At 48.3% G+C, this 105,823-nt stretch overlaps 3 protein-coding genes across 4 annotated transcripts; 1 reads left to right on the top strand and 2 right to left on the bottom strand.

Moving 5' to 3' along the window:
• Window positions 1–3,017: 3,017 nt before the first annotated feature.
• GTF3C4 (general transcription factor IIIC subunit 4) lies at window positions 3,018–25,828 on the bottom strand. Its single transcript, XM_033122296.1, has 5 exons — window positions 25,278–25,828; window positions 13,532–15,358; window positions 10,551–10,681; window positions 7,805–7,893; window positions 3,018–5,853 (listed from the first exon to the last, which is right to left on the bottom strand). The coding sequence occupies exons 1-5, from the start codon at window positions 25,620–25,622 to the stop codon at window positions 5,789–5,791; spliced, it is 2,457 nt and encodes an 818-aa protein (XP_032978187.1). The 5' UTR covers window positions 25,623–25,828; the 3' UTR covers window positions 3,018–5,788.
• A 416-nt stretch (window positions 25,829–26,244) lies between these two features.
• On the top strand, window positions 26,245–94,889 carry DDX31 (DEAD-box helicase 31). Of its 2 annotated transcripts, XM_033122299.1 has the most exons (21): window positions 26,356–26,488; window positions 29,934–30,377; window positions 30,725–30,984; window positions 31,091–31,166; window positions 32,163–32,206; window positions 33,358–33,428; window positions 34,364–34,428; window positions 40,080–40,124; window positions 41,413–41,454; window positions 42,236–42,300; window positions 43,726–43,845; window positions 43,966–44,072; window positions 45,171–45,406; window positions 45,850–46,026; window positions 49,858–49,917; window positions 58,520–58,570; window positions 60,081–60,220; window positions 65,030–65,111; window positions 71,212–71,323; window positions 76,978–77,146; window positions 92,993–94,889. In XM_033122299.1, exons 2-21 carry the CDS (start codon window positions 30,300–30,302, stop codon window positions 93,165–93,167), a joined length of 2,175 nt encoding a protein of 724 aa, XP_032978190.1. In that variant the 5' UTR covers window positions 26,356–26,488; window positions 29,934–30,299; the 3' UTR covers window positions 93,168–94,889. The 2 variants fall into 2 exon arrangements, with proteins under 2 accessions (XP_032978188.1, XP_032978190.1); XM_033122297.1 differs by lacking the exon at window positions 29,934–30,377 and having other exon boundaries at window positions 26,245–26,488; window positions 92,993–94,887.
• A 2,601-nt stretch (window positions 94,890–97,490) lies between these two features.
• BARHL1 (BarH like homeobox 1) lies at window positions 97,491–105,408 on the bottom strand. Its single transcript, XM_033122265.1, has 3 exons — window positions 104,367–105,408; window positions 100,304–100,526; window positions 97,491–98,548 (listed from the first exon to the last, which is right to left on the bottom strand). Exons 1-3 carry the CDS (start codon window positions 104,830–104,832, stop codon window positions 98,254–98,256), a joined length of 984 nt encoding a protein of 327 aa, XP_032978156.1. The 5' UTR covers window positions 104,833–105,408; the 3' UTR covers window positions 97,491–98,253.
• Window positions 105,409–105,823: the final 415 nt, after the last annotated feature.

The following is a 105,823-nucleotide window of genomic DNA, read 5'->3' as shown; positions in this document are numbered from 1 at the left end:
AAGAAACAGACGATCTGTTAACCTTTTTTTTTTTACTAATAACTAAAATAAAATTGCCCCACAGGGCTGTACACTGACAAACACCCTCAAAATTCCCATGTCATGTTCTCTGTAATTCTCCCCACTTCAAACGTTCCCAGAAGCCTCGGCCCTAATATTAGATAAAAGCTCAGGATACTGGTATGTTATCATCAGGAAAAGAAGGCTCGATAGTCTAAGGATATGGCATAGTCAGGTCCAACCCAAGCTCAGTTCCAACTCAAGAAAGAAATCGACCCTCCCCTGGTCATTAGTTCTTTGCAGTTAGAACGCAATGGAAAAAGTGAACCATGCTTCATCTTCAAGGTGGCAGGAAGCTACTCACTCATCCTACACGTTACAAGCACCTACTCTGTGCAAGGCACTTGACATTAGGTGCCACGGGAACTACCGAGAAGAAACACAGTCCCTGCCCTTGAGGAGCTTACAATCTAATACTGAACACTATGTACATATATACAGTGGAGAAAGGCAGCTGGCTTTTCTGGATGGGGATACTCCAAGCAAAATGTGTTCTTATTCTTGGTTATTTCATTTAAACACTAAAAGTCTACAACATGCCACCTAAACCAATGGCAAAAATTTAAAAACCACCTCCTTTTTATAACCTTAAGTTTTTAGATGCCTGTTCGTTTCATTTCAAAAAAAAGTCATATGTAAACATACATAAATTCAAAGCCAAGCACAAAGATTAGCACAGGCATTGGGTAAACAAAATATGTATCACTATACACAACACAGACTTGTTTTTCTATACAGTCCGATTTCTGTATAAACAAGTTTGATGTTCATTTTCCTTTCATACATTAAAGTACACATTGGAATCAAAGTCTCGAAAAAGACATAATTCATTTTTGCATTTAATTCTGCATTAGTACCAAAACAAAACAAAATACCCTACACCCTGCCAGTCTGTTCGCCAAATGTAAAACTCATAAAGTATGACATGCCTCAAAGCCATCACAGCTTCTTACGTTGTCCAATATGACCACTTTATAGGATCTTTTTAAGACAGTAACAGGATTTCATGATGGAGAGGTAGGCAAATTTTACCTTAGAAATCAACGTAAAATTTCGAGTTCTGAAATTTAATTCTACCCGACCGATTTACAATATTGTCAGTCTGAGAGTTTCAGCCTTCCGTTTTTCAACTCCTCCCAAGCCTGCAATGAATGAAAACACCACATATACTATTGCTCTAAATAAACTCACTGACTAGGACCTTGGTTCGTATACTAAGCCCCTAGAGTACAGTTATAACTCAAAGAAAAGGCAAGATAAGAAAAACCTAATTTGGTAAAGAGGTTGGGGGAGAAATATTCATATACCAAAAGGATTAACGTCTTTACAGGACGTCTTTATAAACAGTCGTTCCCTGTTAAATTTGTGGATTCCCACACCAAGTTTTCAGATACAGCCCCGTCTTAAAACAAACTCCATCTATGCTCGCGAGAGGCTGCTGCCATCCTCCAGACTCTGCCCAGCTGGCGGGCCTGGCCCTGGTTTACATCTGTGCCCTGGACACGAGTGACCGTCACCTCTGCAAAGCTGCTGTTTCATCGGGACTGAGATGCTACAGGACTTCAGGTCACTAGAAGCAACTCTATATTCTGCCAGTTTGACTTCATTCCATATGAGACAGTTAAATGTCACATGCTCTATAATCTGTCTGAATAGCAGACGCCATGTTAGCAGACATGAAGATCTTAACTCCAGAAGCCTCTTCCAGCTTCAAGAAAGAACAGTTCAAGTTCAACAGCTGGGACTTGAGACACAGTCTAAATTGCTTGAAGCTGCAGCTGCTACTCCCACCAGTAACTAAAGGGAAAGCAGTTCACGTCGATTAGACATGTCAGAGGCATGTTTAAAGTCTGACGACCTTCAGGACAAAGGGTTGACTCCTGAGACACCGCAGGCTCCCTGCGGCGACACGCCACCAGCCCCTGAAGGGTGGTCTCAGAGCACAGAGATGTATTCTGAATGAATTACGAAGCCATGCAGCCTGCAAGCAGTCCCTGTGGGCTAATAGGAAAGATGTTCATTACGTGTCTTGCTGTTTGTGCTGCCCAATCTCTAGAAAGAAAAAAGGGCAGAATACACCTTTCCCTTAAAAATTTCGGTCTGCTGACTTTGAATATAACATAACCCATTCAGCATAGTCATAACCAGAATTTTTCCTTGTCAAGAATAATATTCGTTGGGTGGGGGGGGGTGGGGCAAGGAACTCCAATCTAGCATACTCTCCCCCAAAGTCCAGCCAAAAGTTACTGAACACTCTGACAGAGAAATTACAAAGAGCGGCGAAGGAAACCAGATACAGTTCACCAGGTTAACACGGAACTAAAAGAAAGAAAAACTACTTCTAGGAAGGGAGACCCAGTATGTGATGTAGCTTTTAGGAATTTTATCACTAATCAATTTTTCTTTCAGGCATGAAACCTGTTAGTTGTGAATGGGTCCTAAAGATGGGAGAACTAAAGGACTGGAAACCAAGAGGACCTGTCTGGCAAGGAAAAGCGAGAGAGAGATAGGGAGGCAGGTAGAGAGGTAGGTAGGAAGGCAGGGAGGGAGCCAACGGGATGCAAGGACCCTGGGGAAGTCAACCAGTGACGGGAATTCCGGAATTCCTGATTTCGTTCCAAGAACTGCAGGGATTCACCAAACTCCACAGCAGGGGGGCTGCTGCTGCGGGAGCAGGTACTCCATAAAACCAGTACCGATTCCTCTTAACAAGCCCCGGTAGGCATCGATTTCTTCCGCACCTTATCTGCTACCATGATGATTACAACAAAATATATTTTAATTTTTAATTATTTCCTTTAACATTCTTTTAATCTGTGAAATTCTAATACCGTGTGTCCCCGAAAATAAGACCTAGCAGGGTAATCAGCTCTAATGTGTCTTTTGGAGCAAAGAGTAATATAAGACCCGGTCTTATCTAATATATGACCGGGTCTTATATTGATTTTTGTTCCAAAAGACGCATTAGAGTTAATTGTCCGGCTAGATCTTATTTTCGGGGAAACACGGTAGGTCTAACCTACACAGTAACATTCAACAGTAACATTCACAAAAACTTCTTAGAGGGAGAAGCAGAAAAATGTCACACTCAACTACGAGCTGTGCCAGTGGTTCTAATAACTTGTGACATTGAAAAATAATTGGTAGTTTTGGCAGATATAATAGTAGGTAGAGATTGCTTGAAATCTGGATGGTGGACACAGGAGGATTTCAGAATAAATATCAAGTATAATAAGCTATCAATTTCTGATCTGGAATAATAGGAACAAATTAACCCCAGGCAGAGAAAATGTGACACAGGTGTGGATATCAGACTCCCAAAATGCAACCGTGTTGTAGCTTAAAAGGTCTCATTGTATAGACTCTGCCCCGGGCTTCAATGCAGTGCAGATACATCACCTCCATCGGCCCTTCCTGAAACAGTTATTACAGTGACAGCTGAAATACACTTGAAATCCACTAGATCAGGCAAATGTCAGGAAGGCAGCGAGGATATCATGAGGATCTCACGTTTAAACTCGGACAGGCAATTAGTCTGAAGATGCCTGGTCTTACCCACTTTTGCAAGGTTTCACTGGTCACCACTGCCGTCAGGAATGCTGAGCCCTAGTGAAAGCGTGCACCGCACTCACTGTCTGTGGTGCTGCCGTTAACACAGAACCTTCCATTCTCATGGGTCAGTGGGTGAACCTCCATGGGTGGGGCGGGGCAGGAAAAGGGGGAAGGCCTCCCAAATGGGTGTGCAGGACTTTGGGCTGGTGGGCTTTCAGTGTTTAGAACGCCACCGGGGGCCAGCCCCCTGCAGAGAGAAGCCATGTTCTAGCGAAACAGTTGCCATGCTGGGGTGGCCGGTTAGCTCCGTTGGTGGGAGCGTGGTGCTGATGGCACCAAGGTTGAACGCACAACTGCTTTAAATAAAAACAGTGTAAGTTTTAGAATGGCAGCAGCACAATATTCCCCAAAGAGAACAAATCAACTGCTGACTGCTGATTAGGAACAAAAAACTAAGCGAAACTAAGTTTTCCATGATTAAAACTGCAATAATTCCCTGACACAATCCCAAACTTACTGTCATATTTATTGTAAAGTGAAACAGTGACCAGTACAAACAACTGCAACTACACAACCTTCTGACTTGCGTTATTCATGATTTCAGTGCCCACCGGTTCTCCTTCTTGAAAATCAGTTTAACAGACCGGATCCTAAAGTCTGGATGAACGCTACTGAAATTACCGCCAAAGTGAGAGAGAGGAGCAGAGGACACCAGCAAACACGTAAAGATTAGAGACAAACAAAATTATGAATAGGAAAAAAAGACATTTCAATGCAGACTGTTTGGAAGTGCCTGCTGGGGCTCTGTCCCCACTCACCACACAAACAGAAGAAACACGAACACAAGTGTGTAGTATGTTTCTGTTACAGTGTTACCCAAATAGCAAGTATTTCCAAAGTGAGGACGAAATGTCACTAAGGATACAAAATAAAAGCAGGAAACTGTTAAAATGAAGGCAAAATAGATAGCATGTAGCTGAGTTAGAATTTCACATTTTGTACTTCCCATCCAACTTCCCAGAAATACGCACCATTTAAAATGTGTACATTGCAGCACCAATCCCTAGGGTACTTATTTAAAAATCCCCAAACACTGTAACTCCAGAATGTCTATTTTTTACTTTAGGGTTTAATAGCAATGAACATCTAACATCTCCTAACAGCCCCCAGAAAATACCTGTATGATAAATATCAAGAGCCTTTGCAGAGAGGAGTCCCAAGCTCTGCCCACTAAGCTGCACACCCTTGGAGCACCAGAGCGCAAGTGTCTGCCCCTCTGAGTGGCCGTCTCTTTCTGGAAGCTTCTAGGTAGACTCTGCACTCCTATACCGGATATAAATGAAATGTCTGGAAATGTCAGCATTAAAAATACTGAAAGTTTTAATACTAAAAGGAGAAAATATTCTTTTTCTTCTATGTACAATAACTCATTGAGGGTATCACAGTTAAATCTGAAGCGGGGACAAGACACAGGCGATCGGAGTACTTGACATCCTTATAAATATTTAGGAGTTGGGGCAGGAAATCGGGTGACGTGGGAAAAGGATTAAAACTGTCACAATTATTAACTTACAAGAGTCACCTGACCTTTTGACACATTAAAACCAGTTTTAGTCTTGGCTTCAGCTTCTTAAAAATATAGTTTTAGGAAAATGTTTTCAATATGCAGGAAAAACAAGAATTGGGGGATACAGATCTGCAGCGCTTACTGAGAACAAAACGGTCCCACGCGTTCAGACACTTAATATCTGCTGCTGGTACACTGACTGCCACGGACCAGGTAATTGAAGCTCTTTGGAGCCAAAAGGCAATTCCAGACCAAGGTTAGGACTGAAGCCTAACTCAGCCCAGCCAGGCCCTTGTCTCAACTCTCTAGAAGAGGTCTTTCTGTTCCTAGAAACGACAGGGCTTCAGTGAAGACACTTGAAAACTGAGCATTCGTCAATGGGTGAGGAGTGGGCCACCATCCACCTCTGAACGACTTCAATCTCTGCGTTCCGTCCCTTAGTCCTGGGTCACAGTGCACTTCTGAAATGAGTTCCCAGGGCTCTGCTTACAATCATGAAGAGGCTCTGCATGAGTGAGGGCCCTGCTTCCAGCACATCCCACCTCTTCGGGCTGGAGCGGTTTTCTGCAGCGGAGCACACGCCCTTTCGCATCTTCCCACCACTGACGCTCAGAACACAGGAGAATCGCAGAAAGGGCAGGGGCTCTGCAGTAATCTCTTAATCCAGTCGGGATCTGCAAAAGGAACACAAGTGTGTCAAGCGTTAGCTTCAGAAAAGGCAGCCAATGGGATGAGCTGAGGATGGACTGCAGTGGCAAGAGACGGGCACTGGGGTCCTGCTCGGCATCCTGGACAAAGCACCTCACGCCAACGTTACAAGCGGCCGGACTAACTAAACCTGGGGCTCCCAGAGCTAAGTGTGCCATGGGATCTCCATCCGTCAGTAATGAAACAGGAAGATAAGGAACTGAGTGAGTGTTTCATAAAGCTCAATTTACTCAAATTAAAGGACTGTGTTTTTCTGAGTGTAACCTTCATACACTATTAATGCTAAAATAGTCTCATAAAATCACAGTACTGGGGTTGGCCTGGTGGCTCAGGTGGTTGGAGCGCCATGCTCCTAACGCCGAGGTCACTGGTTCGATTCCCACATGGGCCAGTGAGCTGCACCCTCTATAGCTAAGATTGTGAACAATGGCTCTCCCTGGAGCTGGGCTGCCGTGAGCAGCCGGAGCTTGGTGTGAGCTGCTGTAGGCTGTCGTGTGCTGCCGCGGGCTACCGTGTGCCGCCATGAGTGGCCAGTGGCCAGCGTGAGTAGCTGGCAGCCAGCGTGAGTGGCTGGCAGCTGGTGAGAGCTGCCATGAGCTGCTGTGAGCGGCCGACCGAGGACCGGCAACCGACTGCCTCAGCCGGGGGGAGCGTAAGGCTTGTAATACTAGCATGGGCCAGGGCACTGTGTCCTACACAACCAGACTGAGAAACAACGGCTTGAACTGGAGTAGGGGTGGGGGGAGGCGGAAAAAAGGGGAAAAAAAAAATCGAAGTACTAGTAAGTTTTTTAAAATGCATTACATGGAAAAAGAAAAATGTGGCAACATTGGGGCAGTACCTTCTCCCCCTTTAAAACCCTCCCTGTCTGTGAAATGCTCTTCTCACTACTCTCCAGACTCCACAGAGTCTTGTTCTTCCCAAGAGCTATATATGGCTCAACCCAAAGTCACCTGGCAGGCGTGGGCATGCGTTTTTAATTTGTTTCAATCTTCTCCTCATTTTATGCCTAAAAAGTATACTAATTTTCAGTTGCAGTGGCTGTTTATAAATCCCCTCAAATTTGTTTCAAAGTAATCCAGTAAGAGGAAGGGCGTGGGTGGGTGACGAGGGATGAAACATAAAAGGCTGTGAGCTGGCGATGTCTGCAGTTGAATGATGGGTACCTGAGGGCTTATTATACTCTTTTCTCTCCTTTTGTTTAAGATTGCATTTTCTGTAATAGAAAGTTAGGACAGAACACAAGCTGCCAACACACCAACTTCTCAGAATTAGAGCGCGTCAGCCAATTAAGATCAAAAATCAAGAAAAAGGGTGTAGTTGTATGTAGAATGGTCTTTCTGTTTTACTTCCTTGAGACCAGATTCCCCCAAACATGTATGTAATTGTACACGCGTGGGTCTAGGTAGCTCGTTTGGTTAGAGTGTGACGTTCATGACCCTCAGGCCCTAAATCTGACATTCATGTCTCTTCACGTCACTAAGCCCTTGCCCACATCGATGACCTGGTTTCCAACTAGTTCTCGCAGAAAAGTGGGCTTTGTTCCCAGGACATCAGAATACAGACCAAGCAGAAAAAGTCCCCCACCATGGCTCCTGGAAGAATGCCTCCCGTGACCGGCTTAGCACTATGTTTGTATACTTAGAATTTGCAGCGTTTTCATTCAAATATAATCATACGCCAAGTGCAGCAAGCGCTGCCATTTTTTTGAATGACTAATTTGTTTGCAGTGACAGAACAGCCAACGTACTCATACTAAAATGCACTATATACTGGAACATGACAGCTTCCAGTTACCATTTTTAATTCGTGTGGCTTCGTGACGGTACTGGGAAGAGCAGGACAAGCCTGCTCCGGAGGGCACTGGCCCGGGGCCGGCACACGCCATCTCACCCGCCAAGCCGGGGCAGCACTCACCTTCCGGGGCGGGGTGGCGGGCAATGCTGTCATGCAGCAGACACCTCCTGTATATCAGACTCTGGCAGGACTGGTAGGTTAAGAAGCACCTGAAAGAAGCCAGATGGTATCATCAGCTCCACCCACACCTGGAAAGCAGCAGTGTGGACGGTAACTCACCACAGACGGTTATTCCCAAACCACACAGTGAGGAAGTAAAGGGCAAAAACTGTCCCCAAATTCATGGCCACAATGTATTCCTGTCACAGCCAAGCTGCCCAGACCGACACCACCCACAGAGTAAGGGAAGCCAAGAGACGTGGTTTCTAATCCAGTCGCTGCAGCTTCTTCCCTGCTGTGTTTGCTGCACTCAGAAAGAATCTAGTCTGTCCACACCTGACTGTACTTTGAATGTTTGGTATATTAAAAAAAACTGACGTACTCTAGTGAAAATGACTCATGAGTGATTTATAAAATCAGGTGTAAGAACCTGACAGCACAGTGAGGAAAACCTGAAGATACTGATACAGAAGACACAATCAATGTGCAAAAAAGAAGGGACAAGAACGAGCATCCACAGGTTCCATTCCATCCCTGACCCTTCACTGAGCAGCTGCCGGCCGGTCGGGGACGGCGGAAATGCGATGGGACGGGAGGGCCCCAGGCTCCGCGGGGAAGGCTGGCCCGAGGTAACAGCTCGAAGGCTGAGCAGCCAAGGAGCAGAGAAACCCAGGAGGAGGGGGTGTGGGAGGAAGAGATTCCAAGCAGGTTCGCTCTGAGTGAAGACTTGGGCATTCGGAAGGAAGATGACCCCCGAGGGAGAGCAAGCCCCCCCTCACTGGGAGCAGGACACGGGGTGTTCTGGCACTAACTTCAATCAGTAAAACTGAAACTCATTTTGGTGAAAGAACCCATGTGAGACAATAATGCGTGGTGGTTACACACGTGAACTCTGGAGCCAGAATGCCAGGTCTGCCTCTGTCACCAGCCACCTGTGTGGCTTGGAGCAAATTAGTGAACCTCCCCAGGTGCCCGTTTCTATCTGTAAAAACGGAATAATGGCAGTGCCACCGTCATGGCTGTGGAGAGGCTGCAGGAATTCGGGACCTGGCACCCTCAGAACAGCCTGCCACACGGACGGCTCTGCACACATGCCGCCCGCTATTACCACTGCCAGCTCGTTTCCTGCTCTCCCTTAGAAAAAGCCCGAACAGTTAAATTAGAAAAGGAATAGGAACACAGTAAAACGTGGAACGAATCGAGATCTCCATCCCCAGGGGAGTTTCATGGCACATCCACACAGGGCACAAGTCCACAGCCGCTAAGGCGGGGAGCTACGGACTGACGTGGACAAGTGTCCACAGCGTGTTTCGGTAAGAGAAGCGGCCAGTTGTTCAGGGAGTGTGTGCAGCACAGCCCTGTGTCTGTTAAAAATGAACTGAAATCTGAAGTGGGTGCCTATCCGGTCCATGCACTGTTTTAGAAACAGCTATGAACAAAACAACAAGACTCCCTGTGCCCATGGAGCTTTCTATTCCAGAGGAGAGAAGGGAAAAACGTGAAAACTGTAACATGTTAAATGGTGTAAATTGCTAGGGAGGAAAAGAGCAGGGGAAAGAGATGCAGAATACTGGGAGAGGAGTGTCAGCAGGTAGTGTGGCCACAAGGCCTGACGGACTAAGGGACACCTGAGCGAGCCCCGAGGCCACCTGCTGAAAGAGCATTCCCGGCAGAGAGAACGGCCCCTGCAGATGCCCACAAGTGGCAGGGGTGCCTCTGTCCCCGAGCACAGTGGGACCAGTGCATCTGGGGAGACGTGAGAGGACAGAGAAACGCAGGAGATGCGCACGGACAGAGACGGGATGAGGGCCGGGCTGTGCATCTTCATCACAGAAAGGACTTGAGCTTTTCCTCATCAGGAATGGGGAGCCATGGAAAAGGGCTGAGCAGTGGGGGGACATGGCCTGACGAAGCCGTACCAGGATCACCACCATGGCTGTACTGAGAGCAGACTGCAGGGAACCAGGACGGAAGCAGGAAGCCCAGGTAACTATAATAATCCGGGCAAGAGATGATGGTGTCTCGGACCAGCATGGGAGGGAGAAAGGCTGGACTCAAATCTGAAATGCCTACAAAACTTGCAAACAGATACGCTGAGCAGATGGTTAGATATGTATTCTAAGTATGAAGCGAGGGGGAGAAATTCAGGCTAAAGCTGTACGTTTACGTCACCAGTGTACAGACCATATATAACCGCTAAGGGGGTGCCGACAGAAGAAAAACAGGTCCAAAGATGGACGTCCAGGAGAAGCAGACAACGAAGAACGAGGCAGAAAGAAAAGCAGTAGGACTGTGCCCAGGAAGTCGGGGGGATGAAAGTGTTTTGGGGAGGAGGGAGGAAGCTGAGGGGAGAGGAGTGGGGAGAATCAGGGGAGAAGAGGGAGATTTTTATTATGAAGTTAAACAAAAAGAGTACATAAGCACTTTTACATTTCACTAACTGTGACAGGTATTACTTTTGTAATAATTTTTAAAAATTTAAGGCTACTTAAACTCCCATGTATCAAGCAGTAAAAAACTGTCATTTAAAGGCGTCTTGCTTTAGACAGGCTGAAGAAAAAAGGCCGTACCAGCTTGAATAATGGCAGCTTTTGTCCAATCTAACGGCACGGCAACACCCATTTTGGATAAACACTTGATGTGTAGTGCTTGCTGCCAGACACAACCGAAAACTGAGCAAAAGCGGGTGTGACTTCCGAGGGCTTACCGGAGCCAAATGTGGCCATTGGAACACACCGCCTGTTTGCGATCCGTGAACGGCAAGATCTCTTTACACAAACTACAGTGCTCGGGGAAGGTCTGTTTGTTCATCTTCTTCGAGATGTGTCCAATGAGCACCTGGTAAGACAAAGCAGCGGCCATGTATGTTAGGGCAGCGTGACGGGCTCCGTGCGGAAAAGCCTGCAGACTCAGGAGAAGGAAAGGCCGCAGCGCTGCACTTCCATCACACCGTCTGCCAAGTGAAAAGGCCTCCAACGTGTGCCAACTGCCTGAGCAAAACACTCATTCAGGGACCCTGTGACAGAGGGTGACCTATAACCGCTAAAGACAAAACCGCTCTGAAAACCAAGATCTTGTTACTTGCCTTGTTTTAGTTGCTTCTGAAACAAGGACTTCAGAGTTCTGTTAGAAGACAAAGCATTTAGATATTACTTAAAATATTTTGACTTTAAGAAGGAAAAGCCTCATCTCTATGGGCAAAATATTACGTCAAATACTAACTATGCAGAATTGTACAAATGTCTATTCTTCAAGAAAGGCGTACAAAGGAAAAAGCTAATCAGGATTAAAAACTAGTAATCTTCCCTCTGATGGCCCAGAGACCCATGACCGGCCTAGGCTAGTGACCTGAGCCGGAGACCCACGGACCCAAGCAGAGGCTCGGCAGGCCCACGTGGGGGTGGGGAGCAGGTGGGAAGAGGTCCACAGGGCGGGCTGGCAAAGGCCTTGCCCCACTTTCAGCTTCACTTTGTTCTGCTTCGTCTATTAGGATTCTACGACTTTAAAAATGAAAGGCTAGAACACACTTATCGACTTCATCATGTTGCTGAAGAGCCTTCACTGGCTACATCCCTGGATGGCGCACGACCGCTTGCCTTACCAGCAGGTAATGGCCTCTGAAGCCGTCCATCCATTTCCACGACGGCTCCTGCGGAAGCCCTCTAAGCCTGCCTCTCACTGAGGTCACTGCCCTGAAGTTCGGACGGCTGTCCTCACAGCCCACGGGGGTAGCCTACCTGTTCTGTATCCAACTACAGATTGAAAGCCCAGTACCTGTTGGCCTTAAGACCTCTATTTATGGTCCCGTACAGCAGGGTCGACCACCCTGCCTTTTCTAGACAGGCCGAGCACCCCGATGGGGACAGACTCTGCTCAGAAGGCCCCCTGCCCTGGCCACACTCGCAGACGTCACACGGGAAGGACCGCTTCTCTTGCTCCCAGGAGCCGGTGGCATGCAAGCCCAACTGCGTTACTTTAACTCATGCCTCCTCAACGGTGGTGACATTCCTTCCAAGGGGGCAAACCGTGGTTCTTGGGGGACAAAAAATGCTTACCCTTTTAATGTATAAAGAAAGCACAGATATACATATCACACATAAACAGATACACAATACATCTATGGGCAAGAACAATCAGAAAAAACGTCTTAAAATGCTGCGTGGGCTGGGGAGAGATGGTGAGAACCGCGGGTCTGACTTTACGTGCCAGTTCTCCACGGGGCGAGTCTCAGGAAGAATCTGTCATTACTAGTAAACCAACGCACTAGGTTCAAAGAGGTTCATTTTATGCATAGAGTGGGATTATTAAGACATGAAATGCATCGTTTTCAATCAAAATTCAGTTGCTATAGATGGGCAGAGGTCCAAGCTTCTCCGTTTAAACGGCCTGTTAGAACCACGTAACTCGGTCCAACGTAGCGCCACCTCATGCAGCATCCGGGCAATTACTCTAAACCATTAGGGACCAAACTCCATTACATAGTTTCTAAAATGGTTCTGTTACATTTCGCCGGCTTGTAACATCCCTGCTAGGTCCTATGAGACACTGATAACCAGAACACACCTCTACACAAGCAGACCACAATGAAACAATGTTTAAAGGTTGACTAGCAAAAATGAAAAGTCAGTTTCGTGAAGGATACATCTTAACTAGTCTTGAGATCACTGCAAACATCGCATGGGCAGTAATTTCAGGGGTGCACATACATTCTCTCTGTCAGGCTCTCCAACAAGAAAGTGCCACAAGTGGCTATGAATGCTCTAAATGAGGGATAACAATATTTGAACTTCCATCAATATTGTCAGTAAGGCTTTAGGCCGTGGAAGAAGCATCGGTCTTCGAGGTGTAAAGGAACATAGGCTTTTGTGGTTCTGAATATTTTAGTATACAGTATGTTCCTTGTAACACAAGTTCCTCAAGCAGCTGTTACCTCAAAGACAGGCTCCCTGATCAATAAGTCTGGGTAACATGACCTCCCCAAAGTTAAGAAGGATCCTCTTATGTAGGAGTCCTCAGCACCCTTAGAAGGATCACGTGCACGGGGAACCTTTAAGACGAGTGTGGAGTATGCAGTGTTTCCCGGGGCTTGGAAGCCTAATGTTCTGTCAGGGAACTTGAATTGTGGCATACATTTTAGATAACACAGTATAATATGTCTAATCCGAAAATATAGATCATACCCAATTTTTGTAAAAGCAACACGAGTAATTCCTGTTTATTTATACGCCCTTCTTGACTAAATCAGAAGACCTTCTCAAGTCCTTCCAAATGGAAACACCCTCCCCCAACCTTCCCCTTCCCACCCTCCCCCCACCCCCAAAGAAAACCTTTTGCAAACAGCAAGGGACTGGAGTGCGGGGGCCACACGTCCGCGCCTGTGACTGCCCGGTCACATCCTACGCTCCTCGAGGCAGCCTCTTGAGCTCGTCATCAGCCTGGAAATTTCATCTTACAAACCTTGCATATCATTCACGGCCACAGTGAAAGGACGAACTGAAATATCTGGTGGGAGAGGAACGTGTCCTCTGCACGGGCCCGTGTTTCCTATTTATTCTCCAGCACTTTGTGCCAACCAACTACCGAAACAAATGTCAAAGCAAAAGCTGAGCTTTAGAAATTCAGTTTAGATCGTTTCTTTCTCACCCAGAAAGCAGGCTTTCCGGTCTCAGTGTTTTTGTGAACACCTACCCGTGCCGTTCGGTCATCGTACTCTTCATCGGACATTAGGAAGTTACAGAGGCCCCTGGTGGGGATGCTGGTGTTTTCTGTGATCCAGGTGTGCAGGTACACTTCTCCTAAGACTCGCTTCATGTGCTCCCTGGTCAGGTGCATTTCCACAGCTTCGATTTTCCCTTGGATCTCAAGGAGCTTCTCTTCCATTGGCTCCCGGCCTCCCGCGTCTCCAGACTGGGTCAGGGTGTCATCTGTGGGGTCCTCTGGGTCCCCTTCTCTGCTCCTCTCCTGAAGGCCTGGCTTATTCACCTGTCTGGAGGATGTGCCTTCGTCTTGCTGTTCATCCTCGGCAATGCCCGTCCCAGGCGAGTCACTGAGTAAGATTTTTGAGTCCTCATGGGTGGGTTTCCACAAGGCTTCTGAAGGGGTTTTCTGCATTGACTGATATAAAATCCTCAGGAGGAAAAGTTTGAAGCGCCAAAAATAGGTGGCCCCACTGCTTCCAATCTTTTTTTCCAAAGCTTCTTGTAAAAATTGAGGGATATGTTTATCTTTTAAAATCTTCCAGCGAACGAGGTCTATTAAATCTACCTGCTTAAAGAGATTTTGAACAGAAGATTCCAGGAGCTGAGCAGCTGCCTCCTCAAAGGTTTTGAGAGTGACAAACTGGACCTGGTAGTTCTTGTTAACGGGATGGAGGCCGTTGACCATGCCCTCGGTGGTGATGACGGCCAGGTACGCGCCGCAGGGGCTCACCGCGATCCCGTGCGTCCTCACGGAGCCAAACACGTCTGCAAGTTTAATCAGCTGGTGTTCGAACTTGAGCGCGACGTCTGTGAAGATGGGAATCAGCTGCCTCACCCTCCCGTCGCTGGAGCAGGTATACACGGTCCCATTCTGCTTGTCGGCGGTCATGGAGACAATCGGCAGCGAGTGCAGGCCCGTGACGTGGGAGTTGTGCACGTTCAGACCCGCTTTGGAGATCAGAAGCAGACACCAGAACACATAGGGCCCTCGGGCGGCCACCACTAAGCTGCAGCTGCACTTCTGGTACGGGTGGTAAAGCGGGACGCACTTGATGCTGTGCACAGGCAACTGGTCCATTTCCTTCCACAAGACCACAGGCTGCCTTAATGTGAAATAGCCTTTCACCGCTTTGAGGTTGACGGGGAGGATCTTCACAGGCCCAAAAGCACTCCCCACAATGAGGCCGCTCATTTTCCGATTATTGTGCTCATATTCCCACCAGAACAAGACACTGGGCGAGTTGATTCCCGACTCAATTGTGTTGCATGAGGAGATGGACTCCTTGCCGACAAACGGCAGCTGAAACTGCCACACGGCAATGTCACCGTTTTCAAAGAGCACTGCCAGGAGCACGCTGCCCACGTCGCGGCACTCGTTGTTGTGCTTGACCTGCTGGGTGGTACAGATGCCCGACCACTCCATTCGGACTGCGGTCTGCATGCTGTGTCTCCTCTGGAACTCAGCAAAATCCCCCAGGTCCCCCTCCGGGGCCTCGTTTTTAGAGAGCCTGTAACTGGTCTCATAAAGACGTTCTCCGTAAATCTCAGTCAGGTCGACCAGCTGGACCCACTGCAGTCTGTTGAGGTTGGCCTGGATGGTCAGGCGATTGTCCATGGTGAGCGCGGCCAGGAGGCACCTGCCGTTGGCATCGCAGCCCATAGGGGACCAGCTAGTGTATTTGAATCCTCTCATTGGGGGCAACGCCTTGCCCTCAGGGTTAAACACCCTATCCAACATGAAAGTCTGACTGATGGTGGGGTCCTTAGAGGTGGCAAATTTCTCCTTACACTCAGCGACTTCTGCTTTTGAGCCAACCTGAAAAGAAGCGGTATAAAAACTATCAGACAAATATTTCTCTCTAGAAATGGATTTATATTACTTCGAGTACATTCACTGGTTCACATTAACATAAACAGTAATTTTGCATTGGTTCTGTTAATTTCAGTATGACATGTATTTAAAAGATGAAGTACATGTCCAAAACTAAATGAGCATTTACTCAGAAATGGCGATTTTTTTTAAAGGATCAGAATAAATGTTCTCATTATTCATAACGTGGTTCCCACCTTCTTCTTAGAATTGACATAAGCGTAAGGATGATAGAGGTGTACTTAATTCTTAAGAGTCAACAGAGCATTTAGCCAAATTAGTCACAAAACAATGAAGGTGTTAAAATTCACAAAACTATACATCTTTGATACAATTAGGTATTTGGACTTTTATAATAGCTTGGCAATGTACATACAAACTTTAAGTTTTCGATCTGAAATTTCATTTACAAATTATGCTGAAAGCCAATTCCAACGCTTTGCCCACTGTTTCTATACTGTCCACTCCAATCAGAGTACCTGCCGTTCCCCGAACACTCCCGCCCCTGCCTTCCCTGTCTCTCTTGCCTAGAAAGCTCTTTCCTTCTATCCAGTCCCACCCGTCCTACCAGGCCTCCTGAGACCCGTAAAGCTTTCATTCATCGCTCCCTCCTCCAAGTCTGTTACATACATCAGCAGTGCTATTTACTTAGTGCCTACCCGTACGATGGCAAGCTCTTTAAAAAGATTTTAAAGGAACATTAAAGATGGAGGAAGAACTAAATGACCAAAAGAAAGTGGGCCAGAGCCGTAAGAAAATAGCCAGGCAGCCCAAAGCCGAGAAAAAAACAGAGGTCAACTAAAATATGGTTTCTGTCATGTCTGAAGCAAGAAGAAAGGACTTGACCCACTGTGGTAGAGAAACGGATACCAGAGAAAGAAAGCAGAAACTTTCCATTCTTTTGTAGCGTCAATCCCCTTTTAAATAGAAGCTGATCTACAAACTGGGAAGGGTAGAAAAACATGATTAAAAAGGAATTCAAGCCTAAGACATATACAGATATAATAAAAGTCATTTTAAATGAGTTTGAGTCCCAAGCCCAGAGGAATTACACTCCAGGACACGGAAAGAACTTGGAGGAAGGTGTTGAACGCAGAACCACTAACTACATTCCTTGGTAAAGCTCGGGCAACTGGGGATGGGTTAGAAAGCCAGAGGGCAACAAACAGTTCGAAAAATATTCCCCAAATGCTGACTAGATTAACAAAAACTACAGACCATTAAGCCTGATAGGAAATAAAATTCTTTAATGTATTAACCAATGAACGGTTTGTGTAGACAGCTGTGACCATTAGAAACTAGCACAGGACAACTGGAAAATTTTGAATTTATTCTTTTTTCTGAAACCGCTCCACAGCAGAGTAAATAAGCATATGGAACGAAAGGCAGACCTACAGCTGTCCAACAGATGGATCAGATGACTAACTCTTCCTAAAGTGTGTCACACAGAACGCTGCGCCCCTGCATCACCCCTGAACGAGAGTTCGACGGCTGTACATCACTCCCCCGAGAGTCACAGGAGCATATTAAATGCCTCTGTCAGGGAGCTATCCTAGAGTCGTACGAACCAGATTATCCATGCTTTAAAAAAAAATACAACCTTTTTTTGGGGGGTGTCATCTAAAAGAATATTCTGGAAATGGTGTCTTAGGCATATATCTTGATTTTAGAAAGGCATTTAAGGTAGTTTCTCGGATACACTTACAGACATGCTGGAGACACACAGACTGGAATTCTACTTACAGGTGTGGGTGGCTAGTCTGTTGATAAAATAATGCTAATCAAAGCCCAGAGCTTTGCATGGCTAGATATAATTTAAAATATGACATAATGAAGCCCAGCAAAATGACTGAAAATCTGTGCTCTGAGGCCAGACTGCTTAGGTTCACACCCTGGCTCTATCACACACTAGGTCTGTGACCCTGAACAAAACCTCTGCCCCTAATTTTCTCACTTGCAAAGAAAAAACAATAGTACGTGTGTCATAGAATCAGGAAGGTTATATAAGTCAATATATGTCAAGCATACATTAATAGGGCTCAATAAATATTAGCTAAGATGATTACTAATACTCTGAAGATTAAGTAAATGTTAATGAGACCTAATAAAAGTATATAAAATGCAGGGTAAATATAAAATTGTTCACCAAATCCTATAATATTGTAAATCAGAATAGGCAAATTCACTACAAATAAAAACGACTATAGAATTAAAAGTAAACTTACAGACTTTGTAACCCAAAGCAGCAGCACAGGATGAAATAAATGTATCTCTAGCAACTCTTGGTCCCACTGATTGTAGGAAGAATCCCTGATAGGATGAAAAGCAGCATGGATCTGGACCAGTCGGAAAATTCCTCATGTTTTTGGGCAGTAATTTGTAATATGTTTAGCTTGAATGAGCCTACTACACCTCCCTCCAATTCTCCGTATCACAAAACTAGTTAACAAATTAAAATAAGTACTCAGATGCCCAAACAACAGACCGCTTAGGAGCCCAGCTCCCAGAGGCCAGCCCCTAGCCAAACGTTTAATTATATACTATCCTGTTTGCAGTAGGCCACTATTACTACTAATTGCTGCATCCTTTATAAGCACCTAACAAACAAAAACTCATTTGAAGCTATTAGACAGTAAGCTTCCCGAGGGCAGGAATGTGATTCCAAAGACGGGTAATAGTGACTAACTCGATGTCCTTGATGGCACTGATATTAATGTTCCTAACGACTGACACAATAAAAACAGTTTTACGTACATTATAATTTGGAACTGCGTACAACTAGGTGATTCACTAAATCAGCAGTCCAATGGGGAGGAAAATTGCAATTTATTCTTTTAATAATGGTTTTATTTTTCAACAGTTGATATACCATATTAGTTTCAGGTGTACAACATAGTGATTAGACATTTATGTAATTTACGAGGTGATCACCCTGATAAATCTAGTACCCATTTGACACTATACATACATAGCTTTTAAAATACTATTGACTATATTCCTTATGCTATAACTTTACATCCCCATGACTCTTTTGTAATTACCAATATGTACTTCTTAATCCCTTCCCCATTTAAACCTACCCCCCCAACACCCTTCCTAGCCGGCAACCATCAAAATGTTCTCTGTATCTATGAGTTTGTTTCTGCTTTGTTTACCTTGTTCTTTAGATTCCACATATAAGTGAAATCTTAAGGTATTTGTCTTTCTGTCTGACTCACTCCACTCAGCACAATACCTTCTAGGTCCATCCAGGTTGTTGCAGATGGCAAGATTTCTTTTTTTTTGTATGGCTGAGTAATACTCTACTGTATGTATGGACCACTTCTTCTTTATCCATTTATCCAGTGATGGACCCCTGGGGTGCCTCCACACCTTGGTTATTGTAAATAATGCTTCAGTGAACATACGGATGCACATGTACCTTCAAAGTAGTGTTTTGGGTTTCTTCAGATAAATACCCTGAAGTGGGATTACTGGGTCTTTCACTGTCTCTTCTTAATACAAAACAGTCTTTGTTTTAAAGTCTATTTTGTTTGGTATAAGTGTTGCTACTCCAGCTTTTGTTTGTTTGTTTTCATTTTTATGAATCTTTTTCCATCCCTTTACTATCAGTCTGTGTGTGTCTTTCGATCTGAAGTGAGTCCCTTGTAGGCAGCATATGCAGTGGTCTTGTTTTCTTATCCATTCCAGCCACCCTATCTTTTGAGTGGAGCTTTAATCCATTTACATTTAAAGTAATGTTGACCTGTGTGGCCCAGGATGGAGTCTCTGGAATCTACTACACTCTGGGGCATCAGGGGGCACGGGGCTCCCACCATTGGCATCTATATGAGGTCTGACAATTAAGTTCTCAAACTCATCGTAGAAAAAGTGCTACACACCTCATTGATGAATATCACTACAGTCACCTTCGAAGTACTCCCCTTGGGCAGCTATGCACCGATCCCAGTGCCGAGTCCACCCTTCAGAGCAATTTTGGAACTCTTTTTCTGGAATGGCCATCAGAGCTGTCTTCGTATTACCCTCGATGTCCTGCATGTCATCAAAATGTCTTCCTTTCAATATTTCCTTTATCTTCGGGTAAAGAAAGAAGTCACTGGGACCAGATCAGGTGAGTAGGGAGGGTGTTCCAATACAGGTTATTTGTTTACTGGCTAAAAACTCCCTCACACACAGTGCCATGTGAGCTGGTGCATTGTCGTGATGCAAGAGCTCCTTCGGGACCATTTTTGCACACACCTTTCTCATGCCAAGATTTTCAGTTAAGATTTTCCTAATTGTTTCTCTATTGATGTTCACTTGGTCTGCTATGCTTCTCACAGTCAGCCGACAATTTTGATGAACAGTTCGATGAATTTTTGCAATGTTTTTGTCAGTTCTGCTCGTTACTGGCCACCCTGAGCTCTCTTCATCAGTGACGGGTTCTCTCCCCTCAGAAAAATGTTTAATCCATTTGTACACTGCCGTTTTCCTCATGGCATTATCCCCATAAACTTGGACTAACATGTCCCTGATTTCACTTCCACTCTTGCCAAGTTTAACAAGAAATTTAATGTTTGTTTGTTGCTCTAATTCAAGCCCAGACATTCTCGCGACGGCAAACAAAACATGCAATAATGAATGCCACTCAGCAAGACACCACCACTCGTTGACACGAACACAGCTGAGACAGATATACCAAGGTTATGAAACCTTCCCGAGCTGTTTGTACTGTGCTGCCAATGTAAGCGCATGGTGGCAAGTCTGCAAACTTAATTGTCAGATCTCATAGCTATTGTATTTTATTATTCATATTTTTTCTTTCTTCTTTTTCTTGATGAAGGCCCTCTAACATTCCTTTTAATACTGGTTTGGTGTTGTTGAACTCCTTTAGCTTTTTCTTGTCTGGGAAGCTCTTTGTCCTTAGATTCTAAATGAGTTTTGCTGGGTAATCTTGGTTGTATGTCCGTGTTTTTCCTCACTTTAAATATTTTGTGCTAATCTCTTCCAGCCTGCAAAGATTCTGTTGAGAAATCCGCTGATAGTCTTCTGGAAGCTTCCTTTTAGGTAACTAACTGCTTTTCTCTTGCTGCTTTTAAGATTTTCTCTTTGTCTTTAACCGTTGGCATTTTAATTTGATGTATCTTGGTGTGGGCCTCCTTGGGTTCATCTTGTTTGGGACTCTCTGCATTTCCTGGGCCTGTATGTCTATTTCCTTCACCAGGTTAGGGACGTTTTCTGTTATTATTCCTTCAAATAGGTTTTCAGTTCCTTGCTGTCTCTATTCTCCTTCTGGTATCCCAATGGTGCAAATGTTGGTACACTTGATGGTGTCCCAGAGTCCCATTAAACTCTCCTTAGTTTTTTGGATTCTTTTTTCTTTTTGCTGTTCTGAGTGTTTTCTGCTACCTCAACTTCTAAATCACTGATTCTATCCTCTGCTTCATCTCATCTACTGTTGATTCCCTCTAATGTATTCTTCATTTCAGTTATTGTCTTCTTCATTTCTAACTGGCTCTTTTTTATATATTTTTTCATCTCGTTTTATGTTTCCTATCTCTTTGTTAAAGTTCTCACTGAGTTCATCTACTCTTCCCTAAGTTCATTGAGCATCCTTATAACCAGTGTTTGGAACTCTGTGTCTGGTAGCTTCCTTATCTCCATTTTGTTCAGTTCTTTTTCTGGAGCTTTGCTCTGTTCTTTCATTTGGGACATGCTTCTTTATCTCCCCATTTTGACTGCTGCCCTGTGTTTGTTTCTATGTATTAGGTAGGGCTGATATATCTCTCGGTCTTAGTAGACTGGCCTTATATACTAGGTGTCCTGTGGGGCCCAATGGCACAGTCTCCCTGGTCACCTGAGCCAGGTGTCCCTTGTGTGGGTTGTATGTGCCCTTCTGTTGTAGTTGAGCTTTGGTTGCTGTTTGCACGTCAGTAAGAGGGACTGACCCTTGGGCTGACTGGTTGTTAGGACTGGCTGTGACTACAGTGGAGGAGCTGTTGTGCAGGGGCTGACCCTATGAAGCAGGATTCGCTTTAGCAGGGCTCTGGTGCCTGCCCAGTCTGTCCTTTGGGTGTGTTGCCTGAGGAGGCAGCTAGGTGATGCTGTGCCTTGGTCTGAAGCCAACCACCAGGCATGCTGGTCTCAGGGCCTCCTGTGAGGGGCCCTGCCACAGGCCAAGTTCAGCTGCAGCCTGTGCCCTGCCTGGGGCCACCTGGCATGAGCCACAAACCAATCTGCAGATGGCAGCCCCCTTGCTGGGCTTGGAGGTGCCTGGAAGAGACTAAGTTGTGAACCAAGCCCAGCTGCTTTCAGCAAGAGGTCCGGGGCTTGCCGAGGCCAGATGCTGCTTGTTTGATTTGGTGAACCTTTGACAGATTTCAGGAAAGTCTGTAGCATGGGCCAAGATGGGCCATTTGCATGGAAAAGCCACTGGAAGAGACTTGGGTGGGCCTGCAAGTTGGTTGGGGCGGGGTCTCAGGGAATCACCAAGGCAGGGCGAAGTGTTAGCCAGATGGATGGACTCTCAGATATGGCAGAAGCCTGTGTCTGCAAGCTGGGAATAGGGAGAGCTCAACAAAGAAATAATGGATTCTGCCAGCACTTCTGTCTCGGAGAAAGCCGCCCCTCCAGCCCTCACCCTAGGGCCAGACAATTCAGTTCCTCCCCGTGTGTCCCTGGTGCCTTTCGAGCTGCTACCCCAGAGCTGGAGCTCAGAATGCGTGAGTCCGTTAGAGAGTAAGTCAGTGTGTAGGCCCTTTAAGAGGAGCACCTCGCACTGTAGCCACCTTCCATCTCACTCAGCCATAATCTCTGCTGGTTTTCACAGCGAGAAGTTGTAAGGACTTCTCTTCCTGGCACTGGAACCCCGGATTGGGGAGCCTGGTGGGGCTGGGATCCCACACTCCTCCAGGGAGACCTCTGCAACCAAGATATCTCTCCTGATTTTTAACCGCCCCACACAGGTGTAGGACCAGCTCGTTCAACATCTCCGCCTCTCCTACCAGTCTCGAGGTGGCTTTTTCTGTATGTCTTAGTTGTAGGACTTCTGTTCAACTAGACTTCAGGGGATTCTGAATGATAGCTGTTTTGTAGTTTAGTTGTAATTTTGATGTGGCCATTGAAAGGCGGCAAGCACAGCATTTACCTACTCTGCCACCTTGACTGGAAATCCTCGCAACTTACTCTTAAATTACTATTTTATTGCTTTTCAGATTTATATCATTTATCTTTATATCACATAACTTCAGTGCCCAGGATAGCTACTTGAGAACAGTGGATATGTGAACTATTATATAACTGCATATTTTCCTGAAAGAAAACTCACAATCTAAATAACAGAGTCATAGAGCAAAAACTTCAAAGAGGTTTAGCAGCTAGATTTCTAGCAGTGTTACACACTAAAACTGTGGTCCAGGTTGCAGAAATGTCCCTCCTTTTTGTTAGAGCAAAGGCAAGCTGGACAGCACTGAGTAGATTACAATCTCCAAGGACTGTCAATGGATAGAGTCATCAAAGTACTGATACAGACTTTTTTACATTCCTACCACTATGCCAGGGGTCTCTCAGAATTGCAGGGACAACTCAGCATTCATTCACCAGACAGTCCCAGTCTACTTGCTAATTGATAGTTTGTATGATGCACATACCAAACAAAGAACAGACTAGAAGGGGAAGATGCCATTATTTCAGGCAAACTATCTACTATTAGAGAGATAAAGATATCCTAATACTTCTTAGACAGTTGTAGAACCAATGATGGAGTCACATTTTTATGAGAATACTATGGATATCTTCATATTCATAGCCATAGCATTAATCCAGGCTCCTATTCCTTTATACTTGTATGACTGTATGTTTTTACCTTGAGCACTTACAGTGTTCCAGGAACTGTGCTAAGTAATTAATGTGTGTTTATGTGTGTACACATATAAATATCTACATATGTATTTAATCTTCCAGAAAGTCTAAACCAGGTAGGTTTTATTATCCCATTTTATAGATAGGCCTATCTTGCTATCTTGTGCTAAAGCCCAGTCTCCTAACCTCTATTTTACACTGACCCCAATAGTCATTTTCTTCCCTGTAGTCCAACAAGATTCATATTCCTGAACCATACCAGGTCAATCCATGCTTATGAAACTTTAACATCACCTCAGGGCTTTCTAGATTGAAGCCAGCTTCCTCAGACTGATTTCACCTTACTTTCTTTGACTTCACCTTACTTTCTCTGACTTTAGAACAGCCACTCGATTCATCATTACTTTTACACCCAAAATAGTAAATTATGTTCATGACTCAAATATGTATGTACATGACATAGACACCTCATTCTTGCCACCTGGATGACACTTTCCTTCCTTCCTCTTACAACCCAACACGACCTGTTTCAGGACTGCTGCAGATTTGCCACCAAATGAACTTCCCTGATGAAGTGCCTCCCTCACAAGCCCTTCCTTTCTTTCAATTCTCTCTGCAATAGTATTAAATATCTACTGTACTGACACACATACTTAACATTTCTCTAATTCATGTACATATGACCATCCTTAGAAATAGTAAGTTCCTTTTCAGCAGAGGATGCATCTTTTAAAACCCCCTTCTTCTGCTTCCCTCCTTCAGTGTTTCTCAATTTCATAGCATCAACTGTATCTGTCCCCAGTTTATTTATGTTTGAACCAATTTGTTCGCATCTTCTCCAAGATCTTAGAGGGCTTAGTCATACAAGTTTACCAATGATCTAATTCAACACCAAGTTGTATGTTTAAAATTTGATTCACATTTAAAATAGCTGTGCAGAGTAATCGTTTTTGTTTTGTAAACTTTACTTTCATGTAAATATGGTCTCTGAAAATAGGTATGTAACTTTATAGGGCTTGTCACTACCCGATAAAACAGTGTTATTTATTCATGTACCTAAAAAGAATGTAAGCTCCATGAGGGCAGGGACTTTGTTTTGTGCACTGCTAAGTATCAGACCCAAGTCAAAGCCTAGCTGATACATAGTGGTATTTAAATATTTACTGAATGAGTGAATATACACTTTGATAGATCATATATATGCATACAGACCTTTCAATGAAATACCGAAAGTTTTTATACTGCACTTCTAAACCACTAAAACAAACGTTACGGCTTACTACTTTTAAAAAATTAACTTGAAAATGATATTAAAACAGCAAAACTTTAGGAGCCCTAAATTTCTGAAGGCAAACTTAGTTTATCTGAGCTGAAAGCACTACATCTACACAGAGACCTTGGACTTGAAGTTTAACAACTGCGTTTATTTCCCGAAGTTTTACTTTTTCTTCTACATCCTGAAGATTTTTAGCTATTAAGGTGGAGTACAAACTGCAGGATCCAGTATTTGCCCATCTAAAGTGAGAACCATTCATAATAAAGTCGCTGGAATGTTACGACAATGGAAAGGACTAAGTGTTCTTCTCCAAAGCAAAACGAGCAGGAGGAAGGCACATCGCAGTAAACAAAGCCAGCCCAGGGCCTCGGGGAGTCCGTCCCAGACAATAGCAGCAGAGGCAAAGGCAGGTCTGGGGTAGGGTCAACAGGGGGTGGAGTCTCAGAACGCCCACTATGCAAAGTAATCAGTGCCAGCAGCCGGCCAGATGCTGGGGCGAAGGAGACCTGGCTCGAGGGGACCTACCAGAATATGTGTGTGTCGGGAGGGGGTGCGTGACCCGGGACATTGGGGACAATAGCTGCAAGGTTTTGTGTTTGTTTTCTCAGCTACGGCGACCCTAGCTGCTTAACCCCGCAGTGCTGGGGGCGAAGAGGGGAATCCCCGGACTAGGCGCGGGCCGGGATTCTCCAGGGACCCGCGGAGGAGGGCCGGGAGGAGAGCCCCGGGCTGGGGCCCGGGATGGCTTACTTTGAGAAGGCAGCTGTTGAGAGGGGCGGGCACTGAGGTGCGGTGGATAACTAGGTCCTGGCCCGGGTTGTGCACGTCGCAGATGAGTTCCAGCACAGCGATGCTGCGGGCCGTGGACACGGATACGCGGTGGTCTTCGGACCAGGCCAGAGGCTCCAGGCCGCTCACTGCATACTGCAGCTTCACGGCCGGCTCCCGCCGAGTCACCAGGAGGCGGAACGCGGCGCTGGGCCCGGGGGTCGCGTCCGCCGCCGGCCCCTTCCCGCCCGCCTCGCCCTCCTCCTCCTCGGGCGGCGCAGGCCCGTCGGCCGCGGGCCCCACCCGGGCCTTGTCGGCCGTGTTCATCTCCAGTCAGATGCAGAGGCCGGATCCCCAGGCGCGCCAATCCCGCGTCGCCGTCCCGTTACCGCCTCCCGCGCCGCCGCCACCGGCCCCCAGCGCCCTCCGCGGCCGTTTTCTCCCCCGCAGGCCCGGAGCGCCGCGGAGCCTGGAAGGACCCCGCCGTTGCTAGGCGACCCAGCCCTACCAGGTGGCCAAGGCGCTGCCTGTCTAGAAAGCGCGCCGCCCCTGCGGGCAGGACCGAAGCGCCGGGGCTCGGCCAAGGGTGGCTGGGGGCAAGGAGCCTCGAGGACCTCCCTCTCCGGGTGAACAAGCTCTAGGCCCCTGTAAGTGGCCTCCCCGGGCCACTAAAGTGCTGAGGAAACAGTAACCCGGCGGCAACTGAAGGAAACCTTGGTTAGGTGGCCAACGGCCTCTCGTTCCTCAGGGGAATCCCAAGAAGTTCACAAGCATGAACTCTGGGGTTGAGTGTCACTTGGCATCCCCTGCCACACGCCAAGCCACGAGGGACGCCAAGCGGGGCGGCCACCCCACCCCGGCCGGCGTCCCTCGCCCACCCCGTGGACCCGGCGCAGCGGCTCCGGTCACCAGTGGGGCGGGCCGTGTGTTCGCGCGCCCTGCGGGACCCGAAAAGGCAGCGGGCGCAGGACCCCGCCGGGCAGCTACGCGGGGTCCTCGCGCGCGTCCTACGTGGGCCCGAGCGGAGGCACGGTACCGGGTCGCGAGGTCCGGACGTGCCCGGCTGGCCCGCGTGTGGCAGCGCCTGCTCGCCGGCCATGGCGGTCGCCGGGGGAGCGCTTCTCCACCTTTCCCAGCCCCCAGCCGCCGCCTGCGGGACGTTCCCCAGACCCCGCACGACTCCGGCGAGGCAGGTGAGTTCTGACCCGGCCTCTGATCCGTCTGCACCGGGGCCCCGCCCGCGCCGCGCCTTTCCTCCGAGTCGGGTTTGGAATTATTTACGGAGTTAAGGTGGGCGAGTCAGACATTAGGCAGCTTGGGGGGGGGGGGGGGGCCCGCCGGGATGTTCTCGGAGGGAGCGGAGCGCGTGGCAGAGGGGCGAGGGCTCGCTGGGGCGGCTACTTGGAGACCTCGAACGGGAGGGACGGGAGACTGTTCCCGTAGAAGTCAGGAGCCCCGGCCCTGGCATTTCCCAGCCACATCTCTTCTCTCGGCCGCCGTTTCCTTGACTTTAAGGGTTGCTCCTTTCAGGAATGAGGACTGGAGGCTACGAATTTATTTTAAGAGCTTTCAAAAATGGCATACATTTCATCCACGTGCTGTGGAGGGGGAGAAGAAAATACAGCTCACCAACGTGATTCCCTCACTGGGGAGGGGAAAGACGCCTTAAACTTAACCCGAGCCAGAGCTGAAAACTGGTTTCTAGGGTGATTGACGTATGTCCTAGAGAAGAGGAGGGCTACAGGGCAGAAAATCTGTTGTAAAATCACGTTACCTAAAAGACCAGGAAGGATGCAATCTCTTGGCAAGAAAGTTCTGTGTGTGTGTGTGTTTCTTGAAAAGGCAACAGATAATTCCATTGAAAAGTTAACTGACAAAGTTCAGTTCAGCCAGTGTGTTGAAGCTGAAATTCCTTGAGTTCACATAAGCTAATACCCAGTGTCGGGATTCTCTTTGGTGATTTTTTTTTTTTTTTTTCAGTGACAAGCTTTGGGATTTAGAGGAGTTTTTTAGCGAGCCAATGGCGGAGCCCCATCTCTGCGGGAGGGGGGAGGGGAAGTACAGAAGAGCCCCTGGGATTTGGAGTAAGACAGGCCTGGGATTAGATGCCAGCCTGGCAACACACTATCTCTGTGGCTTAGAGGAAGTTAGGTGGTTCCCCTCTCCGATTCTCACTTTTCCTAGCCATAAAATAAGAAAAATAACTCCGGCTTCGTGACAGGCTATTATGAGGATTAAATGAGATAATATACATAAAGACTATAGAGGCACTTAATAAATGCCAATGATAAAAAATAAATAGATTCACGTTGGCTCCATTTTGTGTCATGGAACTGCTCCGTCGGGAGGTCAGTGGGGCGCTTGTGCCATGTACTTGCCTAGTAACTAACACACAGGAAACACTTAGTAAAACCGTTGAGTGAGTTGGATGAATAAGCATAGGGCATGTGGTGTTAGGATTACTTGAACTACTGTGTCAAAGGGGTATTCATTAAGGAGGTGGTGACCAGTGCCTGCGGGGGCCTTGTCTGCATGTACATTTTCGTTATGCTGTTTCTAACATGGTGCAGAATATTTTCTTTACGAAAATGTTTTCTGATTATTAAATTAATACAAATTTATTGTAGGAAATTTGGGAAGTAGATTTAAAAAAACAAAAAACAACACTCGTCACTCTGGTTAACATTTTGATGTATATCTTCCTAGGAAACAAAACAAAATAGGGATCAAACTATTCATGATGTTTTCTAACCAAACAGGATACAATTAATAAATGGTATGATAACATTGTCGTCAGGAACCCCGGGCTGTGGAACCAGCTGAGCAAATCCCGGGTCCCTCAGTGATCCTGAGACAGATTACCTCACAGCTCTGAATATCAGAGACGTAGGATCTAGACCCTTAGGGCTAGATGGGCCCCAAAGGTCATCAGTCATAATCCCCTCATTTTACAGGGGCAGGAGCGGAGACCCTGAGAGCAGTGACTTACTTAATGTGCAGCTAATTTTGAGGAGACCCAGATATGTCCTTATTCCTGTCTGCTCAAATGCCACTCGTGAAGCCTTCCTGTCTGTCTCCCTGTCTTCCTTCCCCTTGCTGTGGGCCGTGGTCATCTCTTATTATTTTGTGCTCTCATAACCCTTTGTCCATACCCCTTGTGTAGTACAGAGAGGTTTGGGTTTGTGGTTTTACACTTTTTTCTCTTGCGCTAGTCTGTCACTCCCTAAAGGGCTTGACTAGTCTTCTAGCTTTGTATCTTCAGGACCAAGCTACTTGACAGCTGCTAAGTGGTCAGTTTTTTCAATCAGTGTGTTGTGGATGCTGGGATGGGGAGGCGTGGGGAGGCTAACAAGTAGAAAAATAGTGTCCAGATTGTGGAAAGGGATAATTCCGTTGTGTGTCGTTTGTTCATCTCACTGGTATTTATTGAGCACTTACGTTGTGCTAGACGTGAGCCGATGCAAGGGATGACAGGGTGGAGAGAGGAGGTCAGGAAAGGCTCTTCTGAGGACCCGGAGGCCTAGACCTGGAGGGTGAGTATGAGTTTGCCAGCCAGAGGGAGAGTTGGAGACATGGGTGTGGGAATAGCACGTGCAAAGGCCCTGAGGAGGGAAAGAGCATGGTACTTTGTAGGAATTAAGGAAGACAGGATGGCTGAGGGTACAGCTGGACTGGTGAGATGGGCGGAGGCCAGATTCGAGAAGGCTCTGTAGATCCCATTACAGGTTTTCAATAAGAGCAACGTAAATCCTGTCTACTATGGTGCTTCACTCTGAATACTTACTTGCTTTTAGAGAGAAGTTGGCATGGAAGTAAAGGGTGACCAGGATGGTAGGGAGGGTCTAAAGTTGGTGTCCTATTTGGAGTATTTAGTCCAAAGAGGAAGGAAAAAAGGAGTCATAGGATGTATGAAGAAAAGTTATGTGCAGAGGAAGTGAGTTTGTCCTATGATGCTGCAGAAAGCAGACCTCAGGCTCGCAAGTAGATGCTCAAGGTGGCACATCTTGCCTGAATGTCAGAAACAGCTTCAAACTCCCTAGGATTTGGTCTGCCTTGAGGGACGGATAATGGTGAGCGGAGGTGTGCAGGCAGAAACGGCAAGGCCATCTGTCAGGCAGCCTGTGGTAGGAAGTCTGTGCATGGTGGGAGTGGCCTTTTGGCCTTTTTATGCTCTGAGAGCCTGATTCTATGAATCAGGTAAAATCTGCACATTTCATTCCGCCTGGCAAATGATTCAACAGACCTGAAATTTGACTTCACCTCTTTCTTTAATCTGAAAGTTCATGAACTTGGGACTTTGTAAAATGAAATCTGTAAAGTGAAGCAAGTTAGTACTTATTACTTACATTATTTGAAGTTGTGTTTATTGAATTAATTAGCTATAGGAGTCCTGTGGTTGGCAGGAACAAAGAGCTATTATTGTTGTTAGGTTGGTCTGAAACTGGCAATCAAGGCTAAAACAAGCTGATGTGTAAATGAAAGTCATCTTTTCAAGCTAAGAGGAAAATAACATATTCCCAGAGAATCCAAAACTCCAGAATAACAAGCACTGGCTACTCACAGCATGTTTTGATATTCATGTGCAAATTGGAAGAGAAGGCCAAAGAAAATAGACAAATTGGATGTTTCTTCTCCTAGGGGGAGTTTGGACATCGTACACTTAACTACATTCATGTTATGGAAATAAGAAGCAACAGGCAAGAAAATATATAGTGTTGTAGCCTGTAAATCGGCGATCAGACGGGGAATTGAAAGGCGAGGAGAATTGGAAATAATTGTGATAGAAGTGATGGATGGAGCAGAATTCTCATTTGGAATGGAAACAGCGAGTAGGAATTGTCTCCAAGCCACCCGAATCTGGGGGAGCAGCTTGAGGGGAGAGAATGACAGCGATCCAAGCACTCTAGGGTGGAACAGTAATGAAGGTTTCCGCTGCCTGGGCATGAGCTGGGACACGGCATCCATGTGTCGTCCGTCACCCACAGGCTTTGTTGGTAGAGAGAAATGATCCCCACCCACCATTCTTCTGGTGTAAATGGATTCCTAGGGCTATGGACCGACTTAGCAGGCACACTTCACAAGGTGGGTTCTCTCTTCTCGCAAAACACTCCATTGTTAAATGCAGCCCAAAAAATGTGTCTCCCTTCTCGATCCTCACCCTCATCTTGGTTGAGTTGACAGTTAAGATGGATGGTGAAGTCTGGTAGATGAGGGAGCTGGAATTTTGTGGATTTTTTTTTTCCTTTTGGAGAAAAAAAAGGCTGAGTCAAAGAATGTGATTGCAGACCCTAAACTGTTGCTTGACATATGGGGCATAATGATCTCTGCAGGGCGCGATGCAATTCTCTGGGCAGTCAGGCTTCACTCTGAGGTCTGTCTTCATGGACTAATGCATCTCTGCTTGCTCTTTCCTTTGGGGAACGACGCAGCAAGCACAGGCCACCAAAAGAAAATGCCAGGCGTCCAGTGAGGTTCCCCCAGCAAAACGGAGGAATAACACATCCTCTCACCCAGCCAAGAAAACCGCTGCTAAAGAAATACAGAGGACGTTTAAGAGGAAGAAGGCACAGAAGGTGTTTGCTCCGAAGAAGTCTTCGGCTAGCGCGACTGGTAGAAACCCAGAGCAGAAACCGAGCATTAAGACTTCATCGTTGTTTAAGAACAATCCTGACATTCCCGAGCTCCACAGGTATGCCCAGGGGCAGATGCCCCTCCGGAATGAAAGGAGCTAAGTGTACTCTGCCTTTTTCTTTGTTGATTGGAACTGATGCCTGGGTTTTGTTCATCATTTGCAGACCTGTAGTACAGCAAGTGCAAGAAAAAGTGTTTTCTTCAGATGCCTTCCAGGACCTGGCCCTCCACCCACATTTAGTAAGTATCTCTCAGTGGTTTGTGCGGTCGCCGTTGTTGATGTGTTTGTTCATTCAGCATGTCTGTGAAATGAGAGTTCTAGGAAGGAAAACCAGAGAATGGGTATTTCTGCTCCAAGTTACCCGAAGGAGCTCAGGTTGCTAAGCTACTCCTCTAGGACAGTTCAGGTGAGCTTACATTGTTGTTCACCGTGTCCTGACCCCCACAGCCACCCCCCTTTCTAAAGGAACTCCGGACTTCCCTCACCTGGTTTGGGTTGGGACTGGCATCCACTTAATGGGGCTTGAAGACAACCTCCTCATTCCTGGGTGAGGTATGACATTGAGACTCTTCTGGGTGGCAGGTGTCTCAGCGACCAAAGGACAGGGAGCTGAGCTGGCACCGTGCCGTGAAGGGCTGTCTGTAGTTACAAGACTTGAAGGAAGAAGAGGCTATTTTCACATGCATTTTCTACAAACAAATGAGCACTTTATTATTTGTTTATTTACTATTTATTTATTTTTAACCAGGAGTGAGTTTTCCAGGTTTACTTATGGGTAAGGAGAGAAAAATACGAGCACCTTTAGGGAGCCTGGGTTTCCTTTGCTCGAATGGTCGTGGCTTACCTCCTCCTTCAGGGTGGGTTGCCTAAGCTTGTTTTCTCACCTACAGGTCCAAGCAGGGTTTCTCAGGCTTAGGATGGAAAACTGTGTGTTATGGGGGCTGTCCTCTGATTGTAGGGTGTTTAACAGCACCCTGCGCCCCTGCTCACTTGATGCCAGTAGCATCCCCTCCCACAGTTGTAACAATCAGAAATGTCTCCCGACATTGCCACGTGGCTGGCGGGGGCAGAACCCCCCGCAGCTGAGAACCACTGGGTTAGAGGAACTTACCGTGATCATGGTCATCAATTTTATCCCAGTATTTTCTCCTTTTTTGCATCCTTATTTGCGTTAAATATATTTATACCAAAAGTTGACAGTTAAAGAAAAATATTTATTTTGTCTTCTCTTTCAGATTTCCACAATAAATACAGTCTTAAACATGTCTAGTATGACCAGGTAAGAGTTCCGGGTCAGTCTTGATTGTTTTAGGACTTACTGGGGTATAATCGTATAAAACCTGAATTGTCTGGGGAGGACAAAGCCGGTTTGCGTCTTGGTGTTAGAGAACAAGGCCAGGTTAGTGACCATCGAGGACTCGACATATCCCTCAGCCACCTGGTTTCCCCACCTGGTAACTGGGGAGACTGGGTCCCCGTCCAGTTCTGCTCTCAGCTCTCAACCGTAAGAGATCGCTGGTCCAGAAGAATGGTCTATGTAAGCTCCCACTGTTCCGTGCTTCCCTGAAAATACTGTGTCCAAAATGTGGACTTGATCGTGTTATTTCTTAGTGGTAAGAATTAGAGTCAACCTAAAAGACAAGGGTAAATATTTGGTTGGATATAATGGGATACTGAAAAAAACTTAAATGATTGTTGAGAATGATGATTCCTGGGAAGTAGAAATAGAGTAGTAAAAGGTGTGGAGCAGAGGTGGACTTCTTCTTTTTGAGTATGTCTGCTTCTGTGCATTTTAATAATCCGTTTTACTTATAAGTAAAATTAAGAATATTGAAGAATGAAAAAAGAAGACCCCCCCACCATTTTTTTTTGTTCAGTTTTGTCAACCAAATTTAAATGATTTCTGTATCCATTTTGTCGTTAGTTGTTACATGCACACGTGCACATACATCTGAGTGTGTCCATAATAGTTCTCTCTTGGTTTTCGGGAGTGTGAACAGCAGCAGTTCCTTGCTATCTGGAGGGCTCACAGCTTCTTCGTACTCGTCTGCATGGGAAGCTTCCCATAATGTTTTACTACGTTTCATATTCCCTGGTACAGAAGGCGAGAGAGTGTGTGATGTACTTTCACAGTAGCTCCAGGCTGTCATCGTGCCTGTCCCATTTTTGGGTTTAATTAGTATGATAGAATGGCCAATCTCTGGCTAGCTTCACCATTTTCAGCTGCGTTCCAGAAATTTAACTGAGGTTTTATTCTTCTAATCATCAAGTTTCTCAGCACCTTCACTTGCATATTTGGGTGGCATCTAAGGTGGCAGCTGATAGACAAATCAAAGCATGGGGCCATTGCATTTTGTGTATCTTGCGCCTCTGCCTGTGAACGTGAGTGGGTAATGTGTTATAGATAACCACGTGTTCTTTCCGCCCAAGTGTTCAGAAGCAAAGCATTCCTGTGTTGCTAGAAGGCAGAGATGCTCTCGTGAGATCCCAGACGGGCTCAGGTCAGTCGTCATTTCATTTCTGCCCTTCTTCCCATGGTACCCAGGCCATGGTCACGTCGTAAGTCCTGTGTCTGTTTGTGGCAGTGGCTGCCTTGGGGGAGGGGAGGCCACTCGTGCTTTTGATCAGAGCCCTGAATTAGTTCACGCAGTGAAGGGAGGGGGTCGCCTGTCGGAGGCGTGATCAGGAATGATCAGGGAGCAGTCAAGTTCACTGTCGTTCCTCAGAGCCTGCCTCATGGCTTTGCCCAGTCTCAGCCTCCAGAGCCAGAGCTGCCTGCCCTCACTCCAGTGGGGGGGGTGAAGACTTTCTCCTGGTGTTAAAATAGTGCTGACATGGGCACACACTGATTGGATGCCAGTCGTTAGCTCAGACATGGAACACTTCTTGTGTTCACATGAGCCTGGGTTTTCTCTGGTGACCCTCTTGTACCCTTCGTGGCTGGTCAGCTGTTCTCCACCCCTCTTAGCTACCACTCAGGTAGGGGGAACCCCTGTGATCCTCCTTGGTCTTTAGAGGCTGGGGCTGAGGCTCAGACAGGCCCCTAATCACATCACCGCAGAGGGTATTTACGTGACCTGCAAGCTCAGTTCAGAGGTCAGGATGACTTCGGAGGAGGAGTTGTCACCTTCTGGAGACAGTCATCAGGTTGAGCTCTTGTGTAATCTGGGAAATGTATCATGGTCTCCCTTGTTAAATGGATAAAGGAGCTGAAGCCGCAGGTTTTTTAGAAGAAATACTAAATTTACAAAGCAAAACTAGGAGTGTGGCAGGCAGGTGACTTCCATTCCCACCTCTCCTGATGTGTCACATGCACTTTTCCTTTCCCCAGATTTAGTACTGCCCCAAGGTAACAGAACTTGGGTCCTTTACTGTCATTGCTTTTCTCACATCGACAGGGTCTCTGATTTTAATTGCTTTTGTGTTTGTTTAAAAGGTAAAACTCTTGCCTATTGCATCCCTGTGGTCCAGTCCCTTCAAGCAATGAAAACAAAAATACAAGTGAGTGTAAAATATGTTTTTCTGTTATTGTTCATAGTGCATAAGAAACCATCAATCTGAATTACAGCAGTAATACTGGGACCGAGAGACTCTGTTTTCACTTAGTGTTGTTTCTTTATGTCTTTTTAATCCCTTTAAAAATGTTGCCTCTAAAGACTGCCCAGTACAGTAGAATAAATATATTTCGTAATCATCGTCGTCAGCCTCATAGGGAACCTCATGTCTGACGTTGTGCCGAATGCTTGTCTGTGATGTTGAGTCTTTAACTGCCTCGGCCCCACTGAGCTATAGGTATTACTGTTACTAAAGTTCACAAAAAAAAAAAAAAAAGGAGACTTGGGGACATTAAATAACTAAGGCCATGTGGCGTGGACTTCCACCTCCGTTCTCTGTGGCTCCAGAGATCAAGCTCTTCTGACTAAGAAGGGTGAACATTATATTTAAAACAGTGGTTTGCGATGAATAGTAGATATGAAAATAAGCACCCAAATAGTGAGTCTGACCATTGGGCCTCCTTGTATTTAGCATTTTTTAGAACTTATCTTTAGTTGTGAAACACATTCAGTTAGTGCCTGGGCCAGAGGGGCCACAGTTGGGTTTCTCGGGTTCCCTGGGAGGCCAGTTAACTGCTACATTCCATAGACCTCTGTGTCATCTCAAAATGCAGCCCAGAGTCCCACAGATACAGCCCTGGTTAGTCTCAGTTGAGAGGAAATGGCCAGATCAGAAATAGGAAGTGAGGTGGGTTCCTCGACTGGCAGATGAGAAGAGCTACCCTGTTTCCCTGAAAATAAGACCTAGCCTGACAATCAGCTCTAATGCGTCTTTGGGAGCAAAAATTAATATAAGACCTGGTCTTTTATTATATTATATAAGACCTAGTCTTATAGTAAAATAAGACTCGGTCTTTTATTATATTATAAGACCCAGTCTTATTTTACTATAATATTAATTTTTGCTCCAAAAGACGCATTAGAGCTGATTGTCTGGCTCGGTCTTATTTTCGGGGAAACACGGTTAATTGGTTACTTGTTTTTCTCAGTTTGGACCTGCAGAATTAGACGTGTGTTGAGCCTACTTGATATTTGAGTGACAAAGTAAATAATGATAATATTGGATTATAGCTCATAGTCAAAAACAAACATCCATGCGTCCAAAGTAAAATTATTGAATAAATAAATAAATGGGAGAAGGTAAAGCCCTTCCTTATAGTAGAATTCCAAAGAATAAATGTAGAAGTGATGGAAGTCGAACATCAATGTTTGGCAGATGCCACAGTGCTACTGTTTAAGGCAAGAGGCATCACAGATGCTCAAATGAGTGGATGGAAATGTGGTGAAAACGAGAAATTTACGCAGTCTCAAAGTATCTCCCCACAAGATACTTTTTAATCACAAAGGGGAAAACAGTAACTTGACAAAGGGGAAGGCTGGCTATTTCCTCCTTGACCAAGGGATCAGAGCTGGGGTCCTGACGTGTGGAAGCCTCAGGTGCCTCCTGTAAGTTTCACGGAGGACACAGCGTCACTTCTGTGGTTTTCTTGCCCAAAATTCATAACCCTACTTTAATCATAAGCAAACATCAGACTAACTCAAATGGAAGGTCATTCTGCAAAAGCAACTGGCCAGTACTCCTCAGAAGTATTAAGATCACAAAAGACACCAAAGAACTACCCCAGATTAAAAGAGACAAAGGAGAATGACAGCTAAGTGCAACATGTGGTCCTGAATTGGGTCCTGATCTGGGAAAAGGATGTTACTAGGTCAATGAATGAAATTCGAATCAGGCCTGTGGGTTAATTAATAGTGTTGAATCAGTGCTAACTTCCTGGTTCTGATCGCTGCGCTGTGATTTTGAGAACTCATACGGAAGCAGGAGAAAGGTTTAAGGGAGTCCTTTGTACCATTTGTGCAGTTTTTTTGAAAGTCTGAAATTCTTTCAAAATGAATGAGTTTACATTTTATTTAACCTTTATTTAAATAATTTTAAATCGATAAAACAGAAATCCTGCACAATCATCCAAACGATAGAACCTGATATAGCCATTAACAGTGATATGTTTTTCAGTTATTATCTGTGAACTTAAGTGTTCTTGCTGTGTTAATTGAGAAGAGGCATGTTTTACACAAACCAGCACGTATAATGCGACTCCAGTTTCATAAATGATGATAATCTGTGTGTATATCTATGCATAAAAAGATGAGAAAGATACTTATCAAACTTACTAATACTGGTTTTCTCTGAAGTGGGTGAGAATTTTATTTCTAAAGATGACTTGAGTTTTTTCCCGTTGGGTCCTTTCCAGTGGAGGAGTTCATACAAAGGGCTTGCTTATCATTGTACTTGGCATGTTCGGAAGAAATACAAATTACCGCGCCAGTGTAGTGACGTCTCATCATTTCTATCCTCCAGAAGAACTTCTTGCCAGGAGAGAGGTTTTTTATTTCATGCAAAGTTGTAGAGTTTGAGAAGACGTGAGCTGGCATGGGTCCACCAGTACAAACCTAAGTGTCTCATGTCAGAGATCCGTGAGCTGGGGACAGGAGCGATTAGATTACATACCTAGGGGAGACGGTGTAGTGGGTAGCTCTTTTCCAATCCTGGGTCTGAGTGTGACGTTAGGCAATGCATTGCCCACCCCCCGTGCCTTAGTGACCTCACCTGGCAGTGCCTGTCTCCTAGGCTGAGGATTAAGCGAGGTTAGTGCCTGTGGAAGGTTGAGAACTAGTTTCTAGCACCTGGTAATAGAACCTGCTTATGAAGTGCTAGCTGCCATCCTCATCAACACGGTGGCGTAGCCAGGGCAGTGATTTGATTTGCTTACATTCAGAACCATTAACGAGCCGTATCGTTTCTTGATTGGCTCATATATTTTTTAATATCAGTAACAGCTCATTTTACTCAAGACTGAAATATTCTGTAGAAAGAGTTTTCCAAGCCCAAATTTAATCCACTTATCTCAAGTAATATTCAGTATAGAGCCTTGGATGGAGTTCATTGTAAAATGATTTGACCTGTAAAAAACCTGATCTGGAGGGAGCAGCAGATTCGAGGCCCCCAACAGAGTCTTAAATTACTTTGGTGATGAGATGAGCGTGGGCTGCTTTTCCATGTTTTCACTCTTTCAGTTATTTCGGCTCTGATTTTTCTAACATCACATCCATCCTCCTTCACTCGCTTCTGCCCTGGGAGGAATTGATTTTTCTTTCTTCTTCTTTGTGTAGTAACACCTTTTGAAATGTCAGAATCTCCTAGCGTCACACCGTGGCACGTTGATACCGTGTACTAACATGTTTACCGTTCCTTGCCTGGGCTTCAGCCGTCTCCCGAAGTTGGGGTTGAGCACAGATGACTCGAGTTTGAATTCCAAATCCTTTTCTCCTTGTGGGTAAATGTTTCCCATGCAAAACATGAAAGCTACTCTTGTGATGGAATTTGCTGCTAAATCTGCACTTAGTTTCTGTACCAGCCGCGTTCTCATTCATTCGCTGTCTGTGACCACTTTCGAGGTGCAAGACGTCATTGATTTGGGGGTCGGCAGATTAGCAGATTACTTTTTCTTTTTCGTCTATGTTATTCTTGAATCATTATTACTACCACTCCTGCTACTACTACTACTGTTATTTTTAGATGTAATATACATGTTTAAAAAAATCTTAAAGAGGACCAAAAAATATATAGTGAAAAGCAAGTCCTTCTCCTCCCCCCTCTCCCCAGGGGTCGGGGTCTCCTGTCAGGTGCAGAGGTCCTGTCACCAGTCTCGGGAGCCCTCCCAAGGACACGCTCGGCGTACAAAGCGAATATGAATATGCATAGCTCCTCTGCCCCTTTCATTGAAGTTTTTGTTTATTTGGTTCCATACACAAATGGTTGCTTGTCATGCGTGATGTTCCGTGCCTTGCTTTTGTTCACTTCATATGTTTGAGGGAGAGTTTCTTATCAGTAAGTACTGTGTCTGCCTCGTTTTGTAATGGCCGCCTAGTATTCCACTGTGTGTAGGAACCATAAATTATTGAATCGGTCTCCCATTGGTGGAATTTACATTTTGATCAGTGTTTTGCTACAAGCAAGGCTATATAAATATCCTACATTCCGGAAAACGCGGTACAACTTCTTTACGTACACGTGTGAGCGCATCTTTTAGAGAAATTCCCGTAAGTGGAATTTTCATTTTTATTTGATAGATACTGTCAAAATTGACCTTTAAAGGAGTTTTACCATTTTGCACTCTCACCAAGAGTGTATAAGAGTTCCTTTTGCCAATGCCCTTGTAAGCACTCTCAGCTATTTAATTTTGCTCATTTGATACGGGGAAAATACTATAATTTCAACTTGAATTTTTTTTTTTAGGAGTAAAGTTGAAAATCTTTTCATATGTGTAAAAGCCATATTTTGAATTTTTATTTACATAAATTAGCTGCTTATAGCCTCCATTTTTCTATTTGATTTGTTGGTCTTTTATTTTTATATTTAATTGAATTATAGACCTTCCCTGTAAGCTAGGGAAATTGGCCCTTTTTCTTTTGTCTTTTTTTGGGGCCCTTTTTCTTATTTGTGGCATATTTTTTTCCCATGTTGTCATTTGACTCTTGATTAAGTTACAAAATATAGGTATTGTTTTTTCATTCTGAAATTTTGAATTTTTATGTAATAAAATTTATCAGTGTTTTATACTTCTGAGTTTTATGTCATCTATAAAAAGGCCAACTTCATTTCAACTTCATTTTTCTAACAAGTTTTTCTAAAAGGACTTTTCAATAGTACATCTTTTCCCTACTGATACAAAATGACCCTTATTTCCTAAATTTCTGTATATATTTGATTCTATTCTAGACTCTTATTTGCTATTGTAATCTACATGTGCCAGTATCAGTTTTTTAAAAACTACAGTACATTTAAATTGTTTTAACATTGGATGTTTTTCAGAACTGTCTTGGTTGTCCTTGTATTTATTTTTCCATATCAACTTTGAAATCAGCTTGTCTGTTTATAGTATATATTATTTCTTGGATGCATATAAACATATATGCATTTTTGTGACATTTTTGTTAAAATTACGTTATATTTATGGATTGATTTAGGGAGAATTAGCTTATATAATATTGAATCTGCTTATTCAAGGACAAGACACAGTTTTCCATTCATTCAAATTTTATTTTGTGCCCCCTCAGAGATGTTTTAAAATTCTCATTATATAGATTTTGTACTTTTTTAAAGACTTTCTACATTTTTTTTGTTAAGCTTAGTCTTTTTAGTTGCTATTATAAGTGTGATTTTCTTCCCCTTTGTATTTTCTTACTTTCTATGTTGCGAGGCAATTGATTTTTATATATTAATTTTGCATTCAGCTTGTTGACTGAATTATCTTTTTTGTAATAGATTTTCAAATGATTTTTTTAAATATTTTTTTTTTAGCATAAAATATCATCTGCTGTTACTGACTGTTTTACCTCCTCCTTTCTAGATTTGTACATATTTCTTTCTCTTGTCTGATTGCGTGGGCCAGAACCTCTAGAACAATGTTCCATAATAATGAGGGCAAGGGGTGCTCTTGTCCCTGGTACTTTACAAGTGGCCACCCTTCAGTTCTGTTCGTCTGGACTCCTGTGATCTTTAAGCCTCATGGCATTTTTTTCCTTCTGTGTCCACAGCGTAGTGACGGCCCCTATGCTCTGGTACTAGTGCCGACGAGAGAGGTAAGCAGCTTCATGTTCGGAGTGAATCTTGAGCAAGTATTTTCAGGGACAGCCTGTTGAGTTTATAAGAGGGTTTACCATTTTTCTCTCTATTGCACAAACCACTGTACCCTTTGTTTTGCCCGGGAACCATTCTTCTGGTTTCTGACAAGAAAAATTCAAGCGCTCTTTGAAAATTGTAAGTATGGAAAAGCATTTCCCTGTTATCTAAAGACTAATAACACTATACATTTCTGTCCTCTGAAAAGAAATTTAGTCACATTCTTATACTTTTTTCCCCCAACTTAATTCAAAAACAAAATCAGTCGGCCCTAAAAATGAATTTGTTTTTTTTAAAGAAGCTACTGAGCCAAACATTTTACTTGTTCCTGAAAGTTAAGCTTCCTGGTATTTTTATTCTTTCTTGGTGGAAATCTCTTATCTGATCTATTTTATTTGTCTACAGAGGCAATTTCAGATTTAGGTACCTGTTTGCTGTATCAAAATCACTTCCTTATAGAGAATTGATCGTAGAGATAGAGGCTTCAGCTCAGCTTTTTTTTTGTACAGCCTGCCGTGTTCTCTGTCAGCTCAATCCAATGAAGGAGTAGGCACAAAGCGATTGAAATCTTTATAGCAGCAAAGGTGCTACTTCCCTAGGATGCTTCATGACTACTAAACCTGTGGAAACTATGTATCTTTGGATAAACGGATTACATAGAACCTTTTGATGGTTATTAGTGGTTATAACCTACATTAATTTTCACTTTCTCTGATTTCCACTGGGCTTGTTGGTTTTTATTTCCTTTAATAAACTTGGGGAATGGCCATCTCTGAGTCTTCAGCTACTGCTCTCCCCTGGCGTATTCGTAGGATACAGTCACATCACTTTTAAAGCTCCCAAAGGTTAACCTGTTGCATCACTGTTCTCATTTACTGCTTCATACATAGGACGTTCTTTCGCAAGAGAGCCAAATTCAGGGCGACTTTCTTTCATTTTCTTTCATCTTTGTGCACCGTAGACTGGGAGTGCTCCGTGTGGCACTCTGGGAATTTGAGCCAGCAGAGGGAGCACAAAACACTATTTTTGTACATGTCCAAGAAATAGATGTGATGTTTGTACCCATGTTCTGCAAACTGGCAGGTTTCAGAATCAGTCTAAGAACACGGTCGATTCTTTGATAGGATTTTTTTTTTCCTTAAATTTTAACTTGCGGTCTAAATTGGGATCTTAATCACTTTACATTGTCTAAATTTAAACTAAAAGAATGGATCTTGTTCATTATCTATAACTTTTTAATATTTACAGCTGGCTCTACAAAGCTTTGATATTGTCCAGAAACTACTGAAGGTAAGGCAAGTTTTATCTTTTCTCCTGACCTTTTGAGGAAGGAGAAATATACCACAGTCTTTTCCTTATTTTCAAAGAGCTAGGAATTATTCTAATTTCTCTCTTTTCCCTGGATGTCTCTGCTCTCCCCTGGTGCAGTCTTGATTTTTACTAATCTAAACCTTACTAACTGCCCAGTTCCAATTTAAAGAGATTACTAGTGTTTCCTGGTGCTTACAGCTTTATAATCGATTCGTTATAGTCACTGGCAAGCCCCAGACAGACATTGACAGGTACAGCAACCTGAAGGTGGCCGACTGGAAAGCAACTCAAAATGCTGCAAGTAGGGTTTGTTTAAGCAAGGAGAGAGAAAAGGCTTCAGAGCCAAAGCCGGCCAACCTCCCGCATTAGGTGGAGAATTGATCTATCCTTTCTTTCATCAGGGGTGAGAGTGAGGAGTGTTGTACTTGGGTTTTATTTTAACCAAAAAGAACAAAAGAAAGGCAGGAGACCTACTGAAATGTGTGTTTAATTGAGGCTCCAAAGAGAAAGGCAGAAACGCTACCTGAATCGTTTACCAAGCTCCCCTTGCTCTCTTACTGTGTTGGAAGCTCGTTCTTTAGCTGTAATTGAGGTTACTGCTGATATTGTCCATGGGTGTGGCAGCACCTAGGAATCGTGTCTGCACAGTAACACCTCACACCGGAAGAAGCCTGAGTCCTCCCTCCCAACTTAGAGTCAGTCTCTGTGTTTGCAGTATAAGGGGCTTGGCATTGATTTTTGCTCTGATGTCTTCCTGTAGCCATTTACCTGGATTGTGCCTGGAGTGTTAATGGGCGGAGAGAAGAGAAAATCAGAAAAAGCCAGGTAGGGGGAGGTTTATCTGTGGTTAATTCCTTTTTGAATTGTCTCTCTGGTAGGACTCAGTCCTTCTAAACCTGGAGTGAGCCTGTCTCGGACAGATTGCGTCAGCGGGGAGCGGTCCCCTCTAGACATAGCTATTTTTAAAAATACTGTATAAACCTACAAGGGGTTGCTTTCTGATGTCATTACTTTCTGAACTCCATCATCCCAGTACCCCCCTGTTTAGTGTCCGTCCTCCTTGGTGGCTCCCTTTTGGGTACATTGGGGTTTGAGATTCTGTTGTTTTTTATAAAAACAAGGTCATAAACTAACATAATGCTTTGCACCTTGCTTTTCACACCAAAAACATTGATTCCTCGTTCAATATTAGAACTGGTAATGGGTATCAGTAGAAAATTGTGGCAACAAGTAAATCCCAAATTGTGTGCATTCTTTTTAAGCCATTTTTATATTGTAGCATAATGTGCAGTAGTAACACCCAACTGTGTGTGTAGTCTGTGATTAACAAGTAAATATTAAACTTGAACGCCGAAAGTATCGGTTAGGATTAGCTGCAGCCTTAAAGGCTCAAACCAAACGGAAGTTTCCTTTTTCTTTCACATTTAAGCAGCCTGACAGCCGCCCATCCAGGACGGGCATCGTGCTCTCGTGTCAGGACCTGGGCTCTTTCCGTCGTTTTGTGCCCCTCAATGAGGCTTCCATTTTCAGAGTTACCTCATAGTGTTCGACAGTGGAGATCCAGCCATTGCATCTAGTTTCCTGCAGCAGGAACAGAAATAGTCGTACCTCTTCCCTCTAAAGGGACTTGTGGGATTTGCATATTCTCATTATCCTATCGCTACAACATAGGCCCATGATCATATTTAACTGCAGGGGAGGCTGGAAAATAGACTCAGCTGAAAACTGGAGGCTTTTATTACTTGGAGTAATGGGATAAAGGCTGTTTGGGGAGTCAGAAATTAGATTTATTTTACTAGTCTAGGGGGCAAAGCTAGGCCTTTTAGATGGCAGTTAAAACAAGGCCTCAGTATCAGGAAAAAAACATTTTGGGATAACTCATTCAGGTAAGAGGTTCCCTGGCATAGAAACCTTCAAGAACAGGATCGATGACCACGTATCTAGAATATTCTAGAAAGGATCTATGGTCAGGTAAAAGGCATCATATTATAAAGATTCCTTTCAAAGTTAAGGTTTTATGATTTAAGTATGATTTCAGATCTTAACAATTATATTCTATAGGAGAGGCAAACTTCTGAGAAAAATTAAAACTCAGATATATCTTTGTATCCACTCATCATTGTGTCATAATTTCAGGCTGTGGGGTATTGGTGCCAGACGTAAATCTGTCTCCTTTGGCTTCTTCCTGTGTTTTCTATAAATACAGCCCTGTTTGATTTACTTTCTTTCATGGTATGTGATTTTAAACAGACTCCGCAAAGGAATAAATATCCTTATCTCAACTCCTGGACGTCTGGTGGATCATATAAAATCCACAAAGAACATTCGCTTTAGTCGGATACAGTGGCTAATTTTGGATGAAGCTGACAGGTGAGCCTCTGCTAGAAGAAGAAAGGCAGAAGGAAGGGGCTGTTTCATGGCATCTCTGTAGCTTCTTAGTGTTACACTCATTCTTCGTGGAGATTAAAACTCCTTCTCTTGAAACCACAGAATCTTGGATTTGGGTTTTGAAAAGGATGTCACAGTGATACTTAATGCGGTCAATGCTGAGTGCCAGAAACGACAGAACGTCTTGCTGTCGGCGACTCTCACGCAAGGTGAGTTGAAAAGGTACCCTTTGTCCTGAATGAAGAGGGAGGACCCCGCTGTCACCTGCTACGTGTGCCGGCAGCAGTTCTCAGCCTTGGCTATGGGGAGCAGGAAGGTGTCAGAGGACCGCTGTGGTCCCCAGGCCATGGGAGAGGGCAGGTCCTAGAGCCATAGTTCCTGCAGGAGGGGCAGTGCTGCTGGTGGTCAGTCAGGACGGAGAGGAAGAGGCTCACCGTCCCCACCTCGTGGTTTCGTGAGGCTCTTCACGGCCACAGGGACCCAGTGAGCAGGGCTCTTGTCTGACGGCGAGGACCTCTTCCCCAAGTGCATTTCTTAGTGTAATCACCCTAATTTTCCCCTAAAGAGTTAGTGAACCTAAGAAATACATATTCTGTAAGCTCATTTCTGTTTCCCATCTTCATGCCATGGAAATTCTTAGCTCTTCTTTCATGGACGGGAATACCAGGGCTTGGAAAAGCTGCAGCCCTCTCCAGCAGAATCAGCCATACTGTGGGTCATTGACCGACAGTACAGCTTTCATGTTCTTACGTCTGGCTTACTTGTTCTGCCAGTCACACGAGGTGCGCACATACAGATGCCATTCATGTGACTGAACGACAGCCCTGAGTGTATTCTAAGTAACATTACCGTTAAGGGAAAGAGGACTCTGTGCTCAGAAAGTGTGGGGATGCAACACATTACTTATTCTCGGAGAGTCAAGGTGCACCTTCACACAATAGAGGTCCCGAGAAGGCCTGTCAGACCCTATGAAGGAATCCCATGAAACCTTTTTATCCCGGTTTTCCTCACTTACTTGACCATAGAGCCCTTTCTGGGATGGACAGACGTCTGTTAATGTCCCTTTCAATGGCCTTCCACAGGCTCGAGTTTAGAAACGCTGGTGTGGATGGGTTGGTGGGCTGTGCGAAGAAACTGGTGGGTCTGCACCACTGGATTGACAGGCAGGCACATCAGTGCTGGGACTTGGTGGCCCCCACTGGAGGCTTCTCAGTACACCTGAATGTGTGGGGGGTGCGAGCGTGTACACATGACCGGTTCCATGGTGTGTACGTGTCATGTTTTGCCTTTTTCACTTTCTATCCAAGGCGTGGCATGGCTCGCTGATATCAGTTTACACAACCCAGTCAGTATTTCTGTCGTGGATGAAAGCCATGGTCAGTCTAACCCAATGGACAAAGCTGTTCTTGAAGTGTCCGCTCCACAAGCTGGCGACGAGCTGGACAGCTTTGCAATCCCAGAGGGTCTCGACCAGCACGTGACACTGATTCCCAGCAAATTGCGGCTGGTCTCCCTGGCGGCCTTTATCCTGCAGAAGTGCAAGGTAGGAAGGATGGAGGAGACAAAGACCTATTCTGTTTGTGGCAGGTGTGGGTAGCAGTGAGTTGAGGCGTGTGCCCACACAAGTTTTCCAGCCTCACTGTTTGCGACTGCAGACCTTCACCGGGCAGCACTGTCTGTGGCGAGCCCTGAATGAGTGAAAGAACAGAGCTAATGTAGAGCTTCGCACTGAAGAGTGTTTTTCTCAGGTGTGGAGACCCCTTTCGAGAGGATAGCTCTGTCATTCTCCTTTCCTGCATTCTTTGTAGCATGGAGTATCGGTGTTTTGTGATTTTTTGGTGTTTTTTTTTTTAATTCAAAGCTGTCTGTCCCTTGTGTTTCCAAACTGGGGCCAGCATAGCATGACTGTATTTTAGGGAAATACTTGTTTTAGGCTCACCTAATCTTAAAATCCTGTGGTTGTTTTCCCCCTTTGTATCGATGTAGTTTGAAACAGACCAGAAGATGATTGTCTTTTTCTCGACGTGTGAGCTGGTGGAGTTCCACTACAAGCTTTTCCTCCAGACCCTGCTGAGCAGCCCGGGGGCCCCGACAGCAGGGCACTTACCATCTGGCTCCGCACGATTAAAATTCCTACGGCTGCACGGTAACATGGAACAGGAGGTGAGCGCTGCCCGCTAGCGGGCCCGAGTCCCGTTGAACTTGACCTCGTCCTCCAGGGTCACAGTGCGTCCCTCACAGACGCCGCTGGGCTAAGGGAAGGGTGAGCCGGGAGTGGACGACCCACTGGAACTGGACCTACATGGGCGGGGGAGCCTATTGTTCCCTCCCGCGCTGCGCCCGCTCCCGGAGCTGGTCCCTTCCACCTGAGAGAGCGCACAGTCCGCTTGGCCTGCGTCTACCTCAACCAGCTGTTAAGGCAACAGAGTACCACTAAGTAGCTGGCACCGGGGAAGGGTTTTGCCTTTTTAGTACCCAGTGTGTAATTAGGGCTTGATGTCTTCAAATTAAGAGCATTAATGGAGCTAAATTGTGGATCCCATATGGTACTGCTGAGCGTGGCTGCTGTCATTGTCAACAAGATGCAGCGCTCCCTCTCCTGCACTGGGTTGCGAGAGGGCATTGCGGATCCGGGGGCTCCGGGCTCTCTTCCGTCTCGGCTGAGGACTGCTTTTGTTCAGGAAGAAGAGTGTAACGTTTTCCTAATTTTAGGTGCTTAGCGCGTCACTCTCATTCCACCACCGGTCAGTAGAGCACCCATTTCGGGAGCCAGCGTGGAGTGGAGTGAGCTGAACTCACTGGAATTGGGAAGGAAGGACGAACAGGGCTTAGAGAGCGGAGCCATCTTGCCCTAGAAGAGCGGTTACCAGGCACCTTAGGAAATTAGGAAATGAAAGGAAGCTAGACATTGGAGAAGATTTGACGAGAACCAGCTTAAAAAAAATCCTAACATTTTTCAAACTAAAAGGGGCATTGAAGGTCATCAAGTTCAGTCCCCCTTTTTGGTTTTGCTTTTCTGTTGTAATAATTCAGGAAATGGAGGCTCAGAAAAGGGAATTTGCTGAAGGTCACTCAAGGACACAGCTTCTTATCTGCCACAAGGTTATGCAGAATTTCCTGAATATTCCAGCTTTTGTGAATTTTATAAACACTTGGTTTTTACCATATTTTGCAGTGTATAATGCGCACTTTTTCCCCCAAATTTGTGAGGGAAAACTAATGATGCACATTGTATATGAGCAGTACTAACTCCGTATCTATATAAATGTTTTTAATTCTTTTATTTATGCTTCTGAATTAAAAGTATAACTCTAGAAATCAATAACGATAGCTATATGCAAAATAATATTCTGGAATACGATAATCGGTTTTGTTGAACTTACCACGAACTTGCAACCACGAAGAGTTCTTGGCCTTCTGTGAGGTGTAAATATCGTAAATTTGTTACCGGTACATAAAATTTCTTGTACCTTGTATCTCTTCTTGTGTTTTGTAATGATTTGTTACATAAAATTTCTTGTACCATAATATGTTAAAAAACAAATGCTAAAATTCCTTTATGATACAAAAAGCAAGTACTAAATGTACACAAATAAAAATTTGAATTAAAGAATTAAAACGAAAGATTTTTTTCCCCTGAAAGTTTGGGCCAAAAACATGTGTGCGCATTATACATGGCAAAAATACGGTATCTTCCCACCCCCTGATTCAATCAAATTTGTTGATTTCATAATGCAATACCATTTATGGGTTTGTTTGTTTGTTCTAACTTAGTTTACTAATTCTCTGGGTCTGTTTTCATCGGAGGCATTCAGCAAGATAGGTCTCAGGGTGATGGAGGAGCTGGATATGGACTCAGAAGGATCTGGGAATTCCAGTACGTCATACAGAAGATTCTGTAGTTAAATTATTTCAAACTCACCTTGTAATAGGATGGTAGTCTAGCAGGGTGTTTATAGCTGAGGGCAGACTGTGTTCTAGTCGTGGCTCTGCCGTTTACTGGCTGTGTGACCTCAGGAAAGCTTTTTAACCTCTCTGTGCCTCAGTTTCCATGTCTCTAAAATGGAGCTTATAATAGTCCTTATTTCCTGAGTGGTTGTGACGATTCATTGAGTTGATGCAGATAAAGTGCTTAGCACAGGGCCTGGCATGCAGTAAGTGCCCAGTGAATGTTAGGTGCCACTATTATTGCTATTTCTTTTTCGGAAATAGTTCAGTTTTTTCAGTTTAATAACTGTTAATATTTTACTTCTGTTGTTTTGTTTATTAAATAGTCTTCATAATCTCTCCAAGAAATGGGTAGAAGATGGGAGGGAGTATGTCTATTTCATTTTGTAAATGCTGATGTTAAGTATCTTATCCCAGACTAAGCTAAAACAGTCCCAATCACATATTCCTGGCTTCTTAGGCTCGCCGCTGTTCCACATAGCCTGTGGTCTCCCTACGTGATTGACATGATGACATGACCCCAACCAAGTTCACGGGCATTAGAGAGAAGTTGCTGTTTGAGAAAGTTGCTGCATGATAGTTGTGATGAAAGCTCAAGACTTTGTTAGTTTTTTTTCCTCACCTCAAATCCGAATACATCATGGCCAATCTTTAAGGTGTTTCACAGGTCTTCATGAACTTTTCTGATTTTTGACTCTATAATGCAACCATTAAAAAAACATCCCTGTAAGACCATACAGCAAACTGGGCAGATGCAGGCAGGCATCCTTGTGAGGATTTCAGATAGCAGTCCCGCCCTTTCCTGTGTGTGCATATCCCTTGGGCAAGTCACTCAATCTCTCTGTGCCTCAGTTTCTTCACCTGGAAAGGGGGGTGGTGATAGTACTCGCTCGTAGGGTGGTTACGAGGATTTGTAAGTTCAGACATGTAAAGCGTTGGCCAATGTCTGGTACGTGGCAGCGCTCCATACATGTTGGCTGTCACTGTCCACTGCACTAAGGGAGGTGTACCCTGTAACTGACACGGTGGCTGTGCCAGAGTGGAAGGAGAGACTGTACTTTTTTTCTTCTTTCCCAATTTGTAGTAATTCAGTTACATTTCCTTGTTTGCTGTTGTTGCTGACAGATGGGCAAGGCCAAGTCTCAAGTGCTTGTGTGCCCTTTGCAAGGTCAAGCTCAGAGCCTTCGAAGTGGGCTGCCTTTTGGTCCAGCGTGTCTGCCTTTAGGAATTTACCCAAAGGGAATGATTAGGCCTGTGCACCACGACTTGTGTACAGAGGTGTTGATCACAGCATTATCTGTAGTGGTGAACAACTGAAGGCAGCCTCGATGGCCAGTATGGGGCACTGGTCGGGAAATGGGGGCACTCCCTTCAGCTGAATACTGTATGGTCGCGAGTAGATATTTATCATCAGGAAAGGATGTTCACGTTCTATTGATACATGATAAGCGCATGTAATAGCACAAGTAGTATGGTGCCATTTGTTAAAAGCCCCATACGTGGTTATGTTTTGCACAGATAGGGACCTGGGAACATCCAGGGGTTACCAGTGGTGGTATTTTGCTTTGAGTGGTGGGATGATGGCATTTTCTTCCTTCGACTTAAATATAATTTTTCTACAGTTAAAATAAATGGGCTCTGTAATTTTTAACCTTTTTAAAAATTAGTTTCCTGTGGGAAAGGTCGGTGGTTCTTCATTCCTCTGGCCCACCTGTAGGAAAGCATGTTTAGAATACGTTCAGTCTCTTGGGGGGTTTGACCTCGCCTGCTCTTGGGGTTGCCAGGTTCTAAGGTGTGCCCAGCCTGGCATGGTCTTACTGACACGTGTTGCCCTCAGGCCCTGCTGCTTTGCCATGGTCTGAGAAGTCCAGTCCTATAAGTCCAGGGTCTTTTAAATGTAAAGAGTCCACTTCTTCCTCTCGGCAAAGCCCATCTGTGCCTTCCTAGAGCTATAGCAGGAGGAAGCTGGGAAAGTTATGGGGAGCTAAGCCGCCCTCACTGGAACAGATCTCAGAATTGTAAGACTTTTTTCCCTTATTTTTGTAGGAAAGAACAGCAGTGTTTCAAGAATTCTCCCATTCCAAAACGGGTGTCCTTCTTTGCACGGTATGTATCATTCTGTATTCCGCGTGAAGCTCGAATATTTCTGTCAGTGGTGGTTGCAGTGTTTTGTCTCTTGATAGTTTGCCTTGTGGCCAGCCCCACGGAGAGTGGGAATACCCAGGGCCTGTTGGTGTGGCTGGTCCCTTTGCTCTTCTGATTTGTCACCCAACTTTGTCACAGATAGCCGGCTGCCACCGGGCAGAAGACTTAGCAATTTGCTCACTAATAGTGACAGCTGTTGGTCTGAAAACGTGTGAATCTTGGTGATTTCTAGCCACCAAAAACTTGTAAATTACAGCTATCGGGAGTAATTAGAGCTGAGAAAGTCTTTCCACAGCAAAATCACTCTACTCGCCTCCGCTCACCTTTTCTTAAAGGAAAACAGATGCGCGCGGGCAGATTTCATCTGCTATTGTCTAAAACCATCATTTGCCCTACAATTTTCAGGGCCGGCTCACTCAGCCTCGGTCTGTGCCATCTTGGGGGGCTGCCTTGGCCAGCACAGTGCTGACCTTTGACTGCACATGTCTCGTGCTCTTTCAAGATGGAAAACTCACACCTCCGATAGCCCCTTCTCTGGGGACTCACTCACTTCACCATGGTTGTCGCTCAGGCCCAAGATGAAAATACCTTCCCTACTTGCGCCATCTTGGATGGCGTAACTTAGTCTCCAACTGACGCTTTGCAAAGTCCCTGTATAGGTAGTAATGAAATTGCTATCTCTAAATTGGGCAGTCCAGCGAACGATTGCTGGATGGAAACAGATGTTTAGCAAGTTGAATACCCAGGTAGGCCTCATTTATTGCAATTACTTTTTGAGGAACTCCTGCTCTACATTCAGGTTTAACGGTCCTAGAGATTGTTTTCTTCTTACCGTTAGTGTATGGATGAGTGCTGCTGTGTTTCTTGTGTCTGGTCAGGAGACAGCCTGCCCGGTCTCCTGCTTGTCGTCGTGTGCCGATTCTCACGTGTGTGGCAAACAGTGGCTCTGCTGACGCCGGTCGTTCAGAGCTGAGAACAGTTACACCAGGAGCGCTTGCCTCCTGAGGAGGTCTCGTCTGGCCAAGCAGCCCTTCCCTTTCTGAAGCCCATCCACAAGGCCCACGCTCGTGTTTGCTCTACACTTGATCTTAGCCAAAAGGCCGAGAAGCGATATTGTGTTTGCTCTAAAACCATCTTTAAATCCTGCTCTAAAGTGAAGATGAGCCAAATAATTGACTTCATCAAGAAATTTGTCAAGAATCCTTATGTCCAATCGTACTTTCTGGAACCTGACCCCTTCCCGTCTCCTCTGTTCCTCTGTCGGATTTGCCCCCTTACTCCTTACCCTTCAGCCAAGCAGTCCCCTCTTTCAGCTCCTTGAATGTGTCATTCTTGCTGTTTTGGGCCTGGAGGCCTTGGAACGTGCATTCCCTCTGCCTGGGACACCTCACTCTGACTGACCAAGCCCGACTTAGGTCTCAGCTTCAGGTTCGTTTCTTCAGGAAATGGAACCCCGGAGCCCCAGCTCTTCCCCCTGGGGCACTCCCAGTACGGCACTCGTTCTTTGTGGCACTCATCACACCAGGTCCAGGTGTCTTCCCTGCAGCTCACAGCTCATGAAGATAGGTCCTGGGCTTTGTTTGCAGTTCTGTCCCAGGGTCCGGTGCAACAAGCGTGCAGAGGACGCATTGTTTGTGGGCAATGTGGATAGTCAGGGCCTGAGAAACTCAGTGGTGAGAACCACCAATGCAGGCCTTTTTCTACAGACTGAGTGAGGCTGAGATGATTACACTCGCTCGTTGGAAATAAATGCACTTTTTCACAGATACGGTGTTTCCTGTAGAGTGAGTGTTAAAACAGAAAGCAGTAGGAACCTATATGTTGAAGTTTGGATTAGGATCAAAGCAACGTGTTTTATCTTTGACCCTTCAGATGCTGGTTTTGTCCCTGGTGGGAAATTGTCGAGTCCTTTAGTGTACAAATGCTATGATGTTTTACAGACACAGGTGAGCTCTAAGTGTCCAAGAAAACTCCAGGTACTTGAAGTTCAGTTTGTTTGGTTTGTTCTGGTTCAGTTTTTGGTGTTTTAGTTGTTCTTCCTGGAAGAAAAGATCATTCTTTCTGAAACGTAATTTTCAGTGGGGTCAGAACATATGATGACTTCCCTTGTTCTGTCTGGCTGACACCGGCAAGTGATGTCAGCTAGACAAAGAGCACCTTTGACCTGGCAAAGTACACCCCACCTTCCGTGCCCTGCCCGACCTGGGTGTCACTGGAAAGTGAACTCCCACTTGCCCACGGTCTGATTTTTCGGAAATCTCTTGGCACGTGTTCACTTGCTCGTTCAGGTCCCTTCCAGTGCCCTGGCCCCTCCCCATAGCATGTCCTGACTCTGCGGTGAAGGTTACTGGAGAAGAGCTGGGTGGGGCTCATTCCCCTTTATTTCTAAGCCAGGACATGAGCCCACATTCCCCGGCGAGGAGAAGCTTTGCATTCTCTCTCGTGTTCCTTCTACTGCTGCCATATTTGTTTGCTTTAGCCTGACGCTTCTGGCATCTGAGGGCTGTGGGGCGCCTGAGACATGCTGCAATAGATCTTCCCGGGGTTGTGGGAGGTACTGTCACCCGGCGTCCTTTGAAGCAGCCTGTTGCTTGCCAGGTTCTGTGAACGCTCTCCAGGAGCCTCCGTAGTGTTAATGAGGAATGTGGGCCACGGCAGGACACAAGGGTTGAGAGCTGGCTTCTTCTGAGAAGGAGGAATTGCGCTGGGGACTGTCGCGTGGGGATTGTTTCTCCTGTGTACCGTGCCTTTTGCCATTTTGATTTATCATCCCCAGATCCTTTCAGCAAGGCCAGAAGACTGAATGTCCGTATGAACATTTGGGAGTGAGGGTGTAAGCACACGAAAGCTCACAGTTCACTGTTTCCTTTACTGCTAGAAAATCCCTCCCTGCACCCCGTTTTCCTCCCTGCTAGCTCCTCTGTTATTGGAACAGCTAAGGGTGTGCACGAGTGTGTGTGTTTCTTTCCACTTAATTATAAACATCGAAAAGCAAGGGCCTTTTTAATTTCATGCACTGAAATCTTTCAGGACCCGATACCTTGCTCTGTATACTGTGGCTCTTAACAAACATGTGACCTTGGTGACATGGAGTCGAGGAGAAGGGCAGGAGAGACCAGTTTGTGAAAGAGGAGTCTTTCCACATTTGCAGCGTGATCCAGAAAATTAGATCTCCAAAGAAGCCAAGCTAAGAAGGGAGTAGGGATTAGCAGGAAGGAGTCCTTTGAAAGTTCAAAGCTCACTTTCCCAAATGGAATTAAGAAATCAAAGGTGTCAGATATAAGAAACTGAATTATCTACCAAATAGTCCTTCCTGTTTACGATGAAGAACTCCCCCTAAGCCAGGGGACGGCAACCTGGTTTTTAATACCATTGCTACGTTGATGAGTTGATAGAAATGCTCCTGGTGACTGGGAATGATATTCTGTGTTAAGGTGACGTCTGGCGTCCGTTGGTGTGTGTGGTGCTCCCTGGGTGTCCCTGGATAACCAGAGCACCAGAACCTTTGCCCCAATGAGAGGACCCCTTGCACCTCCGCCGGGGTCTGCCGGCTGATTTTCCGCTGGCACACATCGAGGCCGTCCAGCACACGCGTTCTTATTCAGAAGGCACCTGCATCAGCTCTGCTGCTCTCCTCCACCTTCTCAATTTTGTTTTTGCTTGAAGTACACTGTTATGTCTGTGCGGTTCTTAATTTCCTCTCCTCCTGGGGAATTTCCACCGTGCCAGGAGGTTAGGAGACAAAGGAGTGCAGCTGTAAGTGTCACAAGAGTGTCAGTTCACAACCCAAAATAAATGTAGACTCTTGTTTTTCTCTGGGGCATGTTTTTTAGGTAAAGTTTATCCTTTCCACTCTATTTCATCACGTTAATGGCAAGATCATTTGGAGATTGTAGGCTGTTTACTCAGTTATGCTAACTCATGTTGCCAGTTTTTTGGCGGCTCCAGCCAAGATCTCTCGCCTCTGACAGCTTCTGCACTCTCCCCTTCCTCCTCTGATTACGCAGCCCAATCTGTCACCCGGACAACGGGGGCCTGTACCCCGCTGATGGCTTTCCACACACGGCAATAATGACTTTTGGCAGGCCAGGAAGGCGGCAGAGGCGGATTTGCTGCGTCCCTTGCTCAGAGAGCCGGCAGGCCCCCTCTCTGTTAGTAAAAGCACTTTGTGAGGTGCTTGGGCAAATAAATGAGTCATTTTAATCCAACTGACAGGCTGGCACCTGAGCACGCTGCCTTCCATCTGTACTCCGTGGTCTCAGGGAGGCAGCCAATTGTCGAGCCCGGGGCTTCAAGGCCGCACCATTGAGCCTCTTTCAGAACTGACTTTAGCAATTCTTTTGCCCTAATTAGGTTAAAGGAATACAGTGGGGCTGGGTCTGAGTTCTAAGAGTGGGCAGAAAACCGAAGCCCTTGCTGAGTCTTCAGCAGGTCAGTTTCCTATGGATCCAGGAAGAGGGAGCAGCCTCCTGCCTCTCTGTGGCCCTCTGCCCCATGGGGTGAGTGGGGAAGAGAGTGAAGAGGCCTTTCACCACTGCCTGTCGCCTCCATACCAATTCTTAACTTCATCATGAAGTGAAATACTTAGATTTGTATTCTCAAAACACTGTTCACATACACTGTCTCGTTTGATCTTCACAATAACCTCACGAGATGAATAGAGTACATCTTACAGCCGCCATTTTACAGGTGGGTAAACTGAGGCTCAGAACTGAGTTGACTTGCCCAGATTGTATGGCTGCTACAGTGATAACGAAGTCCAGTTCTCTCTGTGTCTAGACCAGGAAGATTATTTCTTTCTCCCATTCTGTGTGGTAGCCTGGACCCAGAAAGGGCTGGATTCAGTCTGAGCAGTGTTGGCTGTCCCCCGAACACAAGAAGCAGTGGGAGAGGGAGAAGACGGTGTCGTAGCCGGCCGTCCTGAGCTAGATCACCCAAGTGGGAAACGGAACCTCGAACAGTCGGGATGAGAGCTGCTGGCATTCTTCCAACTCACTGTTTCACTGTGTTTGTACTCAGTGAGTTTCATGAACATCATACGCTGTTTTTGAGTTTTATCTGTGTTTTTTGCTTGAATTTACTAAACCGACGAGCATTAAATTTTTTACAAAGCCTGTCTGTAAAGCTCAGGCAGCCCCTTGTCTACACGTATCTCCCACTGCAGAGCACTTAAATAAAATAAATCGTCTCTTAACAAGAGCTTAGCAGATTTAAGAACCCATCAGTTTTCCTGAAGACGTCAGCGGTGGTTGGTGCAGAGAGCCGTTCCTGCCCCCTTTCGGTAGAGCCCGCTCTGGAACGGCAGCCTTCAGCTTTCGGGGCATGTGGGAGCTGTCTGCAAACACCTCGTGGGTGGTTGACACACGTTTAGTACATTAATCTTCTGCTTCACACTTAATAAATGCAGCCTAGCTACCATTCAGAGGGAAGCAGCCAATCCCAGGTGTAATCAGAGTGAAGACTGACAGATGCCGCTGTGCCCTCGGTGGTCCTTCTGGGTGAGCGAGGTGTGGGTGGGGAGTGTCTTTCTCGGGTCCGCCTCTGACCCTGGGGAATACAGGGGGTGGTGGTGTTTAACGTGCTTCTTACAGAAACTTTGCATAAGATTATTTTCAAAAAAAAGCGAATGATACATAAAAACCCTCAGTGGTACTTAAAACTGAGGGGAGAGGGAGGAGGCCTGTTCTTTATAGAAGAAGCCAGCTCGCAGATGGAAGGAAGGAATGAGAGACAGGAAGCCATCGTTCTGCAGCCACCGAGGTCACAGTTGAGACAGACCAGCAGGATCGACAGATGCCAAAACCATTGGGCAAGAGATTTTGGGAAACAGTCTCAAAGTTTCACTCCCGGTTACTTGTTAATTACAAAGGCACCTTCACAGTTGAGAGAGCTGGCGGCCACCCCTGACTGAGGTGGCTGGACATGGCATCCCCTGTCCAGGGCAGACTGCTCTCGCGGGTCTCCCCGGGTCACGCACTGGGAAGTACACAGCATCCCAACACTGTCCTGCCAAAGTGCTTTCCCCAAATCTTACCACAAGGAAACAGACAAATCCAGATTCTGGAATTTTCCTCAAGACACCTGGAGTCTTCAAAATTGATAGTTATAAAAAGAAAACGAAGTAAGTGAGTAAAGGGCAGGGGTAGCATTCTAATTAAGGAAATCTAGAGGGATGTAATAGTAATAGAATGCACGATCTGAGATTCAGTCCTGGATGAGGAAAGAAAAACAGCTCTCAGAGTCATCTTCAGTACAATTAGAGAAATCTGAATGTGGACTGAATATCAGAAAGTAGTGTTGGTTGGCATTACATTTCTTAGGTGTGATATGGTGTGTGGTTATGTAGGAGAATGTCCTCTTACTTAGGGGGCATTCTTACGTGCTAATGTGTCATGCTGTTTTCAACGTACTTTCAGGTGGTTCAGAAACACAGATGCGTGTATGGAGAGCAAAAGAGAGGGCAGAAGTGCCAAAGCTTAGCAATTGATGAATCTAAATGAAGATACAGGTGCTCGTTGTATTATTCTTCCAACTTTTCTGGAGGTTTAAATTTTTCTAAAAAAATTGGGGGAAAATACATATTCATTGTTAAAAAATTTAAAAAGCAAGCAACACAGAAAAATGCAAAGAGAAACGTAAAAATCACCCCGAATCTCTCTGCCTAGAGGTAACCACAGTTAACAGTTTTGGTGAACCTCCTTCCAGGCATTGGTTCTTAGTTTATCTATTGATTCATCTGTCCATTTGTCTATTGTTCAATGTGGTTTTTGTTTGTTTTGCTGTGGTTTTTTTGTCCTCTTTTTTTTCCCTTGTGTTTTTTGGTAGAAGAAACCAGACCATTTGTCCTTTAGAACACCCCCCCATTCCAGATTTGCCTAATTGTGTCCTCGTGGTGGTGTTTGACTTGTTCCTCTGCCCCCCGTATTTCCTCTAAACTAGTAGTTAGGTCCAGAGCCTTGATTAGACACAGGTTCTAGGGTTTTGTTCTGTTTGGGCAGGAATAGGTGGTGCTCTGTTCTTCCTGTTGCATGGTGGCTGATGGTCTGACTTTTTAATTGTCAAAACACTTACATGGTCTCAGAGTCAATGATAAAGGTCCGTTAAAGGAAGTCTAGCTCCCATTCTTTCCCCCTCCCCTCATGTTCTCTTCCTTCCTCTCTAGGTAACTATTTTTGTCAACTCTGGTGTGGGGGGGGGGGCGGTTCTCCATTATTTCTTTTTGAAATGTGAGTAAATATATGTTATGTAGCCCATTTCTTACACAGAAGTGGAAGCTATACGCTCGGGGAATCTGTCCTAGGGCTTCTCCATATCAGTACCTAGGAATCCTCCCTCCTTTCGTGGCCGAATGATACTCTCTTATATCGAGTTTCTATGGAGTGGGTATCGCCATACCTTGTTCCACCCGCATCCTGCTAGACATTGGGGTTTTTACTGGGCCTACAGTTATAAATGGTGGGGAAACGAATAGCCCTGTACACACACCATTTTGTGTTTTTGCCAGTGTATCTTTGGGGTGGATCTCTAGAAGTGACATTGCTCTCGGTCAAAAGACAAGTGCATGTGTAATTTTGCTGGATATTAATCAAAGTTCCCGCTAGAAGTGTGTTCATACTGTTTTGCATTCCCAACACAGGGCGGGAAAGGCACAGCATCTTTTCTGATGTTGGAACAGTATAATATGGCCTTGGAATAATAGTTGTTTTGAAGATCAGTCAAGATAATGCAGATAACACGCCTCACACGGTGTCTGGTGTATATAGTGAGTGCCCCTGAAATGTGGACCCTGAAATGTGGCATGTTGTTGTTATGACTGTTAGCTAGAAGAGGAATGCCAAGTGTACATTTATTTCTGAAGACGGGAAGATTCCCACTCTCTAGCCTCTCCGCCGGAATGGCCAGAAACCAGAGAGCAGAGAGTCTTTGTTCTTCAGGTGACGACCAGCTAAAAAGTGAAATCGCCATCGCCTTTGTAGTTTTCGTCTGTCTGGTTACGTCTGTGGCCTGCATTCCTGTCTGGCTGTCAGAAGAGGCAGGGCGTTACCTGATCCTCCTGCTCTCTGGCGCTAGTAAGCAAAGTCCTCAGTAAACACTCTGCAACTCACCTCCACCAGGGATGCCTTGGCGTGGTGGTCGGAAGCACGCCTCAGAGGCGCGTTGTTGTTAGTGCAGCAGTGCCAGTAGGGAGGGGGTGGGGATCGTGACCCAGGAATGCACTCATCACAGAGTGGTTTCTCAGATAAAATGTAAAAGTCATAAAACATGCTAGAAGTTTTCAGAATTCCGACAAGGCACAACCAGCAATGACTTGTTCAAGTTCTGGGCTAACCTGCAGGTGGTGTTCTTCCAGTGAAGGGCTTGGGTCTGCCTCCCAGTGGGTTCCGTAGAACTTACCCCTCCGTCGGAATTTTTAACCACAGGTGGCTTCTGAGGTTGGATGCAGATGTCTGTGTGGGGGAGGGAGTGAGCCGTCATAGTTTGCACTGGATTACCAACGGCTCTGTGACCTCACGGTGGTTCAGAAACTCAGTCCTAAGCCATATTATTCTTTTCTCTTTTGAAGGATGTTGCAGCTCGGGGCTTAGATCTCCCTCAAGTCACGTGGATTGTTCAGGTAATTTTTTTAGTTGTGAAGGTGTGAGCTCGAGGCAGGAATATATGATCACGAGTAGATGCGTTAGCTTTAAGTAGAATGATTATTGTTGCCCTCTTGGGTGTTGCCCTGGTAACCAGGCAGCAACCAGCCTTATCTGCACAATTCTCCCAACATCTTTCCTTAACCCAGCGCACCTACCTGCTGCGACAGACAGCCAGACTGCAGGCACAGGAGGGTGGGGCGGGCTCCCGGCGCCCAGACCGATGCCTGTCACACACACACTTCCAGCAGTCACGGGAATTGCCCAGGCCCCTGGGAGGCCCCGTTGTGTCCAGGAGGAGGTGGCTCAGCTGTCCTGAGAGCCGTGTCCTGTACATTGACCTGCAGGGGGCAATTAGGTCCCTGACAGCAGCTTAGACATACCTCTAGCCTTAGACGCTTTGCCAGAGGGTACAGGTGTTAGCCCGAGAGTCTAGTGGTTTCAGTTTTGTTTTTTCTTGTCGTAAGTCTGCAGAGTGGTGTTTTTCAGCCCTTCTGTGTGGGGGCCGGGGACATGTGCCCCGTTGACGTGAGTCATGGTTTACTCACATTTTAGTGGAATCGTATGCCTGTCAGTGGCTAGGAAATCTGCTCTGCTCACCACAGATCGCTTTGCCACAGGAGGTATTGCTGCTTCTCTCCTGCTGGCCACACAGAGAACTAAAGATAAAATGACAAGGATAATCTGAATGTGTGAAAGGCTAGGCACAGAAAATTGATCGTCTAGTGCCTTCTGATACTGTGACTATTGATTAGATTAATGTGCCTGGCCTCCCATGTATTCATTTGGGCCCTCTGATCTGTGGTTCACGTAGCAGCCGAGGGAAAAAAAAGGAAGAATGAATATATGGTCAGTTAGTTTCGATGATGACAGAGTTACTGCCATAGAGAACAGCAAATGCTGTGCATAATTCATTCTGCAGAGCTCTGGAGTCTGCGGTTTCCCCTGTGAAGGAGTCGCCCTGCGACTCTGCCCTATTGGGGCCAGTTCCCGGTGGCCTGGTGGCACAGCTGAACTCTGGTGGCCGCAGTAACAGCCCCTTCCTCTTTACCCTGTCCAGTGTCTTCTGTGGCCTCAGCCCACTGCTTTGTCTACCAAGGACGTAGGCCAAGGTCACGTGGTCATCTGCAGACGGTTACCCCCACCTGCCCACGTTTTCACCTTGCACGGTCACCTCCGTGAAAAGATGCAAATAGGAAAATGAAGAGACCTGTGGAGAAGTGAAATTAAAAAGGAGATACTAGAAGGAGAAGACATCTCGTTTATCTGAAACTTGGCCACTGTTCACGTTTGCATGTCAGAGCCTTGTTATCTCCAGTGAAGCCAGGAATTTCAGGGTTGAGTGACTTCTCCTTGTGATTGTGTTAGGGTAACCATAGCACCAGGATTTAATTCTTGGGATACCTGGAGGCAGGTGAGGGGTATTGCACTTCCAATTAATGGCAGCCCCTTGATCTATGAACGCCTTTGTTTCGTTACCCTTCTTAGTACAGCGCTCCGTCTTCACCGGCTGAATACATCCACCGGATTGGCAGAACCGCCCGCATTGGCTGCCGTGGGAGCAGTCTGCTCATTTTGGCTCCTTCGGAGGCAGAATATGTCAACTCGTTGGCTTCTCACAAAATCAAGTGAGTCAGAAACCTGAACGGGGCTTCGGCTGATCTCACCTAATTAACTTTGTCGCCTTTTATGGTGGATGGGCCTTGTAAGCTGACGAAGAGCCATTAACCCTTGTGATCCCTAAATGAGTCCCAGAATAGCCAGTGGCAAAAACTAAAACCCTTAGTACCATCAGCACATGACAGTTTTCATTGGCGCTGCCAGCCTGAGTCATGGAATGAGCTGTTGCACTTCGTTTTTCTTGTACATAGAGGTCTGTGTTTCGTGTCTCTTCCCGTGAAATAAGTGTGCACGACCCTCACAGCCAGCTCCTTGTATTCACAATTTTTATTTCTCGCACTTAACACTTTATACCTTTACATTTGATTTGTCTTTGAGAGCAATACTTTTTACTCATCACACAACTCCCCTTCCCACAAGAAAATAAACCTACGGGGGAATCCTTGTCGGGCCATTGAAAGGTGCCCCACAGAGTCACAGGCGGGACCGGCTGGCCGCCATCTTGGACGTGCCCGCCGGGCACCCCGTGTTCCCTTGTGGCTCCGGGTCACGGGCTCAGCAGCACAGAAGCCTCATCGGGGGGCTTCCATCAAACCCTGACCTCCCTTCGAAAGAGAGAGAGCGACGCCTCGACCTGGCCGGGAGTGATTATAACGAGAGCAGAAAGAAGTCACAGGGCCGCAGATGTGACTTGCTTTTGTCATGTCTTCCATAAACTCTCTGGCACCTGAAGTAACAAGCTCTAATAAGGGGCTTCTAAAGGCAGGCTGTTTTTCACACCACTTTCAAGAATTTCTTCTGCTCGGACATAGTACAGCGATGCTTGCAGCGTTTTTGGGGGCACAGGAATTGCCGTGTGTCTGCCCAAGATGGAGGGACACGATGCACGCCATGCACGGAAGCAGCAGTGGCTGTTCGAGTGCCACTTAGACTCGACCCTGTGAGGCCAGTGCGCAGCTCAGCTGTGTGGCTGAACGTGACGGTCTCGTTCCTTGGCCTGTGCTTTTGTAAAGCATCCAGTGATAGTACAAGACCCTAAAGTACAGAGCTGGGAAAGTCATTGCGTTCTGCATCTGCACCTGGTCTGGGGGACCACAGGACCACGTGCAGGGCGCCCCCTTGGAGAGATGTATGTGGCCGTCCCCACTGGGGACAGAGCTCTCCCTGTCACCTGCTCCACACTCTCTCAGGGTTGCTGGTGAACTTTCGGGGACCGTCGTATTCCGAAAATGTGCCTGACCTCATCAGTGTCAGGGAGGCAAGGAGCCCCTCCTCAGACATCCGGTAATAGTTCCAGGTGAGCTCAGATGGGGGTGGTTGGCACTTTCCTCCTAGTATATCTCTTCTTAATGCAGGTTTTCAGTTGGAAGAGTAGTTTTCATCTGTCTCAGGAAGATGTGCATATTTTATCTCACTTATGAGAGAAATCTCATGTGGATCAATCCATCGCTTTTCACCAAGAACTTCTTCTCCAGCTGGATGCGGTGCCCTGGGGCTGGAGGCCAGCTGGTCCTCATCTTTGCGACCCTGACAGTGTGTCAGCTGCCACTCGGCACCCGACCAGGCAGTTCTCTAGAAATACCGGGGGGTTGAAATGAAAACCCACGGGCATAACCCGTTCCCCTGTGTTCCCCCACCCCATTCTCACAGGGTAGGGCCCCGTCACAACGCTGTAGCCCTTCTTCTCTGACACAGGAATTCGTACAGCTGTGGGAAGTTTTCAGAATTGTGTGTTCTCAGCCCACACTAGACCGTGCAGTCACTGCACCGCAGCAGCCTCTCATGCACGGCCGCTTCTCCTCCTTCCGTTCCACACCTGCAGATGCAGAGTCTCATGTTCCTTCCCATCAGCAGCTCTCCGAATATTCTCCCATGCTCGTTCACTCTGACATGATCTCAGGAAAATGAGTGCTGACAGTTAAGACGTCGAATGAGAAGCATCCGGCACCGAGCCGTCAACATAGGTGCCGCTGTCCCTCTCTGCTTCCTTTTCTTAAACGCATTTCTTGATTGCTATGACAGGTTCAAATGTCACCACAATCGAAAAGGGAAAATAGCAATTAGCAACAACACGAATTATCGTTGAGCCACGTATATTTTAAAGATGTGAAACATATGGTCACCCTCTCTGATGATCTCTGGAAAAAGAGTGTGCCAGCAGCATTTGTGGAAAGTCCACCCTAACGCACACATTCAGGAGATAACCGATCCCAGAGACCCAGACGTGGAGAGGAAGTTCAGAAAGATGAAGACGGATCCCGAGAGGGGAGGGGTTTGGCCTTTGGTGGAGAGCACGTCCAAGGCGGTGTAAACATTCAAGGGGTACACAGTCCGTAGGAGTTGAGCCTCGCTGGTTTCTGCCCTGAAAATTCACCTAGTGAAGTGCCTGTGCCTGAACCACACACTGCTTTCTGGGCTGGATGTAATCAGCCTAAATAAATCCAGATCTAAGTTACGGTATATCCAGGCGATGCTTCCTGATTTCTGTTTGAGCACGGGCCGCATGTTGAATATCCACGTATAGACTGTTCTTTGACTCAATACCAAATAAAGTGAAACCTAGTAAGAACTAATGGCAGAGTGTTCTGTGGAAAGAAGCAGTTTTGGAATCTGAAAGGTACTAAATATTTTTTTTTTTTAAAGAGGAAGAAATGTATGTTTTGTGCCTAAGAACCGGAGAGCCAGGCAGCGGGATACTGGGATGGCTGATGAATTACAGAAAAGATTCAGGAAGGCAGGCTGGCACTCTCGGCAGGAAGGGCCGTTGCAGCAGATTGCCACTTGCCTTCGCACTCTGTACTGTGGAACGCGCCCTGACAACTTAACTTAGTGGACAGGGCAAGAGGCAGGTGCCCTGGGCCTTGCTGCCTCGTCCATCCGGCTAAATGCTCAGAACTTCATCCCTACTTCCTGTTGACGGCTTTGTGTTTGCTGACTTCTTAACTTTCCCCACGTCTCCTTTGAATGTATTTCCAATGAAAGTCATCATTGGTTTATTAAAATGTAAATGCTTCATCAAAACCTGTGTTTCTTAGATCAAGCATAAGACAGGTCCCTGGATTTCTTTCTTTATCTAGCTCTTTCCATAGTAAGGAGGGCTGGTTCAGATCTGTTGATAGAACCGTAAATAAGCAGAGTGGGTTTGCTTTGTTCCTCAGAAGCAATAGGAGGAAGGCCCTTTTAAACTGTAAATCACCCCGTTCCCCCTCGGCTCCCGTTCACTTAGGGTGAGTGAGTGGCCTCCCGGCACTGGCAAATGGACACACAGCGCACACCCACCAGCCGGGCTCTGGCTGCACTGTCCACAGGCCCACACGTTGGAGAAAACCTGCCTGTCGGTGGCATACTTAGTTCTTTGTGTCTCTAACGGGGAATGGCATCATTCCTTTTCCTTTCTCCCTGCTTTAAGATTTGACCCCAAGTTCTTACGTTTCTTTGACTTTTGTATTGCTCCTTTATTTTTCCTCAGGAAAATAAGTGATGAACAGTGGCAAGTCAGATAGACAAAGAAAAAGCTAGGCTTGAGCTGTGTTTTCACCTTCCGTCAGATATCCCGGCATAAATAAGAGGCAAATTCAATAGCCATAACATTTCTCTCTCATAGTGAAAAATAGATTTGCCGTGAAATATGATCATTATCCCCCAACTCCCACCCTCTCGGTACATACTCTTCCTTCCCCGGTTGACTCTTCCTGCTGTAAAAAGATTTCACGCATCCGTAGGGCTGCAAGCTGCAGCAGAGGAAAAATGTTGAGGGGTGGGGGCTGGGGGTGTTGAGGGAAGCGATGACACATTTCAGGTAAATAGCTGTCAGAGACATGACATTTTCATTCATAGCTTTGTCAGAGTAACCTTTAGGGGAAAGGGGGAGAATCGTCTTCTCCCACAGAAGAGGTTGCCATTCATGTTTTAATTTGCTGTTACATTTTGAAAGAAACAACAACATACAGGGAAATCATTTATCTTTTGATGATGTGTTTTTCTCCCCCCAGAACTCCTCCTTCCCTTTTCCTTTCTCCCTGGAAGTATGTTTTCCGCCACTCCTGTTTCCTTGGTCTCTGACGCATGGTTCTGTGTGCACTGCCCGCCTTCGCATGCGGTGGGCCTCAGAAGAGTGGTGAAGTGTACGCTTCGCAGACTCCACTGCTGGACAGTTTGGGCGCTTCTATTCTGGCCCCAGTGGCTCCTGGTCATGACAGAAGCCTGAATTCTACGTTCAGCCATTTGCTCGTAGCTCCAGACTCATCAGAGAGCATTTGGTCCTCATCCCTGAATAATTAAGAGACAAGAATTATGAAGGTCCATCAGGGTAGATTGGAGGCGAGTTTTGGTGCTGTAGTCAGCCCGTGTTGGTCACGTGTTCACCATCTTTGGGCGTTTACCCCAGCAGTTCAGGATTTTTAGCCACCTTTCTATTTTTAGTATAAAGTGAAAGGGACTATCTGAAATGGTTTTTATTTCATCATCATCTGCTCTGGTCAAGGTAATGTACCAGTACGCAGGCCTACTTACTTAGTGTTCAAGATTTATTAAGAAATACTGACACGATCCCTGTAAAGGAAATTCCAAATGGAGCCCATTTAAAATGCATCAGGGAGGAAGGGAAATGTTGGGAATATTACCCCATCTGTCCCTGTAATACTACAGAGGTCCCCTTCCTTCCAAATTCCTAGCGGTTTTGGAAAATATTCTCTTTCCTATGTAAGTGTAGCTTCTACTTTATATCTAGTTTGAGAATAGGCCAGTTTTATGCTTCAAGAGTCTGGATGTTTTTGAAAGAATGAAAAGTTTACTTTGCTCTGCCCTTCCTTTTACAGCGTTTCTGAGATTAAGATGGAAGATATTTTGTCTGTTCTGACAAAGGATGATTGTTTTAAAGGGAGACGATGGGGACACCAGGTGAGTTTTAATATTTATCGTACTTGCTGCTAGCAGGCAAGGCTCCCTGCTTGATTTGGGGTCGTGGAGATTTTGTTAGGATAGTTAGTTCCTCCGTCAGGTTAAACGTGTCGGAGGACCATGAGCATTGGATGAGGCCAAATCAGACTGTGTTTTCTCGCCTCTGCTTCTGTGTGTGTTTGCTGGTCTCGTCCAGTGACTAGGCTGCGGCCCACCCTGGAAGTCGGCCAGGCAGCAGCAGGCTTCCCAGAGCGGAGGGCTGATCACCTAGGCCAGAGTGCGTCGGAGGCCGTATCCTGGGCTCCACCCTGGTCGTCCCTCTCCACGTTGTCACCAAGGACAACTGACTAGTCCGGCCACCCAAGGCAGCAAGGAAAAAGCAGTGTCTCTGCATCCCTCTTCAGGCAGACTCAGTCCATCCATTCGTGAACGTGTACACAGGGAGGGGAAGCCAAGGTCATTAAGAAGAAGAATTTTCACAACCCATGCGGTCCCCCGTGGAGAGCCCGAGCAAACAGCACTGAACGCCCTTTGCTGCTGCCTTTCTGGGCCACTCTTCCTGCTAGGCAGTCGTCTCCCCACCCCACTCAAACACACTACTCAGTGTGTCACAAGCACGTGTGTGCGAGATGTTGCTGTATGTAATTTTGTCTATGAAATATTAATTATTTGAATATTTTACATTTGTTTTGTCTGCCTGAGGATAGACTGGAAAATCAGAGCCAAATAGATCAAGCTTAAGAGTTTCTTTTACCCATTAGGATGTGTCTTGATTTGGATCGATAGTCTCCCCAAGGCAGGGACTCGATTTGGCTGACCCTGACGTAGGTTCTCTTGTTCCAGAGAGCGCGTAAGGAAGTTGACCTAAGAAAAGGCGAGGAAACAATCACAGCGTTTATCGCTTCCGAGTGTGTTCCGGCCCCGGGACTGTGCTGAGCTCTTCATGTGCTCGGTCCTATGGGATCCTTCCAGCCACCCCATAAGCTAGACATTATTGTCCCACTTCATAGGTGAGGACACTGAGGCTGCAGAGCTGCAGGAACCTGCACAAAGGCCCACCAGTAATCGGCACTCCTCCTGGGATGGGAACGCAGGCCGTCGGCCTTCAGACACACATGCATCACTGTGTACCAGCATTCCTCCATTAGTGGTACCTAAGCCAAGAAAACAACGAAATTGCTTTTTAAATTGGGTAATGTTAGCCCTTTTCATAGCGGAGAAGGTTGGTCAGTAAGTGGTACCACACAAAGTTCCCCGTGAGTAAGAGTGATTAAAGACTCAATTGATCAAAAAGTTATTTGAAGCGATATTTCATATAACACAGCCCAGCCGCGTTAGGCTTTGGGCCCTCCCTTGTTAACGGTTGGTTGTCAGGGAACTGACCCATAGTCAAACAGACATGCGCTGGTCCTGGCCCACCTCTGTTCTTCTGAAAGCATTGCAAATTCTAGTGAGAGTTGTTTTTCTAATGTTCCCACAGATACTTCATTATGGCCCCAGGACAGCTGTGTGGCATAAGCAGAGACACCTGGGGACCTGTCTGAGGGGCCTGTAGAACAGGAGGGTTACGAGCGTGGCCTCAGGGTCAGATTCCTGCCCTCACTTCCTAGCTGTGTGGCCTTGGGCCAGTCCTAGACCTTCCTAAGCCTCAGTTTCTTCATGTGTAAAATTGAGATACTAATCGTATTCTCCTAAGGACACTGGAAGAGTGAGTCAGAAATAACCTGAAAGCCCCAACGCGGGTCCCAAGAGGCATGTTATTGCTATTATTATTAATCATTATTATTGTCACATCAGTTAATAGCAGATGTGGAATTAAAGGCCAGACTCAGTGACACAAAGCCCATTGCCTCTTGCTGTGTCACCGTGAGTGGAACATTAGCGTCTGCCAGCTCTCCAGAAATAAGAGCAAGCGGTAAAATTGCAACATGAGACAGTAAAGGTTTGATCAAATCTAGTCTTTACTTACACTGCTTCTGGGACCAGCTTAGGTACTGGTGTTTATCCTGTGAGCCTCAATCAGTCTGTCCTGGGAGCGGGGCTTCGTCGGCATCTGCACATCTCCGGGGAAGAGGGGGGCTAGGCCTGGACGCCCTCCTGAGGGACAGGCTCCAGAGAAGGAGCAGAGCTGCCACAGTTCCCTCTGCTCCTTCAGAAGCAAGCCACAGCTGTTTTTGTAACATCCGCCCACTGTGGTCTTGCAGCATCTGTCCTTAAGCCTTCACCTGGGCTCAAGTCCAGTTCGGAAGACTTGCTGAGCCGAGGAGCCAGGCCCTGGGTCAGACAGACGTGGGTGGGAGTCCTTGCTTCACAGCCAGTAGTTCTGCACCAGGGGCAGGTTATCTCCTCCTGGCGGCCACAGCTTTCCCACCTGTGAAACGTGGAGGGCAAGAGTCGCCCATCTTGTAGGGCGACCGTGGGGTTTAAGTAAAACGAGGCAGAAAGCACTCTGCACACGTCTGGGCCACGTAAGTTCTCCTCAGCCCGGAGCTCCCGCCTGGACGGGGAGAAACGAATGGGATGTTTTGAGATTGTTAAGGTGTGATTATCTTTGTTTTTAAAAAGAAGAAATGCTAAGCCAGGGTGGGCATTCACTGACACCAAAGCATCTGGTTAACTTAGAAAACCATTCATCATATTAGGTTCTAGATGTCATGTTGATGAAAACCTGACTTGTTTTGACCAAATGGAACTTGAATGCAAAGGACACAGAGCAACTAAACGAAATTGAGAATATGACTCCTAATCATATAGATAGAAGCAGCCCGAGAGTATTTTGTGTGTGGTGCATGTGAATACTGGAAGGAGTAAGTGAATGCTGGGAGCAGCTTTTGGTTCCGTTTCCCCGCAGAAGTGCAGTGCCTCTTACTTGCTGTTCCCAGCTCGGGCAGCTGTCCAGTGCAGGCGGGTAAGTGGGGGGCTCCGAAGCTGGGGCTCCTACACTTGAGAGGCTCCTCATAATGCCCCTCCTCACCCAGCTGGCCTGAATCCATTGTAAATGTCTCTTTGGCTCAGACACTTTGGGGCTTCTGTGAACAGAAAGCAAGCTAGTGAAGCATCTGTAAAATGTATATTTCATATTTAGGTATATAAAATATATATAGCTACGTCTGGGTGTGTGAGTGTTCACCCACCTACAAAGAGAATACATTTGATCTTTCAACTTTACTGGAAAGCACTCAGAAGGTTCTAGGGACTGTGGGGGGAAGACTCAGCGAGAAAGTGATTAAAACAAAATCCTCCCATTTAGTCTTAAAATACCTTAAAAGACACATGTTCCCCCCCAAAAAAGCCACTCTCTCACCACTGCTACCACTTAAAACTTTTTACAACAAAAATAATCCGTGCTAGTTATCTTAAACTCATCTGTTGCTTCTTGATAGGTGTGAAATTTTTATCTTCAGAGTACACACACATCCAAATGTGTTTTTCCTGTAAGTTCTTTTGTCCTATAAAATACACCTGTAAAGGTATCCTAACGAAAAGCCATCACGGGTTTTGTGAACTATTCAAATTAAAATAAGACCACTAGCCTCTTGCTTAGTTCTTTTTGATCGTCTGTTCTCTCCAAGATCAGGAGGGTCTCTTGGACAAAGGGTCTCGAGTGCGTACAGACCGTTGGAAATGTATTTTCCTAAACTACCCGCGGTCCACTAGTTGCGAGTTGGCTTCATTAACCAGTCCTGGGTCTGTGTGTCTTTGAGGGTGGGAGAGCCAGTCCTGTGGGGGCGCACATGCCCTCCGGGGCCTGACCCACGCTCATTATGGGAGCAGATCACCTGTCTGGGGCTGAGCTGGTGCTGCCTCCTTCTGCCCCCTCTGTCTTCAGTTTAAATTTAGACTGTCCTCCCTAGAAGACAACTGAAAAAGACCTCATTCGTTCTCCAGAGGGGCAATTTTAAAATAAAGTATTTCTGGAAACAGGGGTGGGGGGAATCAGACATGCTTGTTCCTAAGTATATTATGTTTTCTGCCATTAACTTTTCCCCATAGTTTACTAAAACAGACCTCATCGTTTCAAACGTGTGGACTTAGTTTTAACGCCTTTTCCTACATATTTCACTTGCATACACACTCACATTTTATATATGTGTATGTGTGTATATGTAATTTTTTTTTTTTTTGGTGGGGAAGAAAAGATGCCTCATTTTGAAACCTAAAGGGGGGAATAAGAAAAGCCCTTTGTAATATATTGCCATATTATCACTAAATCCCCTGACAGTTGTGACACAGAAGCAAGTCACCTGTCACTTAAGCTTGAGGTCTCTTTAATTTTCTCCTGGAATTCGCACCAGGCTGTCTTTAATTTGAGGCCTTTATTGGAATTCTGAAACCTCTCTGCCTCCCTGGCTCTCAGATCTATTCTGAGAGCTGTTACAGAATGTATACAATAACCAACAGAGGGATTCGAGAGGGCTGGAGCGCTGTTTATTTAACACTCTAGAGGGATTTTTGTGCTTATTCGGTCCTGGCTGCCCGGCTTTCAATATCGCTTTGACAACCATTCTGCCCTTCTCATTAATTTTAAACAGTTAAAACACAGGAAAAAGAGGAAAAAGTTTTCATTATTAAAGTGCTTTACTTTTTAATAACAGAGGATTCTGTCCGCCAGGGGAAAGGGCATTCTCGCTAATTTCACATTCATATTAAAAAAAAAAAAAAAAACCCGCAAGGAAGGTGACAGTTGCGCTGCTGAGGTGGCTTAACGAAAGGAGGGCAGCAAAAAAAAGTTTGCATTTCACATCAGTTAAGAGGGTAAAAAAAAAAATCCTTGTTAATGACAATAGCAAATGTCCACTTTCGTAACACAGCTCCTGAGTGACGTTTCTCTTGACATTTGAGTGGATAAAACCCTTAGGGGAACCATGTACTGTGAAATCAGCTAGGCTGTCGTCAGCCAAACAGGTAGCAGGAATGATTTGACTAAACTCAAAACATTTTCAGGTTGTTAAGTCTCTGTTAATACAGAGATGAATGTCGATCTGAAGATTGAAGCTTTTTCTTCTCTCCCCTTTGTTCTTCCTCTGGCAGCTTTAAAAGTGAAAGATACCGTCTAGGTCAGGTACAGCCAGCCACACGGTGTCTGCACCCCATTCTCTGCATGGGTTAAAAGAAGCATGAACTGGGCCCCACTGGTGTTTTTCCTTGTGACTTACATTGGGGGTGGGGGACAGAGGCTTAATAGCACCATTCAAAGAGTCACCGTATTAGCCAAATTGGGTTGGAGAATCTGTGTTCTTTTGCATCTAAGGTTCACATTCAATAGAAAGCATTCAGGTTTATTTTGAGATACAGGAAACAAAAACCACTCGTTTTTAGGGGGACATAAAGAAAGAAGTCTTTCCTCTGAGATTGTTCAAGGATGAACAGAAAATAATTTTTCCTTCTATTAGCATTTCCCATCTGTAGGGTCTTTCAGTGCATACGGATGTTACCTCTTAGGGGCGGTTTGGCGCACAGACCCAGGCAGTCGTCTTTGAATGTGATTTGCGGGAACAGCCAACTTCTCAATAGGTTCCTGGGAGCTCAGCACAGTGGTTCTGGGCCAAAAGAAGAAACCTGAAACACTTAAAACTCTGAACCTCCCTAGGAATCAGGAAGCATGCTCTGAAATTCAAGGGTAGGCTGGATTTTCGGCAGGTCACTGTGGGAGGCTCTTAAAGCGGAACTGCCAGCCTCCCATTGAGGAGTGTAAGGGAAGGGAGAAGATTTAAGGCCTAAGTGGAGATACAAGAGTCATTTGAAAACAGCTTAGATTCAGTGATGTTTTAAATGCCTGAATTGGACTTAGAAAATTCCAAAGAGTCTCCAGTGAACTTTCATTTTGAACATGAGTGGTAAGAGGCAAAGAAGAAAAGGAAGTAAATAAGTAAATAAATAAACAGACCTGATCGGCTCCCTCACAAAGCCATCCTCATCTTTGCTTGACTTCCACATCTTTACAGCTCCCTTTTTTTCCCCGAGTAATATTGAGAGGATTACCCTGTTGGCCCCTAGGTGGATACTGTGTGATTTTACTGTTATTAAATCTATTATAAACTGCTTCATTATTCCTGACTCTGACTCTGTCTGTCCTTTAATCCTTCCATCACCCTCCCAGAAATCCCGTACCGTTGGCCCCCAGGAAATCCGAGAGCGAGCCACAGTCTTGCAGACGGTATTTGAAGATTACGTGCACTCCAGTGAGAGGAAGGTCTCCTGGGCAAAGAAAGGTCGGTCAATTTCTTAGATGATTGTGGATGGATAGCCCAGCACAGAGCGTCACTCTCACCTCCACCCACACCCCCTCATGGGTTGAGAGGCCAACCAGGGGTCTCTGCTCACCAGCAGAAGCCTTCAATCTCACTAATTCTGCGGGGTTTGGAAGCAGGCACAGGAGGCTGTCAAGTGATATTAAATGTTAATTTCATTCTTCCGCGTGTTTTGCACAAATGAGGCTTTATCTTGGCTTATGTCAGCCTAGAGCTTTGACCCAGCAACTTGGATCTTGGGGATCTGCTTTCCTCTTTCTTTGAACACTGGATAGAAGAGATATGGCGTGTCAGGAGAAATAGTTGTAGAGATGAAGATTAGAGATGAAGGTAAGGGCTGGCGATATTAGACCTCAGCAGTTCCTGTTGGAAATTACAAAGGAAGAGGAGAACAGTGCTGAGGAAGGGCCACAGGCCGAGAACCCAATTCCTAGGGCGTTTACAAAAGAGTTAGGTTCTCGTTTAATATTCAGACCCTTTATAGGATAAATTGTCTCCTGGGATCACCAAGCATTAGCTGTGGACTCAGCCATTCACTGCAAGCACAGAGCAGAGTGTGGAGGGCGGGGCTTCGGACAGCTGGATGTCTTTTATCGTGGACCGTGGTGTGTGGCGGCTAGTGACTGTCTCGTGCGTGCTAATGAGGCTTCCTCCATGTGGGGACAGCCACCATTCTTGTCGATCGGTACCTGCCATTTTGAGAAGAATGTTTGGCCGGGTTACCGATGCACCCAGTCCTCGGGGAACGTCGTTTTGTTCAACATCATTTCATTGTAACGTCATTGCACTTCATGGGTGAGATGCCGTAGGAACTTCACTCTCGTTGACATCAGTGAGCCTGTGGCAGAACTGTTTCTGTTCCATGTTTCACTTAAAGTCACAGAACCTTTCCACGACATTAAATGAGGGCTTACTGTGTCTGAACACTGTAACACCCTTTTTTGCTTTTTATGAATCAACTGTTTTTTAAAAAATTATTTAACAAACGTGTTGAGTTGGGCACTGTTCTAGGTGCTTGGGATACATCAGGGATCAAAACAGCTAAAAATCGTCACCTTCTTAACATTCTAGTGGCAGGGCAGACCATGCGCATTATAGACATAATAAATAAATTCTACATAAACTGACCTGTGAAAAAGTGATCAGAACTGTGAAAAAATAGAGCAGCGTAAGGGAGAGGAAGTGGGTGGCGGGCAGAGTGCATTTGAAAGACGGGGTCAGAGTGAGCCCTGTTATGGAGGTGACACCTGAGCAAGAACCCAAAGAGGGATCAGGCACTGGACTCTGCCAGAGGGCGTTCCAGGTGAGGGAGCAGAGAGGTGCAGAGGAGCTCAGGAAGGCAACGTGGCCGGACGGGGGCGGTCGGCAGAGACAGATCACATCAGGTCACGATGGGTTTGGAGGCAGTGGTGACGCCTTGGGGTTACCCCGAGTGAAATGGGGGCCGTTGGAGGGCTTGGAGCAAGATGTATGTGGTCTGACGGAGGCTTGAAGAGATCGCCTGGCTGCTGTGTGAGAACAGCCTCGGGGCAGGGTGGAAGCTGGGGGCTGGTTATGGGGCGATCATGGTCATCAGGATGTAGAGGGTAAACACAGGTCGGTGAGCCGGTGCTTCTGAGTGCGGGTTGTCTACTTTAGCGCTGGACGGAAGCACTGCTTGGTTGTTGCCGTAACCCAGGAACGTGTCAGAACTGCACAGGGGAACGAACGATAAAGTCCCAGTATCGGCCCATGATGGCTAATACATAATGCGTGGGTCCTCCTGGACTGGGGTCTGGTAATCATCTAAATAATATCCTCACGTCTCCCTAAAGTGAATTTAGCAGTTCTTAAGGGTTTCCCTACGGCCCTGTCTTTAGAGAAGTGCTGGAACACGTCTCAAGAGCAATAGAATATTTGTCACAGTGTCACTTTGCAGTCTGGTCATTTACTGAAAGTTGGGCAGACTCGCAGGTTTCAGGGTAATAACAAAGTTGCAATGAAAGCAAATAAACTCACACCATCCTCTTTTGGTGCCAGAGGTATTTCCCATGTTGTATTTACTACTAAGTTACAGTAACTAATCCTTAGAGAACGTGGTTTTTTGTTTTCTTTGATCATTACCATTGAACTTGTTAATACCAAGGAAGGAGCAGAGGTACTTGTCTTCTTGTTAAAGGATATTGGATGGTGCCACTCCCCAACGATTTCACACCAAGAAGGAAATAAATGTATCATTGTTCTTATCTGCTAATTGATTTCCACACCAGGGTGGTGATGGCCTGGGACAAACTGTCTGCAGTAGGTCTCAGTCACCCGCTTCAGACATAAAGCCCTTTGCTATTCATTTCTCTCCTATTACTTAGGATTATGGGTTCTGGGGGTTTGCGGGGAGTATACACATAATCGCCACTGTAAATGTGTTGGATTTAAACTTGGGGACACCTAGTACATCCCATAAGTTGATAGTATCTTTTGCATTTCATACTTTTGCATATGCAAATTTCCCACTACTGACTTGCCTCCTTTTTATGCCAGTTCAGAACCCACCTCATGAATAATTAACAAAGCAGCTGGGTTTTGCCTTTATGGCAGAAAACTGGTTGGAAACTGGGCCAAGTATACATTTGTTTTCCTTTTGCATTTTCTGACCCAGTCATTGTTAATAACCAGCACTTAATTGTTGTCAGTTTCCAGAAGCAGTTATCCCCCTTTTTGTCTCATTTCTCACATCTTTTTAGTGAGATATTTAAGTGGTAAAAATTGTGGTAGCATAAGTTTGAACTCCAAACTCCTGAACAGAAATTTCAGAAGGTGGAATCCTTTACCTGCAAATTAATCTTCTCTTGTGACTTGCGCCTGTCCTTCGGCAGGCCTTCCCGAAGAGCAGGGGCTACATGTGTAGAAGTTATGCCTGGTTTGGAAGGGATGCTTCTCAGAGTCAAGAAAACCCAATCCACCGATGACAAGTTTGCCTTCTCCCCTCTGTGTGATCAGAGGCAGCTGGGTCCTGGGCCCAACACTTTGTCTCCAAAAGAAGGCTAACGAGCCACCTCTTCTCCCACTTCCTTTGGGTAGTTGTCACTGGTGCTGTGTCAGGTCGGAAGATGCATGTGTCTTTACTGTGGACAGATGTGTGCTCTCTGGGGTGGGCGGGGCCGGGAGGAGCGAGGGTGCCGCCCCTTCCAGGCTGGAGCGCGGCTCTTTCCCACCTCCTCGATCCTAAGCACCATCCATGAGATACCGCTCGTCCTGATCAGATGCCCAAGAATAAATTCGATTTTAATTTTAAACCTAATTAAAAATAGATTTTCCTTAATTCATCTGCCTTCTGGCTCTGAAATAGGAATCAGAACTGTGGAGTGCTGCCTCTGACTGGCTGCGGCTTCGTCCGTCATCCCGAATAAGTGTCTGCTTTCATTACTTCTCTACTTTCCGCTTGTCTTGGCCCCACAGCCCCTATTCCTTCTACACACTCTTGACGCTGCCAACACGAGCCACTTCCTGCCCCTTGGAAGGGCCTACAAACAGCTGTTGCCGCCTCTGAAATTCCTGCTTCTCTGAATTATCCAAACATGGGAGTCCAGGCGAGGATATGAAGATGACCAACTGTCGCTGTCCCCAATGAGACAGGAGCCTTGAGGACAGGGAGGTTTAGTAAAAATATGCAGCGCGAAGTGTCGCCTGACCAGTTGTCAAGGGAGAAAACACTTCTGCCATTTCTTGGCAAACTCATTATCTCTGTAAAGCTGTGAGTTGGGCACAAACGTCTCCTGGGACAGAGGCTCTCCAGCCGCACCTCTTAGGGTTGGTGTGGAGCCGGGGAGGAAGGCACACACCGCAGAAGGCGGGGGCGGAGCTGTTCAGAGGACGGGGGACGGGGGGCCTGGCCGGCACTCTGGTAACACGTTTTCAAAGCTCAGATTCCTGAGTTTGGTTGGCTTGGCTTGGCATGGTTTCTTAGATGAGTAAATGTTGGGGGCTGGGGAAGTAAAAGTGGGGAGAGGGGAAGAGGCCTGGGTCTCCGGGGCCATGGTGGTTGTGTAGCTTTCCTCTCTGAGGACGTGGATGAATAGTTCTCTGTCTAGAAGCCTGATGTCAGAACCCTCCAAACAGCACAGACCATTTGAAGTGTTAAAGATACTCGTTGCAAACGCAGCTAGTCCCCAGTTATTAAAAAGGGGAGTAAGCACAGATTTAAAAGGGGTGCCAAGGAGTTGCCTGGGTTATTATTTCTCATCGATTGGGAAAAGGAGTTCACTTTGCTCAGTAAATAGAGCTTTGATGGATTCCCACGACCCTTCCAGGAGCTGATCTGCTAAAATGACACTTTTTATTACTGTTCATAAACGCCAATCTCCAGGTGCTGCTGAGTATTACCTTTAAGCTGTGGGCAAACTTGGCAGTCCAGTGGCTCAACAGGCGAGGGTGAGAGGCTGGTACTCAGCGCCCGCTCCCATCAGACGCTGCCGCGCTGGGCTCCGGCTGCCTGCTGGAAGAGCCGGGCGTGGCTGTAGAGTAAGCAGTGGTGGGGGTGGGGGGCGCCTTGCAGAGTGACCCCCTCCTGCCCTGTCGGGTGGGAACAGGGCAGACACTTGATTTTCATTGTTGTTGCAAGATATTCAAGGGCAACCGGCTGTAGGAAAATCTTTCCTCAAAGGAGCGCCCAGTGAAGGTGTGCCAGAGTGCCTCCCTTCTGGGAACCTAGTCTGCTGCTCTCTGGCCAGCACCCTGGTCTAGAACAGGGACCTTTTTCTTAACTTTAAAATAGGACTGAAACGCATGACAGAACGTCTGACGAACATCTCTCAACTGTTAGCTGTCCTCAGGGGATGAACTGTGTTGTGAACTACTTTAGACATTTAATCATTTTCTTTTTCCTTTTTAAAATTCTGTTTCATTCCCTCTTTTCTGCGTTCTTTCAAAAGGTCAAAAGCACTGTATCAGTCAATTCCGTGTACTGTAGGATGAATTTGGTTTTAAACTCCCACGAGTACAGGAAGAACTGGTATCAGTGATTTGCTGGATCAGGGAGCTGGAGGTGGGGCTTGCGGTGGACGCAACGTTGATAATAACGTCACTCATTCATAATAAACATAAGGCCAACCACAAGCCTTCGGAATTGGGTAACATTTGCATGTATTAACTATTCATAAGTAAATAAACTTCAGGAAAACTTTTTCCTAATAGAAAGGAAAAATTCCTAACGATTTCATTTTTCGTAAGAAAATGATAGTCTACATGGATCACGTCTTAGTTTCTTCTCTCATTCTTTCATTCAGTTACACAACGAGCGTTTATCAAATGCCTGCCCTATGCCAGCCACTGCGCTCGTCCCCGAGACTAATGAAAAAATCAGAGCCCCTGCCCGTAGGATTACTACAAGCTACCCATAAAGTCTGAAATTATAGTGGGTTTAGTCAAGTGACAGTTGGGGCCTATAGGGGTGTTTGTGAGGAATTGAAAAAAAAGCAACAGGTGTAGACTTAGGTCGTTGCTGTGTGTTGTAGTATCCTGGGTGTGTGCCATCGTTGCCTGGCAAGGTGGCCTGTGCAGGACAGCCAAGAGCCGGGCGGGGCGCGTTGGCACGGCGGGAGCCCATGCTCACAGCTCCCTCACCCTCCTTTCTCTCGCAGCCCTGCAGTCCTTCATCCGCGCCTACGCCACCTACCCGCGGGAGCTGAAGCACATCTTCCACGTCCGATCGCTCCACCTTGGCCACGTGGCCAAGAGCTTCGGGCTAAGAGACGCCCCCAAAAACCTTAGTGTCTCGGCTGTAAAAAAGAGGAGAACAAACCTGAAAAGGTAAGATGGGCTGAATTTGTCCTGTGACAAATGGCTTAAGTCAGATGGGTGTGGCGCGCTGGGCTCAGGTTAGCGGCAGGGAGAAGATACGCCCAGCTGCTGGGTGCTCAGTGTGAACTCCTCCATCCTTGATTTCCGTCGTAGGTGGTCACAGTGTCTGTCCTTCTCCCCATATCCTAAGTGCTTGGAACAGGAGGAAGAAGATGCCTCATTGCGATGTGTCTGAGGGGTCAGCAGAAATTCGGTGGTGTTGCTGATCGGGTCCAGATGCGTCAGGGATTATTGATTGGAGCAGCAGGACCAGGACCAGTGTGTTGGGTTGTCATCACTGCCCACCATAGCCTAACTCGGGGCTTGCCACAGTGGGAGCTTCACCCTGGAAGGCCTGTGGGACTTGTACAAAGACTTAGGGGTATACTCCCTGGCGACACACGCGCTCCTTCCACGTGGGGTGGGAGGGGTGGCCTGCAGAAGCCGCTGTCCTTGGGGCTGACAAGCGCAGTAGGCTCTTCTCCCCCTAAAAGCATGTTCAGAACCATCTGGAGGGCCTAGTGAGAGGAGAGTCAGGGTGAGGAGGGTTGCACCGTGGGTTGGACGCTGGGCTGTGCATCTGTCGTAACCATTTCAGAAGGTCCCTCGTTTACATTTGTGAAAGATTTCTTTCTCTCCTCAAAGATGGTGTTCTTTTAGTATTCGGCCCAGCCCCTCACAGGAACTGGAGTATTTTAGATTCCCAGAGTGGCTTGTATAGGGAGTTTTGGGGTGGATGCCATTATTGCTTTTGCAACTTGTGCATAAGAAGGATGCATTGAACAAATGTTTGGGCACTAAGAACCCTGCGTGTCTACAGTCACTTGGCATCATATATCCTTTTTGCATATTAATTACAGATGCCAAAATGCACGCGTCCATTACGGCTGTAGAGCGAGCCTGTAGGCAGGACACCCTTCTCATGTCTCACACGAGGGTCCCTGCTTTGCTCAGGCACCAACAGATGTGGGTTGCATCATCAGTGTTGTCAGGGTGCAGGCCCCTGGCATGAAGTGCCCACAGCAGAAGGGCCGCCCAGTGTCGGGAAGTGATCGTAGGTCATGGAGTCGTGGGACTTGGACTTCACTTCCAGCCCCGTCTGGGGTGAGCGTGCGAGCTCTGGACCTACTTTTGCTTAACTTCTCAGATCCTCAGTTTCCTCAACTACAAAAGGAGAAGGAGATCCATGTTTTCAGCAACATACTAAAAACATTCTGGTTTTGAGAATCAGAATTAGATATGACATGTAAATATGCCTTTTGAACCCTAGACGGCCATACAGGTGAAGCACCTCAGGACACAGAGCTAGAAACAGATGAGTTAAGATTCTAGAACGTCCAACCTGATCTATCCAGGGCCTTGACATCTACAAGGCCCTTTATCACGGGTAAAATTTTGCCTAATTCTAGGTCCAGTTTTGGAGTTTTTAGATGCTTGATCGTTTTCTCTTATCAGTAGCTCTCACAGAGGAGCGAGGACTCCAGTGCTTCTGTGAGGCAGGTGTCTCTCCACGTGCTGCTCTTCTGCAGCGTCCAGAAGAGCCTGACACACGGTCGGCTCTAGTTTGTTCCAGGCGGTTTAGGGTGCTGAGCGCTGCCTGCTCCCATACCGCCCCCCCCCCGCCCCCCCCCCGTCCCCGGCACAGACTTCTCTGCCCACCTCTGCTAGAGCCTCAGATCTGCGCCAGGCGAGACGGCTGTGCCGGGAGTGGGGCCTGCAGGGCAGCAGAGTTGGGGTCCTGTTCTTGCATTTGAGGTAGCTGACACCTGTGCATATTAACGTGGATTCTGAGTATGTGACAGCACCACGAGGCTCGCAGGAATGTCTGAGAGTGATCTACTAATCTGGAAACGTGACCATCCTGCCACCATCTCTTTGGTGACACCTTGAGAAGATAGGGATATACCTGTCAGGTGATTACTGGCAAAGGAACACGTTTTGTTTATCACTCTCTCCACAAATAAATACAAGGCCAATATGGTATTGTTAGCAGACCATCTATCTCTTTATAACTTGGATTTTCATTAGCAAGTGTGCGTCCACCTACCCGCCCCTCAAACTGGGATGTCCCCAACTGTTACCCAGATCCTGGAAAGCAGAGCGGGAGGCAGTTGGGAGGGGGACTCGGAGCCAGCATTGTCCTTACCTTGAGAAGCCACTAGGGAGAGAGCGAGCCACCGCCTCTGCTTCTGCTGCCCCTCCTAGCAGATGGGTACCAGGACGACCGTGCCCCTGTGAGCCAGGATTTAACAGGGCTTTATTTAGGGAAGAATGGGCTGATTAGCCGGTAAAGAGCATGTAAGATGGTATGGGGCAGCCTTTGATGTCTGGCTGGCACAGCAGGGAGCCGGCGGTGAGTGACAGCACTGTGTCACAGGATTACTCCGCCGTGACAATGCCGCTCTCTGTTCTTGCCATGTCACCACTCTGTTACAGCTACTTTTTCCGTTGTGATGCCCTTCTTTTGAAGGCATTTCTCCCCACACTCCTTACATCCTCCCACCCCACCCCTGCCTTGCTAGCGCAGACGGGCACTCAAGGATCCAGTAGGTATCGTCTTTTATTTGGGGAAATCTTGTCACTCCTGGAGGAAGAATGACTTTGCAGCTAATCTGCACGTGGACCGTATAATTGTGGTCAGGGGAAGCGGCAGAGAAAACGTGACAGATTTTCCGCACCTCAGTCAGGGCTCGAGCAAGTGCCAGTTGCTGCTTTTTGAGGCCTGGAAAGAAAAGTCCATTAAACCCCACAAAGTGCAGGGCTTGTACTGTGGCCACAGTGACGGCTCTGAGCGGAGGCGTCTCCGCTGAAATCCATCTGCCAGAAAGAGCATGGGTTCCTTCTGTTTTGTCTGGGGGATAAAATAATAGTGCTGTGTTCTCTAAATTATTCCGCATTCCATTTTATGGTGTTTGCTGCCTAGAATAATTATGTGTTACTTGCAAACCTCTGATAGGTGCAAACCAAAGTCATTGCCTGTTGCTGAAGTCTTGCCTCACCTGTCCTACAGCAGACAGGCCGTGTAGCTGGGAGGTCAAGTGAAGAAAGGGTGGGTGAGGTGAGGGGACTCGCAGGCATTTCCATGCGATGACAAAGGGAATTTTTATCTCGTCTCTTTGCCTTTCCTTGACCACTTTTCAGAAAAAGGAAAAAAAAGTGTCCCCAAATGAGGTCTTACTCACCAGGTCTCTGCGCCCTCCCCCACTCCTCCGTCAGAAAGGGAACACTAAATGTCTTCCCCTGCACGCAGAAATACATTCATCATCACAGAAACTCGTCTGACACACACACACCTGCCAGCACAGCCCCTCACCCCGAACACCTACACACACACGTACACAGCGAGCTGGTGCTGTTGGTAAAATATTCAATGGCCCCTCAGCAGCATCCGTCACGCACACTCGTTTCCCTCCTGTGAAATGAAGTTCTGGTTTTGAAGCTGTAGACGGAGCAGATCCTGAGAAGCAAAAGTAACATTCCTTCCAGAATGTCTGTCTGCCCTGGAGAAGCTGAGACACAGCACTGTCTGCCACGAGAGGACAGAGCTGTCTTGTTTGCCAGGGTGTGTCTGTCTGTCCATCTGTCTGTCTCAGCCGTCACACACGTGAGCAGAATGGCCTAAGGACAGCGAGCATGTGTCCCTCATGTGTCTGACCCCCTGGAGAATGGTTCAGGAACATAGAAAGAAATGAACGGGCCTTACGGTCTGGGTGTTACTGTGATAATATGCAAGAGTGAGTGTGCTGTTTGCCACCCTGTCTCCGGGAATTCTATGTTGTCATGAGAAAAAGCACCATTTTCGCCCAGATGATTCAGTGTGTAGCTACCTAAGACTGGTATGTCCCTGGTTCCCACCGTACGTCCTTCTGAGGGTCTTAGCACCTAGAAGCTTCTTCTTTGTCAGGAATTCAGTAATTCTGCTCTCCTGTTCTCAGATCCCTGCTTTTAAAATTAGTAGAAGAGCAAATATTGTAATTGTCGGCTATTCTTAAATACAGTTTTATTTGTATAAATTTTCTCAAACCAGCCTAGCGAAAGTGCTTCCCTGGTAGTTCCTGATTTTGTCACCTAAAATGAGCGATCTCTTATCCCTTGATACTTCCCAGGTCCTGGTGTGCTCGGTCAGCGCTCAGCCGGCTGTGGTCAGTAACGAAGGGGTGCGTGGGGCTGGCTCCCCGGAGCTCTGGCCGCGTCAGAACCACCACCCAGCCAACACCACAGAGCGAGCATTTCCGGAGCCTCTGTTACTTCCAAAGTTCTAGATACAGTGTATTCTCTAAAGTAATCATCCTCATGGGGATCGTACTCCCCAGACTTATCTGAATTATCACAAGTGCTTAATCGTTGAAGTTCAAATTTGAGATTTTGCAACGCTCCCTGTTGAGCCTTTTTCATCTCTGAAGGCCTTTGCCACGTCGGTCTCTATGACGCTCACGCTCGCTTGTTGGACAATTGTGAAATAACTAGTAAGTTACTGTTGCACACCATTCTAGTCTGAGAGGTTGTTCCCCGTGAGCCGTCTCCCTCACCCCTCCGTTTGTTTCTAAATGCCGACTGTGGGAGCCTGGCTTTGATTCACACAGGAGTCGGTGTGAATCACTGACCACCTGTGTGTCCTTGCACAGGTGACAGCCTGTCTGTGCCTCCGTCCCCTCACCTCGCCGACGGGCGCCCTGGGGCCGCACAGTGTTGTCGTGGGGCTCAATCCGGTGTGACGCATCGTCAGTGTTGGGACCTGAGTCCACGGGCGCACTTGCCGACAGTGACAACTGTGGCAGTAACACTGCTTCTTTCCTCTGGCCTGCTCATACTCGTAACTGTCCCTGGAATAGAAAAGGGAGTTAACTGTCCGTCTCTTCGCACCCGTGAACTTTTCTTACCAGGAACAACCTTGAAACAGAACCATTCGCTCCAAGACCAGCACGCAGGAGCTGCAGCTGCACCTCCCCGTAAAGCGACATTGTCATCGTTAGGAGCAGCTCGCCTGCCAATTTTTATGTGGCATTTACAACCTCCCTAATATCACTTAATTAGCTGAAGGCAAACTTGGAATCTTGCCCACTGTGAAAATTTTCTCGATTTCATTGAGCCAGTTATCGTTCTGTAAAAAGACAGATTGGCCGAACGCAAGATCAGAGGTGGACAAAGCCACACTGGGGAGCACGGGGTTCCTCCGGGAAGACCCCCTGCACGCGGGTCAGTTCTCTCCTCTCTGGATCCTGGAGTGGCGCTCAGCACTGTGGAGCCCTCAGGCCTCTTGCAGTCTCTTTCCTTCGTGTCCCAAACCCTGCCGTTGTGAGTGGCAGCTCGCGGCCCCTCCGTGTCACTGGGCCTCTAGAATGGCCCGCCTCTGAGCGCCTGCGGCCGTCTGCGCACAGGCAGTGGAGCCCCCCGTCACACCCGCTCTGCCCTTTCAGTGACATCTCACTACCCTAGTGACCCACGGCCCCATGTGGCCGGGCCATGCTGACCTCATCCGTTCTCTCCTCAGGGCCTTCCCTCTCCCAAGCTGGCCGTGGGCCTGGGCCTCCCCCTGCTCCTCTTCGTCTTTGGACCCCCTGTCCATCACTTCCGCGGGGCCATCTCTGAGCAGGTGACCGCCCCACGCCTCTCCCCCTGCACCGCCGCCAAGCAGTGCTACATGTGGTGGTGAAGGCAGTGTCCTCGCGTGTGTAGCCCGAGGTGGGGACTCTGCCTGGTTTTGCTCAGCACATCCTCTGCCCTCCCATAGTACCCGGCACACACCAGGTGCTCAGGCAGTGTTTCGGAACAGATGAACGGAAACTGACAGCATTCTGAAATTCTGAGAGGAAGAGCACGAAGGGACAGAGAAGAGAAATTGTTCTGACACGAAAAGGAGGTAATTAACTACCTGTGAATGGTTTGTGAACCCAGCAAACAACAAGTCCTGCCAGGTGCCCCCGCTCCATTCGTCAGCCAGTTTGCCCTGAGAGAGCAAGCATGACACCACCTTCCTCTTATCATCACCACGAGGGACTGGGCCTCTTTTGTGTCTCCTGACGTCACAGGAGGAGGAGGCCCGGGGGTGAGAACGTGGAGATCGCCAGGCCCAGGTCGGGGTCCCCACCCTGCCTGGGCAGGACCAGAGCAGATGTCGGGAGCAGGGTTGGGTCACTCGGCCTCAGCCTGACGACCAGAGGGAAACAGCTGGGACCCCATTGGTAGCTGTGAGGACAGCTGTGTGTGTCCTGTGAGCAGGGGAATAAAATCTCTCAGAGGCTACCGGGGGGCTCTATAAAATACACTTGCGCATGCCCCAAGCCAGGAGGCCTTGGTTTAGTAAATGGCCTTGGTTTAGTAAAGTGAAATCATGAAGCGTGAGATGGACGTGATCGTGAACTTGACTACCAAATCTCAAAAGTCTAGACCCAGACTCAACTCCTGGGAACCTGAACGACTGTGGTCCTGAAAGAGTGGCCTCCTTGGCACAGGAGGCCAGTGAGGTGCTGGCTAAGTGTACCCAGGCTTTTAGTGGGTTAGAATTAATAACACGTGAACGTGGAGCCTGGGTGAGCTGCACAGATTGCAGACAAGCAGATTCTCCTGGCCTCTCTGTCAGGGAGGGCAAGTTGAGAGCCCAGGAAGCCACACTGGATTATTTCTGGGACATTTGTAGGGACAGGAAGGGTTTTCTGGAGGGTGGCTGGGCCTGTCTCCTTGGAGAGCACGCGGTACAGAGCAGTCACTCGGGGACTTAGTGAGTTCCTCCTTGGCGACTGAGTTCACCCATTGCGTTGGGTTCCCTGGCAGCTCCACAGGGGGTGTCCGTGGGCACGGGCTGCATGGTGGGCTCGCCCCTCTCTCTGCACCCACCCCATGCAGATCCCTGCCTCCTCCCCATGGTCAGGTGCTGTGAGCCCTGCCTTCCAGAGCCCTGCTTCCATTACGGCTGCCCATGCAGCTTTTTGCATTTGGCCTTTTCCTTCTTCCACTATTTTTTTCTCTCTGACACCATGCAGTTACCAGCTTTCTGCCTCCTTGTGGAACAAACACACCCGCGTCCCCACCCAGCTAATGAGGCGATTAGAGGAGTCTTACAGTGACCCTGAGTTTCCTCCACACCTGGGTCACCTGCAGACAGCGGGAACCGTGGGGTGCGCTTTCAGTCAAGCAGTCGGGGCTGACAACAAAGAACGGGAACCCAGCCAGCCTCTCCTGGGAGGACGCTGGAGATGCCCACGCTTGCTGCTAGAGCATTCCGAGCACGGGAGTTGGAAGACAGGGCTGGCCTGGACTGATGGCGGCACCACATGAGGCTGTGCGACAGCAGTGTGCCCGGCTCTTTATTAGCTGGTCCCCGCGCGGGGCCCTTCCGGTCACCCCCGTGCTACACAGTGTAGCTTTAGTCATCCGAAACCCCTCCTATCTCAGAGCCCGCTGCTCATTGTCCTCGAGCGTCATCACAGTCCTTGGGCTCCTTTCTGAGTGGATGTCCCCAGCCCCTCCTCACGCGACGTGATGCCAGAGCCTGTGCATCTGGCCGTGAACTGTACGCAATGACTCCAGGTATTCACATGTCATCTTCATTCCGAGGCCCTGATGTCTGAAACGTAGAGTAATGTCTTAACTACTTAATAGTCCAGAAGGCTGCGTCCTGGAGAGAGAGCGTGTGGCTGTCTGCGTGTTAGTGGTGGTGGTGGCAGCCGCGTCTCTCCTCAGGTCCCTGTGACCACGGAGGGTCTGCAGTAACCAGTGAGGAAGTGGGCGTTGCCCGGTCATGTGGCTCCGAGTCTGAGGGACCCTGGAGCCCACTCTCCTAACACTCGTCTGCCTCCTGGCATACTGCTTTTGGGAGCTTCCGGTTTCTCGAATCAGTATCAGCCAAAGCAATCATATATGAACCCTGTTAAGGATGTTTTTCTATGTGAAGAGAGAGTTCTTCGTAACTGAAAAAGTGAACTTAAAGCAGGAGGTAGCCTGGGTATAAGAATTTGATTTGAAACCATCAAAGTAAGTTGTAGAACTTCATGTTCCTGGGGCACCATCTCCGAAGAGCTTCGAGAAGAGACGACTGCAGGCAAGATCTGGATGCGACTCCTACTCTCGTTTTCTTCCAAGTCTAGAGGTAGAGGGGGTGGTGGAGGAAGCATGGGCCTGGGCCCGGAGCAGGGCGTTCCCCAGCTCGATGCCAGCCCTGGCACTCAGCAGCAGCTCAGCTGTGAAAGCGGGTAGGGGAGGGTCGTGTCAGGAAAGACAGTGAACACGTAGCACTGGGCACGGCGGTCGTTAGAAATGCTGTTTCTTCCACCCCGTCCCACTTCCTCTCCGAGTCTGTAGGTAACAAGTGAAGGCTTCATACACTGTCCCCTGAATGCTCCTGCCCCGGCTGACTTCCGTGGGTCGTCTGTACAGCTTCTGCTTCAGGCCTCCCAGCAGTGGGGGTGGGGGGCTCCCCGCTTCCAGAGCAGACCCCAATGGTTAGAGCTCCTGAAAATGAGCCCAGAGGGACTACTTTCATTTTTCACCCTTTGGTCATATTTCCACTCTTCGGTCTCTGAGCTTCAAATGCTGAATGTGCATGGTTTGCGAACATAAACATACAAAGCGATGTTGTCATTGATCAGAGCAGTCCCTGGTCCACGTGACCACACGTCTGCTTCCTGGTGGTGCTGTCTGGTGGGGCGCCTTTCCCCTCTGCCTTTCCTCTCCATACTGTTGATAAGAGTTAACATTTAATGAGTGCCTTCGCCACAGGCACCGTGATAAGCGCTTTGATTCATTAACTCATCTAATCCTTGTGTGGTGAGCTGGCCGGGACTGGGAGAAGCAGGTACCTTGGCCAAAATGGGAGAAGGAGTTGCGGGGCTTACGTGGGACGTAAGCTCCTGCCAGGCTCCTCCCGGCCCCCAGGGGCCAGCTTTGCCCAGGGTGCCTGTGCCTCCCAAGCTGTACACCCAGCACCTCCAGCTGTGCCTGGCCACAGTCCACTGTCTGGATGGCTTGTCTCAGCCCAGCTTCTCAAAACCTGGTTTGTAAAACTAACCAGACTTACAGAAGAGACTGAGCAGCACAGAACGGGGCGGTGAGCTCCATGAGCACAGCTCGTGGTGCTGGCAGGGCTCACGGCCGCCAGTCTCTCGGCCGCCCCACGCGTCACCTCCCTGCTCGTCGCTGTCATCCCTACGCCAGCCCTCCTCACCCAGGCCTCCCGGACCCACAGCAGCTTCTTGCGTGGTTGGCGTCGGGGTCATCCTGTGGCTCGACTTGTCCTCGTCATCTCAGCCCCTGCCTGTTTGCCCCCCTCCTTCCACCAGCCAGCATGACCTTGCAGGTGCCCCCGTGCACTTTCACCTTTCCGCTGAGGCCTGTCCTCTTGGCCTCTTAGGGTGCTGTGGGGGTTCTGTCACCCGGTGTGTCAGCTGTCGCGGCAGACTTCTTTTCTTCTGCAAGTGTGATAAATATGCCTCATAAAATCGCCCTACTTATCGATCATCATGTCAAACAGGACAGGCCCAGGGGCTGAGCTCTGGGGTTTGGTGCTGGAATTCTGCTCCGAGCTTATCCATCTCAGTCAGGCTTCTGAGGATGTGGTCAGACCAGTTAGATACACTTGTCTCCGTGTCCACCTTGTATCTGTCCAGCTTAGCAGCGATTGCTAATATCTGCACAGAGCATTAGAATTATAAAGCTCTCCCACGTGCTCCAGGCCCTTTACCCTCAAACTGGCCCAGTACCTGTGTGGAGGCCCTTTGACACATGAGGAAACGAAGGTCATTGGGATTCCAGCCAGGCTCATCAGAGTTCTGGTACCCCACCCCGCCCAATACTGCCACCCTTCTGGGGACACCCAGGCCGAAGTCCCGACAGAAATGCCTCCCAAGTTTCTGGCACTTGGGCTAAGGATCTCAAAGTCCCCACCCGCGTCCGGGATTTAGCGTCAGCTCTTCAGTTGCAGACTTCGGCCGTCTCTAAACACTTTCTCTGTCCTCCCTTCCTTCGTGCGTGCCCTTCCAGGCAGCAAATCATGGCGTCCGTGTTGATCGCCTATGACCTGTGCGGCCTGGCGGTGTGCCCGCCTCGGCCCGAGGCTCAGAGCTCGTTTCTGCTCTTCCCTGGGTCTGGTTCTTGGGTGTGAGGCGGACACCCACTTTGTATCCATCTCCGGCCACACAGCCTCTCAGAAATCGTGCCTTAGCATCCACTGCCACAGCAGGGCTCACCTGGGATGGGGTGTGTCCTGGGGCCCGGGGGTTTCCAGAAGCTAGAGTTGGTTTGCTCCTCAGAACGCACAAGAAGGCAGCCCTGGAGTGGCCAGCCCACCAGCTGCACATCTGCCCAAACAGAATGCAGAGGGTAAGAGTCTTGGAACAGTTGCTTTTCCTTCAGTGACCGGAAAAGGCTTGGTGGCCATTCTCCTTCAGTAGCTAAATGCCCGTCCCACGCCAGCTGACTCTTTACCTGAACTAGTTTGTGGTATCGGAGAGACTGCATGTCAGAGTCTCCCTGAAGTTGTTTGTTACCCTTACTATCACCTGAGAGCCACCAAACCCCGCTCAGACATTGCTGCCTTTTCCTCATCCATAGGAGCGCGAGGCAGGAGTGAGGCAGTCTCCAGCCATCCGAGGTCGGCGTTGTCTCCTGCCGATCACTCAGAACCCGGGCTCTTCTTCTAGTCTGGGGCTGCCTTTCCCTGCAGAGTCCTTCGGGGCCTCCCTATGGCCCTGGGTCATTTGCTTACAAGCAGAATCTTTCAGACTAGAGAAGTAAATACCCTTTATCAGTCCTCTGTCTGTCTTGTTTTAATGATACCACAAGAAAAAAAAGTCCTTCACAAAATCAAACCAACTGAAAGCTAAAGGCAAGATGTTTTTGATAGGTAAAACGTAAAATATTAGGTCAAAATTCTACCTTTTAATTTTTTTTCTAAAATGAATATACTGTTTCTGATTATAGAAATAATAGCATGTTCATTATAAAAATTCAGGAAATAGACAAATGCTTAAAAATCACCCATAAGCCCACAATGCAAGTTAACCTTGATTCACATTTTTTATATCCTTCAGTCTTTTCTGCATGTGTACATATATGGATTTTTTGTGTGTGTATAATGAGATTGAACAAATCATATAATTTTAACTGTTTTTTCACTTATCTACTATTACTTTTAAGATGTACTTTATCAGGGGTTCCAGAAGTCAAATTTGAGATAATGTGAACATTGTTCTTGTACTAAAAATATTTCATGCAAGGAACTTGCTCCTTGTTTTGGTAAAAACTTACAGCACCGTGGTTAAGTCAATTCCTGGGCTCACATTCCAGCTCTTCCGTTATCAGTATGTGACTTTGAACATGCCACCTAAGCTCTCTGTGCTTAGTTTCTTCACCAGTAAAGTGGGGATACTGGTGGCATCTGTTTCCCAGAGTTGTTGGAGAAGTAAATGAGTTAAAGAAGTAAATCAGGTGCTTAAAACAGTACCCGACATACATTTAATGATGTGTTTTAGTAATGTAATTATTAAAGTCGCATAGCCAGTTTGAATGGCTTTGGTGTGACCTGTTTTATATCTGAGTCCCTTAACAACCCATGTAATTAGTATTTGCTTAAATGTTGCTTGACTATATTATACTGGTAGTTCTACCATTCATGTTTGGTGCCAATATCGTCATCACCAACTCTTTAAACATAGCCTGCAGGAAGTGTTCTAAAAGTCTGCAGGAATGTTCGGAGGTGCGTTTCAAGTCCTTGGGGAAAAGATTTATTGTTCAGTGACTGTCTTGGATAAGTGGATAGCTCTTAGGAAGAAATAATTAAATTCTCCGCATCCTGCCATAAACCAAAATAAAATCTAGGTGGAATTAAAGCAATAGCAGACCCAGAAAACATAGTTGGATATTTTTAAAATGCTCGGATGCAGAAGGCTTTTCTAAGCATGACCCTAAAGCCATAAAACGTAAAATAAAATGTTGATAGACTAGACCATACAGAAATAAAATAAAACAAAATAAAATAATTCTGTGCTGAAAAAGAATGCCATTGACACAGCCCGTGTTAGAATGGCATTTGCCTGGGACGCTCCTCTGTGAGCTCATGGATGGAGTTGGGAGAGGGCTCTGAGGTGCTCTTCTCCAGTGGTCACCCCAGCAGGTCTATTGATTTCCTAATTAGGCTGTGATTTCTCCTTATTGGCAGTGAAAGTGGCACCTGCCAGTCCTGCTGGGTAATCCAGCCTGGTAACTGAGGGGGATTACTCAGCCTTCACTACAAGGGAGTTCCCTGTGGTTAGATAAACTGATCTGTTGCCTGGTAACTCCGGCCTGGGTCTGGTGGATGCTCAGGAAGCCCATCCGAGAGGGGTTTGGGTATTTGGAGGGCAAGGAGGGTAAGGAAGTTGGCACGTCCCTAGGAGAACTGCAGCTTGGCAGGAGAAGGCATCGAGCCCACATGTGCCCATTGCGTGCTTGGGTTTAGAACGTTTCATCTTCCATCTGTACTTGGCCTTTCCAGCACTGGGCCTCAGAACAAAGGAAACAGACAGTGAGCTGGCCAAGGGAAAGGTGGGTCCCACTGGGGTGGCTGCTGTGACAGCAGGGACACCCCTGCAGGGTTCACCCAAGGCTCCCTGGGAGGTGGTCTCTGGACCACCAGGAGCCTCGGAGTTTGGGTTTGGGTCCCATGTTGAAAGTACTGTTGACCCTGGGACAACTCAGGCTTGAACTGCGGGGGTCCACTGATAGTGGTTCCTTGTATAAGGAGACCTCGTAGTTCCCCCCGTGGTGTTCGGGGCACAGCTGTGTTGCCATCCGTGGTTGGGACGCATATGCTAAGCGAGGGCTGAGTTCAACTGCTTGGCTGGTCGGCGCCCCTCACCACCCGTTGTCGAAGGGTCAACTGTACGTGGACTAGACTAAAACAGGCCAGACGTTTTGAGATCATTACCTCAGGGTAGGCCAGACCCTCTCCAAGACCTGCTTTCTGACACATCCGCTCCCCCAGGGTCACTTGAACATCCTTAGGCCACATCCTGTGCAGGCGACACACCCACAAGTCACCCTCCCCACCCAGACCCAGCTGTGCTTGTCTGGGGAGGGACCGGTCCTGTGTCACTGGGAAGGGGACCCACTCGGAAGGGGACCAAGTGGTGTGTGTGTGAGTGCGTGCCTGCATGTCGCACACGTTGGTAGGGTCTGTGGCACTGTCTCTTCCGCTGTGTCCTGTGGACCCGGTCTGCGGGCACTGGCACTCCGCCTGCTGGCGCCTTTGGCTGGAAGTGCCACCGCACAGCCCGTGCTAACTCTGTCGGCCCTGAGTGTACTGATGACCCAAATAAGATTCTGGGTACTTACCTTGCTTTCGCTGTGACAGGAGCAATCATTGGAGCGGTGGAGCTTATGCTGGGGAGGCTATTATGACTGAGATTTTGCATATTTTGAAACTCTGGTTGTTGCATTTAAAATGATACACATTGTGAGTCCCTGGCTTCAAACAGGGGAAAGAAAAAGCATTGTTTCCTGTCAGAACCTTTCCACTCTGCCTGTCATGTCACCCAACTAAAAATAAACTGCAAGCACAGGACTGGCAGCCTTCAGCTTGGAGCAAGTTCAGTGCTCCCAGCTGCAGGCCTGTCTCCTGCGCCTCACGCCACACCCCTACCCCTCAATGCGGGACCTCCACCAGGCACGTGGTGCACACGGCCCACATGGGGCAGGGCCTGGGGACTTGGGATCACTGCCCCTGGGAAAGGGGGATGGGTCAGGGGAGCCCTGGCCCAGCGGTCAAGGGCCTCAGAGCCAGTGTCCTGGCTCCTGGGCGCCGTCTCTGGACCTCAGTTTCCTCATTTTTAACCAGGATCGACTGCAATCCACACGCCAGTCACCAGCTGACTGTCTGAATCCTTACACAACCCGGTGAGCTTTGTTGTGTCGTCCCCATCTTCCAGTGGGGACACTGCAAAGACTAAGGCACCCGTTTGTGTCATTCAGCTAATGCATGACAGCGCCACGTTCCCGCCCAGGCATTTCCTCCTCCCTGCAGCCCTCCTCTCTCCCCCCTCGCTCCTTACTCCCCTGTCATCTGGCTTCTGCCCCCATCGTCCCCCTGAAGCATTCCTGTGAGACCACAAAGGATTCCTCCATGTTAAATCGGGTCGTTTGTCACCCTTGATCCTGCTGGGCCCTTCCCGTCACGCCTGATTGTCCCGTCCTGGTAGGAAGAGCATCGGCCCTGAGTCCATCTGACCTGTTTGCATCTTGCCTTCTGCACTGCCGAGCTGCGTGGCCCTGGACAAGTCACCTCCCCTCCGTTTCCTTGTCTGTAAAATGAATACCATCACCTTACCTGCCTCATCGAGCAGAGATTGTGAGAGATGACATCGACCCCCCCAAAAGTGCTTCCCTGTTTCTTCTAATGTTCTCAGTCAGTCGTGTCCCTGACACACAGACGCCCTCATTATAAACTCCTAGCCCTTCCATTTTAGGTCCTAATTATCCCCTTACCTCAAGTCTTCTGTTTTCCCAGCAGAGGTTGACTTTGCGTTTGTCCCTGTGTCGCGGGGGGAACCACTGTCTAACTGTAACACAGGTTTAGCTGCACCATGGCTCGAACCCGGCTCTCTGGAGTGTGATCGTAAGTAGGTGTGGTTGCACTGCTTCCAGCGGATTCTACAACCTCAGCTTAATTCTGTTTTTAATTTGGGGTTTTAAAGGAGTTCTGTGATATTTACTTTGACCACAAGTTTAGTCCCATTTTCCTCTGAGTGGTACGGCAGAGAACGTCGTCGGTGCAGGCAGCCAAGGGCAGTACGTGCCTTTGTAAGAAGCTGGAGAACTGTTACTGGACACACTGCCCTTCGGTGTGGAGGAATTGCCAGCACAGCAGTGTGGTTTAGTGTTAAAGGCGCTCTTGTTTGTTGTTTTGGTTCAAGTCCTGTCTGTGACACATTATTTTACTCTTCGATTTCGTCATCATTTCTCCTGTGTACGGTAAACTTCTGCACATCTCCCCCCACTGATCAAATAGTAAGGTCTTTAGAGATCAGGCGCACCTCGTTTCATTGTGCCTCGCTTTAGGGTGCTTTACTGGTGTGTGTTTTGCACACTGAAGGCAAGCCCCTCCACCAGCAAAAAGGTCACGACCCACTTCATCACGGTGGCCTGGAACCCAGCCCACAGTGTCTCTGGGGTCTGCCCGCCCTGGGACTCAACACCTGAAATTGCTCCTCAGCCTTTGGCGTTTTCCGTGGGATCGGGTGGGGGGCGCCCTCTGAGGGCCCGGAGAGCTGCAGTCTGGCTCTGGCTGTCTGCACACCCCCCGGGCTTGGCGTCTTGCGGGGTCAGGAATATTTACCAGTCTCTTCGGTCAGGGAAGGGGTGTCTGTGACCGACACCCCGACCCTCAAAGTGTGGCCCCTGGCAGCCAGGCACTGCCCAGTCCCCAGGAGGTGGCCCAGGCTTGGAACTGCGCGGGCTACAAACTGCTAACGGCTTTGGCTCTGAGTGCGCTTGAGTCCCAAGGCGGGATTTTCCCCATCCTTCCGCAAAGGGCTGCATCATTCACCTCATTTGCCGTCAGAGTGTATGTGTGTGTCGTTCTTTCTTTTCCGTGAAAACAACACAGAACAAAGCTTCACTTTTAAAAATGCCGTGATATTTTGTCACCATTATGAAAATCTGTCAGTGCCCTACCTAATCTTCTGGTGCATAGAATATCAAAACAAGCACTATTGAACGGGTTGTACTTCTGTTAATACAAAAATGTCAGTTCCACAGGCTCGGAACCAGCTGCTCTCAGCCTCTTTCCAAGTGGAGAGAAAAAAATAATAAAGTTTCTTTTCCCCCTCTGCTGTTACTGTTCTTCAGGCCTGACCTTCATAAGAAGACCCAGAGTAAACACCGCCTTGCTGAAGTCTTGCGTTCGGAATACTCAAGTGGGATGGAAGCCAGCGTCGCCAAGGTCAAAAAGCAAAACAAACATGCCGAGCCTGGAGCCGGGCAGCCGGCCGCACGCCCAGCCTGGGCCGTGGGAAAGAAATGAAAAACGCTCTCCGTGAAACAGAAGAACCCAGAAAGGCTTCCCGAAGGACAAGCCTTCCCAGAAAGTTTTTTTTAACTCTGCCTCCGCAGTCCTGGGCCTGGAGGCCCTGGTGGCACTGGGCTGGTGTCCTGTACGTGTCAGAGGAGCTGTGTAAGACATACCCGTGCCGCCTTTGCCTGAAGACTGGCCCCGAGACCAAGCCGCCACAGCCCTTGTCTCTCGTGGGGAGGGAACGGGGCTGGGGGAGAGCAAGGATCGATTAGCCAGTTACCCTGCCTCGTAACACCCGATACCGGATACCTTGTGTTTATTCCATCAGTGCCCACACTTACCTTCACCCCTCGATCAGACGGGGCCCCACGACTTCACGTGGAAGCCCTGTCCTGGCGTCACCTGGGAAGGTTTGGACCCTGCCTCAGAACACTGGCCTGAAGAAGTGCCACACTCCTACTTCTGCCTGCTCCATCAGCACCTGTGTTGTTGGCATGAATTTTGTACAGTGAGATGTTAAAATCTGCATCTGAATTGGTAAAAGAAGAGAAAAAAGAATTTCTCAGCTCCCTTTCTCGATGTCGGGAAGCTTTGTGAGAGGGCCCGGAGGAGGGGTCAGGGCGAGCCCAGGGTGCCCGCAGGTCAGCCCTTTCTAGTTTGTCCCAGGCTCCCTGACTTCTGTCACATTCACATGCGTTGCTCACTCCCTCCTGTCCGTGGAAAACTTACTCTCTCAGGGCTAATTGATTTATTGTTGCCTCTTTATTATTTGCTTTTGAAGTCAAAAGGCACCAGTGTCCTGAGCTTTTCCTCCCATCGAATCCCATCTTGTCTCCAAGAAAGGTCTGGGGTCTTTGTACTGTGGCCCAGGCTACAGCTGCCCCTCCCCCATTGTGTTTTCTGGGAGGTTTGAAAGAGGACCCCCAGGGTGTATTGATTTCCCAATAAATGTAAGATTTGGACACGGGTAACAACAGAGGGGTCTGGAGGGGAGAGGGGGAGAGCTGCAGTGCCTCTGTTCTCGCCTCTTTCTCTCCCACTCTCAGTTTTCCCCCTGCTTCTAATTCCTGGAATGTGTGTGGAGAGGATCCTGAGAGCTGCAAGGTGGGCCATTCTGTGGGGACCGTGGAGGGTCAGCATCCTTGCCTCTGTCCCTCTCTGTAGCGCTGTTGGGCTTCAGGCAAGTGTCCATGGGACGCCTGCACCCGGAAGGGAGGGCCGGGCCCCTGTGTGAGGACCTGTGTGAGTCTGGTAGGCATGAGCCTCCGCAGGAGGGAAACTGTGACCTTCCCCAGCTGGCTGTCACACATACGAATTAATAGGGATGGTTGGTGAAATTTGTAATAATAATAAAATCCGCAGCACATGTCATACTGACTTGGGGCAAATCTGCCACCTTTCTTCTATTTTGATGTATGATGGTTCACATGATTTGGATGAGAAAAGGAGGGATCAAACTGTATAGACAAAACCCAGCTGTGTGAGAAACAGGATTAATGCCAGTGACTGGGGATGATCAAAGAGAAACCCTACTTTTTTTTTCATTAAAGGGTGAGTCTGAAGAGTTGTGCATTCCTGGGGGAAGAAGTGCTAGAACCGTGCAAAGTGTGTAAGTGACTCTAATTCCGAGATCAAAACTTACACTTAATTTGCCAGCACTTACGTGAGGGTTTCTTGTCATAGTAAAACCAATATACTACCCCCAGTTAATAAAGAAACACGGATTTAGCAGATTTAGGGTTAATATTATCTAAATTTAAATAACCTTAAAATAAATCTCTTCCTCTCTTATTATGGCTCTTGACAGATTATACATTTCAGGCATCAATTAGGCAAAGATTTAGCCTAATTCCACTGTACATATTCTAATTTGGTGTGTATTTTCGATCGTGCCTTTTTTTTTTTCCCTAATTTCCCAAACTTACCTCTCTGCTGTGACATAAACCTGATCTCCACATTTAAAGTCACAGAGAATTTGGACATCGCATGGACTCTTGCAGCCTACAGCTTTTTTCGCTCGTGGGCCTATAGAATGCTTTTTTGAACGCCAGCCGTCTTCATGTCTGTAACTCTTAGTGGTCGCACTTCTTCACTGGGGCCCCCGTTCTCACGCACCGAAGGGCAAAGAGCCCTGGGCGACTGATTAAGTCAGTGCTGCTGCACTGCGACTGGCATCCTCCACTCAGCCGCCAAGAGCCAAGCGACTCTCAGCGAAGGGCGTTTCGACAAAGCCCACTCCATTTCTTTGATTTTTTTCCCCCTGTAGTGAAGGGAGGAGAAATTTGGGGGATAAACGAGGACCCCTTAAGGCAGGTATATCCAAACTGCCAGTGGCCTTGCTATTAGCACCTCAGCCGCTCAGCATAAAGTCAGTGGGAGCCATTAAAATCGAGCTGCCGCTTCCAGGAGACAGAAATTGAAGGCTTTTTCCACTGGAGAAGTTACCTGGCTTGAAAAAGGGTGCTTAACGGGTCTTGTTCAATTGTCTGCGTGACCATTGCACCTCATCTCTTAATCTCCTCCACTGTCGGAGGAATTCAGAGCAAAGCCTGTCGGTGTGGGGGCGGTGGGCGCCCTTAAAATCAGCTCGGCTGCTCAGAAATGTCCAGCAGCTTTGCAACAAGGCTCCAAGGGGAGTCTAAACTTTTCAACTTGGTTGTCCCTAGTCTGTTGAGTCTGAGTGTGGGGCGGGGGAGGAGCTGTAGGACGCCCTCTCTGCGCCTCTCCTATTGTTCTGCCCGCTGGGGTCTTGCATTCTTTTTCCCTATTTTAAATGAGAGTTCGCCCAGCCCCGGGGGTTGGGAACAGGGAAACCAGTTTAGCCTTCTAAATAGATGAAAGCAGAAGCCCACCTTCCTGCAAAGGTTGTCAAGTTATTGCAGATGGGAGGTGCAGGACAGTTTAAAATACTGTCATTAGAAACTTGTCGGGTCGCCTTGTTCTTCATTAACGTACGATATGAAATCGCCTCTGCCGTACAAGCACAATTAGAGTCGAGAAGGCGTCTGACTCACGCTGCCGCTGTGTAAATGTGAGGGTGCTTGCTGCAGCCTGCCTCCCTCACGCTCACAAAATGAAAAGCACACCAGTGCAAGTTGTCCTTTGATAGATTTTTAATATGATTTTAAAGACTTTTGTTTGGCCTCATTCTTATTCAATGAGATTAATTTAAAGCACTTATCCCCTGGGTTTAAATCAATCCATGTAGGATTTGGGCAGGGTTTGTTGCATGGGGGTTTTGTTTGCAGGAGGCTCTGAGAGACTCCTTTCCCACTTCATTAACCCTGAGTTGGGGACAGTCCCCCCTCACCCCCACCACAGCCAGATCTGGGGATTTACCAACCCCCATTCACATGCAAAGAGACCTGGAAAGCCGAGGGGCTTCTTGACTTAATTAGCTGCTGTGCGTTTTGCAAAGTTAGAATAATACCCTCAGCATCCCAGGAAAGAAAAGGTGTGGTATGAGGGTGTTGGGGGTGGGGGTATTGTTTAAACGTGGCCCCCACCTTTCCTCCACCAGAGCAATCCTGCCACAAAGCGAGGGGCCTCGGCTTGTTGAGCTCCCCAAATTTGCCAGCCCTGGGAGTGTCTTCTGTCCTGGGAATCTGAGCTGCAGGTGGTGTATGGGAGGGGAGCACCTGCGCCACCTCCCCAGAGGGCCTACGGCCTCAGGAGGTGACCTTGGCACTTTGAACGTGAACTGGAGGCCCCCGGTCTAGCTCCAGAGTTAAACCCCTCCCTTGAGATCCTGGCGCCACAGGCTGGGTCTGAGGTAGACGCTGGGGTTTGGCTCCTTCTGCGTCTCGCTCCGACGTACTCCCGGGGTAAAGGGGAGGGGAGAAATTGCGGGAGTGCGGGTACCCGCTGTGGCGTCAGGTTCCCAGCGAAGGCTCGTCGGGTCCTACCTGGCGCGGGGCGGGGAGCCGCTTCGGCTCCCGAGAGCGTCCGGAGCCGGAGCGCGGCCGGGGCGCAGGGCGGAGGGGCTGACGGGCTGACGGGGGGAGCAGTCTCGGAGCCCATCTGTCGGCCCGCGCCCGACGGGCCGGTCACCAGCTGCCGGCGCCCTTGTTGCGGCCAGATGAGCCGGCTCAGCGAGGGCACCGCAGCCGGCCCGCAGCCGAGAGTCCAGGCGCTGACCCCCACCCCGGCCCCCGGGACCGGCTGGGAGTAGCAAGCAACCAGATGGAGAGGCAGGGGGAGGCGGGGAGCGGTGGGCTTGGCTCACTGTAGAGATGGGAAGACTGAGGCCGGGGAGGGGAGACCCCTGCCAACGCCCCGGGAGTCCAGTCGGGGCCCTGCCCGCGACCAGAGCGCCAAGAAAGAGAGGGGGACACAAATATTTCCTTGAGGATGGAAAGAAACCGAGTCCCAGGAGGGGGAAATGGATCTTAAGGAAGGGTAGGAAAGAAGGTCTGAGCGCGGACAGGCGCCTGGTCATTTGTAAGAAGTTTATTTCAACATTTAAAAAAGAGAGAACCCGAGGAGCCTGGCTGCCCCGACGGAGGCCGAAGGTGGGGGCTGGAGGGTCGGGGTGGGTGGGCAAGCCCCCTGGGCCCCTGCCTGCCCCGCCTGAGAGGGGGTAGGGCGCAGGCCACAGACTCACTGATTCACGGACACGGTCACGGGCTCATAGGTCACGAATAAATAACTTCATATACACTTTGCACACCGTATGTACAGCTCAGCGCCGATCCCGGCGCTCGGAGTGGGGGGCTCCACACCCCTCCGCCGGTCAGGGGTGCGGGGAGGGGGTTTGATGGACAGCTGGAGCTTGGAGCGGGATGCGGGAGCGAGTGCAGCATGGGGGTCGCCCCCCGCCTGCCCCCGGGAGGAGCCGGGAGGCGCCTAGGGAAGCCGGCCGGGGGAGAGAGAGGGTGTCATGTATATACATCCGCGGGTGGAAGTGGGCCCCGGATGGAGCGGCCGGGGGAGAGGTCCGGGCCTCAGTAGACTTGGCATTTGGCCCTTGGGGGACACTGGCTGAGGCGCCAGGGAGAGCCGGACAGGGGCCCCGGGGAAGAGGTGTTGAAACCCCGCGCCCTCCGAGAGGCAGGCGGAAGGGGCAGGCGCGGAGCCCCGGGGAGCAGCGGCCGCTTCACCGAGGCTGCGCCGCGCGCGGGAGGACGCCGGCCAGTGGGGGCAGCGGCGGGGGCGGCTCGCTGGCACCCTGGAGTCCGTGGATGAGGATGCGGGGCACCAGAGGTCTCTGCAGGGCGGGCGGCGGCGCGCTGGGCCCGCGGTACAGATACAGCGCGGCGCCGGGATCCAGGTTGGAAACTAGACTCTGCGGGTAGAAATAAGGCGACGGGAACATCCGCTGGAGCGCCGAGTAATTGCCTGCCTCCGCCAGCAGCTCCAGCCCGACAGCCGTCTGTCGCTTCCATTTAGTCCTAGGGACCGAAATCAATGCGTTAGGCGGGGTCAGGGCTGTGGCGCCCCGAGATCCCTGCCCCTCGGGATGCATGGTCCAGAGCGCCTGCCAGGGGCCGAGAGGGATCACACTAATTTGTTAATAACGGAGCGCCGGGCACTGTTATCACGTGTTATACACATTGGCTCCCTTCCACGCCATTTATCCCCATTTTACAGATAAGAAAACTGAGGCGTGGGGCATTTTCCCAGATGGTCTCGAAAGTGGTAGAGCCCAAGTTCTAAGCCAGGCTGTCTGACCCCAAAGCCAGGGCTTTAAGCTTGCACACTCTGCTCAGGGGACCGCTGACGGGGGCCCTTAGAGCTGGAGTTGGAGCTCCCCTTTTGTATCCGCCCCCTGGGGAGGCCTGAGGAAGGCGAGACCCCCCGGGAGAGGACATTGGGGCCCGGAGGTCCACTGCCAACCTCGGCCGTACTGGCCCCCTGTCCGCTAGATAGCGGTGGCCAGGGGAGCGGATGTCTCCCCCAGCGGCAACCCCTGCGGGGCGGAGGCCAGTACGGCCGAGGTTGGCTGCGTGTCTGCGGAAACACGTGGGCCAGAGACGGCAAACGGAGAAAACACGCACCGGGGCGCACACTCTCGCTGCAGAACCCAGGTCCGAGGCCTGGGTCAAGCCCTGCAGCCTGCCTCGCCCAGAAATCATGAAGCCACCGACGGAGTGTCGGCCGGGGTTGGGGGACGCAAGGAAGCCGAGGCCACGTTTGTTTCCAGAGCTGCAGCCCGGACCCCACGGTGCGCCTGGCCCGGAAGGCTGGGCCAGTCCACCGAGGTCCCACCGAGGCTAGCTCAGCCACACCAACCCCGTTTCCCTCCCTGAATTATTCATCATCATCATAATTGTGTAATTACCGTAACTGGCCTTAATTATTGATGCCGGGAGCAGTAATCGGTATGTATTATTGATGGGGCGATGTGTTCTGAGGCTTGTTTATGGAAAGCACCATTCTGGCCTCTGCTGAAAGTGTGGGAGTGACTGTAGGTATGAATGTTTTCGTGTGACTGTGTGAGTTGTGCTGATGTGAGTGTGTCAGTGTCTGACTACGGGTTGCGTGTGTGGATGTGTGTGTGTGTGTTTGTATATGTGTATCTTCATCCTGCGAATATGTTAGGGAGGAAGTTCAGAACACACCACGTTCACGACCAGCGCCCCAAATCAATTTCCCAAAGTCCCCAGGGAGCTGGGGCTGGGCCCCTTCTCTCCTCGGTTTGGGTGCTAGAAAGGCTGAGGAGTTCAGAGAGGTCGGGGAGAGCTCTGAGTCCCCCCACGCTGCCCCACCCCACTCCCCCGCAGCTGCCTGGGCTGGGCTACATCAGCCCCCGGGCTGCCCACTAGTCCTCCCAAAAAAGACGTTCTGGACACAGGCCACCACCCCTCCCCTGGCCTCGGGCTTCCACTGGGAGAACTCAGAGTTCTCAAGAATGGGGCTAGAGCTGCTGGGGTGGGGGTGGCAGGACCTGGCTAGGGTGCCCATGTGTCTGTCTGTCCACTTGTCCTGGAGGGCATGACTGGGCGCTGGAGACCGGGTCTCGTCCTGTCTCCCTCACTGCGCCCTTTGGGAAAGGGCTTCTCTCCTCAGGGCCTCAGTTTCCCCACTTTTACAGAATAAGGAAAGTTCAGCGGCCCTGAGCGTCAGGCCGTGGACTTGTCCCATGGAGGGGCAGCTAGGAAAGGAGATGGCCCCCTTCCGCGCTCCACCCCGCAGCCCGGCCTCACCTGCGGTTCTGGTACCAGGTCTTGACCTGCGTGTCGGTGAGGTTGAGCGAGGCGGCGAGCTCCATGCGGTCCTGCACGCTCAGGTACTTCTGCCGCTCGAAGCTGCGTTCCAGCTGCGCCAGCTGATGGTCGGTGAAGGCGGTGCGTGCCTTCCGCGGCTTTTTCAGGCGCACCGGGGGACTGTCCCGCGAGCTGGAGATCTCGCGGTCACCCTCCTCCTTCACTGCGGAGACACAGCGGCGCGTCAAGGCCAGGCCTGGCGTCCCTCCCGCCCCGGCGGCCGCTGGGCGGTCGCGGTCGTGTAAACGCGGCTCCTGAAGGCTGTGGCCCCGCAGCACTCAAGCGCGGCAGCTGCAGGGAGCCCCTCTCCCCCAGAACGAGGACTGATGCCCCAGGAGAAAATAACCCAAAGCGCGAGAGCTCAAGCCGTTTTCTTCCTGCCGCACTCCGCGGAGGAATAGACGGAGCAACCGGGTGAATTGCCGGGGGTGGGGACCCAGGGATCTCAGCGGGTGCGCTGCTCCGGTGCGTGATCAGGGGCGCCGGCCTGTGCTCTGCATCTGCGCCCGGATTCTCTGGCCACATCCGGGCCGGGAAGAGAGGAAGCTGAGGGCTGGAGTGTGGGGAGAAACACCCGCGTGGAGGGACAAAAAGCTGTTCACCCCCGAAGGAATCATTATCCTGAAGAACCAATAACTGTACCCACATATCGCCTGGCCACTATATGGATGCGAATCTATAATGATGGTTTCCCCAATTTTTAAGCCACAACAAAAGTGCGCAGCGCAGAAGGCCGTGCGCGAGGGGTCTGGGAGGGCAAAGCCCTTGGAAAAATAAGCCCCGCGTTTGCTCTTCGATGCGTTCATCGCTGAGGCCTGTTTCCTTGTCCGAACGGGGCCCACTGTGGTTCCCACGATCTCCGCGTGGTGGTCGGGACACCCCAGCAGGGTCCCCGCTCCAGAGGCCCAAAGATGGGACCCGACAAGGTGGTTTCTTTTTCCCAAACACTTTCGATCGGGGTTGAGGGCACCGAAGCGCACTTGATGGAACAAGCTCAGGGAGCTCCCTCCTTCTCCTCCTAAAGCGACGATATAACCAAAGAGACCACTGGCCCCAAATTGGCGGCTGGGGCTGGGGCCTCCCTATTCTTAATCTCTCTTTATTTTCCTTTATGGTGAATTTCATTGTGCGTGGCGTTTGCAGTGACAGGGTTCAGCTGAATGCGAGTTGATTTCTCTCTGTAGGAAACAATAATCCGGTTAATTGAACCACCAGGGAGTGACACTTTTCAAGCGGAAAGACAGCGGTTTGCGGCCGAGGCGGGCTAGCAGGGAGAGCCTTCTGGGGAGAAGCCTGGCCTCCTGGGCTCGGCCCCTGGAGGCCTGGCCACCTCAGGAGGTGTGTTGGGGTGGGGGAGATGAGTTCTGTCTATGCCGGCAGGTAAAGTTTAATCAAGTGCAAGGAAACAGTTATCCGAACCTCAACCTTGATATTGTGGAAACCTTACAAATTTGACCTAATTGCCGGGACTGACTATTTGTGAAAATCCCCACTTCCCGGGGCTGAGGTCTGAGGTGGGGGCAGGGTGGGGGGTGGGTGCGCGCGTTGAGTTGCGGTGTCAGGAAGAGCGGGGGTTTTTCTCTAATCCCTCTCCCGCGCAGTCTGGAGCCTGCAGATGCGCGGTCGGTGCCGCTCAGCCTCCACTTCCAGAACAGGCTGACCCGGTTGGGCCGCAGATCCTAGTCTGGAGGCCGCAGCGCGACGCCCCAGAGTTCCGCCCCAGGCCCGGTAACGCGCCTGCTTGGAGCAAAGAGCCGCTTGGGTTCCTTCGCAGACGTTGGCTGCAGCAGCTCGAGTTGCCGCAGACACCTTACTTCAAAGGCTTTAGCTCCTCTTGAGGAGCTTTCGGTACCAGAAACTTGGGATGAACTGGTGGTCCCTCCATGCCCTCCTTGGAGAAAATGACCCTTAGCTTGGAAGGTGGATGGAAAGGTGCCCACCAGGCTGGCTCCGTGTGTCTGCCTCTTAGCCAGGCTTCTTAACTCAGCCCTGAAAAAGTCGCCTCCACGTTTAAGAAACCTCCAGACATTGACTCGGGCGGTGGATATCCCCACACCCTTTCTCACCCCCGGGGCTTGGGAGGTGCAGAGGCGGCAGTGTCCAGGGGTGGGGGTGCCGGAGACCTTCCACCTCCCTTGGCTCTTAAACCTATTTAAGCGATATGGGGACAGCAGGCCCCCTTCACCTCCTTGATCAGATATCATCAGGGACAGGAGGAGGAAATTGATATTCCAATTATCTTAAATGAAACCTCTCCTCAAAATCCCACCTACGGGCAAAGAAATAAAAGGAGATGAGCCAAACTCTCTCACCCCCAGCAGCAGCAGCCATTAGCTCCCGGGGCCGGGATTCTTGCCCCTCACTCTAACCACAAAGCTGGGGTGTGTTGTTGAGAATTACAGATAATAAAACAACGTTATCAATATATATATATTTATGTTGCTTTCCTCGCTCTTCTATGTCTGTCTTTCTCCAGGGCAAGTGTTCTTTGCCTCCTTAAACAGCCCCCAGGGGGAGAAGCAGGGGTCGCTGGGCCATACGCCTGTGGACCTCCTTCCTGGGTGCAGGAACTCCACCCGCCCGTTTTTCTCCGCACGGCTGACCCAGCGAGGCCGAAGGTGGTGTGGCGGCCGGCTGCTAGTGGGGAAGCAGCCGGCAGTGAGATGCAGTTTCAGGGTGAGGCCAGGCCTGCACACGAACGAGTTCTTGGTCAGAAGGAGAGTGTTCAATGAGCCTGCCTGAATTTCTGTGAAGACTTAGTACCAACAGGGGCCAGGAGGCGCAGGGCCCCAAGACAATCAAGCAGTTACCTTTATAGGGAAGTTTTGTCTTGTGAAAAGGGATCCGGGAATTAATTATCAAGCTGAAAGAGCTGTGAACAGCCGCTGCCAGCCCCTCGTTCTCTGCAGGATGGGACACTGGGAGCCCTGAAGGCTCCTGAAGGAGCTCTGACACTCCTTCCCCTGCCACGTCCTGACTGTGCGCCTCTGGCCTCCACCAGGATCTAAAGTCATGGCAGTGGGGTGGGCCGGGGGAGGCAAGAAATAAAATTAGAGAATGCCTTTTTTCCTTCTTCCTGTCCTTCCTTCCTTCCTTCCTTCCTTCCTTCCTTCCTTCCTTCCTTCCTTCCTTCTTTCTTCCCTTTCCCCTTCCCTCTTAGTCTCCATCTCAGCTCCCTGGTTAAGACGGGAACAACCACGAAAAGGTTCACAGAGGTACAGAGGTGAAAAGGCAAGTGAGGGGGCAAAGATCCCGATATAGGGGAATGGGGCTGGTTACTCAGGAACCTCGGGGTCCCACACAACCTGAAATTGATTGCTCAATGCACTTAAAAATCAAATTCAGTGAGAACTGTGGGTGTGGGTGCAGGGTCCCTCTCGACCAGGCCTGTGAACCTGCCTCCAGCCAGACACCTGCCGCCTGTTTCTACTTTGAATCCGAGCATTTCTTTTGTATGACTCCCACGGCCCAGATCCCACTGGGCCCAATGGGAGAAAAGTCCAGTTTCTCCTCCCCTCTGAAAATGCAGATTAAAGGATGGAAAATTCTGACTGTTCTCAGAGCTCCAGCTGAAATTTCCTGCTAGGTTTTCTCTCTTACAAAAGGGCATTCAAACAGAACGCTTTGGGTCTCCCGTTATTTCCGCAAGGTCTTTTCTCAGTTAGCCACCGTCCAGATAGGAACCTGCTCCTGCTCACCAGTACCCCTGGAAGGGTGGACCTGGCTGAAGTTTAGAAAGTTTCCTTTGTGCATTTCGGGGGAAATCTCTCCTGGGGCAAACAGTATTCCTCTCCACACCCTCTCCATTGGACTCTTTGTTGCTCAAAGGCATTAGCCCTGGGAATGGCTGAAAGGTTCAGATAAGACCAACTGCTCAGCCTGAGCCTTGGGGGAGCTCTGAGCGAGCATGTGCATAGCCCCTGCGTGTGTGCACTCAAGTTTTAATGCCAGTGTTTAGAAATACAGATTGCCCCCCCCAAGTTTTCACCTCTCGCTTTCTTACCTTTATACTCGGAGTCTGACGAGGCGTTGCTGCCACTTTTGTCCAGCTTGTCTCTAAAGTCCTCTCCGGCCTTGGCTGCAAGACGGCCCCCCGGCTCAGGGGCGGCAGGCTGCCCGCTGCTAGAATAGGGTGCACAGGCCGCGAGTGGTTTGCAGTCGGCAAGGATGTCCCTGATCAGAAAGGAGGAGGTCACCGTGCGTGACTGCGCTGGGGCCGAGAGCTGCCCAGGCTGCAGGTGGGAGTCCAAACCTGCGCCCGGTGCCCCTCCAGGCCGAGGGGCACCCGTCTCCAGACAGTCCCTTCCTGGTGAAGCTGGTGAAGAGCAGTCGCTGCTGCTCTCGGAGCGCGGACTCAGCTCCAGGGGTGAGCGGCAGTCCCCAAGCAAGGGGTCCCCCTTGGGAAGGGCGGGGCTGCCCGCACGGTGGGAAAGAATGGAGTCGATCCCAAAGCCATTGGAGCCTTCCATAGCCAAGCTGCGACCTGTCCTCCCCAAAAGCTCCCCACCCACCCCCAACCCCAGCCGCCGCTGCCCCTGCCCCTAGCTGCGGGCTGGCATGGGGAAGGCGGGCAGGGAGCCTACGGGCACCTTGGACGAAGTTCAGCCTTGGGGGAGCCCAGGAGCACTGGGCCAACCTCCTCTGCGCATTAGATCCAAAAGGGCTCAGCGCGTCTTCTGCAGCATCGCGCCGAGCAGTCGAGCCGAGGGGGGGTGGTGGGAGTGTCAGGGAGGAATGGGAGGGAGGGTGCGCCAAGTTGGGGAGAGCAAAGGGGGAGACGGACGGCCTGAGCGCTCCTTTGGCACAGAAGAGATGCGAGGATGTTGGGATCTAAATAAAGAACGGCTTTTGAAAAATCCAAACCGCACGCGTCCTCCAGGCGAGCGGTGGCCGAAGGCAGCTGGGTCAACACCGCAGATAGCAAGCAGCGGGCTACCAGCCGGCGAAACGAAGCGCACCTGGCGGCGTCAGCACCGCGGATAGCGGCGGCGGCCCGCGGCGCATGACGCTCCACCTGGCCTGGGAGCTCCTCTCTCCGCTGTCCCTCCGCTCCGGGGGCCCGTCAGCACCGCGGACAGCGCCTCCCTGCTCGGTGGTTGCAGCTCTCAGCCGGTCCTCCGCGCGCGCCTTCGCCTCCCCCCCTTCCTTTAAAAAATGAACTTGTGTCACTTTTACTTTGGGGCTGGGTTTTTTTTTGTTTGTTTGTTTCTTTTTTTTCGTTATGTTGTGTGTGTGTGTTTTTTTTAAAGGAGACTCGCCCACGTGTCCCCGGAGTGATAACGCTGATTGGCTCTGGCCGATTTTGGGGGTGATGTCACAGCTCCGCAAGCCGCTGGCCGATTCCCTTTCAGTTTGATTAAAAGAGACACTGAATTAATTACAGCACAGACCCAACTGTTTACCGGCGATTTCCACACGGTTTGCTTTCATTAGGCCGGTGATGAGGCCCCTAATGAGGGT

This window comes from Rhinolophus ferrumequinum, chromosome 12 (genome assembly GCF_004115265.2).
Source record: "Rhinolophus ferrumequinum isolate MPI-CBG mRhiFer1 chromosome 12, mRhiFer1_v1.p, whole genome shotgun sequence".
In the NCBI taxonomy this organism is placed as follows: domain Eukaryota; kingdom Metazoa; phylum Chordata; class Mammalia; order Chiroptera; family Rhinolophidae; genus Rhinolophus; species Rhinolophus ferrumequinum.
The sequence above is the reverse complement of the archived record's forward strand: the minus strand, read 5'-3'. Positions and strand labels throughout refer to the sequence as shown.

Bases quoted from the DNA above. Each gene is read 5' to 3' on its own strand.
- GTF3C4 (XM_033122296.1), bottom strand. From the start codon at position 25,622: ATGAACACGGCCGACAAGGCCCGGGTGGGGCCCGCGGCCGACGGGCCT. The intron at 15,359-25,277 runs GTAAGCCATCCC...GCTTCTTTTCAG, and splicing joins TCAACAGCTGCCTTCTCAAA to GTTGGCTCAAAAGCAGAAGT. The intron at 5,854-7,804 runs GTGAGTGCTGCC...TTCCTTTTGCAG, and splicing joins CCGCCACCCCGCCCCGGAAG to ATCCCGACTGGATTAAGAGA.
- DDX31 (XM_033122297.1), top strand. From the start codon at position 26,393: ATGGCGGTCGCCGGGGGAGCGCTTCTCCACCTTTCCCAGCCCCCAGCC. The intron at 46,027-49,857 runs GTGAGCGCTGCC...TTATTTTTGTAG, and splicing joins ACGGTAACATGGAACAGGAG to GAAAGAACAGCAGTGTTTCA. The intron at 77,147-92,992 runs GTAAGATGGGCT...ACTGTTCTTCAG, and splicing joins AGGAGAACAAACCTGAAAAG to GCCTGACCTTCATAAGAAGA.
- BARHL1 (XM_033122265.1), bottom strand. From the start codon at position 104,832: ATGGAAGGCTCCAATGGCTTTGGGATCGACTCCATTCTTTCCCACCGT. The intron at 100,527-104,366 runs GTAAGAAAGCGA...GTGTCTCCGCAG, and splicing joins GTCAGACTCCGAGTATAAAG to TGAAGGAGGAGGGTGACCGC. The intron at 98,549-100,303 runs GTGAGGCCGGGC...TTCGGTCCCTAG, and splicing joins ACCTGGTACCAGAACCGCAG to GACTAAATGGAAGCGACAGA.